Source organism: Saccopteryx leptura, chromosome 1 (genome assembly GCF_036850995.1).
Source record: "Saccopteryx leptura isolate mSacLep1 chromosome 1, mSacLep1_pri_phased_curated, whole genome shotgun sequence".
In the NCBI taxonomy this organism is placed as follows: domain Eukaryota; kingdom Metazoa; phylum Chordata; class Mammalia; order Chiroptera; family Emballonuridae; genus Saccopteryx; species Saccopteryx leptura.
The window spans coordinates 386,215,290-386,326,021 of record NC_089503.1 but is presented as its reverse complement, the minus strand read 5'-3'; the positions used below and the strand labels follow the sequence as shown (position 1 = coordinate 386,326,021).

At 54.1% G+C, this 110,732-nt stretch overlaps 6 protein-coding genes and 1 pseudogene across 16 annotated transcripts; 4 read left to right on the top strand and 3 right to left on the bottom strand.

The window, feature by feature from the left end:
- Positions 1–10,309: 10,309 nt before the first annotated feature.
- On the bottom strand, positions 10,310–26,964 carry LOC136388491 (proline-rich protein 36-like). The gene is made up of 2 exons (XM_066360318.1): positions 26,281–26,964; positions 10,310–12,664 (listed from the first exon to the last, which is right to left on the bottom strand). Exons 1-2 carry the CDS (start codon positions 26,962–26,964, stop codon positions 10,310–10,312), a joined length of 3,039 nt encoding a protein of 1,012 aa, XP_066216415.1.
- On the top strand, positions 26,852–42,692 carry KIFC1 (kinesin family member C1). Of its 2 annotated transcripts, none has more exons than XM_066359651.1 (11): positions 26,852–27,012; positions 33,140–33,277; positions 33,399–33,498; positions 33,980–34,033; positions 34,145–34,195; positions 34,375–34,775; positions 36,476–37,255; positions 37,886–38,176; positions 38,265–38,338; positions 38,478–38,553; positions 42,507–42,692. In XM_066359651.1, exons 1-11 carry the CDS (start codon positions 27,001–27,003, stop codon positions 42,549–42,551), a joined length of 2,022 nt encoding a protein of 673 aa, XP_066215748.1. In that variant the 5' UTR covers positions 26,852–27,000; the 3' UTR covers positions 42,552–42,692. The 2 variants fall into 2 exon arrangements, with proteins under 2 accessions (XP_066215748.1, XP_066215746.1); XM_066359649.1 differs by having other exon boundaries at positions 33,137–33,277.
- A 703-nt stretch (positions 42,693–43,395) lies between these two features.
- PHF1 (PHD finger protein 1) lies at positions 43,396–48,781 on the top strand. Of its 2 annotated transcripts, XM_066359647.1 has the most exons (16): positions 43,396–43,599; positions 43,782–43,933; positions 44,678–44,851; positions 44,944–45,025; positions 45,137–45,232; positions 45,664–45,764; positions 45,861–46,009; positions 46,185–46,280; positions 46,463–46,531; positions 46,662–46,785; positions 46,889–46,956; positions 47,120–47,224; positions 47,344–47,530; positions 47,617–47,711; positions 47,971–48,048; positions 48,150–48,781. In XM_066359647.1, exons 3-16 carry the CDS (start codon positions 44,693–44,695, stop codon positions 48,433–48,435), a joined length of 1,695 nt encoding a protein of 564 aa, XP_066215744.1. In that variant the 5' UTR covers positions 43,396–43,599; positions 43,782–43,933; positions 44,678–44,692; the 3' UTR covers positions 48,436–48,781. The 2 variants fall into 2 exon arrangements, with proteins under 2 accessions (XP_066215744.1, XP_066215745.1); XM_066359648.1 differs by lacking the exon at positions 43,396–43,599 and having other exon boundaries at positions 43,697–43,933; positions 47,968–48,048.
- A 100-nt stretch (positions 48,782–48,881) lies between these two features.
- CUTA (cutA divalent cation tolerance homolog) lies at positions 48,882–50,389 on the bottom strand. Of its 2 annotated transcripts, none has more exons than XM_066359645.1 (6): positions 50,233–50,389; positions 49,754–49,962; positions 49,520–49,579; positions 49,370–49,415; positions 49,198–49,247; positions 48,882–49,096 (listed from the first exon to the last, which is right to left on the bottom strand). In XM_066359645.1, the coding sequence occupies exons 1-6, from the start codon at positions 50,272–50,274 to the stop codon at positions 48,970–48,972; spliced, it is 534 nt and encodes a 177-aa protein (XP_066215742.1). In that variant the 5' UTR covers positions 50,275–50,389; the 3' UTR covers positions 48,882–48,969. The 2 variants fall into 2 exon arrangements, with proteins under 2 accessions (XP_066215742.1, XP_066215743.1); XM_066359646.1 differs by having other exon boundaries at positions 49,754–50,090; positions 50,233–50,387.
- A 2,190-nt stretch (positions 50,390–52,579) lies between these two features.
- SYNGAP1 (synaptic Ras GTPase activating protein 1) lies at positions 52,580–86,051 on the top strand. 6 transcript variants are annotated; one of them, XR_010748145.1, is made up of 20 exons: positions 52,580–52,646; positions 56,204–56,325; positions 58,458–58,563; positions 64,642–64,733; positions 65,767–65,888; positions 68,575–68,728; positions 68,928–69,026; positions 71,463–72,089; positions 72,208–72,352; positions 72,576–72,720; positions 74,158–74,394; positions 74,525–74,726; positions 74,931–75,109; positions 75,766–75,807; positions 76,155–77,220; positions 77,620–77,793; positions 79,284–79,495; positions 80,467–80,557; positions 81,349–81,428; positions 84,128–84,165. XR_010748145.1 is itself a non-coding variant. In XM_066359641.1 (19 exons), exons 1-19 carry the CDS (start codon positions 52,580–52,582, stop codon positions 84,272–84,274), a joined length of 4,029 nt encoding a protein of 1,342 aa, XP_066215738.1. In that variant the 3' UTR covers positions 84,275–86,051. The 6 variants fall into 6 exon arrangements, 3 of the variants coding, with proteins under 3 accessions (XP_066215738.1, XP_066215741.1, XP_066215740.1); XR_010748147.1 differs by lacking the exon at positions 81,349–81,428 and adding an exon at positions 83,373–83,489 and having other exon boundaries at positions 84,128–84,146; XR_010748146.1 differs by lacking the exon at positions 84,128–84,165 and adding an exon at positions 83,373–83,389.
- A 1,413-nt stretch (positions 86,052–87,464) lies between these two features.
- On the top strand, positions 87,465–90,399 carry ZBTB9 (zinc finger and BTB domain containing 9). 3 transcript variants are annotated; one of them, XM_066359640.1, is made up of 3 exons: positions 87,465–87,711; positions 87,901–88,377; positions 88,597–90,399. In XM_066359640.1, the coding sequence occupies exons 2-3, from the start codon at positions 87,991–87,993 to the stop codon at positions 89,422–89,424; spliced, it is 1,215 nt and encodes a 404-aa protein (XP_066215737.1). In that variant the 5' UTR covers positions 87,465–87,711; positions 87,901–87,990; the 3' UTR covers positions 89,425–90,399. The 3 variants fall into 3 exon arrangements, with proteins under 3 accessions (XP_066215737.1, XP_066215735.1, XP_066215736.1); XM_066359638.1 differs by having other exon boundaries at positions 87,466–87,711; positions 87,901–90,399; XM_066359639.1 differs by having other exon boundaries at positions 87,466–87,717; positions 87,901–90,399.
- Positions 90,400–96,489: 6,090 nt separating this feature from the next.
- LOC136389609 (RNA-binding protein 25-like) lies at positions 96,490–99,374 on the bottom strand (annotated as a pseudogene).
- Positions 99,375–110,732: the final 11,358 nt, after the last annotated feature.

Below are 110,732 nucleotides of genomic sequence, written 5' to 3'. Positions count from 1 at the left end.
GGGGGAAGGGTGGGGGAGGGGCACAAAGAAAACTAGATAGAAGGTGACGGAGGACAATCTGACTTTGGGTGATGGGTATGCAACAGAATTGAATGACAAGATAACCTGGACATGTTTTCTTTGAATATATGTACCCTGATTTATTGATATCACCCCATTAAAATAAAAATTTATTTATAATAAAAAAAAATATATCACCTGGGCTATGGCTTCCATGTGGGCAGCACCATCTTTAACAAAGTGAGCATAATATATTTTATCTGCCCAACAATCCACCCCTATGCTCACTTTACTACCCATAATCTACATCACCGGCATCCCTGTGCAAGGAAATTAGGCACATCACACAAATTACAACAACATGACAAATCATACAATTTCAACAATTAAAAAGGTACACTTCACCAGTCTCTGAGCACTTTGCCCAAAGCGCAAAATGTCCTCGGTCTTCTTTCTAGCCATGGGAAAAACTTCCCGGGGCAGGGGAGAGCTTCCAGCAAAGGCGCCCCCCACCCCCATCAGGGTATTTCACATTGTCCAAAATCCGTAAGTCCATCCAACAAAGGAGCCAGTGCCCACTCCGGTGGTAATCCAGGAAATCAGTCCACGCACATGGGGCCTCAGCCACGCCCCTCATCCTTGCCGTCCTGGCAGGTCCTACACTGTTCCAAGGAGGAGCACGTAGCAATGGCAGTCAGCATTTCCATCTCTGCTCCGGAGAGCATGATTGCGTCCACCCCTATGTCCCAAAATCGCAGACCTACCGGGGCCATAGTAGATGCTCCTTCCAGCTGGGCTCTCTCTCACCTTCTGGAGACTGCGGATCGCAACTCCAGGCCGATACTCCTCACCCTCCAAAGAGGAACTGAAAACACCAGCTCCTGCTGCCGGGCTCGAGTCCCGGGCCACTGACACCTTCTGCTCCGCAGAACTTGCAGCCCCAGCTCTGGTCTCAGCCCCGGCTTCCTGCCGCTGCTGGCTCTTCACAACGTCCAGGGCAGTCTGCGACTCACGAACCTGTGATTCCTTCTCCAGCGGCTGCTCCATTTCCAGGCGAATCTCGCAAACCTGGTCGGCTTCCTCCTCCAGTGCTTCCTCCAGCTCCAGGGTCAGCATCTCTTTCTCCCACGTTTGCTCCAGCTCCTTCCACTGCTCGGTTTGCAGGTCCCGGGCAGCCTTTTCCACAGAGCTCTTGGTTTCCTCACACATGGCTGTAAAAGTCAGCCAGCCTATGGTCCCCAAAAGGACAGCCATAGGGAACCATAACAGCAGCCAGTCCTCTACTCCACCGCTCAAAGGTGGAGGCGGCTCCTTGCCGATCTGTATCGAATCCTGCCACAGACTACGCCAAATGTAAGGCCAGGAGCCGCCATCTTTAACAAAGTGAGCATGATGTATTTTATCTGTCCAACATGGCCCAAAGGGTCAGTTATCAAAATCACCCAAAATCCTATCAAAAGTTCAGAAATAACAGAAGTAAAAATAATGAATCACTTAAGTAGCAATTAGTAAAAAAACTACTGTGCACACATCAAAAAGACGGTTTGCAATCAGGGAGCATTCAAAGCAAACCACGGAGGGGTTCAAGGGGGGACTGTTACAAAGCAGGTTCAGCCGGGTTCGTTCCTCACAGTGATTGCTCATAATGTTAGACTTGTCTTCAGTGATGTAGAATATGGTCAGTGGATACCTTATGTCAACCTTGGGAAACGAGGAAGTTTAACTGATGATTTCCAGAGGCATAATCAAGACATGACCTGGATCCAGTTAAGTTTTACAAAATAAGCTATTGTAAGCTTTGTTTGTATGATGAAGCTAGTTTTTTTCTGCTCAGGGAATTTTTGATTTTAGTCTCGGTTTGTTTTGATATTAGCAATCTCTAAAAACAAAAGAGTCTGGGAGGGGAAAGTGGTCTGGCCCTTTTATCTAGTCCTGTGTTTATTTAAGACAGCGGTTCTCAACCTGTGGGTCGCGACCCCCCCGCCGGGGTCGCGACCCACAGGTTGAGAACCACTGATTTAAGATAACCATCTCTGCAGCAACTGCCTCTTCAATCAAAGCTTGAGTCCGGGATTGCCATGACAAAGAAGAAAATCTGTCAGGGTTTACACTACATGTCACATGAGGGTGACCCCACTGAACAATTTAGTGAAGCTCCATGATTTAAAAAGAACCCTCTCAAGCACCTCCCCCCACCTTCTCCTTATTCTCCTTTGAAACAATGGGAAAGAAATTTAGCAGATAGTGGGCCTTAGCTGTGTCTTCAAGTCTACTCTGTAGATCAAGATTTCTGAGCCCTAGCCGGTTGGCTCAGTGGTAGAGCGTCAGCCCAGCGTGTGATTGTCCTGGGTTCGATTCCTGGTCAGGGCATACAGAAGTGTCCCATCTGCTTTTCCAATCCTCCCCCTCTCTCTTTTCTCTCTCTCTCTCTCTCTCTTTCTCTCCCACAACCATGGCTCAATTGGAGCGAGTTGACCCTGGGCGCCAAGGATGGCTCCATAGCCTCTGCCTCAGGTGCTAAGAAGAACTTGGTTGCCGAGCAATGAAACATCGCCCCCTAGTGGGCTTGCTGGGTGGATCCCTGTTGGGGCACATGCAGGAGTCTGACTCTGCCTCCCGCCTTCTCACTGAATAATAAAAAAAAAATTTCTAGGTCACATGCTCTCTCCGTAAGCACCAGGCTGTCCCAGTAGAACCCGAGCTCTAGGTTGATCAGGTGTCCCTGACTAGACTTCCTCGTGCAGTGAGACACTCTGCTAATCAGCAGGGCTGGCAGCCTCTTCCAGACTACTCTTGAGGCGGCTCTAAGGATGCTACTTATGAGTACTGACACCAACTGCCAACAGAGGAAAGACACGACCGACACAAAAATGAGTTGCAAGAATCACACAGGCAGTTTATTACAGCTAGTGCTCGACTTACGACCACAATTGGTTCCAACAGACCGGTCATAACACGATTTGGTCGTAAGTTGAGTAGGCTATATACACTACTGTGAAATGATGTTATAAAAAATTTTTTTTTTAATTTTCTGTACCATGAGATTTTTTTTAATTTTTTTTATTTATTCATTTTAGAGAGGAGAGGGAGAGACAGAGAGAGAGAGACAGAGAGAGAGAGAGAGGAGAGACAGAGAGAGAGAAGGGGGGAGGACCTGGAAGCATCAACTCCCATATGTGCCTTGACCAGGCAAGCCCAGGGTTTCGAACCGGCGACCTCAGCATTTCCAGGTTGACGCTTTATCCACTGTGCCACCACAGGTCAGTCTTTCATTATTGTTATATATCATAATTTCATAATTTTCTTTGTTCATTTTATGCCATTTGTATCATCTCTACACCATTTTGTTTCTTATTTTTACATTCATCAGGTTTAAGTAAAACACTGCATTACCAGTACAACTGGTTTAATATTTGCAAAGACAATTTCCTCTTGGTAGACATCTTGGGAGGGGTTTGATGAAAAATATCCAAGACACAAAACACAAATTGCTGTACCGAGTCTGGGATAACAGTTGAAATAGTGCACACGGAGATGGTAGTGCTGCCGGAAGCTGGTCCGCACTGTCGTACGCCCAGCTGGGCAATGCTTGCACTGCCAGATGTGGAGCAGTCGTGGCTAGGATTGTGGTCCTAAAGTCGAATGGTAATAAATTCTACATGTTGTAAGTCAATCAATATTTGTACTTATGCCTGACCAGGCAGTGGCACAGTGGATAGAGCGTTGAACTGGGATGCAGAAGACCCAGGTTCGAGACCCCGAGGTCGCCAGCTTGAGCGCGGGCTCATCCTGGTTTGAGCAAAGCTCACCAGCTTGGACCCAAGGTCACTGGCTTGAGCAAGGGGTTACTTGGTCTGCTGAAGGCCCGCGGTCAAGGCACATATGAGAAAGCAATCAATGAACAACTAAGGTATCGCAACGAAAAACTGATGATTGATGCTTCTCGTCTCTCTCCGTTCCTGTCTGTCTGTCCCTATCTATCCCTCTCTCTGACTCTCTCTCTGTCCCTGTAAAAAAATAAAAATAAAATAATAATAATAATAATAATAATAATTTGTACTCATAAATCCTTTTGGCCTGCCTGGGTACAGCTTAAGGGGGCCCTGTCGGTGTGCTCTTTTTGTCTGTCTTTGGTCAGAGCTCAGAGTGGTGTGGAGACAGTCCATGTTCACGTTGCAGTCGGGCGACTACAGCAGCAGAGGGGGCCCTCAGCTTTAGTACCTTCTCTGGCCAACGCCTCCTAGCAGGTGTCAATCTACAGGATTATCACGTCAAACCACCTTTTTGGGAGCTCCTTGCAGCGAGCCCTTTTTATGTTAATCTACCAAAATGTCACATCAAGCCACTTTTAAGGTGTTCCTAGGGAAGCTTCTTGTTTATGTTAACTTACAGAGTTATGACATCAAGCCACTTCTTTTCTTTCTTTTTATTAATTAATTTATTTATTTTGTATTTTTCCGAACCTGGAAACAGGGAGGCAGTCAGACAGACTCCCGCATGCACCCCACCAGGATCCACCCGGCACGCCCACCAGGGGGCGATGCTCTGCCCATCTTTGGGCGTTGCTCTGCCGCAATCAGAGCCATTCTAGCGCCTGAGGCAGAGGCCACAGAGCCATCCCCAGCGCCTGGGCCAACTTTGCTCCAATGGAGCCTTGGCTGTGGGAGGGGAAGAGAGAGACAGAGAGGCAGGAGAGGGGGAGAAGCAGATGGGCGCTTCTCCTGTGTGCCCTGGCCGGGAATCAAACCCGGGACTCCTGCACGCCAGGCCAACGCTCTACCACTGAGCCAACCGGCCAGGGCCAAGCCACTTCTTTTCTATATATAACTTCACACACGCACTACCTGGGCCCTGCATTAAAGGCAGAGCCTCTCTATCCTATCTGTGCCCACTAGATTAATTCCTATCCAGACAGCATAGTCTTATTCACTTGCCTTAACGGCTTTTAATATTATATCCTAATTTATTTCTGTATATCTTCCATAGTTTTCTATATTTTTACCTATTTAATTACTATAACATTATATTACTGTAACACAGGAACTGACCCAGCCACGGTCTTCCGGGGGTATTCAGGCAGGGCATGCTGAATGAATGAACAGAGCACCATCTAAGATCAAAGCTGATGATCCTCTCACCAGGAGAAAGATCTCTTTGCCATTGTATTCAGAGTATTAAAGTTCAAGGGGTGAACGGATGCTAGCCAAAGACACAAGACACAGATAAGCCGGGATAGCAGGGATATCGCGTCTTAGCAGCGAGGGCATTCCTGGTACCTCCGTCTACGTCACTTCCTGGTGCTGACGCGCAGATGCCGAGGAAACACGATACGCACTGAGCATGCGTCACAGGGGTGAGGCCACAGGGACGGCGCTTTCTGCAGGGGCCCCCAGAAGCCACGGAGCCATCTCTGTTTTGAGAAGATTGGGGGATTTCAAAAATGTTATCTAATTTTTTTTGAGGAATCTCCATACTGTTCAACGCAGTGGCTGCACCAGTCTGCATTCCCACCAGCAGTGCAGGAGGGTTCCATTTTCTCCACATCCTCCCCAGCACCTATCCTGTGTTGTTTCATTGATGAGCGCCATTCTGACTGGTGTGAGGTAAATTAAAAATGGTTCTGCCCTTTGACCCAGCCATCCCACTTAGAGGACTATATCCCAAGGACACCATATCACCGACTGAAAAAAAGAAATGCACCCCCATGTTTATGGCAGCATTGTTCACAATAGCGAAGATCTGGAAACAGCCCAAGTGTCCATCAGTGGACAAGTGGATTAAAACTCTGTGGTACATATACACAATGGAATACTATGGGGCTATGAAAAAGAAGGAAATATTACCTTTTGCAACAATATGGAGGTTACCTGGAAACTATTATGTTGAGTGAAATAAGCCAGGCAGAGAAAGAAAAATATCATATGACATCACTCATGTGAGGAATCCAAGGAGTAATGAGAACTGAGGAACGGAATTGAGACAGAGGAGGGATCAAAGGGACCAGAGGAAAAGAGAACAGAGGGAAAGGGGATGAGAGGATGAGATAAACCTGAAGGGAAGGGGGAGGGCACTGTAGGGAAGGGGGCAAGGGAGATGTTGAAAGGAATAGGGGAGAGGGGGGAGGCATTTGGGTGACCCTAGAATCTATGTAAACAATTAATTAAATTTTAAAAAGAGAAAAAAGAGTGTTATCTAAAATCTCAGATTTGAACAAAAATTGGTCACACAGAGCGAAAGAAAAAAAAAACCTTAAACATATTTTGGGGACTCTGCCTGCAGTAGAAAGAGGATTCTAGGCCCTGGCCAGTTTGCTCAGTGGGTAGAGCATCAGCCTGGCATGCAGATGTCCTGGGGTGATCCCTGGTTGGAACACACATACATAAGAAGCGACCACCTGCTTCTCTTCCCCTCCCTCTCCCCTTTCTCTCTCTCTCTCTCTCTTCCCTTCTTGCAGCCAGTGGCTTGATTGGTTTGAGCATCGGCCCCTAGCTCTGAGGATACCTTGGTTGGTCCCAGCGTTGGCCCCAGACAGGGTTTGCTGTGTGGATCCCAGTCGGGGTGTATGCAGGAGTCTGGTTTACTATCTCCCCTCCTCTCACTTAAAAAGACAGAGAGAGAGAAATCTAATCTTGTCTAAGCCCCAGTCTGTCCATGAGAAAATATCCAGGGTCCTCCCCACGACCCTTCCTGACACTTGGGTCTCATGTGGCATGATGACCATCCCAGAGCCTCTACATACCTAGGGCCACCTCTCATCAAACCCCTAGAGCCCTGGCTCACCTCCTGTGATGATGGGGTCCCTGGTGCTGACACATCTCTGCCTCATCACTGTCTATTTATTTATTTATCTATGTGAGAGACAGAGAGAGAGGGACAGACAGGGACAGACAGACAGACAGGAAGGGAGAGAGATGAGAAGCATCAAGTCATCATTGTGGCACCTTAGTTGTTCATTGATTGCTTTCCCATATGTGCCCTGACCGGGGCGGGGGGGGGGGGGCGGCGGCTATAGCAGACCAAGTGACTCCTTGCTCAAGCCAGTGACCTTGGGTTCAAGCCAGTCACCATGTGCTTCAAGCTGGTGAGCCCATGCTCAAGCCAGCAACCTCAGGATTTCGGACCTGGGACCTCAGCATCCGAAGACGACACTTTATCCACTGTGCTACCACTGGTCAGGCTCTACTTTAAAAAAAACTTGTGGGGCCTGACCAGGCGGTGGCGCAGTGGATAAAGTGTTGGACTGGGATGCAGAGGACCCAAGTTCGAGACTCCGAGGTCGCCAGTTTGAGTGTGGGCTCATCTGGCTTGAGCAAAAGTTCACCAGCTTGGACCCAAGGTCGATGGCTTGAGCAAGGGGTTGCCAGGTCTGCTGAAGGCCCCCGTGGTCAAGGCACATATGAGAAAGCAATCAATGAACAACTAAGGTGTCGCAACGAAAAACTGATGATTGATGCTTCTCATCTCTCTCCGTTCCTGTCTGTCTGTCCCTATCTATCCCTCTCTCTGATTCTATCTCTGTCCCTGTATATACATATAAAAACAAAAAACAAAAAACAAACAAACAAAAAAAAACTTGTTGGAACATGTCCAGTTGCAGAAGGACACCTAGAGTATCCTCCCACATAAATAGTTTGGAAGAAATGAATAGCTCTTGCTGGTGGACTTTTCATATATATCCTTTTGTATCTTTTAAATTTCAAACCATGCAATTGTATCATTTATTTAAATATAATGAGAGAATTCTCCTGTCCCCAACCAATTCAAGAGAAAGACACACTGTACGAATAACCTGTTTGGACTTTGGCAAAACCATATTTATTAGTTATTTATTGAAACGAACTCACCAGGTTATCTTAAAAAAAAAGTAACCTGTACTTGACCAGGCGGTGGAGCAGTGGATAGATTGTTGGACTGGGATGCAGAGGACCCAGGTTCGAAACCCCGAGGTCACCGGCTTGAGCAAGAGGTCACTTGCGCTGCTCTAACCCCCTGGTCAAGGCACGAATGAGAAAGCAATCAATGAACAACTAAGGTGTCTCAACGAAGAATTGATGCTTCTCATCTCTCTCCCTTCCTGTCTGTCTGTCCCCATCTGTTTCTCTTTCTGACTCTCTCTCTCTCTGTCTCTGTCAAAATGAAAAAAAAAGTAACCTGTGTTTCTTCTTTCTGATATTTTACAATTTACACAGCATGCAAAATTTGAAAATTTGCACTGAAACTTCTACAGCAAGATCTTGCTCAATTCTTTTTAACTATCTGTAGCTATGAAAACCGTTGGGTGTGGCCAAAAAAGTCTTGAATTACTTGCAAAGGACAGGGGCAGCAGACAAATGTAATGTGAAGAGGAAACTAAACTACAATATGTTAGTTAATAAATAAGTCCAGTTTGAACACATTAAAAATGCTATGTATTTTTACAGATACACAAAGATATGGTGATAGTAATAAAACCATTTATGGGAATGATAATCATCACACTGAGGCCAGGGCTTACCTCTGGGGCCGGGGTAACAGTATTAAGAAGAAGGATGCAGGCCTTGGCAGAGTGGCTCTGTGGTAGAGCATCAGCCCAGTGTGTGGAAGTCCCAAGTTCGATTCCCAGTCAGGGCACACAGGAGACGCGCCCATCTGCTTCTCCACTCTTTCCCTTCCCTCACCTTTTTCTCTCTATCTTCCCTTCCTGCAGAATGGTTCAATGGCTGAACAAGTTGGCCTCTGGTGCTGAGGATGGCTCTGTGGTCTCACCTCAGGTGCTAAAAATAGCTCAGTTGCTGAGCAATGGAGCAGCAGCTCCAGATGGGCAGAGCGTTGCCCAATACTCCTACTGGGCTCATCAGGTGGATCTCAGTTGGGGTGCATGTGGGAGTCTGTCACTCTGCCTCACTACCTCTCACTTAATAAAAAAGAAAAAGAAGAAAGAGAAGGAGAAAAAGAAGAAGGATGCAGGGCATCAATGGGGTCTGCAATTAAAAAGCATTTTTATTTATTGATTTTTAGAGAGAGAGAAAGGGAGACACACACACACACATCTCTTCATTGTTTTCCTTATTCGTGTGATCATTAGTTGATTCTAGCATGTGCCCTGACCAGGGATGTAACCCGCAACCTTGTCATGTCTGGACGATGCTCTAACCAACTGAGCAACCAGACAACGCCTGTAATGTTTTACTTATCTTAAAAAGTAGGGCAAATGATTAGTGTTGATTAAGGGTGCAGTCATTCTGTGAGGCTCATTATGGTTATATTATGTAGTTTTCTTCTATTTAAGTATTTCATCGTTTGAGAGAAAGAGAAGAAGGAAAATTGTTTTAAGCTTTAAATGTGAAGGCTTGGATGTGAGAGAGAATGTAGTGCTTTTGAGGAATCAGTAAAAATGTCTGTAGCCAGATTTTAGCATAGGGCAGATTTGCCCTGGAGCAGTCTGGCCGGGAGGGCCTGGGCCAGCACACTGGACCATGTAAGCCGTGGCCAAAGAAAAAAATATGTAGGGCCTTTTTCTTCCCCCTAAGAAAATATAAGATCAGATATGTGACTTTTTCTTTGGAGAAAGAAAGTTTGTTTTTAATTAGGAAAGGGCTCATTAACTAGATCTGAGAAACTTCAAAAAGCAAAGCACCGTTCCCAAAGTGAATGCATTTTTACTTTGCACTTACTGCTTTGGGGAGTCTGGTGTCCAGAGAGAAGAAACTAGAGGTCTCTTGGGGCTGATAAGTTTGCAAAGACCTCTTATCATATGACTCAGTTGTTCCAAATGCTCGCAACACATTGTTTAAATAAGTTGCAAAGGTGTCTGTGAAATTTAGTGATTTCAAATTGATATCAAAACTGGTATCAATTGAGATAAGTGAGGCACTATATTCAAAGACAAAAATATCAATTTGTGATTGTGATATTAATAGACTCATCCCAGACCCTGGCTGGATTGCGCTGTGGATAGAGCGTCTTCCCAGCACCCTGACCCTGGTCAGGGCATGTGCAAGAAGCAATCAAGAATGCACAACTGAATGGAACAACTAAGTGGAACAATGAGTTGATGCTTCTCCTTCCTTCTCTGTCTCTCTCTCTCTCTTTCAAATCACTGGAAAACAATTTCTTTAATATTTTTTAAATGAATCACATTCTAAAAGTTTTCCCACCCAAACCCAAACACAGAGCAAAGCTGTTGTTTTCATTTTCTCTTTCATGTCATGGTAAGTGTAGACTTGGGTCTTCAGCAATGAGAAGCAACGCTTCTTAATCCTGAGAAGTGACGGTCTTTGCACTTTTGAAATATCATGGTGGTGTGGAACGGAGAGAGAGTCTTCAGGAGTCAGGGGAGGGTGAGGGGGCAGTTAGGCTGCTGCTGCGGTAGTGCAGGTGCGAGACGGGAGAGGCCGGGGCCGCTGCAGTAAGTAGTCCAGGTGCGAGAAGGGAGAGGCCGGGGCCGCTGCGGTAGTCCAGGTGCGAGACGGGAGAGGCCGGGGCCGCTGCGGTAGTCCAGGTGCGGGACGGGAGAGGCCGGGGCCGCTGCGGTAGTCCAGGTGCGGGACGGGAGAGGCCGGGGCCGCTGCGGTAGTCCAGGTGCGGGACGGGAGAGGCCGGGGCCGCTGCGGTAGTCCAGGTGCGAGACGGGAGAGGCCGGGGCCGCTGCGGTAGTCCAGGTAGGAGACGGGAGAGGCCGGGGCCGCTGCGGTAGTCCAGGTGCGGGACGGGAGAGGCCGGGGCCGCTGCGGTAGTCCAGGTGCGGGACGGGAGAGGCCGGGGCCGCTGCGGTAGTCCAGGTGCGGGACGGGAGAGGCCGGGGCCGCTGCGGTAGTCCAGGTGCGGGACGGGAGAGGCCGGGGCCGCTGCGGTAGTCCAGGTGCAGGACGGGAGAGGCCGGGTCTGCTGTGGTAGTCTGGGTCTGCTGTGGTAGTCCGGGTGTGGGACGGGAGAGGCCGGGGCCGCTGCGGTAGTCCAGGTAGGAGACGGGAGAGGCCGGGGCCGCTGCGGTAGTCCAGGTGCGGGACGGGAGAGGCCGGGGCCGCTGCGGTAGTCCAGGTGCGGGACGGGAGAGGCCGGGTCTGCTGTGGTAGTCCAGGTGCGGGACGGGAGAGGCCGGGTCCGCTGCGGTAGTCCAGGTGCGGGACGGGAGAGGCCGGGTCCGCTGTGGTAGTCCAGGTGCGGGACGGGAGAGGCCGGGTCCGCTGCGGTAGTCCAGGTAGGAGACGGGAGAAGCCGGGTCTGTTGCGGTAGTCCAGGTGCGGGACGGGAGAGGCCGGGTCTGCTGTGGTAGTCCAGGTGCGAGAAGGGAGAGGCCGGGGCCGCTGCGGTAGTCCAGGTGCGAGACGGGAGAGGCCGGGGCCGCTGCGGTAGTCCAGGTGCGGGACGGGAGAGGCCGGGGCCGCTGCGGTAGTCCAGGTGCGGGACGGGAGAGGCCGGGGCCGCTGCGGTAGTCCAGGTGCGGGACGGGAGAGGCCGGGGCCGCTGCGGTAGTCCAGGTGCGAGACGGGAGAGGCCGGGGCCGCTGCGGTAGTCCAGGTAGGAGACGGGAGAGGCCGGGGCCGCTGCGGTAGTCCAGGTGCGGGACGGGAGAGGCCGGGGCCGCTGCGGTAGTCCAGGTGCGGGACGGGAGAGGCCGGGGCCGCTGCGGTAGTCCAGGTGCGGGACGGGAGAGGCCGGGGCCGCTGCGGTAGTCCAGGTGCGGGACGGGAGAGGCCGGGGCCGCTGCGGTAGTCCAGGTGCGGGACGGGAGAGGCCGGGGCCGCTGCGGTAGTCCAGGTGCAGGACGGGAGAGGCCGGGTCTGCTGTGGTAGTCTGGGTCTGCTGTGGTAGTCCGGGTGTGGGACGGGAGAGGCCGGGGCCGCTGCGGTAGTCCAGGTAGGAGACGGGAGAGGCCGGGGCCGCTGCGGTAGTCCAGGTGCGGGACGGGAGAGGCCGGGGCCGCTGCGGTAGTCCAGGTGCGGGACGGGAGAGGCCGGGTCTGCTGTGGTAGTCCAGGTGCGGGACGGGAGAGGCCGGGTCCGCTGCGGTAGTCCAGGTGCGGGACGGGAGAGGCCGGGTCCGCTGTGGTAGTCCAGGTGCGGGACGGGAGAGGCCGGGTCCGCTGCGGTAGTCCAGGTAGGAGACGGGAGAAGCCGGGTCTGTTGCGGTAGTCCAGGTGCGGGACGGGAGAGGCCGGGTCTGCTGCGGTAGTCCAGGTGCGGGACGGGAGAGGCCGGGTCTGCTGCGGTAGTCCAGGTGCGGGACGGGAGAGGCCGGGTCTGCTGCGGTAGTCCAGGTAGGAGACGGGAGAGGCCGGGTCTGCTGCGGTAGTCCAGGTGCGGGACGGGAGAGGCCGGGTCTGCTGCGGTAGTCCAGGTAGGAGACGGGAGAGGCCGGGTCTGCTGCGGTAGTCCAGGTGCGGGACGGGAGAGGCCGGGTCTGCTGCGGTAGTCCAGGTGCGGGACGGGAGAGGCCGGGTCTGCTGCGGTAGTCCAGGTGCGGGACGGGAGAGGCCGGGTCTGCTGCGGTAGTCCAGGTAGGAGACGGGAGAGGCCGGGTCTGCTGCGGTAGTCCAGGTAGGAGACGGGAGAGGCTGGGTCTGCTGCGGTAGTCTAGGTAGGAGACGGGAGAGGCTGGGGCCGCTGCGGTAGTCCAGGTGCGAGACGGGAGGGGCCGGGGCCGCTGCGGTAGTCCAGGTGCGAGACGGGAGGGGCCGGGTCTCCTGGCGGTCGTGGAGAGGCAGAGAGGTCAGAGACGTGGACGGATGCTTAGCAGGTAGAATCTGCAGGACCTGGAGGTAGATTAGCTATACGTCTGTCTGGCCCCGGCGGTGGAGAGAGGGTAGTTGGAGGGAGGAGGTGGGAGACAGGCACCCGGTGAGGAGCAGGAGCCGGGGAGAAAGCGAATAGCTCTGTTTGGACACGTTGAGGCCAGGTGGCACCTCGCGTGTGCCGGGCGTAAGCAAATCTATGAACAGATTGATTTTTAAATATATTACAAAATACACAAGCCCAGGTGAAGCACAGTGATACACTGATGACAATCTGGGTTAATGAGAGGAAAGATCAGCCCCTGGATAATCCCGTACCTCCCAACTAAGAGAATAGATACAGCAACACTTTCGTGGTCTACAATGTCATGGCTCTTTGCAGTCTGTCTGCGTTGAAACAACCTAGCCGCTTTGCTTCACAGTTCCCTAATCCTGCTGACTTAACACCGTCCCGTGGCCGCCTGCCTCCTGTGACTTTCTCTGTGGCGCTGAAGAGCTTCGTTGACGATGGCCACAAATGCAAGTCTTACCCAGAGTTCGCAGGAAAATGTAAGGGACCATCTGTTTTTCTGGTCACGTTAAACTTATTTTTTATTTTTTTGGAATCTGATAATGTACACACATAAAAAAAACCAACAACCCTCTCTCAACTATACACAGCAGGGCCTGGAATGACATCATTGCGTTCACGATGACATTGATGAGATACCGCGGGGACTTAACTCGTGTTTATATCAGTTAGCCGAAAGGGAATAACTGGTTTCCATAGACGTCATTCGCAGGAGTTCCAGGATTCTATCAACAGCGTTAAGTGAGGACTTACTGTCTTCTCTTGCGCTCTTTCGGACGCAACCGTTGCATTCTAAAGAATGGGGTCAGTTTTTTGTTTGTTTGTTTGTTTTAGATTTTTTTTTTTTTTTTCATTTTTTCATTTTTCTGAAGCTGGAAACAGGGAGAGACAGTCAGACAGACTCCCGCATGCGCCCGACCGGGATCCACCCGGCACGCCCACCAGGGGCGATGCTCTGCCCACCAGGGGGCGATGCTCTGCCCATCCTGGGCGTCGCCATGTCGCGACCAGAGCCACTCCAGCGCCTGAGGCAGAGGCCACAGAGCCATCCCCAGCGCCCAGGCCATCTTTGCTCCAATGGAGCCTTGGCTGCGGGAGGGGAAGAGAGAGACAGAGAGGAAAGCGCGGCGGAGGGGTGGAGAAGCAAATGGGCGCTTCTCCTGTGTGCCCTGGCCGGGAATCGAACCCGGGTCCTCCGCACGCTAGGCTGACGCTCTACCGCTGAGCCAACCGGCCAGGGCTGTTTTAGATTTTTTAAAATTTATTTTTTAGAGAGAGGAAACAGAGAGAGAGAGAGAGAGACAGACAGACAGAGATACAGAGAGAGAGAGAAGGAGGGAAGGAGGGAGGAGCAGGAAGCATCAACTCCCATATGTGCCTTGACCAGGCGAGCCTGGGATTTTGAACCAGCAACCTCAGCATTCCAGGTCAACGCTTTTACCCACTGCGCCACCACAGGTCGGGTGGGATCAGTTTTGAGGTTGTGACAATCCTGAGCTTTGCACACTGCCCCCAGCAGGCTGGACCAAGAAGAGCAGGCCCGTTTATACAAAGACCGTCCGTCCCTTGACCAGCTTGACTGAAGACCAGCTAGGGAGAGCACAGGGTGGCCACAACAACAGAAGAGCCGGAGCATCTGTTGTTGGGTTGTGGAACTGGATCTTGAGAGTCCGAGGAGGAGGTGGGCAGAGCCACCTACACGGGACAATCGGGCCTGAGGTACAGAGACCTGGAGCAGGTGGGTGACTTCCCCGGGTACCGGTGGGGCCCATGGAGCAGCACCTGCAGCCAGGGACACACAGCGAAGGATGCCTGAGACCCCCCGCCACCTCCCCAGCCTCCTCTTCCCACACTGTTCTGTGCCCCAGCCCTGCTCCGCTCCTTGCTCCTGGGGAGCCGGGCTCCGACCTTCCGTGCCCAGCTGTGACTCAGTAAGGCGTTCTCTTGTACGCGCTGCGCTAAGCGTCACATCCGTGATCTCCCTTAGCTGTTGCCACTGCTGTTCTGTCTGCTTATCTCACTGGAGCTTCACTGGGAGAGAACTTAAAAAAAAAAAAAAAAAAAAAAAAGAGCCGGGCCACGCCTGTGCTGTCCCCTGCTGCCTGCCTGGCATCAGCTCGGTGCGGCACGTCTAACTGGTGCCTGGCTCCACGCTACAGTGGCCTCGCAAGACGTGGTTCTTACATTTAATTTGCATCTTCCCTAAAAACGGAGCGAGAGGTTATTCAGTGTAGTAACACTTTTTTTTCCCCTACCTAAGTTTTTCTGAGAAGCAGTGACCGAAGAAAGGAAGATGTTTCCTTCAACCTACTTTAAAGGGCGTATCTTCTCTGGATCTCTGACATTGCTTTTTGGAGCAGCGATGGACCTTACGTAAGGAGTGGCTGTCTCCTGGGAGGTCAATCCACGCAGATGGTGGGCGTGGTGGCGGCGCGTGCTGCCTCCCTGGCAACCAGCTGGGCCTGGAGAGCCCAGATGAAAGACTCTGTGTTTGGAGGCCGGGATCTGGGAGGGGGGGGAGTGTGCGCACGGACCCCCTTTCTACTTAGGGCAATACCTTCCGTGACTCATCGGGAAATGATAAATGTTAAGGTGACCAATCGTCCTCCTTTCGGGAGGACAGTCCTTCTTTTGTAAGTTTCGTCCTCCCTCGAAAAGTGTCCTCCTACATGTCCTTTTTGATGTTGGAAGACTAATCTGTAAGTGTCCATATTCAATGGATGCAGAGTCAATCCATTGTGTGTGATGTGACGTATTTGTATCTAAATGAGTACTTCTTTCTTACGATTATTATTAAAAGTTAATAGGCATGTAAGCATAATGACAATATAAAATATTACAAATGTTTTTATTATGCATTTATCATATTATAGTGTATTATTGTTACAATGAATAGAATGTTTCTTTTATTTACGGGATTGTTTTCTTCAATTTATTTTTCTCCTCCTTTTCACTGTAAAAAAGTTGGTCACCTTACAAATATAGAAAACCGCATCGGCCCTGGCTGGTTGGCTCAGTGGTATAGCGTCAGCCTGGCGTGCGGAAGTCCCGGGTTCGATATTCAGCCAGGGCACACAGGTGAAGCATCCATCTGCTTCTCCACCCCTCCCCCTCTCCTTCCTCGCTGTCTCTCTCTTCCCCTCCCGCAGCCAAGGCTCCATTGGAACAAAGATGGCCGGGGTGCTGGGGATGGTTCCATGGCCTCTGCCCCAGGCGCTAGAGTGGCTCTGGTCACGGCAGAGCATCGCCCCCTGGTGGGCAGAGCGTCGCCCCCTGGTGGGCATGCCGGGTGGATCCCGGTCGGGCGCATGCGGGAGTCTGTCTGACTGCCTCCCCTGTTTCCAACTTCAGAAAGATACAAAGAAAAAAAAAAAAGGAAAACCGCATTGCTTTCTTCTGACCCAACCTCTAGCCCGCTGAACTGAGCAGTTATTTCCAAGTGTGGAACGTGGGATTTCCTATTGGGAGAAGCATTCCAGGACCTTCCCTCAGACCTTCATTGTAGGAGCAGAACTTGGCGACACAGGCACGTGGTTGGACGTGGCGTTCCTGCAGCCATTCTGAGCTGAAGCATGAATGATGCCTGGCCCCCGAGCGCCTTACAGCCCAATGGGCGTTCTCAGGCCCAACCTTGCTTCCTCTCCTGTTTCAAATCTGTGCAATTCGCTGTGTTTCGGTAACTTGGGAGGGACGGCCGAGGAAGGATAGATGGCCAAAGGGACTCCAGCCATCTGTTTGAAGTTAGAGTCAGGAATTCTCTTATCTTTCTGAGAACTAGACGTCACTGGGGAAAACAATTACCAAACGGACCAGGAATTTCTATTAGTCTTTGGGTAGAACAACGCAAGCAGGAGTTTTCCTGTCTTCCCATCTGACCTAATGTTCTCAAAAACATCTTCATTGATATCATTTGAGAGGGGGCTTTACTCCTTGGTCTCAAGGAAACATTAAAAAAAAATTTATTGATTTTTAGAGAGAGAGGAAGGGAGAGAGATGGAGAAATAGAGAGAGAAAGCCCGAGCAGGCAGTGGTGCAGTGGATAGAGCAGGGGTCCCCAAACTACGGCCCGCGGGCCACATGCGGCCCCCTGAGGCCATTTATCCGGCCCCCGCCGCACTTCCGGAAGGGGTACCTCTTTCATTGGTGGTCAGTGAGAGGAGCATAGTTCCCATTGAAATACTGGTCAGTTTGTTGATTTAAATTTACTTGTTCTTTATTTTAAATATTGTATTTGTTCCCGTTTTGTTTTTTTACTTTAAAATAAGATATGTGCAGTGTGCATAGGAATTTGTTCATAGTTTTTTTTTATAGTCCAGCCCTCCAACGGTCTGAGGGACAGTGAACTGGCCCCCTGTGTAAAAAGTTTGGGGACCCCTGGGATAGAGCATTGATCTGGGATGCTGAGGACCCAGGTTCGAAAGCCCAAGATCACCGGCTTGAGTGTGGGATCATAGACATGACCCCATGGTTGCTGGCTTGATCAAGGGGTCACTGGCTCGGCTGGAGCCACCCCCCACCCCACCCCGTAAGACACATATGAGAAAGCAATCAATGAACAAATAAGGTGCCACAACAAAGAATTGATGTTTCTCATCTCCCTCCCTGTCTGTCTTTCTATCTCTCGCAAAAAATTTTTCAAAATAACCCCCCAAAAACAGAGAGAGAGAAATATCAATTTGTTGCTCCACTCACTCATGGTATCATTGGTTGATTCTTGCATGTCCCCTGACCAGGGATCGACCCCACAACCTTGGCATATCAGGAGGACACTCTAATCAACTGAGAGTTACCCAGCCAGGGCCTCAAGAAAACATTTTTTAAAGTATTATGTTCACACCTAGGTATGATAACTATATTACAGACATTTGAAAACAGTGAAGAGTTTCGCATTTTGATTCCTTTTCTTTTTACATTGACAGTTCTTTTTATTTTACATTCATAAAACACACCATATATACTCAATATGTTGTATCTGTTTATTTTTCTAATTGAGGCTCTGGCCTCAGTGGATAGAGGGTCGGCCTGGCATATGGAAGTCCCAGATTCAATTTCCAATCAGGGCACACAGGAGAAGCAACCATCTGCTTCTCCACCCCTCCCCCTACTCTCTCTCTTTCCGTCCTGTAGCCAGTGGCTCGATGTTACGAATTTCTTTACGGTTTGGACTCGCGAGGCAAAAGACACACCAGATGCAAGTAAATGGGCAGAGGGTTGAAACTCTCAGGCGAATTCAGCCCCTTGAAATTGTGCCTCTGCATATTTATTGAGTTCCAAAAGCCGTAGCTCAGCAGAGAGAACTAGAAAGTTACACAAGCCTTTTTTCCATTCATTTCATCCCCAACTCTGCACGTCTACTGTTTCTTTTCATGAACAAGGACACGAGAAGAGTCAGAGTCTCCGAGCTTATCAACCACAAAGGACATCTGGTTCTTGGAGGCATTCCTCCAAGAACCCTGTGCACATGCACTCGAGTAACCCAGGCCAGTGTCTCTCCATGGCCAACACACGCCAAGATCTCCTGTCTCCTATTAACCCTCGCTCTGCAGTTAACTCCCGTCTACATTGGTGCAGAGTCGCCTCCTACATATCCCCCTTTTTTCTTTTTTCTTTAGTCTACACTGACTTTTCTAAGTACTTCTACTTATTCTTAGTCGTCCATTTCTTGCTGGCAAAATATTTTTCTAATTGGTTGCAAATAAACCTTAGGCAGCAAGGGTTCTAGTAAAGTCACTAAAATTTTCTAAAAACACTATTGGTTTCAGGGCTACTTTATTGGTAGTATCACCAGCTGCTTGGTTTTCCTAGAGTTTCCACGGAGTCCTCCTCTCTAGGTGGCCTGGACAGTGGATGATGACCACTACCTCAGGACAGCAGTCTCCTGCATTCTCCAGGGTGAGGGTTTGAGCCTCACCTTAGTTAGTTCTTAAGTCTTCTCCTGATGGCCCCTCTTCAGCTGTGCCTGTCTAGGTTGTTCTTGCCTTCAGGAATCTTACCCATCATTGACTGACCAGCCATCTTAGAGGCCAGAGTTATTTACAGCCATGAGAGTGAGGGAGGAGCAACGTCCCTTCTGAAATGCTTAGTTTAGCAGCTGATGTTTCTACCTATTAAAAAACTTACACATTTCCTTTCTAATTTCTAGAGCTGAATGCTGTGTAAAGGCTATTTTGCTTTGCCCTTTATGTAGCATAAGAGATAACATGGCAGATTGCTGCTCTATTTCCCCTTGACGCCGCAGTCTCTTCTTCTAACTATATATAATAAAAGAAATATAAAACAAATGATGAGTACAATGCCTCCTACAGTTCCTCCAAAAATCTTAAATTGTTTTAGAGGATACAAGTTACTGATTCCATCAGCAATAGCAGTTAGTAAATTTTCTCCGTTAATCAATTTCAACTAATCCTTAAAAGTAGCATCAATATGCTTTTGTAAATCTAAAATTTCCGTAGTTAAGTTTCCATGATTTAACAAATGCTTTTTAACATTCTCCCCAAGGGAAATAAGTATGATTCCAAGGAATAGGGGTAACACAGAAGGTAGTTACTTTCCAATCACATTTTAGCTTAATTTGTCTTTGTAGGCTAACAATTTGATCTCCTAACATAATCACAGTTTGTTCTAAATCATTAACTTTAGTATTAATGTTGCTATTTATATGTTATTGAGAAGTCCACAGTTGTTCAGAATCTTCATGCCTTTCTTGTACCAAGTCCACAGTCTGAATACTTTGATGCAATGCAACTCCCGACACAGCAGCCACGGTGTTTACAGCTATTTGTCCCATAATGATGGCGATGATCAGTCCAACCAGTCTCTTGGTTCGCTTCAGAGACTTAATAAGATGCTGTAACAGCATCATGGAAGGGGAACCCTGCCACATCCGATGCATCTGTACTGGGATCCAGACTCCTGTTCGGGCTCTTAAAATGCATAGACTTTGACTATTTTTTTTAAAAAAAAAAAGAATAGAAGAGTTAATGCATGTATAAAAACACACTTATTGCAAGTTATTGAATAATTTTCAGCTGTCCATTTGGTTTCACCTAAAATAAACATATAAGGCAATCTCACACAAGCAGATATGAAATGTGTCTCATTCTTTTTAAAGGTTAACATAGTATGATTAGAAGGATAATCTCTCCTTTCCATGCTGACATATGTTTAAGTGCCGTGGCTACTTTCCACAAATGATATTGTATAGGGCCAAATTTTATATGAGGAGCTCGAGGTGACATCCCCCCTCCATGCTATGTGATAGGATGATTACGTTGACCATCAGCTGTAATTGAACCATTGTTCTTATGCCACCTTAGATCAGCACCCTGCCCTTTAACTCGGGCAGAACCATGAGGGCTCCAATCTATGATGTTTCCATAGGAAATATTAAGTAAAACCCGAGCAGTTTTCCCAATGTACCCGTTCACTTAGCTGATTAACAATTGCAGTTTGACAGGGCCGTAAATCAGGTGGAGGTTCCGGATCACGTACAAATGTATTACCTTTAAATCCATATCCTTGTACCTGACCAGGCGGTAGCACAGTGGATAGAGCGTCAGACTGGGATGCGGAGGACCCAGGTTTGAGACCCCAAGGTTGCCAGCTTGAGCCCGGGCTCATCTGGTTTGAGCAAAAGCTCAACAGTTTGGACCCAAGATCGGTGGCTTGAGCAAGGGGTTACTCGGTCTGCTGAAGGCCCGAGGTCAAGGCACATATGAGAAAGCAATCAATGAACAACAAAGGTGTCGCAACGAAAAACTGATGATTGATGCTTTTCATCTCTCTCCATTCCTGTCTGTCTATCCCTCTCTCTGACTTTGTCTCTGTAAAAAAAAAAAAGAAAAAAAGAAAAAAAAAATCTGTATCCTTGTAACAAAAACAAACTTTTTTCCTTCTCCTTTACTATTATTTTTTACAATTGAGAGCCAAGCTTGAGCTTCTATTTTTAAACAATGTGGCTCATGTCCTATACATACCGGTATTCCTTCAACTCCTGTGGTATAATTTTCTAATCTCATTCCTTCTTCATAAGGTGCTAAGGGACCTCTATCATCAAAAGGTCCTGGAAGCCAATAAGAGTCATTAACAAAAATAAGAATGGCACTCTCTGCCCAATGAGTAGCTCTGCTTAAAGGAGGATTAGGGACATATGCCCAATAACTAAAATTTTCAGCTGTACTTACTGGAATTGTTTGCAATCATTGCTAAAAACAGGTTAGTAGCATTTTGTTCTTTTCCAGTAGCTTGTAGCATTTTTTTTATCCTCAAAGGTCAGCTTTTTAGGTTGACCCCAACTTGGTATTTTAGCCTTTTCAGTACCGGCCAGCGGCACCTTTAAGGTTCTTCTTCCGAAGTTCACATCTTCCATCTCGGCAGTGGGCGGGTATGGAAAGCATCTATTTTTCTTACTCGTGTTGTTAGTTTAATTCTGTGAGCAGGGATCCAAAGGACTTCACCGGATTCTGCAAAGACACAAGCAAACCCTCTTCCCCGATGTTGCACTACACCTGGTACCCATTGATCCAACTCATTTTTTTTTCTTTTTGTAAAATTCATTTTAGAGAGGAGAGGGAGAGACAGAGAGAGGAGAGGGAGAGACAGAGAGAGAGAAGGGGGGAGGAGCTGGAAGCATCAATTCCAATATGTGCCTTGACCAGGCAAGCCCAGGGTTTCGAACCGGCGACCTCAGCATTTCCAGGTGGACGCTTTATCCACTGCGCCACCACAGGTCAGGCAATCCAACTCATTTTTATAATGCACAGGTTGATTCATCTTAGAACTGTTATTTTTTGTCCAATGTCTATCTGCAGCAAATTATTTTCTCCTATATTTTAAAAAATTAAAGTAAATAAAGCTTTATGTAACATAAGTCTAGAAGATAATCTCCTTCCTTCTCCCACCCTTTTTTTAAGTAACATATTTTTTTAAAGTGCGATTACTACACTCAATAATCGCTTGTCCTTGTGGATTATATGTGGAATTCCAGTAGTATGTTTAATATTTCAAAATGCTAAGAATTGTTGAAACTTAGCAGAAGTATTAGGCAGGACCATTGTCAGTTTTAATTGCTTTTGGAATGCCCATAACATTAAAAGCTTCAATAAGATGTTGAATGACACAATCAGCCTTTTCTCCAGGCAAAGGTGTGGCCCATCGAAAAGAAGAATAAGTATCAATAAAACAGTGTACATGAGATAGTTTTCCAAAGGAAGAAATATGAGTAACACCCATTTGCCACAGGTCATTACTGTGTTGTCCTTTAGGATTCATTCCTCCTGGTAATGGGGAGCATTTATAATACTGCACTGAGGACAGTTTCTTTTCTTTTTCTTTTTGTATTTTTCTGAAGCTGGAAATGGGGAGAGACAGTCAGACAGAATCCCACATGCGCCCGACCAGGATCCACCCGGCACGCCCACCAGGGGCGATGCTCTGCCCACCAGGGGGCGATGCTCTGCCCCTCCGGGGCGTCGCTCTGCCGCGACCAGAGCCACTCTAGCGCCTGGGGCAGAGGCCAAGGAGCCATCCCCAGCGCCTGGGCCATCTTTGCTCCAATGGAGCCTCGGCTGCGGGCGGGGAAGAGAGAGACAGAGAGGAAGGAGAGGGGGAGGGGTGGAGAAGCAGATGGGTGCTTCTCCTGTGTGCCCTGGCGGGAATCGAACCCAGGACTTCTGCACGCCAGGCCGACGCTCTACCACTGAGCCAACCGGCCAGGGCTAGGACAGTTTCTAACAATATTTTGAGCTTCTTACCTGGTTATTTAAATTTTTTGCATTAAACCTTTTTTATTTGTATGAGTCTCTGCCTGAAATTTAGTAGCTATTTTCATTGATCCAATGAGTAATTGATCAATTTTATTATTTGCAGTAGACGTAGGTCCTGGTAAAGCTGTATGAGAACGAATATGAGTTATGATAGGTGAATTTCATTCCCACAATAAAAGTTGTAACTCTTGAAACAATTTGTGTAATTCAGAACTATCATTTGAAATGTAAACAGTTTCTATAAGTTTAACTGTATGTTCAACATATTGTGAATCAGTAACAATTTTAATAGGACAAGAAAAATCATTAAGAAGTAATAATACAGCGCCCTGGCCGGTTGGCTCAGCGGTAGAGCGTCGGCCTAGCGTGCGGAGGACCCGGGTTTGATTCCCGGCCAGGGCACATAGGAGAAGCGTCCATTTGCTTCTCCACCCCTCCGCTGCGCCTTCCTCTCTGTCTCTCTCTTCCCCTCCCGTAGCCAAGGCTCCATTGGAGCAAAGTTTGCCCGGGCGCTGGGGATGGCTCTGTGGCCTCTGCCTCAGGCACTAGAATGGCTCTGGTTGCCCCCTGGTGGGCGTGCCGGGTGGATCCTGGTCGGGTGCATGCGGGAGTCTGTCTGACTGTCTCTCCCCGTTTCCAGCTTAATATTTAAAAAAGAAGAAAAAAAAAAAAAAGAAAATCACTGCAAGTCAACTGAGCTATCCAGCAGGGCAGACTCTGTATATTGATTTTTTCCTCTACATTCATGTTTGTACCCAACAGCCTTGCTAAACTTACTTATCAATTCTATCTGAATTTTCTTTTGGGGTCATTACATATAAAACAATTTCATCTGCAAACACTAACATTCTTGTTTCTTTCCAATCCTTAAATATTTTTGTTGTCATTTAGTGGACTGGCTAAAACTTCCACTATTGTATTCACTAGGATTATTGAGTTGGTGTCCTTGACTCATTCATTCTTTTGTGTGTCACAGAGACAGAGAGAGAACAGATAGGGACAGGCAGACAGGAAGGGAGAGAGATGAGAAGCATCAATTCTTCGCTGCAGCACCTTAGTTGTTCATTGCTTTCTCATACGTGCCTTGATCGGGGGACTACAGCAGACCAAGTGACCCTGTGCTCAAGCCAGCAACCTCAGGGTTTTGAACCTGGGTCCTCTGCATCCCAGTCTATGCGCTGCGCCACCTCCTGGTCAGGCTGACTCATTCATTTGAAGAGGAATACTTTCCACATTTCACCATTATAGTGATGTGTGCTGTAGGATTTTCGAAAATGTCCTTTACCAGGTTATGGGTTGTTTTCTTTAATATTAATGGATTTTGAATATTTTGAGTATTTTTCTATACATATAATAAGATGAATAAACATTTTCCCTTTAATGTACTAAAGGGTTCATGTTTCTAACATTTGTGCTTGAACTTTGATAACTGGATAACTGTCTTTTGCTATGTAGTTCTTCTCAGGCTTCCTTCCTCTGTTCTTCCTCTTTACCTGTCCATGAAGTGTTGGTCTTCTCCAATTTTCTCCTTCACTCCTCTTCTCATTCTTTTCTTTTATTCAGTGAGAGGAGGGGAGGCAGAGGGACAGACTCCTGCATGTGCCTCTAATGGGATCCACCTGACAAGCCCACTAGGGGGCGATGCTCTACCATCTGAAACGTTGCTTGGCAACAGAGCTCTTCTTAGCGCCTGAGGCAGAGATCATGAAGCCATCCTCAGCACCCAGGGCCAACTCACTCCAATTGAGCCATAGCTGCAGTAGGGGGAGAGAGAGAAGTGAGAAGTAGAGGGGTGGAGAAGCAGATGGGTGCTTCTCCTATGTGCCTTGAGCAGGAATCAAACCAGGGATATCCACAGGTCAGGCCAATGCTCTACCACTGAGCCAACCTGCCAGGGCCTCATTCTTATTTTCAAGCTCATGCTTTTCTTAGGTTTCCTAGAATACCAGAGGTTGGGGGATAAGGACAGAGTTTTCAGACATTACAAGTGTCCCCTCATAGCCAGCTCCCCTCCACAAGCAGGTTTGAATCCAAGTTAAAGCCCTGAACTAGAGGACAGAGGTCTTGAGTTCCAGTTCTGTCAGTCTCCAATTATGCACCCAGTCCCCTGCCTTTCAGTCTCATAAATAAAATCCCTGCCTTGCTTACCACCCAGATTGGTTGGAAACTCAGATGAATAAATGTAGTAGAGCCACTCTGCAAATTAGTCACAGGTTGTTTTTGTTACAGGTAGCTTGAGATAACAGGTACAGCTTGTATTTTTTTTTAATTTTTAATTTTATTCATTTTAGAGAGGAGAGAGTGAGGGAGAGAGAGAAAGAGACAGGGGGAGGTGCTGGAAGCATCAACTCCCATATGTGCCTTGACCAGGCAAACCTAGGGTTTCGAACCAGCGACCCCAGCATTTCCAGGTCGACGCTTTATCCACTGTGCCACCACAGGTCAGGCGGTACAGCTTGTATTTAAAGCTAATAAGATCTAGACCTGTCACTGGAGAAATCCCAAGATCAAGGGGGCTTTTCCCTCCTCAGTTCTTGTCATTTCTTTCTTTTCTTTCTTTCTTTCGAGAGTGAGAGTAAGGGGGAGGGGGGAGCAGGAAGCATCAACTCCCATATGTGCCTTGACCAGGCAACCCAGGGTTTCGAACCAGCGACTTCAGCGTTCCAGGTCGATGCTTTATCTACTGCACCACCACAGGTCAGGCTGCAACAGTTTCTTAAACAAAGCTCTACACTCGGCACAAGGGGGCAGCTCAGCTAGCCTGAGAGCCCCGCCTGTGGGGTCTTGGGAGTTATATATACTCTCAGTTTCAAGGGTTTGTTTCCCTGTTATCAGATCTAACATATAGGGTTTCAAGGCTTCCCTTCCTTGATATTGGTTTTCAAGGCCCTTTAACATCTGGTGATTTTGTTTGGCAGACCTTAAGACTGCTGACTCCCTCCTTTCGTGTGTGAGATAACCCCCCTTTCCCCCCTCCCCTTTTCTTGCCCTGGTCACTGTCTCTCCTAATAGACCCAATCCCAATCACTGTAGCCCTGTGCTTATTCCCTGAGAAAGGACATAAAGGGAGCTGGAGCAACCATTCCAGAGGAACTGCATCACTCATCTTGATCCTTGAAACTCTGGGCTGAAGCATAATTATTTACAAAGTCAGCAAGAAAGCGGACATCACAAGGACTGATGATTACAGACCTTCCACCTGAAGAAAGAATCAGTGACCCATCCTGCATAGCCCAGTAGCTCAGCTTGTCAGCACCAACAGGATTTTCTTCTTCTTCTTGGTGTAATTAATCCTTTCTTCTCCTATAAACCCCTTGCTTTCACTCTGTAATTGGGATACTATTTGGGTTTCTGCCTGAATCGTTGCTTCAGGAATTGCAATTCTTGGAGTCTCAAATAATGCTTGATATTTTTAGGCTGACATATTTAACCTTTGAAAACCTTCCATCTACCTTGCAGATAAAGCACTGGCCCCCATAGTAAGAGCTTGGTGAATTTAGCGATTATCAGAACGGAGAGAATAGTGCACTGGCAGATGAGGATGAAAAAACACAAACGACCCCGTAAATGTCAGCAGTAAATACTCGGTGGGTTTGAGGCTCTGGAAGTCCTAAACCCGTCCTCCAGCACCAGTTAACGGCGGTCTGGTGAGGCGTCTGCAGGCAAAAAATCCTCCTCCCCTGAGTCTCGCATTCCCACTTTGGCCTTCCACGGAGCGTCAAGCTGCACCCGACGTCCTTAAATTTCCTAAGAAACGTCCAAGTGACCCGGGAACGGGCCAACGTGGCCCACTCTCGCATCCGCAGGAGGGCGCCAGCTCCCACTGCCGGGGCCAGCTGAACTCGGCGGGGGGACACCTCGAAACCGAAGCATCCCCAGCCCGGGGCACCCGGTGCGCTCCCTGCGGCAGACGCGCCCTCGCCCAGCAGGGGTCCCCATCTGCGCACGCGCGGCCCGGGTCCTCCGGCGCCCCGCCCCCAGCTGCAGTTACGTTCTCGTGGCGTAACGCGGGCACCTTCTGACGTCCCGGGCGGCGGCCGGGCCGAGTGGTAGCCTAGCGTGACTGCTGCTAAGAGGAGGCGGGGGGACCAGACAGGCGGAGGGAGGCGGGAAGTGTGACGACTCGCCGGCTTGCCTTCCGGGCCGCCGGCCGAGCTGCGAGAGGGGGGGAGGCGCCGACCCGGCGGGTGTGGCCTCGGGAGGCGGAGGGCGCTGCGATTGGCCCTCGGGTGTGGCGACGGCGACGATTGGCTCCTGCGGGCGGAGAGGTGAGTGTGGGGTGGCAGCCGTTGCAATTCAAAAGTGGCGGGTGTGGCGCGGCGTTGGTGGCTGCGGGAGCCGGGAGCGCTGGTCGTCGGCGTCACGAGCGGGCGCGAGAACGCGGGTCCCGGGAGCCGCGGCGCCCTGTCCTCTTCCATTGCGTCCCGCCTGGCACGTGTGACACGGAGCTGGACATGGAGCCGCAGGTGAGTAGGGCCGGCGCGGGTCTCCTGTCCCCGACGTGGGGACGACGCCCAGCCGCCCCCTATGCTGTCGAGCCCCCGGCTCCCGGCCGGCCTCGGCCCCTCCTGCTGGGAGGGCGAAGGTCTGTGCGCCCCGAACGAACGCCTGGTTGTGATGGGTTAGGAGCGACAATTGGACGCAGTGAATACGATATAGGCAGCACTTCTGAGGCATTTTGCTGCCGACGGCTACAAAGAAGAAAGGGAGTAGCTGTCGGGGAAAGCGGCGTCAAGAGACTCTTCTAGGTTAGAAGATATAATAGCATATGTTGTTGCATGCTGATTAGAGTGATCCGGGAGAGAGAGGCAAGTTGATGACATAGAGGAGGGGAGGGAGGATGGCTGAAGGTCGGGAGGAGGGGAGGGGGTGGGGCCTCACGCACACGTGGAGGTTGCCTTGGGAGCAGGGAAGGGGGTGGGTATAGGAAGGGTTGGACGAGGATCTGTTTTTATACGTTAAGTGCTTATGTTGATTGTGCAAAGTTAGGAGTCATCGTGTCTAGCTTTATAGATGGGAGAAAAAGAAATACTCTATTCTTGGAATTGTCCTGAATAAACAAACCTTTGGACACATTTTGTGAACCCACACGAATTCCAGGGCTGTAGGTCTTTAGTAGATCCTGAGGGGCATAGGTTATTATTATTATTATTTTTTGTATTTTCTGAAGCTGGAAACGGGGAGAGACAGTCAGACAGACTCCCACATGCGCCTGACCGGGATCCACCCGGCACGCCCACCAGGGGCGACCTCTGCCCACCAGGGGGCGATGCTCTGCCCCTCCGGGGCGTAGCTCTGCCTTGACGAGAGCCACTCCAGCGCCTGGGGCAGAGGCCAAGGACCCATCCCCAGCGCTGGGGCCATCTTTGCTCCAATGGAGCCTTGGCTGCGGGAGGGGAAGAGAGAGACAGAGAGGAAGGAGGGGGGGAGGTGGAGAAGCAAATGGGCGCCTCTCTTATGTGCCCTGGCCGGGAATCGAACCCGGGTGCCCCGCACGGCAGGCCGACGCTCTACCGCTGAGCCAACCGGCCAGGGCGGGGCACAGGTTATTACAAAAAAAAAAAAAAATCAGCGTTTGACCTTGGAAATTTTTTTTTTTTTTTTTTTGGTATTTTTCTGAAGCTGGAAACGGGAGAGACAGTCAGACAGACTCCTGCATGCGCGCCCGACCGGGATCCACCCGGCACGCCCACCAGGGGCAACGCTCTGCCCACCAGGGGGCGATGCTCTGCCGCGACCAGAGCCACTCTAACGCCTGGGGCAGAGGCCAAGGAGCCATCCCCAGCGCCCGGGCCATCTTTGCTCCAATGGAGCCTTGGCTGCGGGAGGGGAAGAGAGAGACAGAGAGGAAGGAGGGGGGGGTAGAGAAGCAAATGGGCGCTTCTTCTATGTGCCCTGGCCGGGAATTGAACCTGGGACTTCTGCACGCCAGGCTGACGCTCTACCGCTGAGCCAACCGGCCAGGGCCTGACCTTGGAAATTTTAAAGAAAAATTTGGTTTTCGTGCTACATTTGATTAAACAAAGGTAAAATAAGCATTCCTTGTGCACATTTCTGCAGATGGGAGGGGGGGAAATGCCACCTCCTTTCTACCCCCTTTTTATTTGTGTAGAAGCCAGTGGTCTGGATGTATTACAGTTTAAATATTCCCCCAACGATGGACATCTGATATTATTCCTTTACAAATGTATTGTATTGAGTCCTACCATGTAGCAGACACTGTACTAGGCACTCTAGTGAACTGTTGTGAACAGAACAAATGTGTTAAAATCTAATGTAAGGAAAGACAGCACTAATAAACTAAAAATTAAGCCAGGATATCCAGTTGTTTCAGAGGTTTCTCTGTAGTGGTGCTCTGTGAACATCCTTGAATGTATCAGTTTGTATCACATGTGCCTCAAAGTCACTTTCCCAATGCTCAACTTCCCAACCTCGCCCTTCAGAGACTCTTAGATCTCGAAGAGACTCTTAGATCTCAGTATTATTTCTTACAACGTGTGTGAATCTACAATGATTTTAACATGAAAAGTTTAATTAAAAAACAAAAGGAAACAAACCAGCTCGCCCTCCTGTGGTCCTGACTCTTGGAACCAGGGCAGGTATCTTGCAGTCAGCGGGAACTCCCATCTCCCTCACTGCCTGCCCCCTCCCTCCCTCCCTCCCTCCCCCAAGGCAGCTCCTAGTGAGGTCAGTTCAGTGGTCCCTTTTATCTCAGTTTTTGTTTGCTTTCTGTGGTTTCAGTTACGTGTGGTCAATCGCAGTCCAAAAATACTAAATGGAAAATTCTAGGAATAAACAATTCATCAGTTTTAAGTTGCATGCCATTCTGTCCATGCCTATGTGTTCTATCCAGCCGGTATCATACACTGTCCCTTTGTCCAGCATATCCACCCTGTATACGCTACCTGTTCGTCACTGAGTGGCCCTCTCAGTTATCAGATCCACTGTCATGGTACTGTGGTGCCTGTGTTCAAGTCGATCTATTTTACTTAGTAATGACTCTAAAGCCATTCATATAACTTTTATTACAGTATATTGTCAAAACTGTCCTATTAGGTGTGGTTGTTAATCTCTAAATTATACCTTATCATAGGTGTGCATGTATTGGGAGAAACATATACATAGGGATACAGTCCTGTTTGAGGTTTTAGGCATCCACTGGGGGTCTTAGTAGGTAGGTCCAGCAGATAAGACAGGGGACGCCTGTGCTTGGTTTCATGTAACACAGCCCCTCCTTGACCTTCTCTCAGAGAGAGTTCTACCCTTGAAACTCAGACCAGCCCCTTGCAACTGATTTCCTTGAGGATTAAGCTCCAGTGCCCTAAGACATCCTCTGTCTCTATTGAATCAACTGCTCTTTTAGACGCCTAGAATGTTAAGGTCTATATACGTTCTTGGGGAACTGAGAACATAGATTGTCTTCTGTAGAGCTGAGCTAGTTCTGTTGTGTGGCACCCCAGTCTGGAAGGGCTGCCTTTGCAGTGAGCTCTGGGAAGGCAGAGCCTGGTTGTGCATGGCTCTCCAGTACCTAGAACGACATCTGTCACAGAGCCAGCCTTCCAGCAAATCTTAGTGCAGAAGTCCTTGCTGAATGGACGGATGAAGGAATGGTGCAGTTCCTGCCTCTGATACCATTCATCTTCTACTTCCGTTCATTCTTCACTTCACTCATAGTTCGCTTTTTCAGGACAAATCTAGTCATATTATTCTCCTGACTAAAAGAGTCAGTAGGGTCCCCTCTTGCCTGCAGAAAACTCCGGGCTCTTTCCCATGGGCCGACCGCCAGTCTTCACTTCTGCCTCTGCTCTCACCCCCCAAACCCTAGCCCTCCGCCCCCACCCCGCTTCCTCTGCACTTCCCGGTGCTCAGCTGAACACAACAGTGGATTACTGAATGATTTTTCCTTGCTTTTTTTTTTTTTTTGTGTGTGTGTGTGTGGCAGAGATAAGAGAGTCAGAGAGAGGGACAGGTAGAGACAGACACACAGGAAGGGAGAGAACTGAGAAACATCAATTCTTCGTTGCAGCACCTTAGTTGTCCATTGATTGATTTCTCATTTGTGCCTTGACCAGGGGGCTACCGCAAACTGAGTGACCCCTTGCTCGAGCCAGCGACTTTGGGCTCAAGCTGGTGCGCCTTGCTCAAACCAGATGAGCTTGCGCTCAAGCTGGTGACCTTGGGGTCTCTAACCTGGGTCCTCTGCATCCCAGTCCGATGCTCTATCCACTGCGCCACCACCTGGTCAGGCTTCCTTGTTTTTTGCCTGCAACGCTCTTGGTTCAAACTCATCAAGCCAACTTTCTCATCCTCAAGGAACTGCCTAAAAATATTTTTCATTTTGTTAAGATTTTATTTATTGATTTGAGAGAGAGAGAGAGAGAAGGGGAGGGGAGGTGTGGGAAGCATCAACTTGTAGTAGTTGCTTCTGATGTGTGCCTTGACCAGCCAAGCCCTGGGTTTGAGACTGGTGACCCCAAAGTTCCAGGTCAGCACCCTATCTACCGCGCCACCACAGGCCAGGCGCACTAAGTAACGTTTTCATCATCTCTTTAAATGCTTCCCTTCCCCACCGCCCATGAGCATCCCGAGGGCGCAGACCACAGCTGTTACTCCAGAGCCCTGGCGTTTCCTGTCACTTAGTAAACACTGAACGAACGGAGTGAACTGAAGGGCAGAGAGACTGGCCTTGGAAGTAAAGGACCTCTAGTGAAAACCGGAAGCTGACCTGCCTGTATACGGTGCTTTTCTGCCAGTGAGATAGGAGTAGAGTGACTGATTATCCCTGTTTGCCTGGGAATGATCTGGTGTTGGCACTAGGTTTCCTGTGTCCTAAGAAACCCCTCAGTTCCAGTCAAACCACAGTGGTTGGTAACTGTGGCATAGACATCTTCCCTAGGCACTGACTCGATCTCTTCTTGAGAGAGAGATCAAGACAGGAAGTGGAGAGGGAGAGAGAGATGGAGGAGAGAGATGAGGAGCATCAACTCATAGTTGCGTCACTTCAGTTGTTTACTGACCACTTCTCGTATGTGTCTTTTTTTTTTTTTTTTTTAACCAGAGACAGAGAGAGAGTCAGAGAGAGGGATAGATAGGGACAGACAGACAGGAACGGAGAGATGAGAAGCATCAATCATTAGTTTTTCATTGCGCATTGCGACACCTTAGTTGTTCATTGATTGCTTTCTCATATGTGCCTTGACCGTGGGCCTTCAGCAGACTGAGTAACCCCTTGCTCGAGCCAGTGACCTTGGGTCCAAGCTGGTGAGCTTTTGCTCAAACCAGATGAGCCCGCGCTCAAGCTGGCGACCTCGGGGTCTTGAACCTGGGTCCTCGGCATCCCAGTCCGATGCTCTATCCACTGCGCCACAGCCTGGTCAGGCTCGTATGTGTCTTGACTGGGCAGCTCCAGCCAAGGCAGTGGCCTTTTGCTCAAGCCAGTGACCTCAGGATCATGTTGATGGTCCTGCACTCAAGCTGGTGACCTCGGGGTTTCGAGGCCGACGCTGCTGCTGCGCCACCGCCGGTCGGGCCGGAGGCAGCTCTTCTCTCCCGCCGCCCCACCTGCACTTCTGCTTGTGTGGTCCCCAAACTGGCCGTGCCACTTCCTAGTCCTCCCATGCAAGTCAGCCCGCTGACAGCTCATTCTAGTTCTTTATGATTGTATATTTAATGTGAAAGGCATTTTTTTGCATGCCTAATCAGAAACTGTCTAGCTTTCCACATATGCAGAGCTAAAGCCTAAACTCCTCCTTAGCTTAGCATCAAAGCCCGACAAGGCAGTGTTGTCTAATGGTTAAACACATGGCTTCCAGATCAGACTGGATTCTCACCCTGGCTCTGCCTTTTACTGGCTGGTGACCTTAGACAAGCTTTTTTTACCTCTTAATACCTTCCTTCCTTCCTTCTTCTGCAAAATGAGGCTAATAACAGCACCTCTTCTGGGCTGCTATGAGGATTAAGTTGCCTTCTTTTTCTTTTATTTTTTTAGGTAAGAGGAGGGGAGATAACATGACAGACTCCTGCATGCACCCCAATCCACCTGCAACCCTATCAGGGCCGATGCTCGAGTACAGAGCTATTTTTAGTGCTTGAAGCTGAAGTGCATCTACCCACTGAGCTATCCTTAGTGCCAGGGCCATGCTGGAACCAGTCGAGCCACTGGCTGTGGGAAGGGAAGAGTGAGAGAAGGGGGAAGGTGGAGAGAAGCAGATGGTCACTTCTCCTGTGTGCCCTGAGCGGGAATTGAACCTGGGACATCCATACGCCAGGCTAACGCTCTATCCACTGAGCCACCGGCCAGGGCCAAGTTGCCTTCTAAAAGGAGTATCTATTTCTTTTTGCTTTTTTAAGTACTACCCTTAGGGTGACCTGAAGTCCAATGTCCGCCCTGCTTCTCTCTTAGAGGTGCTCCCACTTATGCATTTTCTCCCACTATTCCGTGCTTTTTGGCTGGCACAGGATCTGTGGTACAAGAGATACAAAGTGAATGCTTGTTGCTGGTGATGTTGGGAATTAGGCTGGGGGCCAAAAGGGGAGTTCTTTGGACATTTGTGCTCCAGGGTGTTGTCTTAAGTGTCTCTCTTTTCCCAGCAGAGGTCTCCCTTGTTGGCAGTGAAGGGGAACATAGAGTTGAAGACGCCTCAGGTCAAGGTCCCTTCCCGGCTGCCTCTCCCAGGGAGCAGGTGTAAGAGGGGGCCTGACCAGATGGAGGATGTCTTGGAGCCTGAGAAGGTGAGCAGGGTTTGGAAAGCTGTATGTGCGCGCGTGTGCGGATGAGAGAGGGAGGGAGATAGACCGTGTATGTATACTAATCAGGGAGGGTGACTGTGGACCCCTCCTTGTCTTTCCCTAGAAAAGAACACGAGGCCTGGGCACAGCGACCAGATTTGCCCCGTCCCACCCCAAAGCACCTGTCCTCACCACCGTGTCCCAGGCGCAAGGCCGGACCGCAGGTGGGTTCTGTGGATGGGCAGAGAGCAGTGTTCTGGACTGATTTCTTCTTTTCTTTCAATGTTAGCTTATTTTGAATAGGTGGTAAGTTTCACTTATTTCAAAGGCACAAAAGTTACACTTTTGAAAAGTCTCCCTCCTACCTCTGTCCCGCAGCCACCCAGTTCCCTCCCCAGGGGCCACCGTGTGTCCTTCCAGCAATATTCTGTGGATAGTCAAGCAATACAACGTGTTCTACAACCTTTCTTTGATACAGATGAAGCGTACTTTCCATCTGGTTCTGTCCCCTGTTCTTTCTGCTTCCCTCCGTCCAGCTTGTTTCCTGGCAAGTTCAGTCATGGCTGGTCCCAGGCCAGATGGAGGGGAAGTGGGAAGTTACCCCATTTCTAATCCCCAGTAAAAGCAAGTCCTCTGCCCCGGTGCAGCCGGGGTGCATGCCTCCCTGAGACTGATGGCTCTTTTTCCTCCCGCCTTTCTTGGCAGCTCCCAAAGTCCCCAAGAGGACTGGACCCCGGTGTTCCACAGCTGTCGCCGCAGGTGAGTAGCCCTTTGAGCTGGATTAGAAGGGTTGTGGGTACGTGAGAGGGAGAAGGAGGAGGCACAGGTCGCTGGGCTAGAATTCCTGACATCATCTCCCCAACGCTCTAGTGTTGAAGAATCGGAAGCCAGGCCCTGCTGTTCCTGCCCAGAAGCCTGGCAGTAGGTGACAAACACAAGTGTTGGGTGAGAGGCTGGGATAAGGCAGAGGTGGTGGTGAGTAGGCGGAAGGACCCGTTTGGTCTCCTCCCTGTCAGGTGTGGAGGCCCTTAGCTGCTCGGAGGGAGGTGGGGTGGAGGACGGGGACTTCCCCGACCTCTGCCCTTTCTGTGCCCACTCAGCAGCAGCCGCTTCTCCCAAGCCGGAAGGGAAGAAACCTGGCAAACGCCCCGCCTGGGACTTAAAGGGTCAGCTGTGTGACCTAAAAGCAGAGCTGAAAGGCTGCCGTGAGAGGACTCAGACCTTGGACCAGGAGAACCAGCAGCTCCGGGCCCAGCTCCGGGAGGCTCAGCAGCAGGCCACAGCCCTGGGCGCAGAGCGCAGGACACTGGAGGGGGAGCTGGCCCGAGTACGGGCCCAGGCTGAGCACGGGCAGCAGCAGCTGGGGACCCTGAGTGCACGGGTCCTGGAGCTGGAGGAGCGGCTGGGCACGCAGGAGAGCCTCGTGCAGGCGCTGCAGAAGGAGCAGCTGGGGCTGCAGGAGGAGCGCAGGCAGCTGGCCGCCCGGCTGGAGGAGCAGGAGGTGAGGGCCGCTTTTCCCAGACCCCGCTCCTCCTCCCCCCAGGTGTCTCTCCCCACCCTCCCCCTGTCCCAGCCTTCCTCAGCCCCCACTCCACCCACCCCACCCCACTGTTTCCACTGCTCCCCTGACCTCTGACCTGTGTCTCCTCGCTCCATCACCCTCTCATTCTCTTTCCTGATCCAAAATCCCCATGCATCCAACACACAACATACGGAGTGTGTGTTACAGAACTATGCACCTGAACTCACATCATTTTTTTTTTTTTTTGTATTTTCTGAAGTTGGAAATGGGGAGGCAGTCAGACAGACTCCTGCATGCGCCCGACCGGGATCCACCCAGCACGCCCACCAGGGGGCGATGCTCTGCCACAACCAGAGCCATTCTAGCGCCTGAGGCAGAGGCCACAGAGCCATCCTCAGCGCCCGGGCCAACTTTTCTCCAATGGAGCCTCGGCTGCGGGAGGGGAAGAGAGAGACAGAGAGGAAGGAGAGGGGGAGGGGTGGAGAAGCAGATGGGCGCTTCTCCTGTGTGCCCTGGCCGGGAATCGAACCTGGGACTCCTGCACGCCAGGCCGACGCTCTACCACAGAGCAAACCGGACAGGGCCTGAACCCACATCATTTTATTAACCATTGCCACCCCAACAAGTTCAATTTTAAAAAAGCGTTTGCGCTTGCTCTTTTTCCCTCTTCTTGTGGCCACTCAACCCCTTGGTGAGTGAGTACCAACTCCATTGAATACTTGTGGTCTCAGAAGACTCATTTCGGGATTTTGCACATGCGCTTCCCTCTCTGGAATGTTCTTTCTGTGCTCCGTCCTTCCCTTGTTCGCTCCTGTATGTCTGGGTGTCCGCCTGGACACCATCTTCCTGGGCCCCCTCTGGATAAGCCCATCGCACCCCCTACTCTGATACCATGATTCCGATTTTCTTACCGTATTTCCCCATGTGTAAGACACAGCTCTTTGGGTTTTAAAAACGGTGTGTCTTATACAGTGGTTGTGGGGCTTTTTACCTGCATTTCCCACTTTTTCGCGCTTGTTTTTGTGCTCATTGTTGAAGACAGTGATCTGTCATCAGACACAGAGGAGGACAAGCTAATGGATGGGAGTTTTGACAGTAATGAGGAGGAGTTGTATGAATTTTATGATTAATAAAACTTGAGTTCAATAACTTTAGGTTGGCTGACCAGGCGGTGGCGCAGTGGATAGAGCGTCGGACTGGAATGTGGAGGATCCAGGTTCGAGACCCTGAGGTCACCAGCTTGATCGCGGGCTCATCTGGTTTGAGCAAGGCTCACCAGCTTGAGCCCAAGGTCACTTGCTTGAGTAAGGGGTCACTCGGTCTGCTGTAGCCCCCCGGTCAAGGCACATATGAGAAATCAATGAACAACTAAGGAGCTGCAATGAAGAATTGTGTTTCTCATCTCTCTCCCTTCCTGTCTATCTGTCCCTGTCTATCCCTGCCACCAAAAAAAAAAAATAGTAACTTTAGGTAATACATTGTTTTCAAATTTCGGGTCCCCAAATTAAGGTGCATCTTCTACATGGGCGCGTCGTAAGCATGGAGAAATTTGGTATCTCCTTCTTTGCCAGACTGTGAAGTCCTTGAGGGCAGGGCCGCCCCACCTCTGCCCCCACCCATCACGGCTTGTCCCGATTCTCGGTTGATCTCACCCTCTGTGTCTGTTTTGTTCTGGGCAGAGGAGGCTGCAGGCATCAGAAGCAGCTCTGTCCGGCAGCCAGGCGGAGGTGGCGTCCCTGCGCGAGGCGACAGCCGCCCAGGCGGTCACACTGGCCGAGCGGGGAGAGCAGCTCCATGGGCTGGAGATGGAGCGCCGGCGGCTGCACAACCAGCTCCAGGAGCTCAAAGGCAACATCCGGGTGTTCTGCCGGGTCCGCCCAGTCCTCCCAGGGGAGCCCGCCCCGCCCCCTGGCTTTCTGCTGTTTCCCTCCGGCCCCGCTGGACCCTTGGATCCTCCCACCCACCTCAGCCTCCTTCGGTCTGATGAGCGGCGTGGGACCCTGAGTGGGGCGCCCGCTCCACCCACCCGCCACGACTTCTCCTTCGACCGGGTCTTCCCGCCGGGGAGCGGACAGGACGAAGTGTTTGAGGAGATTGCCATGCTTGTCCAGTCGGCTCTGGATGGCTACCCAGTGTGCATCTTTGCCTATGGCCAGACAGGAAGCGGCAAGACCTTCACAATGGAGGGTGGGCCCGGGGGAGACCCCCAAGTGGAAGGGCTGATCCCGCGGGCCTTGCGGCACCTGTTCTCTGTGGCCCAGGAGCTGAGTAGCCAGGGCTGGACCTACAGCTTTGTGGCAAGCTACGTGGAGATCTACAACGAGACCGTCCGAGACCTCCTGGCCACCAGGGCGCGGAAAGGCCAGGGCGGAGACTGCGAGATCCACCGGGCGGGACCCGGGAGCGAGGAGCTCACCGTCACCAATGCCCGCTATGTTCCTGTCTCCTGTGAGCGAGAGGTGAGTGCCCACGGTGCTGTGATGGACAGGGAGGCGTGGATGGGAGACAGGTGGAGGAGGGGGAGGAGGGGCGGGAGAACAAAGGAGGAAGGGAAGGGGAGGTGTGAGGGGCAGTGTCACTTTCAGCTTGGGGGGGGGGGGCTGTGGGGCAGATCTGCCGCAGCCACTGGCCGTCAGGGCAGAGAGGCCCCTGCTGACGGGCTGTCGTCGGCCCCCTGCCCACTGCTTCTCAGGCCTCACCTGCTACTGCTTACTCACTGCCCGCCAGCCCTTGTCGGCCTCCTGGCCCATTCCTTGTTCCTCTAGTCACACTTGTCCCATGTCAGCGTCCCTGTGCTTGCTCGTTCCTTCACCTGAACGTCCCTCTTCTGGAACGGCTTGCTCCCTCTCTGTTTTGGGACCTGGCTGTGTTGTCTAAAACTGCCCCCACCACCACTCACCCTCGCCTTCACCCACTCCGTATTTTTCTGTTTTTTATTCTGCGCCTTAGTACTCTCAGACACGTTGTGCATTTTACTTGTCTCTTCACTGGCTGGAAGGAAGGCTTCCCTAGGGCAGGTGCTGGCTGTCACTCACGCCGTTCCTGACATTGCCCTGTCTGCCTTTGCCTCCCACTCTTCCCCTCCACAGGTGGAGGCTCTGCTCCAGCTGGCCCGCCAGAACCGGGCTGTGGCCCGCACCGCCCAGAACGAGCGGTCGTCACGCAGCCACAGCGTGTTCCAGCTGCAGATCTCTGGGGAGCACGCTGGACGAGGCCTACAGTGCGGGGCCCCCCTCAACCTTGTGGACCTGGCCGGGAGTGAGCGGCTAGACCCTGGCTTAGCCCTCGGTCCTGGGGAGCGGGAACGTCTTCGGGAGACACAGGCCATTAACAGCAGCCTGTCCACACTGGGGCTGGTCATCATGGCCTTGAGCAACAAGGTGGGCATAGGGCTGGGCAGGTGGGACGTGGAGCTGACCCCGCCGAACCCTGTCTAGTCTGAATCACCTGACCGCATCCACCTTCCAGGAGTCCCACGTGCCGTACCGGAACAGCAAGCTCACCTATCTGCTACAGAACTCTCTGGGTGGGAGCGCAAAGATGTGAGTGAAAGGGACAGGCGCAGGGATCTTATGGGGGCGCTGTACTGTTGGGGTCAGGGGTGGTAAGGGGAAATGGAGACGTGGTCCAGGCTCCACCTGGACATTAATGCTGGGGTTTGGTCCCCTGTTCTTTCCACAGGCTCATGTTTGTGAACATTTCCCCGCTGGAAGAGAACGTCTCTGAGACTCTCAACTCCCTACGCTTTGCCTCCAAGGTGCAGTTACTACCGACCCCAGACCCTGGACCCTTTCTGTCCTTCTGTGACCAGGGGCACATCCAACCCGAAAGGATTTATACTAGCTAAACATCAGCAGCATGGACCCACCTAAATTGATTTTTAACTGTTGGTTTTGGGGGATTTTTAAGTTGTTTTTTTTTTTAAGTGAGAAGAAGAGAAATAGTAAGACTCCTGCATGCACCCTGACCAGGATCCATCCAGTACCCCCTGATGCTTGAATAAACCAAGCTATTTTTAGTGCCTGGGGCTGACGCCCTCCAACCAACCAAGCTATCCTCAGTACCCTGGCCAATGCTCCAACCAATGAACCACTGAGTGTAGGAGGGGAAGAGGGAGAGAATAGGAAGAGGGAGGGGCAGAGCACCAGATGGTTGCTTCTCCTGTGTGCCCTGACTGGAAATTGAACCTGGGATGTCCATATGCCAGGCCAATGCTCTATCCACTTAGCCAACAGGCCGGGGCCATTTTTAAGTTGTTTTTTTTTTTTTCCTGAAGTGAGAAGTGGGAAGGCAGAGAGACAGACTCCCGCATGCGCCTGACCGGGATCCACCTGGCATGCTCACCAAGGGGCATGGCTATGCTGCAGTCGGAGCCATTCTAGTGCCTGAGGCAGAGGCCATGGAGCTGTCCTCAGCCCCCAGGCCACCTTTGCTTCAATGGAGCCTTGGCTGCGGGAGGGGAAGAGAGAGACAGAGAAAGGAGAGGGGCAAGGGTGGAAAAGCAGATGGGCACTTGTCCTCTGTGCCCTGGCCAGGAATCGAACCTAGGACTTCCAAATGCCAGGCCGATGTTCCACCACTGAGCCAACCAGCCAAGCCCATTTTTAAGTTTTTATTATTATTTAAAAAAAAAATTTTTTTTTTGTATTTTTCTGAAGTTGGAAACGGTGAGGCAGTTAGATAGACTCCCGCACACGCCCAACCGGGATCCACCCGGCACGCCCACCAGGGGGCAATGCTCTGCCCATCTGGGGCGTTGCTCTGTTGCAACCAGAGCCATTCTAGCGCCTGAGGCAGAGGCCACAGAGCCATCCTCAGCACCCGGGCCAACCTTGCTCCAATGGAGCCTTGGCTGCGGGAGGGGAAGAGAGAGACAGAGAGGAAGGAGAGGGGGAGGGGTGGAGAAGCAGATGGGCGCTTCTCCTGTGTGCCCTGGCCGGGAATCGAACCTGGGACTCCTGCACGCCAGGCCGACGCTCTAACACTGACCCAACTGGCCAGGGTCCATTTTTAAGTTTTTAAAAATAGGTAGTTAAAGCCCTGGCCTGGTGGCTCAATGGAAAAATTAAAAAATAAAAGGTAAAGGTCAAAACTGCATAGAAAACTACACACCAGCCTATCCACCTTATCCTCCCCACCTGTCACTTTTATCATTTACCATTTGACTTATTCTGTTTCCTTTTCCAAATGCAAAGGAGCAGGCATGTGCTTACTCCCTTCCTCCTTATATAAAAGACATCTATCTCTCTCCCTTTCTCTTCCTCATATATATATGTATTATTCTGGCTTGTGTTATTTAACAAGACAGCCTCAAGATTACTCTTCACTAGCACACAGATCATTCCATTGTTTTTACATCAGCCCAGGACTACACGGTGTGGATGGACCAAAGTTTATCCACCAGTTCCCTCTACTGGTCACTTGGGTAGTTTCCACCCTTTTACAAACAAGGCCATGTTGACAAACCTTGTCATTTTCTACTTGTTTAGTTACTTAACTATCTAGGGAAGGATTCCTTGACATGGGATTGCTGGATCAAAAGAGACTTAAGAGGTTTTTCAGACCATTCCAAGCTAATGTGAGTTCAGACCCCAAACCCCAGGAGGTTTAGCTGTGGCCACGGCCATGCGTTCTCCTGGAGACTTACGGTCCCTTCTCCAGAACTAAGTCAGAAACTTGCTTACTGTCTGCCTCTAAGGGTCATTTTTTTTCACTGGTTATTAATTTTTCTGAGGCTATAGCCCAGCAATGGGTTCTGGCTTTATTTAGGGTCTCTGATCAGGTGTACCCTTCTGCTCCATTTGGACTTTCAGCCTTTGTTGCTGTCTGGAAGTAGCCGCCTGGAGCACCCCGACCTGACCTGCTTTGATTAGGATTTCCCTTGCTTTCTAGTAATTCAGATAAAGTTATATCAATATCATTAACACTAAACAACATGAACTCTTTAATATCCTCTAATACCCAGTTTATATTACATGTCACTTGATTGTCCCAGAAATGTCTTTCATACATTAGGCTTGTTCTGATCAGGATCGAAATCCTGCCTGGTTGGCTTAGTGGATCTACTATCGTCATATAGACGTCCCAGGTTTGATTCCTGGTCAGGGGACACAAGAGAAGTGACCATTTGCTTCTCTTCCCCTTCTCTCCCTCCTCCCCTCCCGTAGCCAGTGGCTCATTAGTTTGAGTGTTGGCCTGGGTGGGTGATAAGGATAGTTCCGTTCGTCCCAATGCCTCAGCCTCAGGTGCTAAAAATAGCTTGTTGATTCCAGCATTGGCCCAAGACAAAGTTGCTGGGTGGATCCCCATCAGGGCACATGCGGGAGTCTCACTATCTCCCCTCCTCTCACTTAAAAAAAAAAAAAAAAGCAAGGGCCATTTATATCATTTAGTTGAAATTATCTCTTAAATATCTTTTAATCTACAGTAACTCCATCCCCTTTGATGGCATTTATTTGTTGAAGAAATAGGGTCATTTGTCCTATAGAATAACTGGATTTTGGATTTTGGTTGGGCTTCCTCTTTCCTCCATAATTTTTGTTGTTAGATTTAAATGAAGTTTAGATTTCTTTTTCTTTTTTAGTAAAGCAAGAGAGACAGAGAGAGTGACAGATAGGGACAGACAGGGAGAGAGATGATAAGCATCAACTCTTCGTTGTTGCACCTTACTTGTTCATTGATTGCTTTCTCATGCGCCTTGACCTGGGGGGGGGGGGGCTCCAGCAGAGCGAGTGACCCCTTGCTCAAGCCAAATGACCTTGGGCTCAAGCTAGTGACCCTGGGCTTCAAGCCAGTGATCTTTGGGCGCAAGCCAGCAACCATGGGGTCATGTCTATGATCCCACGCTCAAGCCAGTGACCCTGCACTTAAGTTGGATGAGCCCGCACTCAAGCATGCAACCTTGGAGTTTCAAACCTGGGTCCTTTGCGTCCCAGTTCAATGTACTATCCACTGTGCCACTGCCTGGTCAGGCAGGTTTAGATTTATTAGCAAGAAAACTTACATGGGGTGGCATGCTTTCTATTGCAGCATGTCAGGAGGCACCTAATACCTAGTTATTTCACTTTTAATGACACAAATATTGATCATTCCATTTGGATGTTGTCAGCCTGATGTATCCATAAAAAAAATCCCCATCAACTTTTTCACCTAGTGATTTTTATCAAGCAGTAATAATACCCATGTCTGATATTTCATTAGGGAGTGTTAAAATGGTAATTTTATAATTTTGTCGTTTCTATAGCTCCATCTTTGTCCAGTGTGTGCTCCTTCGAATTAGCTCCTGTGTCCTTTAGACTAGTCTCCAGGAGTCTTTATTCCAGGGTCATCTTGTCCATTTCCTGCCCTAGATTAGAAATCATTCCTTTGCGGGGAGCCTTGGTCCCTTAATGAGTATCGTTCTATCCAACTTAATCCACATTAGTGATGGGAGGGCTCTGGGCTCTCTAAACTGTGGTCCGAAAGCTTCTTCTGTCTCTGCTTCTGTGCGAGGCCTCCATCCCCTCTCAGGCCTTTTCAGACCTAGCATGCCTAGGGGCATAAGAACCAACCCTAGCTGAGATCAGCGTGCACCTGCCTTCAGAGCCCTTCCTTCGGCAGTCTCTGAGGGCAGCCCTATTAGTGGGGGCTGGGGGCGATATCTGGAAACCAGGCCTCTTGGTTACTCTGAAAACTTTTTAATCCTGTCTGTCTCTACCCCCCTGCCCACAGGTGAACCAGTGTGTTATTGGTACTGCCCAGGCCAACAGGAAATGAAGACAGATCCAGATCATCTAGGGGTGGGAGGGGGCTGGAGATGCTTTATAGGGTGGTGGTGGTGGGGTGCAGTTACCTGGGCCTATCAAAGAAAAGTTTTTTGTGCTTTTTTTTTTTTTAAATAAAGGTTTTGTTAGCAGTTGCCCAAGAAAGGAGTTATTTTTCGTTATCCGTCAAGACGGGAACTGGGGCTCTGTCCACTCTATCCAGCATTTGTGTGCTGCAGGGGAGCCTCCTCTCGCAGACACGTGGTCCTCACCTAGAGCCTGCGTGACCTTTAGCTCCTGTACCCGCCCCTGTCGTAGGGGTGTGCCCGCTGGCTGTTTCCCTCGCCACAGCCCCCAACCCCAGCCCCGTCAAGGTGGGAACCGGAGGCCAAGGACGCGGGGGGGGGGGGGTGGTGGCTCACCCTTCCAGTAACTGCTGGCTCTTCCCTCCCGCCCTTTCCCTGCCTTCCCGTTCGAACGGCCAGGGCTGGCTCTGCCCGCTGCCCATTGGCTGGCTCTGCATGGCGTCACTGCCTCGGTGCCAGCCGCGCTGGTCCGCACCCCTGCCCAGGGAGCGCGGGACCAGACGCACGCCCACGACGCCCTCACGCCACGGCCGCAAGCCGCCGCCCGGGCGAGGCGGGGCTCGGTCCTCCCAGGTGCCGACGCGGGAGGGGCCGCGCGTGCGCAGAAGCGCGGGGGAAAACAACTTGCCACCGGGAGGGTGGGGCCGGGGCAAAGGCGGGAGAGGAGGGCGGGGCACGCGAGGGGAGAGGGCGGGGCGGGGGCAAAAGGCACGGTGACTGGAGGGCGGGGTCGCGGGCTGGGGGCGGGACTTGGAGTGACCATGGAGGGTGCGGGGGCAGTTAACGGATGTGGCACGGGGCTGGGGCCAGTCCGGAGACGGGCTGCCGGGAGGGGGGATTCCCTCCTGCCCCCAGAGCGAGTCTCCCTTCGGGGCAAGGGGCAAGGGGATTCTCCTTCCCGCCGGATCCGACCGACCGTCCGTCCCAACCTCAGTCCGGCCGCCGCCAGCTCGGTGCCCTCCAGGCCTGGTGGAGGTGAGGGAGGTGGGGTGAGGTGGTGCCCGCCCCCACGCCCCCCGGCTCCTCCTTCCCCCCGGTGCTCCCCTCCCACCACCCTCCCCCTGAGCCGGTTCGTCCCTCCCCTCTCCTCCCCTCCTTCCCCCGGCCGCCTCCTCCTGCCGCTGCCGCTGCTTTGGCTGCTGCGTCATACGCCCCAGAGCCGCCGGGACGAAGGGGCTGGGCCTGGGGACCCCCCGGCCTCAGCCTGCACGCCCCCCCGACGCCCAGGCGTGCCCTCCCCGCGTGGGGGGTTCGCCTCGGTCTCCCACGTCTGCCTCTGCCCGGCTCCCGGCGGCCCCAGCTGTCACTGGTAAGGAGGCGGCGGGAGACGTTCGTGGGAGGGGGGGCGGCAGGGAGCCGGGGGTCGGCGCGCAGGGCGCGAGCGGGAGAGCCTCCCAGACCCGGCGTCGGGTCGGGCTGGGCCGACTCAAGTCCCCTGTTGGGCTCGTGGTCCTGGGGAGTAGAGACCGGGACGGGGACACGCCCCCCTCCCGGGGCACTCAGGGAAGTTATCTAACCCGAGAGCGGGGAGCCCCGAATTTGAGGGTGACCTGACATAACCTGGCACCCGGATGATTGTTTCGAATGAGACACGCGGGCCCGGGGAGGCAGCTGTTTCTACTCTGGAAAACACCTCCAAAAAAGGTCCCCAAATACATCTCCGGGTAACAGCACCCCAATTAAGATACCTCTGAACAGCAGAAGGAGGTGAGAGTAGGGACGGAGTAGTAACCTTTGCTCCTGCAGCCATCATTTCTGTCCAGATCGCAAGGCCAGGATATAGCATCCCAGGGGAGTTCCGGAAGCTGGGAGACTAGAGAACTAGGTTGGGGGGGAGGGGGTGGTTAGCGGGAGGAAACCCAGTCACCATCGTTGGGAGTGCTGGTTGGAGTCAGGAAGCTCAGGAGGGGTGCTGAGTGGTTTCCTGTCCAGGCGTCTCAGGGATTTGGAGACTGGGCGCGCAGCTGCTTGAGTCCTTGACATGGAAACAGGCAGAGAAAAAAAGGAGCGTTTCTCAGCTTTCATAACCTCTTCCCATTTTACTTCTGGCTAGGCCCCCCAGGATGCAATGGCACAGCCCCCCCGGCTGAGCCGCTCTGGTGCCCCCCCACTCTGGGACCCAGCCTCCCCTGCTCCCACGTCAGGCCCCAGGCCCCGACTTTGGGAGGGTCAAGATGTGCTGGCCAGATGGACAGATGGGCTGCTATACTTGGGGACTGTCAAAAAGGTAAGACCTTTGGCCTCTTACCTGTCACCTTTCTGCGGTCCCCCTGATCTCGTCCTGATTCCTGTTTCACCCTCTGTGCTCACCCGTTCCAGGTGGACAGTGCTCGGGAGGTGTGTCTGGTCCAGTTTGAGGATGACTCCCAGTTTCTGGTTCTATGGAAAGACATTAGCCCTGGTGAGACCCTAGAGGCCCGGGAGTCTGCATCCCCCAGAAGACAGAAACCTGGCTTGGGGACTGAGAGGGGCTTAAGGACAGGTCCCCCCCTAACCCTGTGTTCCCTCGCAGCTGCGCTCCCTGGGGAGGAACTCCTCTGCTGTGTCTGTCGCTCGGAGACTGTGGTCCCTGGGAACCGCTTGGTCAGCTGTGAGAAGTGCCGCCACGGTGAGAGGACAGGACCCTGAATGGTCCAGCTTGCTCTGGGCATTGCAGGCTGCCTCGGACCCTCCCCACCTGAACTGGTCCTTATGCCACCTGTTCTGGCCTGAGTCCCAAAGCCACTGCTCTGGCCAGTGTCCTCTGTACCCTCACTCCCTTTCCAAATCAGGGAGAGACAGGCATGGAAGGTGGATGTGTGAGCTTTGCAGGAAGGGGGTGGTTCAGATACTCTTCTTTCTTCACCGTATGACCTTGGGCAAGTCTCTTAATCTCTAGGAGCTGCAGTTCCCTCACCTGTAAAATCAGGATAATACCCTCCCCCAAACAGGACGGTGGCCCATGATTCAATGAGGTAGATAAGACTCTTCCTCTCCCAGTACCTGGTACACACAGGTTTACAATTCAGTAAGGGCTCTAATATCAGTATCATTGTTCAGCTTATCACCAGGACTGCCACGTTCCAAGGGCCCCAGCCCCGGGAGAGGGAGACGGCATGTCTTGGGTCTGCCGCCAGTGCGTCTTTGCCATCGCCACCAAGGTAAAGGCTCCTTCCATTGGAACCCTCTACCCACGACCTCTCCTGGCCCTTTCCTCTCCCCAGCCCTCTGAGGCAGCCTGCCTGGTCTCTCTACAGAGGGGGGGTGCACTGAAGAAGGGCCCCTATGCCCGGGCCATGCTGGGTATGAAGCTCTCTCTGCCATATGGACTAAAGGGGCTGGACTGGGACGCTGGGCACCTGAGCAACCGGCAGCAGAGCTACTGTTACTGCGGTGGTCCTGGGGAGTGAGTAACTGCGGGGGAGGGGAGTTCAGGAACAGGTGCGCTGTGGGTGTGGTGTTGCGGGAAATCCCAGGGCACGGAGGAGAAAGGTCAGGGTGGGGGGGTGGCAGTGGGCGGTGAGCAGGGTTCAGGGCATTCGGGCCGCGCTCTGGGGATCAGGTCGCGTGTGTCCCCTCAGGTGGAACCTGAAGATGCTGCAATGCCGCAGCTGCCTGCAGTGGTTTCACGAGGCCTGCACCCAGTGTCTGAGCAAGCCCCTCCTCTACGGGGACAGGTGAGACCCGGCGGACTCTCCTGCCGCCCCTCCGTCCCCCCACACCTGCGCATCTCCTCTCAGATCCGCTCTCTGGCTCCCTCTGCAGTGCTCCTCACTGTTCACCCGGCCTTGCTCTGAGCCGTCGTGGCGGGCCGTAGCTGTCCCGTGTAAGGGGTGCTCTCTCCTTCTCGCTCATCCAGGTTCTACGAGTTTGAATGCTGTGTGTGCCGGGGGGGACCCGAGAAGGTCCGGAGGCTCCAGCTTCGCTGGTGAGCTTGACCCCGTGGTAACTCCTCTCTCGGCACCCCATTTTCCACCCTGCCTGCCCTGGCTACCCACTTGGGATGCCCCTGCCTTTTGTAATGCTCCCACAGCTGTGACAGCTCCCTGTTTCTCCAGGGTGGACGTGGCCCACCTCGTCCTCTACCATCTCAGCGTCTGCTGTAAGAAGAAATACTTTGATTTTGACCGTGAGATCCTCCCCTTCACCTCTGAGAACTGGGACAGCCTGCTCCTCGGGGAGGTGAGGGGTGGCGAAGCTTTGGACGGCAGGTTGAAGTAGTGATGAAAATGGGGAAGGAGGGAATGACTGCTTCTTTGACCTCGTGTTCCCTCTCCTTCCCCAGCTTTCAGACACCCCCAAGGGAGAACGTTCCTCCAAGCTCCTCTCGGCACTCAACAGCCACAAGGACCGGTAAGCTGAAGGAGGCTCAGGAGGAGATGGAGATGTGGGTATGGGCGCCTGGGAGGAGGGTCCTGCCACCACCTGGAGGGTCGTCTCTTCAGAGGATTGAGCAATAGCAGGAGAGGGGCCCTTTTCCATCGCACTGACTGTGTCATTTCTCTCCTCACCCCAGTTTCATTTCAGGGAGGGAAATTAAGAAGAGGAAATGCTTGTTTGGTCTCCATGCCCGGATCCCTCCTCCTGTGGAGTCCACCACTGGAGATGGATCGCCCACCAGGTCACTGGTCCAGGGGGGATGGGAGGTCCTCAGGGTGTGAATTTGGAGATATATATGGAGATGGGGAGGTCTTTGGGGTGTCCGGGAGGGGGCTGGGGGGATAAGGAGGCCTCTTACAGCTTCCCTTCAGGGCAGGGCCCTGGGGGAGGGGTCTCACGTCCCCTGGGGAAGCGCCGGAGGCCGGAGCCAGAGTCCCTGAGGAGGCAGAAGGGGAAGATGGAGGAGCTGGGGCCTCCCCCAGCACTGCGCCATCAGCCAGAGCCCCAGGAGCAGAGGGAGCAGGACTCTCTGCAGAGGGCACTTCAGGTACAGAGATGGGGACCCCCAGGGGGGGCAAGAGCTGGAGTGAGAAGGAATCAAGGGTTAGCTCTGTCTTCTGCTCCTACTTCTAGGCCTCAGTGTCTCCACCACCCCCCAGCCCTAACCAGAGTTACCAGGGCAGCAGCGGCTACAACTTCCGGCCCACAGATGCCCGCTGCCTGCCCAGGTCAGTGCTCCGCCCCTCCAACCAGACATGCTCCCTTAGAACCTCCGCTCTGATTGTCTACGTCCTCTGGACTTCTTCACCCAGGACCCTTTCCCCTCTCCCCCTGGGCTTCCCACTTCTTGTCCTAGAGAGATTTCTAGAGCCGATACCTCGTCCCCAGGATGGGGGTTCCTCTGGGATCGTGGCTGAGCTCTGCCGTTTCAGGGGGAGAACCCCCTGGCTTGAGGTCCTGACTTTTCTCCGTCCCCATCCCCAGCAGTCCCATCCGGATGTTTGCTTCCTTCCACCCCTCTGCCAGCACCGCAGGGACCTCTGGGGATGGCGAGCCCCCAGACAGGTGAGATTCCACCCCTTCGCCTGTTCTTAGGTCGCCAGTCTCGTCACTTCTTCACTCATTACCAGTGTCTGGCTGGACTCACAACTGCCTTCTCGCCCTAGGTCACCCCTGGAACTTCACGTTGGTTTCCCCGCAGACATCCCTAAAAGTAGCCCCCACTCAATGACTGCCTCGTCTTCCTCAGTCCCAGCCCCTTCCCCAGGTCTTCCCAGACGCTCAGCACCCTCAGCCCTGTGCCGCGGTTTGTCCCCTGGGACTGGGGGAGGTGTCCGAGGCGGGGTTGGCTATCTGTCCCGAGGGGACCCTGTCCGGGTCCTTGCTCGGAGAGTACGGCCTGATGGTTCTGTGCAGTACCTGGTTGAGTGGGGAGGTGGGGGCATCTTCTGAACAGCCTGCCTCTGCCCGCTTCCCCATTCCCCCACACCGGCACTTTCATACCCTGACCTTTGACCTCACCTCCGGAGGCAATGTACCTGGAGAGGTAGGGGCCAGTTCTCCCTACTGTCCAGGTGGAATCCAGGTGGGGGGTGGAAAAGAGGCTCTCTCTTCTCTACTCCTTTCATGATTTCTGACCTTTCTCCCATTCCTCTTCCTATTGCCTTTGATGTTATTTTGTTACAGCTTTTAAAATATTTTTAAAAATTATTTAACCCCTGGGGACTGAGACTGAGGAGGGGAGGGATGATCAAGGATCCCGGACTCTGTATGACTGAAATAAAGATAAGCAAATCTAGCGGCTGAGTGGGTCTGAGAGAGGAGAACACGGGCACTGGAAGCACTGCCAGCCTTCCAGCCAAACTCACGTCGTGACAAGAACAGACAGAGGGCAGAAAGAACAAAAGACAGGGTTTATTTGCGGCCGGTCACCCCCTGGAAATCAGAGGGTGTTGAAGTCTGAAGGGACAGCAAGAGCAGGGCTCGTCACGGTAGGACTGGGCTGGAGTCGGAGACCGACTCTGTAACCTGGCGCACCCAGCGCAGGTACGGGGAGTTCCCCTGCTCCACAGGCAACGCGATCACCTCGGCCACTTCATAAGGATGCACAGAGCTGCAGAAAGATGGGGAAGGTGTCGCTCGAAGACTGCCCAAAGGGACCCTTGGCCTCAGACTAGTCCCACCCCCCCCACCCCACCACCTCCTGGTTCTCACCGCACAAAATCTGTCAAAGCTGGAACCAAGGAACTTTGGGTCTTAATCATCTAAGGGGTGAAGAAAAACATGGTTAAACCCACGGGTGGGATTGGTTTTCAGGATCTTGTGAGGGAGGGGAGTCCAGGGGGTCAGAGGGTTGAGGTTTTGTGGGTGTGGAAATGGCTCTCACCATCAGCACCTCGCTGTCCTCCTCGATCTTGCCTTTCCACTCGTAACTGCAAAGGTCAGGGAGAGAGCTGCAGGAGCCAAGGCTTCCCCTCAAGGAAAGTGAGGGCCAGTCAGCCCCCAAATGAAGCGAGCCCGGGCTCCCATGACTCACATGGATGTAATCTGTGGGATGAGGTTGACGCAGGCCGCCAGGCGCTTCTCCACCACTGCCCTGGAGGTGAAGAGAGCCCCGTTCAGAGCGCCCCACGCCCCGGGTGTCCACATGGACAGCCGCCCGGAGACAGGTTTCCCAAGCCGGGGCGGGCGGGAAGCAGCGGGAAAGCTCGCTCCTCCAGCACCCCCAGCTCTACCTTCGCGGTCATCCTCTCCACACTGGGGTCCCCACCTAGCGATCTCCTTGGCGACCTTCTCATTGGGGCAGGTGACGAAGGCTGCAGAGACAGAGCCGGGCACGTAGGCGGAGGCGGAGGCCGGCGAGGGCTGGGCCGGGGCGCTTCCTGACGCCATGGACAGCAGGGCGCGGGGCAGCAGCAGGAGGCGGGGGGCCGCGGGCAGTAGCGCCGGCATCCAAAGCAACGACAGGAGCAGAGCGGCCTGGGGGCAGGTGGATGCGGTGTCTCAGCACCAATACCCCAAGCAGCTGCACCCCGGACGCCCTTCGCTGGACAGACACTCGGGCTCTGCCCTCCCTCTTCTGCACCCTGCAGGAAGGGTCCCTGAAGCTGGGTGAGAAACGTGAAGAAATAGGCAATGGCTCAGTTGTTGTTTTTTAACTCCGTCCTCAGGGGCCAACTTCTGGGGTTTTGGGTGCAGGTGGTATGGTTGGGGCTTCGAGGACCGCAAGGGTCGGGGCCGGTCACTCACCCCTCCGCCGAGCAGGATTGCGGGGGCCCGCGCCCGCCTCATGCAGCCTGTGCTGGCAGAGGAGGGCTGAACATCAAACAGAACGCTGAGAGAGAACCCCAAAACCCCAGGAAGAGCGGCCTCTTCTTACCTGGGCGGCAGCCACGTGATGAGAAAACAACGCGCACCACGTGACAGTACGAGCTGACCTGCACCACTCCAGAACCAGCCAATCCCGGCGCTCACGTGGTTCGATTCGCCCTGGCCTCCTGGTGGGGGCGGAACGAAGGGGGAGCTGACCAATGGACAGAAGGCTCCGCAGCCGGGTACGGAAACGGCCCGCCCGTTTCCGTGTAAACCGGAAGCGGCCAATGGCAAGCGGAGGAGAGCCGCTGCGGCGTTCCACCGTCACGTGACGGGACCGGTTTTCCTTTTGGGTGGCGGTATCTCAAGGAGCGGCGCGAAGGAGCCAATGGCAGGCCCGCCCTGCCGGCCACGTGACGAAGAGCTGGCGCTCGGAAAGCGGGGCTGGAGACCCCGCAGACTCGATGCGTCAGGTGGTGGAGTGGGGAATCATTCTTAATCCCCGGCGTGTGCTTCCCTTCGGTCCCCACACTGTTCCGAGGCCCAAAGGAGTGGGAGGGTCTGAGAAGGCCGAACCTCGGGGGATGGAGGGAGCGCCCCCTGCCTTTTTGGTTAGGACTGACACATGCCTGGGTTGGGGAGTGAACAATGGTAATCCGAAGCCAGCTGTCCCCGGGTGGGGGGGAGTGACCAGGCAGGCATGGCAAGGCCAGAGGGTGGCCAAGGGAGGACAAACGCATTGTAAGAGGACAGAGGGAGACCCTTGGGAGGGGATGACGAGAATGGGGCTCCGGGCGCCTCGGCCTGGTGAACTTGAGAGCCCGACGCTGGAGACAGACTTGTGAACCTGGGAGGAGAGAAGGAGGCTGCAGCTTGGGGATATGGAGAGGACGCCAGGAAGTAGGGATGGTCCTTTTGTCTCTTTTCTGCTCTTCTCCAGGACTGATCTCCCTTGCAGCTTTGGGTCTCCTTCCCTTAACCCATTCCCCTAGGAGCCAGGACATGCCCTACATAGCCTCCCTGGGGCCCAAGCACATCCTGTGACCCAAAAATAGAGAGAGGGGACCAATGAAAGGAGAGAGGTGGGAGGAAGACGCAGAGGGAAAGCCTCTTGCCACTCCCCCTACCCAGTCTTCCTCTTGCCCCCAGGGTTTGGGGTCTCTGGGCAGCTGTGTGGGCAAGACTGGGCCTGGCCCAGGCTGATGAGAGACTTCTCTCATACCTATCTCTCTGAGGTTGGGGGAGGGTCTCTCCGAGATCTGTCTCTGGGTTGGAGTTTGTCTCTGAGATACATCTCTTTAGGGTCTTTTCAGTTGTTTGCATCGGGATCTTTCTCAGCACTGGGTTTCCTTTTGTTTTTGTTTTAGGGGTTTGTGTTCCCGGGTCTGTGATCACTCTTCAAGGTCTTTCAAACTCTTCTTTATGAGTTTGGGGTTGCTGAGTTCTCCATCTCTGGACTAGCTGAATGTCTTCTCTCTCTCGCTATCTCCCTCTCTCCCTGCCTCCCTTCTCCTTCTCTCCCCCACCCCAGCCCCAGGTTCTGGAGTTTTCCGTCTCTGAGTTATCTGTCTGTGAGTCTGCACATTCCTTTCTCTGAGATCTAAATCTGAGGTCTCAGATCTCTCTCTGAGCCTGAGTTTTCTAACTTGAGGTCTACCTTCTTTCTGAATCTGGGTCTTTTTCTGAGTCTGGGTCTCAGGTCTTGATTCCTGAAATTACCATTTGGGTCTAGAGTCTAAGATGTCTGTGGCTAGGTAGAACCTTTTTGAGCCTGGTTGCTCAGGGGGGTCCTTTTTTTTTTAACTGAGGTTGAGGTACATTTTTCTCTAGATTTTGGATTTGTGCCTCAGAGTACCCCCCCCCCCACACACACACACCCAGGCATCAAGGTCTATTTCTCTGAATCTGGGGTCTCCCACTCTCAGAGTCTGGGGTCTGCATCTTGAGAACTGTCCTCCCTCGTGTTTTTGAGTGAGGGTCTCCGTATCTGGTTCTCAGTGGGTAGGGGTGGGGGCTGCAGAGTCTCTCTCTCCTCCTCCTCCTGCTCTCTCCTCTCTCGCTCACTTCCCCCGCCCCCCTCTCTCTCTCCCGGCTGGGCTGCCGCTGCTGCCGTTGGCTCCTCTTCTTCTCCTCCTCCTCCTCTCTCCTCCTCTCTGCTCCTCTCAGCACCTCTCTCCTCCTCTCTCCTCCTCCTCCTCCACCTCCTCCTCCTTCTCCCCCTCTCTCTCCCCCTCTTTCTCTCTTCTGTCTCCCCCGTCCCCCGCCCCCTCCCCCCCCAGGCCTGATGAGCAGGTCTCGCGCCTCCATCCATCGGGGGAGCATCCCCGCGATGTCCTATGCCCCCTTCAGAGGTAAGGTGGTGAGGAGAGGGGGAGGGCCGGTTGGGGGGCGGGGGGAGGGGCAGGGGCAGGGCGTAGGAGGGGGCAGAGCGGAGGCCAGGGAGGGGAGAGGCTGAAATGGAGGGAGAGAGGAGGACTGGGAAGATGGGATAGGAGCAGTGAGAAAAGAGGGACTGGAGGCCAGGGGCCAGGGGTAGACAGGGCCGGAGGAGCCAGGAAACAGGCCTTGGAGAGGGCTGAGGTGAAAAACGAAGGGGAGAGAGATTGCCAGCAAGCGTGGAAGGGAGGCTAGGCTTGGGGAAGAGCTGCAGAAATCATTTGGAGGTGGGAGCTGAGAGATGAGGAAAATATGAAGGAAATAGAAGGGCAGAATGAGGATGGGGCTAGGAGGGGGAATGAAAATGTAGAGGTGCAAAGAGAAGCCAACAAGACGAGGGTCAGGATATGGGGGGGCGGTGCTCAGAGAAGGGTATGGGGTAGAAAAAGAGAGGAGGACGGAGGGAGAGAAGAAGGGGCCAGATGGAGAGAGAGGGAGGCAGTGGGGGGTGGGGTGGGGAGGAATGGAGGGTCCAGATGGAGGGAAGAGAGGAGAGGGAATGGGGAGGAGAGACCAGGGTAGGGGGAGGGCCAAATATGTGTGTCTTTGTTGAGGGGGGAAGGGGGCAATACAAGTAAGACTGGTGGGAGTAGGGGGCAGGTTAGACTGCCCAGACTTTGACCCCCATTAAGGCCCTGGACCGGAATAATGTAACCCCTGGGGTCTTATCTGCTCCATTCACTTCACCACTTGTACCCCCTCCCCCACCTCCAATCCTTATTTCCATTCCCCCTCCCTCCTCTGGTGTCCATCACCTATATCTTTCCCCCCATATGGTGTCCGTGCCTTATATGAGTCCCCCTTCTGTCCTTTCCCTATATCAGTCCCTTCTCTGGTGTCCATTCTCTCTCCCTCTCTTCTTCCTGGTAGCTTCCTTATCTCTACCACCTCTTCACCCCCTCCTTCTTGATCCCCCCGACCTAGTACTCCTGTTAGGTCCTCCTCGTTTCCCCTGCGCCGTGTCCAGCTGGGCCCTTCTGCTATGTTTCCTTGTCACTAGGGATTTACCGCCATCTCTACCTTCTCTTCTAGATCATCCTTGTTACCTGTCCCCCAGCTCGTCCTCTGTTCCCTGCCCCATTCCTCATCTTGTCACCACAAGTCTGTGCCTACCCAATTTTCCCTAATACTCCAGCTCTTATCACCCATTCCTCTGTTCTTGTCTCCTCTACTCTCTGGGTGTTGCACATTTGGGGCACAGAGACACAGGTTGTGATGGTTGGAACAGGGCCCACAAGAGACCCCCATCTGATTTCCCATCCTAGCAAGCCTTTCCCTGTGCTCAGCTGTGTCCCTCTGTCTCTGCCTCCCGGAATCATTACTTAAGTCCAGACAGTGTGTGTGTGTGTGTGTGTGTGTGTGTGTGTGTGTGTGTGTGTGTTTCCAGAGTTGCTCCTAAGCTAAGTTCCCTGTGCCCTTCCCTGCTCCCAGGAAGCAGGTACCCCCTGAAGTGTAACCTCCCTCCCTGTGGCTGCAGCCTGAACCAGTCCCTCCCAAAATGATGATGTGTATCCACAGCCTTCTCCTCTGGGGGTCCTCGGAGTCCCAGTGCAGAGGGCAGGTTGCCTGCAGTGTTCCGTCTCAGCCCTTGGTGGTCCCTGTATCTAGAGGGGATTCCTCGGAGTCCCAGTGCAGAGGGCATGTTGCCTGCAGTGTTCCGTCTCAGCCCTTGGTGGTCCCTGTATCTAGAGGGGTCCTCGGAGTCCCAGTGCAGAGGGCATGTTGCCTGCAGTGTTCCGTCTCAGCCCTTGGTGGTCCCTGTATCTAGAGGGGTCCTCGGAGTCCCAGTGCAGAGGGCATGTTGCCTGCAGTGTTCCGTCTCAGCCCTTGGTGGTCCCTGTATCTAGAGGGGGTCCTCGGAGTCCCAGTGCAGAGGGCAGGTTGCCTGCAGTGTTCCGTCTCAGCCCTTGGTGGTCCCTGTATCTAGAGGGGGTCCTCGGAGTCCCAGTGCAGAGGGCATGTTGCCTGCAGTGTTCCGTCTCAGCCCTTGGTGATCCCTGTATCTAGAGGGGATTCCTCGTAGAGTCTCCGAGTCGGCACTGAGGTCATGAGAACTTCAGAGACCGGGGGTTTCTAGGTAGCTGTATTCCGGGGGTCCTTCTCTGACTGTTCTGCAGCTTGGGTCAATTGAAATGACATTCCTGTAGACAGAAAGGGGCTAGTTTTTTCAAAAACTCCTACTCAGGGCATTAAGTTGGAACGAAGCTGAAAGACCAGTTCTTTTCCTGCAGTATACCCATGATTGATGATCCGGTAAAGGTGACAGAATTTGATGTTTTTTCCTCTAAACTCACACTTGGATACCTTAAGCCGACTTTGATGTCACCAACTTGATTTCCCTCTTCCTTCCATAGGGCCTGTCCTCTGTGTCCCTGTGATGATGTGTAGCATTGGGGTTTAAAGAAGAGGCAGTTTGCAGGGACGGTGGAATGGGAAGAACAGCAGAGCTGGGGCAGGGTGGCCCTGGGGGCATCTCTAAGCACGGGCCACCCTTGGTCTGCTGTTCTTTGCTAGTTTTGTCCCCATCCTCAGCTGCAGTCTTTAGAGGCCTCCTCGATGTCACATGCCTGGATCTTCTATTTTTTTCTTCCTCTCCCCTCTTTCTTCCCCATGCCCCTCACTGTGCCTTGGGAAGGTTCTAGCCCTTGGACTCGGCTTCCATACTGTCTATGGAGACTAGGTGGGGGAGGGAGGTGGTGAATTTTTTACCTATGAGCAAGGGGTGATCAGCCAGATGCTGATCAGACCCATCGCCTCCCTACCAGCTGCAGAACCGGAACTTTCCCCAAAGGATGAACAGGGCTGGGCTAGGAGAGGAGGGAGGAGCAGGGGATAGGGGAGAGACAGGAGAGAAGGCACACTCACGTCTGTCTCTGACTCTGACTCTGAGCAGGTAAGCGCCCTCACTTTCTCTGTACTCCAGATGTTCAGTCCCCAGAATCTTAGGGCCCACGTGCTCCTATGCCACACCCCCATCTTTCTTCCCCACAGCTGTGTCCTCTTGCAGATGGGTGGTGCCACCTTCTGAGTTCTTGTCTTCTTCAGTATTTGGGTGCCTTCCCTCTTCCCAGACACAGCTGGGCCACCGACCTCTGTGTGTTCTTCCTTTGCCAGTTTTGTGGCCTTCTACCTTTTTATTTTTTTCTGCCTCCAAACCCTTATCCTCTCTGTCATAATCCTCCACCCCTGAGCCACCCTTCCTGTTTCTTCCCCTGAGTCAACAGACCCCTGTGATGTGAATTCCGTCCCTCGCTTCCCCAGATAGAGTTCCCAGAACTTCTGGTAAAGTTACCAGGCGTCTCACTGCCATCTGTGACCTTCTCAAGGCAGGTGGGGGGGGGGTCCTCTTCTCCCACTTTGTGGGCTTTTTCCTTTATTTATTTATTTAGTGGACACTGTCTCTGAGTGTCCTCTGTCCCCCCCAGATGCGTAGAGCCTCCATTACCATTTCTGTGTGTCTCTGTCCCCCCAGATGTACGGGGACCCCCTATGCACCGAACCCAATACGTTCATTCCCCATATGATCGTCCTGGTTGGAACCCTCGGTTCTGCATCATCTCGGGGAACCAGCTTCTGATGCTGGATGAGGACGAGGTGAGCAGGGAGGGAGGCGGGGAGAGACGCTGCTGGGCAGCATGGGAGGGCGTGGAGAGCCGGGGAGCACCCTTGCTTGTGATAGGGCAGGAGCAGCAGAGAGAGCAGACAGAAGCACCATTGCAGGCTGTGGGAAGGGGGTGGCCCTTGAGATCGGGGTTGGGATAGGAAAGGAAAGGGGCAAGCATTCTCTCACTTTGGCTAAGGGGGGTCTTTGAGGGCCATCTGCAGTGTTGAGGGGCAGAGGTGTGGTTCTGTGGGTTTGGGAGTGTCCCCTGTTTCCACCTGCCCATACTGTGGGGTAAGTTAGGACGGGAAAGAGAAACTTAGAAACTTTCCCAAAGGGTGAAGACAAGGGGATTGCTTTGGAAGGATCCCCTTCAAAGCGATCCCCAGGAACTCCTGTGTCCCCTGCACTGAGCAGGACCTATCCCTGACCACTCCCAGTCCTTTCCCCTTTCCCGTCGTATCACGGGGCAGGAGGGCAGGGAACTGCGGCACTCAGAGGAAAGGCAGCGGAGAGTGGGGTCTTCGGGGAACTGGGAGGGGCTGGGGGGTCCTGGGAGAGACGGCAGGTCAGTGGACGTTGGCAGGGGAGCAGTGAGGACTGGGAAGCTGCCTGAGATCAGGTTCGGAGAGACACTGAGGAGGCTTGGCCGGGACGTCAGGAAGGAATGCAGGGAGGACATGGCTGGAGATGAGGGAAGCTGGGAGCAGGGGACGTTGTTTAAAAGAGCAGGAAGAGTGACATGGGCGGGGAGACCAGCCGGGAGGAAAGACGTGAAGTGAACAGAGGGTTCTTGGGCGAGGCAGTGGTCACACAGAATGAGAGGAGAGCAGGGGAGCGTGGGTTCAGACCCGGGCGCTGCGTCAGCAGTGGAGGGTCCATCAGAAGAAATGCGACTAGGAAAGGCGGGTGCCCTGGCTTCCTCCCCAGAAAGGGGATGTGAATATGAAGGGTGCGTGCCCAGGGTGTGATTCAGGGAGTGGAGGATTTGGAGGACCTGCTTTACAGAGTGATGGTGTAGCCTATAAGACCAGAGCAGTGGTCAGAGATGTGCCCCAAAAGCTGTTGGGGAGGTTGTGGTTATAATTGGAGTTGGGGTTCACCAGGGATTTGAGGGACCTGGTGGGGGCACGTGAGAGTGTGGAGAAATGGCTGAGTAGAGAGCATTCAGGCCACGGAGCCAAGTCAGATTGTCTAGGGAAAGATGGTGACTTCAAAGGGAGGGGTGGTTTGGGTCGTCCAACTTTTCAGGCTTGGGGGACATGTGAGTGACTCACTAGTGGTCACAGTCTTAACCAAAGGTTTGGGCTATGTTGGATGAATTGGGGGAACCAGAACCAATGAAGAGTGGGGACTGTCCTGTGAGGATGAAGAGGGAGGACAACAGATGGGGTAATAAAGGAATGACGGTGGGGACGGTCGAGGGGACTAAATGTCTGGTGGCCGGCAAGCTGAAAAGCAGCAGGAGTGGCCAGGAGACTAGGAGGAAGGGTGCGAGGAGGGGTGGCGGAACTGGAACAAGAACTGTGTGCCGGGCCACAGGGGGCTGGAACTGGATGGGCGTAGAGCTGGGCCTGGGCAGAGACCGGAAGATGGGGAAGAGGCTCGGGGAAGTGAGAGGTAGAGGTGCGGGCCAAGGAAGGGGATCAAAAGTGGGGGGAGGTGGCCAGGCCTTCTGGAGGGTGGGGAGGTGGGGTCCCAGTCTGGCCACAAGCCTGGCGTGGGAGGGAGACAAGCTGTGGGTCCTGAGTAGACGAGCCAGGACAGGCACCAAGGGCGGGGAGGGGGTGACGGAGGTGGGAGGCGGGGCGGAACGCTGGGAGGATGAAGGAGCTGGAGGTCGAGGGGAAAGGAGCCCATTTCCGACGGGTTTGGGGAAGAGCCCAGTAGGTTCAGGAGAGTTCCCTGGTGGGTGTTTCAAAAGAAGTGGACGGAGAAGAGAGTCGAGTGGGACAGAAGGAAAGAGAAACCGACTCACCCAGAGACACTTAAAATGAGTGTCGAGGGTCAGGGGCCGGTGGTAGGAAGGCCCAGGGGAAGGGGAGGTTCAACCTGTTTGGTGGGGAGGGAACGGGGTGGGCCAGACGGGCCGGGGGGGGCTCTGACACACCCTGCGTCCCCTTAGATACACCCCCTTCTGATTCGGGACCGGAGGAGCGAGTCCAGCCGCAACAAACTGCTGAGACGCACAGTCTCCGTGCCGGTGGAGGGACGGCCCCACGGCGAGCATGGTACGGCGTCCGAGCAGCTCTGGGGCCTCGGACAGTCGCGGGGAGAGCGCTCAAGGTGGACCGGGAAGGCGAGGGGGGGGAGGGGCGAGGGACGTCGGGGGGCGGGGCCGGGAGTTGGGAGGGGCGGAGACGCTCTCGCTTCTAGCGAGGAGGGGCCGGGAGGAGAAGGCGCCCTCCTCCCGGATCTGGAACGGGCTGAGGCTGGGGGTGACAGTCTCTGCTCTCGTGCGTTCCCTTGTTCCTTTCCAGCAGCAAAGTTTGACTTTTCCTGGTGCTTGTAAAAATAGTCTCCTTAGATCTTTAGCTTCCTGTCCCGGTGTGCCTGCCCCTGCCTCTCCCAGCCCTCGGTCGGGGATCTGGGAGAGAATAACCTAGTTCCTGCCGTACCCCGCAGCCCGCAGCTCCCCACCCGACTGTCGGGTCCCCACGTTCCTGATCTTTTTTCCAGACCTTCTGGCCTGTGAGCCCGCCCCTCTTCTCTTGTCCCCTTTTCCCTCTTCTCATCAGCTGCTTCTATTTTGTGCAATTCTGTCACCCCCTTTCCCTTTCCGCCCGATCTCTCCTTTCCCCCACCCCTCGGGCGTCCTCCTCCTCTCTGCTCTGCTCTGCTCTGCTCCGGTGGAATTCCGTCAGACCCCCATCTCTTCTCCATTCTGTCTGTCTGTAGAGCTACTTACTGCTCAGTCTGTCTCTCCAACTCTCTCTCTCCATCTGTCTCTCCCCCTCGCTCCCTCTTTCTGCCCCCCCTCCACCCCCCTCTTTAGTCATTTAAAAAAAGATTTTTGTCTTCCTGAGAAGTTCGCTTAAAAGGTTTCCATGGGAACAGTGAGGGGAGATGAAGGCAGAGAACAGAGATTTGCAGCCAAGGTGCAGAGAGAGGCCCTCAGCCCCCAGAAACCCCCTCATCACTGTATTTCCCTTCCATGACCTGGGGTCCAGGTCCTCTGTGTCCCTTCCGCCCAGCCGCTGGCGACTCCTCTCTTCACCAGCCCCCCCGCCAGGGATCTAGGCTTCCAGTTTCTCTTTCTTACAGCCAGTGCCTAGCTCTAATTTCTTTGCTTCTTTCTTTCCTCTTCTGATAAGCCCAGGCCTCAGTGCCCTTGGGGGTCAGCTCTGGGACCCCGGGTAGATGGCCAGGGATGTGTGTCATTGTCATGGAAACCTCTGACCATGGGTGTGTGTGGGTAGCACATCTCTGGGAGGCAAAGCCAGGTGGCGATGGTGGTGGAGGAGGTGGAGGAGTGTGTACTGAGAATGTGTGATGTCTGTTACATCTGTGTGTCATGTCCATGTCTGGGAAAGGTTTGTGTGCACATGTGAACACCTGTGTGTCCAGGCCGGCATGGTCACGTGCTCATGGATGTGTTTTTCATATGTCTGGTGGTTGGTGCCTCTGCCCACATATTCTCCATCTTTCTCTTGACCCTGAGTCTTCAGGGTCTGGGGTCTCTGGTGTGGGTCTGCTGGGTGTGTGCCGCGTGGAGGCGCCCCTGCGGATTTGGAGTTGGGGATGACGTGGAGGTTGCTGAGCTGGGGTTTCAGTAGGGGCTGGGAGCCGGTCCAGGGCTAGAGATATTCGGGGAGAGGATTTAGGGAAAGAGTTGGCAGCTGCGGAACGTTGGGATTTGGGGGGGGAAGTGGAATGTGTAAAGGGCATGGAGGAGGTGCAGTGGACATAGGGGTCTGGGGACCTTGCTCCGCGAAGGTGTGTGCTTGGGGCTGTGGATGCTGAGCCCAGGAGAGGTCGCCGGACCTTTGAGGGGCACTGGAATCAGGGCTCCTCCTCTGCTTGGTGGGGCGCCGCCCCTGGCTCCCTCCGTGGTTTGGGGGGAGTCCTGCTCCAGAGGGGACGGTGGGAGGTCCGGTTGGTTTCGGGGGTCCCCTCGCCCCCCTCCCCCGTCTCTCTCGCGCTGTCTCCGGGCGACGGGGCTCGTGACAGAGGCGGCCACGGCAGCAGCGGTCGCCTAGCAACGGCGGCGGGGCCCGGGCAACGGCGGCAGCGGCGGGAGCGGCGGCGGCGGAAGGAGCGGTTCCCGTGGCCGTCACCGCGCGGCCGGGACGGCCGTCCCGGGCCCCGCCGCCGCCCCCACCGAGCCGGGCGGTGCGAGCCGGGCCCCGCCGCCCCCTCTCCCGCCGCTCCCCGCCCCTCCCCCGTGCAGGGGCGGGTTCCCTCCCCCACCAGGGACCCCCGACCCCCCCGGGGGGCGGTGCAAGGTAAGGGCGGGGCCGCGCGGACACGGAGCGCGGGGGGGTGCGGGGGCGCGCGTGTACGTGGGCTCGGGAGGGGGTGGGAAGCCGCCGCGGCGGCGGCGGCAGCAGCTGCTCCCTCCGCATGTTCTCGCTGCATCTTCCGAGTGGGGGTAGTTATGGTAACTGGAGAGGGGGCAGTGGACGTGGTGGGGGGCAGATGGGGGTCAGGGGCCGACCTCTTGGGGGTCAGGGTCTCTCGCGAGCGCGTGGGGTGGTCTTGGAGCCCCTCTGTGGAGGCAGCCTCCCGTACGTCCGCGTTTATGTTGGTGCCCATACTCGTGTCCTCTGTGTGTCGGTGCCATGTGCACACGGGGCCCAGTTACGCTTGCACACATGTGCATCCAGCCAGGTGCCAACCTGTCCTGTCGGATCCGGCCTCTGCCCGTTCCTGCCTGGGGAGCTGCCGGGGCGGCCACTGGCTGGGGGGCAGTCCTTGGCCATGCTGGTACATGTCACCTCTGACCCTGAGCATGGCCCTGGCTGAGGCTCACCTCTGGTCAGCCTCCTGTGTGTGGGGATGTGTGGCTGCATGAGCAGGGTTTTCTGTGTCCCTGGTGGCAGGTGTGTGTCTTTGCATGTGTGCTCCATCACTGATCTGGGTATCTGTGTCAGTCCCAGCATGGGTGTCCAGGGTGTGTCTGGGTGTGGGTGGTGTGCAAGTGGGGAGGGAGGAGTGTGTGTGTGTTCCTGGAATCCTGCTGTGCATGAAATACCTTTGGGCTAGTCCGGTGTGAGCCCCCTGCTTGGTCAGGGAGTGGGGACAGAAAAGCTGAAGAGGGAAAGTATGGGGTAAAGAGGAAAAGTGGGGAGAAAGAGGGAGAAGAGGAATGAAAGAGGCTTGGGAAGGAGAAAAGAGACGGAGAAAGGGTAGCTGAAGATTGTGAACGTGGGTGATAGTTGAGTAGATTTGAAAGAGAAAGAGAAGAGAGCTTAGGATGGGGAACTGGGTGGAGATGGTGGGAGAAGGGGCCTGGGAGTTGGGGAAGGGAGGAGTCAGACCTTTTGGAAAAGTGACCTCTGAGAGAAGGAAGTGAAAAGAGAGGAGACGCCCAGGTGCACCCTATACATGTCGGATCAGGGGCGGCCACGCGGGCCTGGAGGCTGGCTCACGGCGAGGCCTGCTGCCACAGCAGGACTGAGAGGTTTCTTTCCCCAGTGTGGAGCGTGGCTCCCTGTTTCTCTGTTCTCTGTTTAACTCTGTTCCTTACCCTGCTCTGCCAACTGCCCTCCCCTGGCGCCCCAGAAGAGCTGCCCGCTGAGGGTGACAAGGAAGGAAGGCCACAGGGAGGGCTCAGGAATTAGGGGGTTGCAAGGCAGGGGCCCATTCTGTGGATGATGGCAAGATTAGCAAGGGTGAAGAGGCGGGGGTTCGAGCTCTTGCTGTGTGTGAGAGAGAGAGCAATTGTGTCTGTATACACAGGGTGTGTACATGTGTGGGTGTGCGCACAATGCCTGTGTTACGGGGCTGTGTAGGTGGCCGTTACGGTGTGCATGCATGTATATGTGGTGCAGGGATGGGGCCTGGAGACCCAGGGTCACACTGTGAGGATCAGGTTTGCTGTGTGTGCCTGCACGGGTGTGAGCTGTGTTTTCTGTACATGGCAGCGCATGCAGCACTAAGGACAGGCGGCCCTGGGTTTCTGTCCCTCTGCTCCCCTTTCCTGTGTGTTTCTGCTGTTCTCATCCTTGTGGCGGTGGGTCTTTGTAAGCATATGTGTGTGTAGCCTCTGTGTACCTGTGACTTATGTGTGAGCTCACAGCTCTTACTTTCTGTAAAATGTGTAAGGTTATATTGCTTCTAAGAACCAAGCGGACCAATGAGCAAATTAGTTCTCCTTCTGTTCTTTAGTTCCAAAGCAAAATTTTAGGGGATTTAAAGTTAGACTTCATACCTTTGTTAGAGGAGCTTGCATCTGCACATAATGGCTGAGCTCAAGTCCCTGGAATGGGAGTGAGGCAGCCATACCTGAGACATGCAGGCCAGGACAAAGATATCCTGAGCCCTCGGATGCGTTGTTGGGTGTGTAACAGAAGGATAACGGAACGTTTGCTGATGGTTTTGCTTTATCCTGCTAGCGATCGCTGATGCCTGTGTTGGAGTCAGGGAGGGCTGGGGGAGAGCAAGGAGTCGTTCCGAGACAGAGTGAATGTAGCTGGGCTTTACTTGTGAATGAAGGGTTTTTGTGCTTGTGGGATTCAGGCATACCTTGACGTGTTCGGGACCGTGGTGTACTCAGACATGTGTCATGGTCCTGAGTGTGCCTCAGGGTTAAATGTCCGTTGCTGTAATGTGCTGCCTACCTGCCTGATTGCCGGAGGGACCTGGGCCACATGTCCACACCAGCGGCTCCCATGTGAGTGTCTGGGCCCACGTGTGCCCTGCCCTGTTGTGCTCACACATGTCTCAGCATGTGCCAGTGGGGTGTGTGGGCCTCGGGGTCTGGCTGTGGATCCCCGGCACCTCGGTGCTCACAGTTGTCTGTATGCCCTCTAAGCACCTAGATCCCTGGTTAGTTTTGCATCGTGGTTGTCATATATACGTCCCCCCACAGCTTGGTGTGTGTTTCTGTGCTTTATACACGTCTTCCTGAGGGACTCACAAGGGCTTCTGTGTCATGGGATCCACGTTTGTGTGTGCCGACCTCCTAATACTTGGTTTTTTGAGGCAGAGGGAACCTGGGGGACTGATTCTAGGGCAATTGGCAAATCCGGAAGCAGTGAGAATGTAGCTGTGTGGTCCTCCCTTGCTTTGGAATCGAGAGTGTTAACTGGCAGCTCTTCCGGTCCAGCCCCCTCCATGCTGTAGCTTCTTGTTGCTGTGGAGATGGTAGCCCCGCCCCTGATGCAGCACCTGCCCCCCCATTGGCTGCAGTGGTGACTGTGGGGCTGAGGGGGGAGCCCAGGCCTGGGCAGCCATTCTGGAGCTGGAGCCGGCGCTTGGCATCCCCCACTTTCATTCTCCTCTAGCCCCTTGCCCCCCCCAAACTCCCTGCCAGCAGAGGGCTTCAGCTTCCCTCCTCCTCCTAGCTACCACTCCTCTGGGCTCCTGGTAGTCCCAGGCTTCATCCGCATTCACCTCCCCTCCGTCTCCTCTCTCTACCCTGACTTGGGAGTCCCCCCACCCCCACTGTCCATTTCCCCCACTCCCCTGCATTCTTCTCTTTTCCCCTCCCCCCACTTCTGAGTCCCTGCCACTGCGGTGCACGTGCAACTGGCCCCTTCTCCCCTCCCCCTACCTGGCCGGCCCCTGAATCCTCTGTTCCCAGGCGGCTTCCCTGGCCACTCCTCACGGGCCTTTCGGGACTTTCCCCTCCAGTCCAGGGAGGGGGTCATGGGAGGCAGCTCTGGCCGTCCAGGCAGACGGGGGTTCCAGGCGGCAGGGGGCCAGTGGGAGATGTGCCCAGCTGAGGAAAGAGGAGAGCTTGCTTATGGGCAATGACCTTAACCCCACTTCCCCCCCCAGCTAGCCTCTTCCTGGGGGGGTGGACACCAGGGACCCATTTTTCTGTGGACCTGTCTTCCATGTCCTTTATCACTTGGGTTTGACTGACCCTCTGGGCCATGCCCCTGTGCTGACCGCCAGCCCCAGTCATGGGCCTAGGGCCTCCCACCCCGTCCCCCTCGGGGGGCTCAGACTCAGGGTCCTTGCCCCCTCCTTCCCACCGCCAGCCTCTGGGCCGCCGCTGCTCTTCCTGCTGCTTCCCGGGGGGTAGGTGAGGCTGGAGTGAGGGGCAGTGGGAGGGGGTGCCCGTGCCGGGGCCGGGGCTGGAGACCCGGCGTGGCCGCGACCCCTCTCTGACTCCCCTCTGGCCCTGGCCTTCCCTCCAGAATACCACTTGGGTCGCTCGAGGAGGAAGAGCGTCCCAGGGGGCAAGCAGTACAGCATGGAAGCCGCCCCCGCTGCGCCCTTCCGGCCCTCGGTGAGTGAAGGTGCCACCAGATGTGGCTCAGCTGGGCCCCCCTTCCCCTCCAGCCTCAGCTGGAGCCCCAGGATTCTGAGAAAGGGGACAGGAGTGGGAGGAGGGGAGAGAGAGACTCCCTACCTCTGTGCTTTTTCCCTTCCTGGCTCTGCCCCTGCTTCTCTGACCAGCCCCCCTACCTTCTCCAAGCTGGGATGTGTGTGTGTGAGTGTGTGTGTGTGTGTGTGTGTGTGTGAGTGTGTGTGAGTGTGTGTGTGTGTGTGAGTGTGTGTGAGTGTGTGTGTGCGCGCGTGTGTAAGTGTGTGTGTGTGTGCGTGTGCGTGTGTGTGTGCGAGTGTGAGTGTGTGAGTGTGTGTGTGTGTGTGTCTGTGTGTGTGTGTGTCTGTGTGTGTGTGAGTGTGTGTGTGTCTGTGTGTGTGTGTGAGTGTGTGTGTGTGTGTGAGTGTCTGTGTCTGTGTGTGTGTGTCTGTGAGTGTGTGTGAGTGTGTGTGTCTGTGTGTGTGTGTGTCTGTGTGTGTGTCTGTGTGTGTGTGTGAGTGTGTGTGTGAGTGTGTGTGTGTGTGTGAGTGTGTGTGTCTGTGTGAGTGTCTGTGTCTGTGTGTGTCTGTGAGTGTGTGTGTCTGTGTGTGTGTCTGTGTGTGTGTCTGTGAGTGTGTGTGTGTGTCTGTGTGTGTGTCTGTGAGTGTGTGTGTGTCTGTGTGTGTGTGTGTGTGAGTGTGTCTGTGTGTGAGTGTGTGTGTGTGTGTCTGTGTGAGTGTGTGTGTCTGTGTGTGTGTGTGTCTGTGTGTGTGTCTGTGTCTGTGTGTCTGTGTGTGAGTGTGTGTGCGTGTGTGTCTGTGTGTGTGCGCGCGCTCGCACCAGGGAGCAGAGGAAGACAAGCTGGTGGCAGGGCTCTCACCCCCTTTCCTCCCGCCTCTAGAGACTTCCCTTTTCCTCCCCCCGCCTTCAGCCGGGCACTGCACCAGCTGAGGACTGAGTAGGGATAAGTGACCCTGCCCCAACCCACCCTGTCCCCGTTTCCCGCCACCCCCAGCAAGGCTTCCTGAGCCGGAGGCTGAAAAGCTCCATCAAACGCACGAAGTCACAACCCAAACTTGACCGGACCAGCAGCTTCCGCCAGATCCTGCCTCGGTTCCGAAGTGCTGACCATGACCGGTACAGGGCTGGGGCGGGAGGGGTACATTGGTTGTGTGCCGGGGGGGGAGGTTCTCCAGTGAGATAGGAGGAACGTGGGTTATTCGAGTACCCGGGTTGAAGGCCTCGGCTTGGCCGGGGGGTGCTACGGGATCAGAGACGGAGGGAACATGCAGAGAGGCGGGAAAGAGAAGGGAGGTAAAGCTGAGGGACTCCTCTGGCCGACAGAAGGAAGGCCAGACTGAAGGAGCTGTACAGAGGCCCGGAGGGGTCCGGGGAAGGGGAGGAGTGGGGCGATCTGGTGGAAGGGTGTGTGGAGGGGCAGCAGGGTGCAGTGGGGCCGGTGCTGGCAGATCTGGTGGGTGAGGGGAGGGCAGCTGAGAGCAGGATAGCCAAGGGGAGGCCGGCAGGTGGACAGGCCGACGGGTTAATCCAGCGACGGGAGTGTGAGGAGGGCGTCCTCGGAGACGTCCAGGGCATACTGTCACCGAGGCTGGGACTGAGGGGCGTTTGATGTCTGCTTCTTGGGGTCTCTGTCTGGGCTTCCACTCCCCCAGTCACTCCCCAGGAAGAACCCTGTCTTTCCTTTCCCCCATGTCTGGCCACCCCCAAGATCAGGCAGGTAGGGAGGTTGGGATAGGTGAGTCAGACCCTCCCCTGCCCCCCTCCCATGTCACTAGAGCTGGATTTGGGGCTGGCAGGGGGGGTGAGGGCATGGTATTCCTGGCCGCGGGGGCGGGGGGCCGGGGGAGCGTGGCGCTGACGCAGTGGAGCCCAAGATGACGGTGCTGCTATAAATAGCCTCGTGGAGGCTCCCACTCCAGCTCCCCTCCCGCTTTCCTACTGCTCGCTACTCTCCATCCATCCCCTGCCATCTTCACACGCTCTGCTCGCTGCCCTGCACCCCTGCTCCCCGGGGTTTTGTGCCCCCGGCCCTCAGTTCCCCCTGTCCCCAGTGCTCCCTGTCCCCAGTGCTCCCTGTCCCCAGTTCCCCCTGTCCCCAGTTCCCCCGGCCCCCAGTTCCCTCTGTCCCCAGTTTCCCCTGGCCCCCAGTTCCCCTGGCCCCCAGTTCCCTCTGTCCCCAGTGCTCCCTGTCCCCAGTTCCCCCTGTCCCCAGTTCCCCCGGCCCCCAGTTCCCTCTGTCCCCAGTTTCCCCAGCCCCCAGTTCCCCCGGCCCCCAGTTCCCTCTGTCCCCAGTTCCCCTGGCCCCCAGTTCCCTCTGTCTCCAGTGCTCCCTGTCCCCAGTTCCCCCTGTCCCCAGTTCCCCCTGTCCCCAGTGCTCCCTGTCCCCAGTTCCCCCTGTCCCCAGTGCTCCCTGTCCCCAGTTCCCCCGGCCCCCAGTTCCCCCTGTCCCCAGTGCTCCCTGTCCCCAGTTCCCCCTGTCCCCAGTTCCCCCTGTCCCCAGTTCCCCCGGCCCCCAGTTCCCCCTGTCCTCAGTGCTCCCTGTCCCCAGTTCCCCCAGCCCCCAGTTCCCCCTGTCCCCAGTTCCCCCTGGCCCCAGTGCTCCCTGTCCCCAGTTCCCCCTGTCCCCAGTTCCCCCAGCCCCCAGTTCCCCCTGTCCCCAGTGCTCCCTGTCCCCAGTTCCCCCTGTCCCCAGTTCCCCCAGCCCCCAGTTCCCCCTGGCCCCAGTGCTCCCTGTCCCCAGTTCCCCTGGCCCCCAGTTCCCCCTGGCCCCAGTTCCCCCGTCCCCAGTTCCCCCTGTCCCCAGTTCCCCCGGCCCCCAGTTCCCCCTGTCCCCAGTGCTCCCTGTCCCCAGTTCCCCCAGCCCCCAGTTCCCCCTGGCCCCAGTGCTCCCTGTCCCCAGTTCCCCTGGCCCCCTTCTCCTCTGTGCTCCCTGTCCCCAGTGCTCCCTGTCCCCAGTTCCCCCTGTCCCCAGTGCTCCCTGTCCCCAGTTCCCCCAGCCCCCAGTTCCCCCTGGCCCCAGTGCTCCCTGTCCCCAGTTCCCCTGGCCCCCTTCTCCTCTGTGCTCCCGGTCTCCCCTCTTCTCCCCCGTGTCTGTGGCCATGTCTGTCTCCCGGTTACCCCCTCACCTTCCCTCTCCTCTGTGTCTGCACCTACCTGCCCCTTCTCCTTCCCGCCCTAGCACCTCCTCCTCCCCAGTCCCCATCTTCAATCCCTCCGTTCCCCCTTTCTGCCCACAGCTTCCTCCTGTTTCCGGGGCTTCTCCCCCTTAGTCAACTTGGGCTGTGTAGCACGTTACCGCAGATTCTGCAAAAGCTTGTCCTCTGACCTCGGTCGTTCGTTCCTTGACTTGTTGAATGCTGTCGGCACCAGCAGTGTGCCAGGCCCAGGCAGGCAGCTTCACACGCTGGTCTTTGCCTCCCTTCGTCCCTTACACCGAAACTCTGGGTTCTGGAGGTCCCCCCAAGAGGTGTCCCGGCCCACCTGTTCTTTTTTGCCTTGCCAAGGTCCATTGCTGGGTTGAGATATTCCTAGGCGGTGTCCCCAGTCCTCCCACCTCCCTAGGTGGGAATTGTCGGGGTGAGGGAGTTCCTGAAAGGGCTGTGGCCTCTCTCGCACCCCTCCTGCCCCTCCCCGGGAGCAGGCTGGCTTCTGTCTGTCTGTGCCTGTGTCTGTGCGGGAGGCAGGTTCAGGGGGCGCCTGCCCCAGTTTCCATCGTAGAGCCAGACTGAGGACGCAGGCCCCGGCCCTGAGGCCAGCGGGGCCCTGACTCTGTCCCGCCCCCGCCCCCGCCCCCGCCCCCCAGGGCCCGGCTGATGCAGAGCTTCAAGGAGTCGCACTCACACGAGTCCTTGCTGAGTCCCAGCAGCGCGGCTGAAGCCCTGGAGCTCAACCTGGACGAGGATTCCATCATCAAGCCCGTGCACAGCTCCATTCTGGGCCAGGAGTTCTGTTTTGAGGTACTGGGTCGAGGGGCTGGGGAGGCTCAGAGGGGGCAGGGGAGGTGGAGGGTCAGGGCAGAGAGGCCTCGAGAAGGCAGCCGGGGGGGGGGGGGGGAGTGTCGAGGAGACGGGAGCCTCAGGGCCGGGGAGGAAGAGGTGGTGGCGGGTCTCCAGCCCCTAGCAGTCAGCTCCCTCTTGGCTCCACGCCCCTCTCTAGGTGACAACGTCATCAGGAACAAAATGTTTTGCCTGTCGTTCTGCGGCTGAAAGGGACAAATGGATCGAGAATCTGCAGCGGGCAGTAAAACCCAACAAGGTAGCGAGGAGTGGAGGGGACAGGGCGAAGGTCAGGCCCAGGGAGTCGAGGGGGAAGGCGAGCTCAGGAGGTGAGGTTTGGGGGGAGAGGGAGCTGAAGTGGAGGGGACCCGGATGGACAGGGGTGGCCCCCACGTTTCTCCGAGTCCCTCATTTCTTTTCTTTTTCATTCTACCTCATGATGTGTTTCCCTGCTGGAGAAGCCATAGGCTGGATTACAGAGCTGGTGGCCCTCCGGAAGTCCTCTGGTCCCTGCCCCTGCGAGCAGAAATGTCTGCCAGTCCCCTGACAGGCGGCTGCCGAGCTCCTGTTCGCGGCGTTTCTGTGAGACACAACTGTGACTTAGCCGGGTCTCCAGACCAGGGGCCGGGAACCTGTGGCTCGCAGACAAATCTTTAATAAAAAAATAATGTTAAAAATAAAAAACAGCCTGACCAAGCGGTGGCACAGTGGGTAGAGTGTCGGACTGTGATGCGGAGGACCCAGGTTCGAGACCCCGAGGTCGCCAGCTTGAGCGCGGGCTCATCTGGTTTGAGCAAAAGCTCACCGGCTTGGACCCAAGGTTGCTGGCTCCAGCAAAGGGTTACTTGGTCTTCTGAAGGCCCGCGGTCAAGGCACATATGAGAAAGCAATCAATGAACAACTAATGAACACCTAAGGTGTCGCAACGAAAAACTGATGATTGATGCTTTTCATCTCTTTCCGTTCCTATTTGTCTCTCTCTCTCTCTGACTCTCTCTGTCCCTGTAAAAAAAAAAAAATTATATATATATATATTATATATATATATATTATATATATATAAAACGTTCTCATGTATTACAATCCATTCATTTCCTACCGCTCATGTTCATGGTTGCGGGTGGCTGGAGCCAATCACAGCTGTCCTCCGGACAACACCAAATTTTTATTGGATAATGTGTAATGTACACGGTCGTTGTATGGCTCTCACAGAATTACATTTTAAAATATGTGGCGTTCATGGCTCTCTCAGCCAAAAGGTTCCCGACCCCTGCCCTAGACCTTGGTTTCTCCTCCGTGAAACTGGAGGGAGTGGAATTGGGTTACGTGATCTCAGAGGTTCCTTTGGCTCACAAATGCTGCGAGTCTGTTTTTCCTGAGCCTTACATTTCCTGAGAGAAATGCTCTCGGTTCCATCAGCTGTTCTCTGTATCCCATTTTCTAGTGAGTGCACAGTCCTGGTGGCCCTCTTCCACGGGACCCCTTGTTTCTCAGTGTCCTTTTTATTTACTTATTTTATTTTATTTATTTTAAATTTTAAGTGAGAGGAAGGGCGATAGACTCCTGTATGTGCCCCTGCTGGGATCCACCTGGGAACCCTGTCTGGGGCTGATGCTCCACCTATCTGGGGCCCAACTGAGCTATTTTTAGTGCTTGAGGCAGAGGCTCCATGGAGTCATCCTCAGCGCCTGGGGCCAGCAAATCAGTTGAACCATGGCTGTGGCAGGGGAAGACAGAGAGAGCGAGGGAGAGGGAGGAAGGGGAGGGGGAGGGGAGGAGAAGCTTCTCCTGTGTGCCCTGACCAGGGATCGACCCTGGGATGTCCACACGCCAGGCTGACACTCTACCACTGAGCCACCAGCCAGGGCCTCTCAGTGTTCTTTTTAAAGAACTAGACCCAAGATGCTAGATGCCATCAGCCCTGCTTCCCGGTGAAGCGTCACCTTGGCCTCCCACAACCTGGGGGTCGGCAGTGTCCCCAGGCCCTTTCCACACTAGCTGCACTGCGCACCCATCCCGTAATTGATGCAGTTCTTTTATGTTTTTCACGTTAACTCCTGGTTGTCTTTTTAGGACTCCCCCGTTCTCCTCTTCAAACACTACCTTAATGTTTTTGGTTGATGGTTCTGGCTTGTGAAACTTTTCCCAGCACTGACATTGCATTGTCTGATGGATGAGCCGCCTATATGAGTGTCCCAGGGTCACTGTGACAAATGACCGCAGACTGGGCCGCAGACTTAAACAGCAGAACTGTTCTTGCGCAGGTCGGGAGGCTCAGTGTCCAAAGTCGAGGAGCCGGCAGGGCCTGGCTCCTCGGGAACTAGGGAGAACCCGCCTCCTCAGAGCGGCGGCCGGTGGTCTCTGGGGCTCCAGTGGCGTGTGCGTGGGTCCCGCCACCCTCTGCCTTCCCGTGGCCCTCTGTGTGGCTCTGCTTTGCCATTGCCCTCTCCCCGGGGACACCAGCCAAGGGGCCTAGGGCCCACTCCTGTCCTGTGGGGCCACTCTTCAATGTGACGATGTGTGCAGGGACCCTGTTTCCAAACGGGGTCACATTCTCAGGTTGCACGTGAGCACTGGTGGCCCGCGTTACAACGCTGTCTCAGAGACTGTCTCACTTGCTCACGGCGTCTCCTCTCTTGGTGTCTGTCTCTCTGTCTGTCCCTCGTCCTCTGTCATGCCCACCACCCCGCGCCAGGACAACAGCCGGCGGGTGGACAACGTGTTGAAACTGTGGATCATAGAGGCCCGGGAGCTGCCGCCCAAGAAGCGCTACTACTGCGAGCTCTGCCTGGACGACATGCTGTATGCGCGCACCACCTCCAAGCCCCGCGCCGCCTCAGGGGACACCGTCTTCTGGGGCGAGCACTTCGAGTTCAACAACCTGCCAGCTGTCCGTGCCCTGCGTCTGCACCTGTACCGTGACTCGGACAAAAAGCGCAAGAAGGACAAGGCGGGCTATGTCGGCCTGGTGACTGTGCCCGTGGCCACCCTGGCTGGGCGCCACTTCACGGAGCAGTGGTACCCCGTCACCCTGCCGACGGGCAGCGGGGGCTCTGGGGGCATGGGGGGCTCGGGCGGGGGCGGGGGCTCGGGGGGCGGGTCAGGGGGCAAGGGCAAAGGAGGCTGCCCCGCTGTGCGGCTGAAGGCGCGCTACCAGACGATGAGCATCCTGCCCATGGAGCTGTACAAGGAGTTCGCGGAGTACGTCACCAACCACTACCGGATGCTGTGTGCTGTCCTGGAGCCCGCCCTGAGCGTCAAGGGCAAGGAGGAGGTCGCCAGCGCCCTGGTCCACATCCTGCAGAGCACGGGCAAGGCCAAGGTGCGCTGTGCCTTGGGGCAGGGTGACCCAGGGAGGGGCGGCAGGGAGGGTAGGGCCCCTTCTGTCTTCATGGGTTGGGGCCGCACCAAGGCTGACCTTTGCGTCTCCCTGGGCCCAGGACTTCCTTTCGGACATGGCCATGTCTGAGGTGGACCGGTTCATGGAACGGGAGCATCTCATATTCCGCGAGAACACGCTCGCCACTAAAGCCATAGAGGAGTACATGAGACTGATTGGTCAGAAATACCTCAAGGATGCCATTGGTATGGCCCTCCTCAGGCCCCTGCTTCCCACACCTACCCGATGTCCCCCCCGGCCCTAAACCCGGCTACTCCAGGCCCGAGGCCACCCTTCCTCAGGCTCGATGCTTCTGACCCCTGAGTTTCTGGACACAGGCATTCAACCACCCAACTCTGAGAGTCCCCCAAGCCCGCAGCTGCTGCCCCTGTCCTTGGAGAGTGTGACCACCCTGTCGTGCCCCTCCAGGGGAGTTTATCCGTGCCCTGTATGAGTCCGAGGAGAACTGCGAGGTGGACCCCATCAAGTGCACGGCGTCCAGTCTGGCGGAGCACCAGGCCAACCTGCGGATGTGCTGTGAGTTGGCCCTGTGCAAGGTGGTCAACTCCCACTGGTGAGACTGCGGACGCCGGGTTGGGGGCCGGGCTCGGGGGAGTCATGTGTTCATCTGTCCATCCATCTGTCCATCCTCAGAGAGGACTTGGGGACCAGTTACGGGGAGAGCATTATGCTGGGTGCTGGGAAAGGCAGAGAGGAGTGAGGTCTGGGCCCCGCCTTCAGAAGAGTCCTGTCAGAATGAGGGGGGACAGCTTAGACATGTGAAAGCCACGAGACAGTGTAGGATGTCTTCAGTGCCAAGTGAGGGTCCCCCACGTAACATGAGGCCAGAGACAGCAGAGCTTTGAGATAAAGCAGGGAGGGCTTCCTGGAGGAGGCGCCCCCAGGGCAGGGCTGTGAAGACTGGGTCAGGTTCTGCTCTGTGGATATGGTGGGGGGAGAAGACGTTGCAGGAGAAGGCTGTGAAGAAGGCACATGGGGAAGGTGAGAAGGCGCAGGCGCTTTCAAGAGACAGCAGTTAGGACAGATTTAAGGGAGCATGTGGCTCACGGAGCGTGGTGAGACAGATGTCTGGACAGGGGGGTTAGGGTTAGAATATGGACGGCCTCAGCTGCCAGGGTGAGGGGTTTGAGTTCGCTAGTAGGTCGTGGTATGCTGTTAATGGCGCTGGTGGCAGGAACTCTCGTGACCGAGAGGATAGATCCTGAGGTGGGGGGGGGTAGCGGAGGAGGGAGAGCGAAGTCCTGACTAGTTGGGGGCTCCTGTTCACCAGTCCGGCGGGGGCACCGGGTCCTGGCCCGGGTGCTGGCAGGCAGAGCAGAGAAGGGCAGTGGGGAGGACCCTCTTGAGGAGAGGACCCCAGCAGTGGTTGGCCAAGTGGAAAGGAAGGGGCTTGTCCGTGGGGAGTCGGGGTGACTCCGGGAGACCTGTGGCCTCCTTGACAGAGCCGGGGCAGTCAGGAGGGGAGCCCGTTGCAGGTGTGGGGCGATGGTGCGCTCTGTTCTAACCAGAGTCGGTGTGAAGCGTCAGGGGGACATCAAGGCGGACGGGAGGTGGGGCGGTGAGCTCTGAGCTGTCCCAGGGACTGGGGATCACGCCTCATTGCCCTGGAATTCAGAAGAGCTGGGGGGTCCGAGCTCCCTGTACCTCGAGTGACCCTCCGCCTCTCTCCCATCTCTGTCTCTCCCCGGTGTCTTTCTCTTCTCCTTTCCTGTCTCTCTCACACAGCCCCCGTCTCTCCCAAGTGTCTCTGCCCTCACCTCTTCCCCCTCCATTTTTCTCGCCTGATCTGTCCGTCCCTCTGCCGTCGCCCTCTTCTTCCCGCGGCCTCCGTCTTCCTCCGGCGGGCCCCCTGCCCGCCTCCATCACCCGACTCCACACCTCGCCTCCCGCCACCGCCCTCGGCGTGCTCCCTGAAGCCGAGGGTCTCCGGGGCTCAGTCCTGGTCTCTCTCTCTCTCTCTCTCTCTCTGTCCCCCCGCCCTGCCCCCCAGCGTGTTTCCGAGGGAGCTGAAGGAGGTGTTCGCGTCCTGGCGGCTGCGCTGCGCGGAGCGGGGCCGGGAGGACATCGCCGACAGGCTCATCAGCGCCTCCCTCTTCCTGCGCTTCCTCTGCCCGGCCATCATGTCGCCCAGTCTCTTCGGGCTCATGCAGGAGTACCCAGACGAGCAGACCTCACGGACCCTCACCCTCATCGCCAAGGTCATCCAGAACCTGGCCAACTTCTCCAAGTACGGGAAGGCGGGCTTGGGCCGGGCCGGGCCGCGAGGGTCTCTGGAGTTCCCAGCGACCCTGAGATGGGGGGCGGGCATGGAAGGCCTTGTGTGTGTGTGACCTCGGCCCTCTGGATGCTCTGGCCAGGTTTACCTCAAAGGAGGACTTTCTGGGCTTCATGAACGAGTTTCTGGAGCTGGAGTGGGGCTCCATGCAGCAGTTCTTGTACGAGATCTCCAACTTGGACACGCTCACCAACAGCAGCAGCTTCGAGGGTTACATCGACCTGGGCCGCGAGCTCTCCACACTGCACGCCCTGCTCTGGGAGGTGCTGCCCCAGCTCAGCAAGGTCAGCACGTGCCCCTCTGCCCATGCCCACTTGTGCCTGGAGGCTCCCGTGGCCCGAGCGGCCACCCTGAGCAGAACGCCTCCCTCCCCGCTCCCAGACGCGTCAGCACTCCCTCCCCCAGCTCAGACGCCCTCCCCACACACCCTCTGAGGCCCTTGGGGAGCCGGATCCTCAGCCCCCCAAGTAAGAGCCTCACTCTTCCAGGAAGCCCTTCTGAAGCTGGGCCCACTTCCCCGGCTCCTCAATGACATCAGCACAGCTTTGAGGAACCCCAATATCCAAAGGCAGCCAAGCCGCCAGAGCGAGCGAGTCCGGTCTCAGCCTGTGGTGCTGCGGGGCCCCTCGGCCGAGATGCAGGGCTACATGATGCGGGACCTCAACAGGTGAGCACCTGGGGACGCCTGCACCCGTGCCCCAAGACCTGCACCTCTATGTCCGGCACACCGCCCTGGGCTCCGTGAGCACCTGAGGCCCGAGAGGCAGGTCAGAGGGGCAGGAGTCAGAGAAAGTGGTGAGGAGCCAGGCGCAGGCAGCGGTTAGGCTGCAGAGCCCATTAAAGCCCCGAGAAAGTGCAGCGGCTCCTCTGGCCCTGGCGCGCTGTAAGCCCCGGGGTCCCTCTGCCAGCTCTGGTGGGCGTTGTCCCCCCACCCTGCTCCTGTCCCTCAGCCGCAGTTCATCCAGGACAGGTTGGGTCAACCATGTGCTGTGCAAACATTCTGATATCTCTGTGCTGGCTGTAGATCAGCACCGCCCAGCCCCCCAGCACAGACCTCCCCGTGACCCCGTGCTAGGGAAGCAGCCCCCGACCCTGGAAGGGCCCCCCGAGCCAGGGCAGCTGTGCCAGGGGCGGGCAGTGCTCGCCTCAGCAGCTGCTCATGGTTTGGATGCCCGCCCTGTCCGTCCCCTTGCCATGTCTCTCCCTCCACGACGCCACTGCCATCCCACCATCCGTGCCTCTCCTCCCGTCTGCCCACGCCTGCGCCCCACCTCCTCCTCTCTGTCTGTCTGTGCTTGCCCCTCTTTCCACCTCTCTCTCCAGCTCCATCGACCTTCAGTCCTTCATGGCGCGAGGCCTCAACAGGTGAGGGGCTCTCCCCTCCCCGCCCTCCTCTCCTGTCTGCTCCCCTGCCCCGCTCCGGGGGCCTTCGCCTCCCTCCTCTCCTGTCCTCCACGCGCCCTCATGTCGTCCACATCCGCCTGGACCTACCCTTCATCCTCCCTCTTGTCCCTATCCGCCTCCTCCAGGCCTCATGCCCCCTGAAGGGGCCCGTCCTGTCCTCCGTGTCCCCTCCCGCCGTCCCCACAGCCCTTCCCCGCGGGTCCCGCTGCTCGCTCACCTCGAGGCCTGGGCCGGACCACAGCAGGCCCCACAGCCAGCTGCTGGGCCTCACCTCCTGCTTGTGTGCCCCTTCCCCCCACCCCCGACAGCTCCATGGACATGGCTCGCCTCCCCTCCCCAACCAAGGAAAAGCCACCCCCGCCGCCACCTGGCGGGGGGAAAGACCTGTTCTACGTCAGCCGCCCGCCCCTGGCCCGGTCCTCGCCAGCCTACTGCACCAGCAGCTCGGACATCACGGAGCCAGAGCAGAAGATGCTGAGTGTCAACAAGAGTGTCTCCATGCTGGACCTGCAGGGCGATGGGCCCACCGGCCGCCTCAACAGCAGCAGCGTGTCCAACCTGGCTGCCGTCGGGGACCTGCTGCACTCGAGCCAGGCCTCCCTGACAGCCGCCTTGGGGCTGCGGCCTGCGCCTGCCGGACGCCTCTCCCAGGGCAGCGGCTCCTCCATCACGGCGGCCGGCATGCGCCTCAGCCAGATGGGGGTCACCACGGACGGTGTCCCTGCCCAGCAACTGCGCATCCCACTCTCCTTCCAGAACCCTCTCTTCCACATGGCTGCCGATGGACCGGGCCCCCCAGGGGGCCACGGAGGGGGTGGTGGCCATGGCCCGCCCCCCTCCCATCACCACCACCACCACCATCACCACCACCGAGGTGGAGAGCCCCCCGGGGACACCTTCGCCCCATTCCATGGCTATAGCAAGAGCGAGGACCTCTCCTCAGGGGTCCCCAAGCCCCCTGCCGCCTCCATCCTTCACAGTCACAGCTATAGTGACGAGTTTGGACCCTCGGGGACTGACTTCAGCCGCCGGCAGCTCTCACTCCAGGACAACCTGCAGCACATGCTGTCCCCCCCCCAGATCACCATCGGTCCCCAGAGGCCCGCCCCCGCGGGGCCTGGTGGTGGGAGTGGCGGGGGCAGCGGCGGGGGCGGCGGGGGCCAGCCGCCTCCTCTGCAGAGGGGCAAGTCTCAGCAGCTGACGGTCAGTGCCGCCCAGAAGCCCCGGCCCTCCAGCGGGAACCTGCTGCAGTCGCCAGAGCCCAGCTACGGCCCTGCCCGCCCGCGGCAGCAGAGCTTCAGCAAGGAGGGCAGCGTCGGGGGCAGCGGGGGCAGCGGAGGGGGTGGGGGGCTCAAGCCCTCCATCACCAAGCAGGTAGGTGGGGGGGAGGCGGGCGGGCAGGAGGAGAGGGCTGTGGGAGGTGCAGGTAGATTAGAGCTCGTGGCCTCCAGTTCCGACTCGCTTCCCTCCTTGCACTTGAAACGCAGTGGAGAGCGCCCGCCCTGGGCCCCGGGCCGCACTGGGCACCGTGGATCTGGCAGTGAATGACAGCCAGCGGTCCCTGCCCTCGTGGAATGGAGCTCACACTCAGAGGGGAGGCCCGATAGGTGACCTGAATGGCACTCCCACAGTGGTCAGAGCTAGGGCCAGGGAGCAGAACTGGGACTCCCCTCTCCGAGGCAGCGCATTGGCTCTAAACGCGCCCTGCCTCCCCCTCCCACCTCCCCCCCCACTTCTCCCCTCTCTGTCTGCCCCCGCCTTGCCCGACCCCAGCATTCTCAGACGCCATCCACACTGAACCCCACGATGCCAGCCTCCGAGCGGACAGTGGCCTGGGTGTCCAATATGCCTCACCTGTCAGCCGACATCGAGAGCGCCCACATCGAGCGGGAGGAGTACAAGCTCAAGGAGTACTCGAAGTCCATGGACGAGAGCCGGCTGGACAGGGTACGCCGGCCCCGCCGGCCCGATCCCCTGAGCCACCCCTTCCCCCGCAGGGAAGACCTTGCGTCCCGGCCCAGGGGACCAGCCAGGGTCAGGTAGTTAGGGTGGGAAGGAGAGAAACACGTGGCCCCTCCCTGGAGAAGCCGTCAGTCTGTCGGGGGTGGGGGGACCAGACACTGCCAGCCCGTGACCACTGAGTCCCAGCTTTGTTTTGTGTGGCACACACGTCGTGGGTCATCTGGGGAGAAGCCCGCCCCGTGCTAGGCCTGCCTTCGTGTCCTTCCTCGGGGGAACACGAGCCCCGGCTCCACGGACGGCCCAGGGTTGCGTTGTAACTACAAGTGGTGACCGGCTGACTCAGGCGCTGCCCCGTGGGCATGGGTGACAGGGTTGGTGTGGCAGCGTGGTGCGTATCAGCCGTGCGCGGCGAGACCGTGCAGACTGGCAGCTGGTGGTGGCCGCAAGCAGACAGGAGAGCTCTGGGGCACTCAGAGAGCTCGACTGGAAGTTCCCTGGGGAACGCCGTTGCGCCAGGAGCCCGAACAGATGAAGAGCCGGCTGCAGGATGAGGCTGTGTGCGGCCGGGGCGCTGAGAGCGGTTTCCGGGGGGAAGCTGCGGTGACATGGGGACTGATTCAGAGGGCCTTGGTTCAGCAAGCGCCTCGGGAGAGCGAGGCCCAGCCCACAGGGGAGTTCCTCTCCCGTGGCCTTTGCGGCGGGGGGTGGTTATGTGGGTGTGCTCGTCTGAGAGGGACAATAGTCTCTCAATCACCTTTTCCGTTTTCTAGTTCAGATGAAGAATCTGTGGAGGAAGCCACTAGACTAGTATTGTCTAGAACTTTCTGCATTGAGGGAAGTGTTCAGTAATCTCCACTGTGCAATACGATAGCTGGCGGCCATGTGTGGCCAGTGCAACTGGGGAACCAGTTTAGTTTAATTTGATTTCTAAATTGCCACACGTGGCTGGTAGCTGCTGTATCAGATAGCACAGCTCCAGGCTTGAGAGGCACAGGTTAGATGAAATGGCTCTCCTGAGCTCCTCCAGCCTCAGCGTTCCAGGGTCACCCGCGGAGAGGCATCGGTCCATTCTGGGCCCGGACTCAGCGAAGCCCAGAGCCCGGCTCCATCCCTCTCCCCAGCCAGCGCCTCTCCTTCCTGGTCTCCCCTGGCTGCTCTGCGGCCTGGGTTGGGGCCGAGGTGTCCCCTTAGCTTTAATTTCTGGGTACAGTCATTCAGGTTGTGTCAGTGAGTCTGCATAGCTTCCCATGTGGGTCCTCATGGGTCCGAGGGTGCGTGTGAGGACCTGTCTGTACCTCTCGGTGTGGGAGTCTGTGACGTCACTCCATTTTGGGGACCCTCGGCTCCTGGAAGGGCCTTCAGAAAAGTGGGTGTGTATGCGGACGTGCGATCAGCAGGCGTGGAGGTTGGCTGGGGGCGGAGGGCAGGGGGACAGGGCGCCCCTCACGGCGCGGGGTCCTGTGCCCGGCGGGCAGGTGAAGGAGTACGAGGAGGAGATCCACTCGCTGAAGGAGCGGCTGCACATGTCCAACCGGAAGCTGGAGGAGTACGAGCGGCGGCTCCTGTCCCAGGAGGAGCAGACCAGCAAAATCCTGATGCAGTATCAGGCCCGGCTCGAGCAGAGCGAGAAGAGGCTAAGGCAGCAGCAGGTAGAAAAGGATTCGCAGATCAAGAGCATCATTGGCAGGTGAGGGGCGGCCCGGGGAGGGGCCGCCAGGCAGACCTGAGGTCGCAGAGAGCTAGTGAGCTCCCGCCCCAGACACTAGGAGGAGAGCCCGCCCTACTCCCACTCCCCCGTCACCCCCAGGGCGGCCCCTCTGGCTTAGCACCATAGGTGTCCCTGTGCCACATCCCGACTTTTCTCTTGATAGAGTCACTTCTGAAGTCCTTGGCAAAGGTTCCTGTGACTCTGCAACCGTCACTATATGTCTGAATGCCCCAGCCTAGGTTGGGACTCCCCTCTGGTCACTTTCAGCCCAGCCCATGATACTCAGCTCGAATCTAGGCAGGGTCCCCGGCCAGTGCAGCCTCTGGCCATCCCATCCAGCCGTCCAAGGGTGTTCCGTTAGAAAAGGCATGCCCTGTGTTTTACAGTCTGTGCATGTTCTCAGCGGCTCTGCAGAGCTCTGGGCACTGAAGGACGTGTCCCAGCAAGGGCCTCGGTTATCCTAAGAACTGGGTGGGACCCTCCGGCCCCACTCCCATTAGAGCCAGCTCCATTGTATTCATTCTAAATGTTTTTGAGTAAGAACAAGGCTTCATGTGAAACTTTCTTTGAAAACTCCTTTGATTGTCACCCTTCATGAGCAATCACCTTGAAATTGCTGTCAGAGGCAGGAGATGCTGGGACAGGAATGGTTGTAGGTCCCCCTCACAGCAGGGCGCCCAGGAGGAGGAGTGGGGAACGGAGAGGCCAGGTCTTCAGGCACGGAGGATCCGTGGAAGGGCACTGTCCCCAGTGGGAGGACGCAGGGCCGGGGGCGTCTGGCCGGCAGCGTTCTGTGAGGGCCCCATGAGGGAGGTGAACACGGACAGGGGACAGGGGACAGGGCGGGGAGAGGAGGCAGAGGCTTTCCCGGAGAGCTGCCAGGTGCCCTGGGGTGAGCTCGCGGGCAGGTCGGTGCCCGCCACTAACCCCACTGAAGCCCGTCCCTTCAGGCTGATGCTGGTGGAGGAGGAGCTGCGCAGGGACCACCCCACCATGGCTGAGCCGCTGCCAGAGCCCAAGAAGAGGCTGCTCGACGCTCAGGTGGAAATTACAATGTCATTTATCTTCTCCGTGTCCCATCCCCATCCATCCCACGGTCCTCTGTGCACTCACGGCACCGGCACCCAGCCAGGCCCATCGCCGTCTCTCCCGCTGTCCTCTGTCCGTCCGTCTCTCTGCGACCCCATCTTCATCCCGTCGTCTGTGCCTTGGTCACCCCTGGCAGTGTCAGCCCCCACCCTGTGCCTTCCCACCGTCTCTCCCACTCCCCTCCGCACCACAGGACCTACCAGAACCTTCCCCCTCTCCCCGACTGGCTGCGCCCAGCCCGGGCGCCCTGCCCTCAGTGCCCCCCTGCGCTGCCAGGGAGCTAGCTTCCTCTCCGCTCTCCGCTCTCCGTAGCCCAGGGGGGCCAGGAGCCGCCTTTCACGGAGATAGAGCACGGGCGGCTGAGTTCTCCTTCCCCCAGGCTCTGGATGGCGCCCTGGGGACTTGGGGTTCCCTCTCCTGTTCTCTTAGCTCCCCAGTTTTCCTGACTCCTGGGCAGCCCCACAAAGTTCTCCTGACTCTTCAGGTCGTGGCCCCCTCTCTAAGCGCCCCCGCCCGCAGCAGTTAGGTCGAGCCTCCTCCAGCCTGGCACCGGCTCTGGTCCTCACACCTGTCAGCTCTGCACCTCCCTGCTGCTCCCTCGCTCGTCACCAGCCTGCTCTGCGGGCCCCACTCCTGCCCCCTGCCCCCCACACTCCCACCCACACCCCTCCTCTTGCTCTGACGGCCCGGCTTCCCCCCTTCCCAGGCTCCTGACCCCGTGACCCCGCTCTCTCCCCCTGCAGCTCCTCATCAGGTAATTCTCCTGGTTCCGCTTTGACCACGGGCGGAGGACACAGGGGGAGGTGACTCCGGACCACTGCAGGTTGGTCGTGAAGCCCACTGCCCTCCGACTCTCCACAGCCTCTCCCCCTCACTACTGCCCTCCACACCCGAGAGACCTCCGTGACCCTGCGCCCTGCTGACACCTGCACAGACCCCCGCCCCCGGCACTGCCCAGAGAGAGAGCACTTCCTCTGCCTCCCATCGCTTCGGTGTCCCTTACCAACGCCAGGTGTCCACCCGGACAGGCCCCGCGCACCCCCAGATCACACTGCCCTTCCAACACACTGCCCCCAGCCTCCTCCAGACCCTGGTCCTCCCCCCCCTCTCCTCCCTCTCCCTCTCCAGTGTACGTCTGTCATCCCCCATTTCACTGGTGTTCTGGGGGTTGGGCTGGTGGGGGGGTGTTAAGGGGTGGCAGTGGTGACGGGGTGGGGACCCTGCCGAGAGGGGCTGTTCTGACCACAGCAGGTAGGTTGGGGTTTCGTCTTCCTTCCTGAACCTCTATTCTTGACCCCCTTCCTTCCGCCTCTCCCTGCTTCTCTCTCCTTCCATCTGTGAGGGTGAGCGTGCCGGGGTCCTGTGCCGCCCCACCGGGTGGGAAGCAGGAGGAACCCGTTAGCTTAACTAGGGAGGCTCTCGGGAGCCTGGGAAGACTGCTGTTGAGATGTCAGGGCCGCAGGCAGGGTGGGTGGAGTGAGGAGGAGCAAGAGAGGAGCCATGACAGATGTTAGGACGTGGACTGGCCATGTGGTGTGCCAGCTGGGCCCGGGCTGACACGCCTTCCTCGGGAAGACCGTGGGCTCCGCAGCCATGCTGATTCCCAGGCGCGGACACCGGGGCAGCATGCTAATGACTTCTCTTCTTCCTGTGGGAGCTCACACCCTGGGCCACACATGCACTCATTCCCCTGTCCCACCACCCGGTGTCCCCGCCAGACACAGCCATACCTAAAGAGCAGCTAAAGGGAGACCTGTCGGCCACAGACATCATTTCTGAGATGCTTCATTTTCTGTGACATCAGTCTGCAGTGGGCAGTGGCTCCGCACACTGGCATTTTAACTCTGCCTGCCCAGAGTCTCAGAGGAGTTGGTGATCTGTAAACAGATGCCACGAGGCACCGGGGGGTCTCACCATTTAAAGGACTCCTGCAGTGAATTCTTTTATAAAATGAATAATGGCACCCTAATTTATCTGCTTTCTAAATCTGGGCCCGTGGGGGTGTAGCGGGCAGGCCTGTGTGCTGTCACCAGCAAACACAGAGGGAAGGGGCTCTGAGGTCCCCCGGCCCCCCGCTCCCACCATACTCGCGGTCCCCTACCCCACGCCGTCTTCTCTCTCGCTGCCGGATGACAAATGTGCGATGCTCAGCAGGCCTAGAAGGCAGCTCTGCTTGTGGCTGGGGTTTCGATCGCCTTCTGAGAGGTGCGCTCACGGATCTGGAAGGGCGAGCTCACCTGGGAGCTTCCACCTGGACGGTCTTCGTGTCCTGTAGGGATAAGGCCGGCATAACTAGGTTGCCAAGCCTAAATTCCCTGTGGCCCAAGACCTAATTTTGAAGCTTTTGCTAAACCGCTTTTAGGGTATTGGTCCCTTAACAACCCAATCGCTCATTTAAAAATTAATTTTGTGCCTGTATTTTAAGCCACCTGAGTGACCGGAAGTTGAGTACGGAAGGTACTCTGCTCCTCTCGGAGCAGGAAAAGCCAGAGCAGAGGGCGGGGCCAGGAGCTGGGCCCGGAACAGGGTGGCAGTAGGAGCAGGGGCGGGAGTAGGGGCCGTAGCCCTCACCCGTTCAGTGGGAGCCCAGGGAGAGGGGCCAAGAGGGACACGGGGTGGGAAGGAGCGAGCCTCTCTGCCTCCTGTGGAGGCAGAGTTTGGGGTACGCTGTGTCCCCGCAGCAGACCCCCCCGAACGTCTAGTTAGCCGGAGCGAGAGAGGCAGCCCTCCCACATCACTTCCCTGAATCCCCTTCCTTTCCCCCCAGTACAGTTAAACCTCTCTAATTTGGAATGTTATATTTGAGAAGATGGCCACTCTGAATAAGTGACAATCTGAATGACAGTGTCTATTTAATGAAATGCATGTCTTCAAAATATATACAGTAAGTAAACCTCAATGAATCAAGGCTTTTCCGCTCGAGGCCCTCAGGGAGCATGCGTGAATGAATACACAGGATTGAAAAGTCTGTTTTCTGGTATAGGTTAAATCTTCCTCCTACGTACACATTTCCACTATTAATTTGCTTAGCACACCCTTTTCTTCACAAAGGAAAACTCAAGCCCAGTTTTTATTCAAATTATGAAAAAAATTCCAAATCCATGGGGGTTTGGATTAATGAGGTTTTGCTGTACTGCCTCCCCGCATCCCCTCAACACGGAGTTCCTACCTGGGACTGGGGGTGTGCTGGGAGGGGCTCCAAGAGGAGGACGGTGGGCTGGGCCCAGGGACATACAGGGTTAGGTTTGGGCGGTGGCGTGGGGAGGAGGTAGGGACTTGCGTCTTTGGAACTGGTGTCTTGGTGTGACTCTCTGGGCTAAGATTCTCTTCCTGATCCCAGAAGATGTAACTTCTACTGAAGGTGAGAAACCAAACAGGAGGGGCTGGGACCCGAACCGGGAGTGGGATGGGGCGTGGCTTAGGCCTGGGCTGGCTAGGGGGAGGCTGCTGCTAGGGGGCTGACAGCCAGCGCCCTGCGAAGCGTCTCAATAAGTCCGCGCTCTCCTCTTTGGTGTCTTGCAGGAGAGGCAGCTTCCCCCCTTGGGTCCAACAAACCCGCGTGTGACACTGGCCCCACCTTGGAACGGCCTGGCCCCCCCAGCCCCGCCCCCTCCACCCCGGCTGCAGATCACCGAGAACGGCGAGTTCCGAAACACCGCAGACCACTAGCCCACACAGCATCACAGACCTCCCTGCCCATGCACCCCACCCCGGAACAGCACCAACCACCAGAACTGGACATCGCCGAAGGACAGCGGGACTGCCTCCCTGAACGCCTCCTTGGGGGCACCAGCCCCCCACCTCCTCTGCACCGTTTCCAGGAGGGAGAGTGGGGACCCTCAGCTGCCCCTTTTTCTTCCTGTTGGGGTGCTGCCCCCTGGAACCCCCAGGGACCCTTGCCCCAGGACACGACCTACCCCCACACTGACCCCTTCACTCCGGGGTGCTATCCCCATCCTCTGCCTCATCGTTCCCCTGAGCACTGGGGGACAGGCCCTTGCCCCCAGCCTGGGGGTGTGGCACCTCCAAACTTTCAACTTCAGGGTGATTTTTTTAGCAGTAACCAGAGCTGACAATCTAACTCCCCTCCACCGCCCCATTTTGGCCTCCCCTGTCCCCCTTGTTATGGGGAGGGGACCCCAGGTGAGGGGGCCCTATTACCCCTTGATTTCTCAGGAGCGTCTGGGGGGGCTCAGCACGCACAAACTCCTTCTCCTCCTACCACTCTTAAATGACTCCCTCCCCACCCAGGACCCAGATGGGGTGGAGGGGCCACCGGGGCAGGGTGGGGGCGGCGAGGGGGGAAAGGGACTCGTCTCCCCTTCCTCCCACACCTGATCTGCTCTTGGCTGGTCCCAGAGCGGGGTGAGGGGACTGATGCCCCCCCCTCCCCCAGTGTGTTGGGTGGGGTGGAATTGAGGTGAGGGTGAGGGGTCAGGGTTTAGGAGGGGGTGTGTTGGGGAGGACGGACTCGCTGATCTGCCCTGCCGTGACACACAGCCCCCCTTGCCCGTCCCTCTCTTCTTGGTCTCAACTCCCAGGGGGAGGGGGGAACTTACTCTAGGAAAAGCCATGTCTCTCTCCCCTAGGGTGGGGGGACCTGTGTGGGGGAGGGGTGTTGGGGTCCCTTTCCATGACTCTGTCCCCTGGGGGAGGTAGGACAGGGCTGGGCTACTCGCATCCTCCCCCTCCTGCCCCCCCACGCCCACCCCAGCCTCCCTCTACCTCCCTCTCTTCCGCCAGCTCGACAATTTTTCCGTGTTTCTCTGTACATATAGCTCTGGCGGGATAAGGGAGGTAGGATGGTTGGGGTTTGGGGTGGATAGGTCATGGGAGGGGAGAAGCGCCTCCTTGAAACCCCCTCTTCCTGGACTGCTGTCCCCTCCCCAGCCTTGCCCCCTCCTCCTTTCTTGCGTTTGGTATTGAGACTCTCCGCAGACTCCACCCTTCTTTCTTTTGTACGGACAGTTCCCTTTCAGTCCCTACCCCTAACCACATACACCCAGCCGGGGCCAAATTTATACTTATATAAAAGTTGTAAATATGTGAAATTTTATCCCTGTCCCTTTTCCTTGCTTTCCCAACCTCAGACCCTCCCAGGACCCCCTATCCTCCTCTCTTATTTGGCTGTTGTAATTATCTGGGGTTTGTACTGTACATATCTGGGGTGTGTGTGTGGGGGCTGGGGGCAACCCCTGTGTACAGCGCTTCCTGGCCCCTCCCCTGACGCTGCCCTCCCCACCCACCACCGGAAGGGTAAGGAGATGCTCTTCTTACCCGTTTTATTTTGTTTTCTCGTTCTCCTTCCCCACCCAGCCCCACTCCCTGCCTTTCCTGCCCCCCACCACTGTCCCTTTTTTCTCGACTCCCAGCCCCAATTCCTTTTTTTCTGGAGTGTGTGGTGAAACAGGAAAATCATGTTTAATAAACGGACATTGTTCTTTTATCACCATGCTGATTTTCCTAGGCTGGGACCTGCAGAAGGACCAGCAGGGTGACGACATCTGCTTTTTGAGAGGAGTTTGACAATCTAGGAGAAACTCTTTATCCCTGTGTGATGCCATAGTCTCCCCCTAGAACAGGGGTCTCAAACTCAACTCAGCATGTGGGCCGCAGAGCAAAATCACAGCCCTTAGGCGGGCCGCACTAGGTCTACAAAAGGCAACTGTTACGCAACACTTTTCTCACTGCAGTTGAAAACAAAAAAAAAATCAGTACAACAAGCACAATCGTACATGCAGTTTACTCAGTGTCACAAAACGACCAGAAACTAGTTTGCATCACAACTGCTATTAACTAAGCTAACTAATATCTAGCTAGGATGCTAGAGAAATGAAAAATACAAGTAGGCCCCTAGGCTTACTTAATTTTATCCAAAATATTTTGAACTTCGTGGATTAGTCTGCGGGACGCACAAAATTGTTCGGCAGGCCGCATGCGGGCCGCGAGTTTGAGACCCCTGCCCTAGAATATCATTCCCACTCAGGCGATTCTGTTTTAGAGCAGGGTTGTTAAAAAAAAAATTGGACTGAGTAAATGTAAAGATCTAATTGATTTTATTCACCGATTCATGAATTGGGCAGCGTCCCGTCTAACAAATAGGAGCGCTCACCCCAGCTGCAGGAAGGGAAAACATTTTGAAGGCGGCAAGGGGTGAGAAAAGGGAATTATTAGCAAAGAATGCGTTGTTTTGGGCAAGGTCACCCTCCTAAGGGGCACCAAAGGAGTCTAGCAGGTGGATTACCGCAATAGTACTGCAGAGAATTCCAGGTTGATGGGTCAAGGTTACATTACAGGGAGAGTGAAACTGCAATTAGGTTAAGTAAGCCTTAACGTGGCTTGGCACAAGTGACTCCATTTTGGACCTGTTGACTGCTTTTTAACAGGTTTGCATTGACAAACACCCAGTCCAGCTCTCCCATTGCCCCACTGAACCCCAAGGATAAAGAGGTCAGGGAACAGCATATGTGATAAAAAAGATCGCAAGTATCTACCTATATACGTACTTTTCTAAAGAAAAGTTACCTAGAAATAAGGTTTAAATGCTTCCATGTGAAATAGAAGAACACGATTCCTAAGCAAATTGGGTTCCAGTCCTAGACCCACCACATGCCAGCTGGAGAAAACAGGATGGCAACACCTAACCTCGCAAGGCGGGGGTAGGACTGAGGGTGGTAGGACAATGCCTAGCTCACACAGCTAGGCGCCCAGTTAATCTCGGTCTCTTAGCACCTAGCGGGGCGCGTGTGCTCGCCCCTCCGCCCGCGCAGTCCTCTCGGGAGGCCAGCACTGTCACAGCACCGCCCACTCCCCCGCGCAGCCAATCAACACGAGGCATGTAGGCCTCCAATTGGCTCTCCCTAGCCCCGTCCACCGCATCCGGCGCTGGCGTCTGGGGGAGGCGGTGACTTCCGCCCGGGCGGCGCGGTAGCTACGGAGGGAGTCCTGGCGACGCGGCGGCCGCACCTCCCCAGGACCTGGACCGGGTGGGCGACGTAGGGGGGACGGTCGGCGGCGGGAGCAGTCCTGGGCCGGCGGGGCAGTGCGGCTCGCGGCGGAAGGACCTCCTTAATCTTCTTCCACAGCCCCTGGAAGTTACAGCCTCGGTTGGTGTGCGTTGTTTCTCTTGAGTGGGTGGGTGGGTGGGTGGGTCGGGGGTGCGCGGGACTGAGGACTGATCCGCCGGCAAAGTTTCCGCGTGTCGGGGCGGAGGGGGGAGGCAGGTGGTGTTGGAGGCGACGACTTGGTCCCCTTATTCAGAGCTTCTGTGACCCCCTTTCTCTTTTTCTCCGCAGCCTTCCTCCGACGTGGGGGGTGGGGGCGGTCTCCCGTGCATCTCGTCTCCTGTTCTCCATCCTCTCTGGGGCCTCCTGGTGGAGGAGGCCATGGAGACCGCGACCCCTCTGCCTGCCGTGCCCCCGCCTCCGAACTGCAACCCCACCCCGCGGACCATTCAGATCGAGTTCCCCCAACATAGCTCCTTGCTGCTGGAAGCCCTGAACCGTCACAGGCTCGAGGGGAAGTTCTGTGATGTGTCCCTCCTGGTGCAGGGCCGGGAGCTGCGGGCTCACAAAGCCGTGTTGGCCGCCGCCTCGCCTTACTTCCACGACAAACTTCTTCTGGGCGATGCACCGCGTCTCACCCTGCCCAGCGTCATCGAAGCGGATGCCTTCGAGGGGCTGCTCCAGCTTATTTATTCGGGGCGCCTCCGCTTGCCTCTGGATGCACTCCCGGCCCACCTGCTTGTGGCCAGTGGCCTCCAGATGTGGCAGGTAGTCGATCAGTGCTCGGAGATTCTTAGAGAATTAGAGACCTCAGGTAATGGGACTTCAACCCGAGGGGCGACCCCTTATCACACGCTGCTTTCTACCACATCCTCAGCAGGAGGTTGGTGTGTTCGCTCTTCTCCTTTCCCGACTCCTGCGCAGTCTGCTGCTTCCACGCAGAGCCCTGCTGGTGGGGAGGCGAGTGATATGGGGGATGTGTTACAGATCCAAGTAGAGGAGGAGGAGGAAGAGGAGGAGGAGGAGGAAGACTACGATGATGAAGACCAGGCGTCGGCCACAATCTCTCAGACTCCTCAGCGTGCAAGGGTATCAGGGGTTCCCCACACCCGCGGATCCCGCTCCCTGCCCAAAACGGCCACTTCCCGTAGGCTTCCGGAGGACGGGAGTGCTCCTCCCCTGGACCCTCCAGCCGCTACTTCTGCGCTGCCCTCCAAAATCTTCTACGTTAAACAAGAACCCTTTGAGCCGAAGGAGGAGATATCAGGAGGTGGAACTCAGTCTGGCGGGGTCAAGGAGGAGAGCACGGCGTTTCCCGGAGGGGACACCGAAGGGAATGGAGAGCTAGGGCTCTTGCCCCCATCAGGCGCAGGGGCAACATCTGGAGGAGGAGGAGGAGGCGGAGGCGGAGGTCCGTCCTGGAAGCCAGTGGATCTCCATGGGAATGAAATCCTGTCTGGGGGCGGGGGGCCTGGGGGAGCAGGGCAGGCTGTCCACGGGCCTGTGAAGCTAGGGGGGACACCCCCTGCTGATGGAAAATGCTTTGGCTGCTTGTGTGGGAAGCGCTTTGCAGTGAAACCAAAGCGTGACCGGCACATTATGCTGACCTTTAGCCTTCGGCCCTTTGGCTGTGGCATCTGCAACAAGCGCTTCAAGCTGAAGCACCACCTGACAGAGCACATGAAGACCCACGCAGGTGCCCTGCACGCCTGTCCCCACTGTGGCCGTCGGTTCCGAGTCCACGCCTGTTTCCTTCGCCACCAGGACCTGTGCAAAGGCCAGGGCTGGGCCACCGCTCACTGGACTTACAAGTGACTGCTAAGGCCATACACTGACTTCTAGGAAAAGAGCCACTGCTGCTGCTGGACACTGACCCCTCACTGCCACGGCACCCCACTCATGGATCATGTAACCATGCCAAGAGGAGAGAGAAATTATGGGCCTCTTGTTCTTGGGTGTGGACATCAACCTGACAGATATGGAAACTTCAGATTTCTCATCTCGCTCCAGGTTTCTACTAGTCACTTTACAGAAAAGTCATTTACAGGCCTTATGTAAATTGGTCACTTGAGCATAACAGATACAGGCAACCAGGTTTCAGATTAGAAGTTTTTTGAAGAGAGAAGAGTTAGAGCAAAAAGCTGTAGTGATGAATGTTTCATTCAGTCGCTGTAAGGAATGAAAGGAGCTGGTCTCCATCTAGGGATATGTTTTAGAGTTTAATGACTGAGAGACTAAGCTCTAAGCTTTTCTTCTCCTCCTCATTGCTGACATGTGAGCAGACTTTTTTATGTACATTCCTTGTTATGTCTCCAGAACCCCCTCAGGTCATAACTTGCTTTCTCACCAGTAGATATCTTCCCAACATCTTTATTTTTATATTGTAGTTCAGGGGTCGGGAACCTATGGTTCGCAAGCCAGATGTGGCTCTTTTGATGGCTGCATCTGGCTCGCAGACAAATCTTTAATTAAAAAAAATAATAATATTAAAAATATAAAACATTCTCATGTATTACAATCCATTCATTTCCTACCGCTCATGTTCATGGTTGCGGGTGGCTGGAGCCAATCACAGCTGTCCTCCCGGACAACACCAAATTTTTATTAGATAATGTGTAACGTACACGGGTCGTTGTATGGCTCTCACGGAATTACATTTTAAAATATGTGGCATTCATGGCTCTCTCAGCCAAAAAGGTTCCCGACCCCTGTTGTAGTTGGTCACTAACAAACTGAGCATTCCAAGTGTAAGTCCTAGAACCCTCTTTAATAAAGAGTATTCCCTCAATAGCCTATGCTTGTCTACTTTTGACCCTCACTAATCACATATATTGATCACAGTGACTGCAATGTGACCAGTGAACTCAGGACATGGCCACTGACCCAAAATGCTCTCAATGTAGCACTGCTGCTCTGAACCAGTGGCTTAAAAAAAAAAAAAAATGTTTATTGATTTTAGAGAGAGAAGGAGAGAGAGATAGGAACATAGATCTGTTCCTGCATGTGCCCTGACCAGTGATTGAACCGGCAACCTCTGTGCTTTGGGATGAAGCTCTAACCAATCAAGCTACCCAGCCAGGGCCTGAATGAGTGGCTTTGGTGAGAGGGTTTCAGAGCTGAGACAACAGGTGCTGAAGGCTCGAGAGTAATTGCATAGTGGGACCACACCCGCCCCCCATCTCTCCCCCTGCACAGGACAGCCCCTTGGTTGAGAAGCAGGACGACAGATTTTGGAATGGGGAAATTGTCGCAGGTTACTTAATTTCTTCAAATAAGCTTTGCCCTGAAATCCAGAGCGGACAGTGGACAAGACTGACTTATGTGGGGGGAGAGCATGAAAACAGTTGCCAAGGCTTGGTGTGTTCTGCAGCTGGCTGTGCTGACGGGGAGCGGATGGGATAGTCTCACAGTGACGCAGAGAAAACGGCTTTGGACTTCAGGGGGCTAGATTTTCGGCTGGACCTGCCACTCAAGAACCTCTGGTAAGTTCCTAGTCTGAACTGTTGTTTATTTTATTTTATTTTGGTGGACAGGTGTGTATCTCCTAACGGGATTTTTATTAAAGGGCTTGGCTCACATGATCTTTACCTATACTGCTGTCCGGCTTCATGTGTTAACGTATGTTTGGTGTGCTCTACACACGTGCAGTGCAGTGCACTGTGCCAGACCCTGGTGTATACTGTGCCCTCGAGTGCACAGCGGCTGCTGAAACTAGACAGATAATTGACAGTGGAGTGTGAGGAGTCCACGCCAGCGGGCAGTACAGGCTGCGGGAGCGGCACAAGGGGAGCTTAGCCGAGACGTGCGGTAGGTCAGCAGAGGTTTCCCAGGACTCCACCTGCCGGAGCAGCCAAGTGGGTGTGGGTGGCTGGACTGACGTGGAAATAGTGGACATGACTTGAAGCCACACGTTCTCTTCCCCAAAGCGTGTTCCTTGAAAGATGCCGTGTATGGCACCCAGAAGGGGCCGTGCGTGGTACCCTGAGGGCTGGGGCGCGCTGGGGAAGGGAGCAGGGAGTGGGCTCCAGGCCGCGGTCCAGGGCAGGCCCGCCCCCGGCCGTTCTCTGGGTGCCCGCTTTGTAGGTGGCTATCCCCACCTTGCAAACAACGGCCGCTGGCTGTCACTAACCTTACCGAAACGGGAGTCCGTAGGAGGGGGTGGGGTGGTTCCTGAAACGGAAGGGAGGAAGGACAAGACCTGGGGAGCAGGAACCCCTGGGAACCTCTTCGAGTCATATGTTTTGGGATGATAACCCAGTCATTCTTATCTCTTCTGTCATTCAGGATGAAATTTCCTAGATGAGAGCTCTGGCCCTCAGGTCCACCCTCTGGCCAGAGCCCCTTGCTCAGATGTTCCGTCTAAGTAACAAAGAGGGCATGGAGTCCTTAAGGGGCAGTTGAAGTCCCGGGATAACAGACTCCCTCATGACTGTCTGCCCTGGGCCTCGGCCCTAACCCTGCTCCGCATGCTCACCTCTCTATCCGGAGCCGTTCCCTCCCTGGAAATAGCCATCCTGGGAGAGAGAAATCCTACTCCTTAGATACCAGCTCCAACGCCACTTCCTCCAGACACCGCCTCGATCCTCAGGACCCCCACCATGTGCTCTAGACTACTAAGCTCTTATTTTCCCAAATCAAAGGCTTTCTTGGAATTCCTTTATTCAGTTAGTATCTGCCCTGCTCTCCACTCTCACCTGTTACATGTGGTGAGGTGACCAACTTTTTTACAGTGAAAAGGAAGACAAAAATAAAAAGAAGAAAACAATATCGTAAATAAAAGAAACATTTTATTATTGCAAAAATAATACATTATAATATGATAAATGCACAATAAAGACATTTGTAATATTTTATATTGTCACTATGCTTACATGCCTATTAGTTTTTAATAATAATTGTAAGAAAAAAGTACTCATTCAGATACAAATATGTCACATCACACGCAATGGATCGACTGCATCGATCAAATACGGACATTTACAGATTAGTCTTCCAATACCAAAAAGGAGGACATGTAGGAGGACACTTCGAGGGAGGACGGAACTTACAAAAGAAGGACTGTCCGCCCTAAAGGAGGACGATTGGTCACCTACAGTTGGTGGTGTTTGAGGCATGGCGGACATTGCTGGCCCCATACCAGAGTGCTGTGAGGGAAATAAACCAGGTAGTAAGGGGAAGAGTGACAGAAAAGGGGACATTGCTGGCCCCCATACCAGAGTGCTGTGAGGAAAATAAACCAGGTAATAAGGGGAAGAGTGACAGAAAAGGACTGTGCGTAGTGATCCGGTATCCAAAGGAAAAAACAGGCCCAGAGATGCAAAGCAGGGCAAGAAAGACGGTTTTCAGTCAGGTGTTGAGCAGATGCAAAGGCCAAGAAAGAGGAAGGGGTCGGTGTGTCTGACGAGGAGACCGGTGGGGCCGGAGAGCACTGAGATGTCGTCTTAGCCTGTCTGGGCTGCAGTAACAGAATCCCAGAGACTGGCTTTCTCAGCAACAGAAATCTCTGTCTCACAGTTCCGGAGCCGGGAAGCCCAAGATCAAGCACTGGCCGATTCCGCGTCCTGAGGACCTGCTTCCTGGCTCATAGACCATCAGCTCCTGGCTGTGTCCTCACGTGACCAGAAGAGAAAGGGAGCTCCCCTGGGGTCCCTTTCGTAAGGACACTAAGCCCATTCATGAGGACTCCACCGTCATGACCCAGATCATTTCCCAAAGTCCTCACCTCCTCCTACATCACAATGGGGGGGGGTAGGAATTCAACATATCAATAGGGGGGTGCGGGGGGGGGGGGGGGATACAAAAACGTTAAGTCCATTGCAGATGCGACTGAAGAGGTAGGCTGCGCGGGGCTATTCAAAGCCCTCCAGACTGTGGTCAGGAAGTTGCATTTTCATTCTAAATGCAATGGGAAGGCAATAGAGTTGGAAGTAGAGGAGTAATGTTTTAGAGATCCTCTAGGTACAGAGTGAATGTTAGGTCATTAAGGGGCCCGACTGGAAGCAGGGAGACCAGTTAGACCCAGCAGTGTAAAGATGCGGGAAAAAGCAGATATGGAGAGAAGCGAGTGGACTGAAGCTCTCGTATTTGGAGGCAGGACCGACACAGGACATTCTAACAGATTATTGTAGAGAGATTGTGGGAAAGTGAAAAATCAAGGGAGACCTCTAGTTTTGGCTTGAGCAGTTGAACTAGTGGCCATTTCATGAGTGGAAGGCAGGAATAGAAGAACGTGAGTTTAGTTTGAGTGACTAGAAGTAGCCAATGGGCAGCCTGAGGTACTTGTCCAGGGTTCTTCTAGACCAGGGGTTGGCAAACTTAATCTATAAGGGACCGGATAGTAAACATTAGGCTTTGCAGGCCAAGGAGCAATATCAAGGATAATATACAAGCACATAAAATGAAAACAAATCATACTGTGTGTGTGTGTGTGTGTGTGTGACAGAGACAGAAAGAGACGGAGGGGCAGATAGGGACAGACAGGAAGGGAGAGAGATGAGAAGCATCAATTCTTCGTTGCAGCACCTTACTTGTTCAATGATTGATTTCTCATGTGCCTTGACTTGGGGGGGGAGGGGACTACAGCAGACCAAGTGACCCCACGCTCAAGCCAGAGACCTCAGTATTTCGAACCTGGGTCCTCTGCATCCCAGTCCGGTGCTCTATCCACTGTGCCACCACCTGGTCAGGCAAATCACACATTTTTTGACAGAATTTGAAATATGATAATTGAGTCAAGTTTTCTTGTACTACAAGTCTGTCGCTTAATTGGGATGCAAAGTTAGCGTTCTCTGTCCTCAAATTAATTGCAGATGTTTATCTGTTAACGCTGATCCATAAGTGAGAGTCTACATATTTCATCTTTGAAAATGTCTTCACACAGATAACACTGCCAGATACTGATATCCATCCAGGAGCACGTGACTGCAATTGAGCACATCCATCACTTGACAGGCGTTTATAGAATTCCGTTATATTCTCTCGATACTTGCCTCTTATCATGTCATTACATTGTAGATTAATCACCTCCAATTGACGACGAGGTGGAAACTCCTCAATTGCAAACTTAAATTAAATACAGAAATTGTTTTTTGCACTTGCAGCGAGGTCCAAAATACACTGCTGGGACTGTCGTTTGAGCTCCGAAAAATCTATCTGCTGCAAATTTGTGTGGGAATGGAGATCTTTCTGATTTAAGGTTTTTTAAAAATACTTTTTAAAACTATTTTTAATTTTTATTCATTGTTTTTAGAGATAGAGGGGAGAGGGAGCGGGAGACAGAGAGAGAGAGAGAGAGAGAGAGAGAGAGAGAGAGGAGCAGGAAGCATCAACTCCCATATGAGCCTTGACCAGGCAAGCCCGGGGTTTCAAACCGGGGACCTCAGCGTTCCAAAGGCTGACGCTTTATCCACTGTGCCACCACAGGTCAGGCTGTTTTAAGTTTGGATAGCACAGGGAGTGTGCATAACAGCTTGACATTGCTTGCGATTTAGACAACTCTAGTGATTTGGCTGCAATATACGTTTCACATATAAGCACTCTCTTGTCTTGTCATTTTATTTTATTTTTATTTATTTGCCTTGTAATTTGAGGTTAACTTTGATAAGAAACATTACGACAGCAGCAGTGTCCAGTGACAGATGAGTGGATAGACGAAGTGTGAATACACACGCAGTGGGATGTTATTCAGCCTTTAAAAAGGAAAGGAATTCTGACACCTGCTATTCCGTGAATGAATCTTGAAGACATCATGCTAAGAGGAAGGAGCCAGCCACAAAAAGACACGTATTTTATGACAAGTACTTTATGATTCTGTTTATTGGAGGGACTTAAGAGTAGTCATGTTTCACAGAGATAGAAAGTAGAATGGTGGGGCCCTGGCTGGTTGGCTCAGTGGTAGAGCATCAGCCTGGTGTGCAGAAGTCCTGGGTTCAATTCCCGGCCAGGGCACACAGGTGAAGTGCCCATCTGCTTCTCCACCCCTCCCCTTTCTCACTCTTTCTTTCTCTTTCTTACTCTCCTGCAGTCATGGCTCAATTGGAGTGAATTTGCCCTCCCCTCCCCGGACTGAGGATGGCTCCAAGGCCTCTGCCTTAGGCCCTAAGAAGAGCTCAGTTGCTGAGCAATGGAGAAAAGGCCCCACCCAGATGGGCAGAGCATCACCCCTTACTGGGCATGCCGGGTGGATCCCGGTTGGGTGCATGTGGGAGTCTGTCTCTCTGCCTCCCCACTTCTCACTTCAGAAAAATGCAAAAATTAAAAACAAAATAAGTTAATTAATTAAAATAAATTGCAATGGGTAAAAAGGGATAGAAGGAAACCTATAGTTTGAACGATTTTAAAACAACCAATTATAACTTATTTGTATCATAGTTTTCTTTTTTTGGATCATAGTTTTTGTGTTTTTTTTTTATTATTTACATTTTTTTTCAACTAACTTTTTCTGCAAAAGAATTGGGGAGTCTGACCTGTGGTGGCGCAGTGGATAAAGCGTCGACCTCGAAATGCTGAAGTTGCCGGTTCGAAACCCTGGGCTTGCCTGGTCAAGGCACATATGGGAGTTGATGCTTCCAGCTCCTCCCCACCTTTTCTCTCTGTCTCTCTCTCTCCCTTTCTCTCTCTCCTCTCTAAAAAAAAAAAAAAAAAAAAAAAAAGAATTGGGGAGTCATTTTAATATTTACAAGGAACAAATCAGCAGAACAAGATTATATAAGATAGTCTGTGTACAGTAGATGCGGCTTATAAAACATACCAGTAATCTGTACCTGGTGAGGATAAAGAGAACCAAGGTTGGATTCAGATGTCTGTACAACCAAGGAAGTACACGGGGCATCAACAAATTGGAGGACAAATTTTTTTTTTCATATTTTCTACATTAAAAAAAAAAATTACAGAGCTCACAAATGTCTTTGAAGACAAAAAAAAATTCAAAGTCCGTTGAAGGATGGGAAAGAAGATATCTGAAATGGAACTCTAAATGTAAAGAGTTTTACTTCACAAGACCAATTTTCTTGGCTTCTGTTTCATATAACAATAATCTCCACATTTTGACAATAAAAACTTCTGCTTCTTCATCAAGTACCATAGCAACATCATCTAAAATGCTCTGAGGTGAACTATGAGCCATAACCTTAGAACAAACAAAATTGACTAATGTGGCTTCTTCTTCACCTATGTATTCTATAATTTTCTTATTAATCCATGGTCTAATTTGTCGTTCAATATAGAATTCACAATAGACCAATCCAGGGGGTAGGCAAAGAGCTCAGGTTTGGCTGTAGGAATTTCCTCAGTGAGACTCTTAATGTGTTTGCGCTTTTCTTTGGTGTTTACAGTGCCTTTGGCAGCATTTTTATCATCTTCGCCATAATCCGAGGGAACCAGTTTCCTTTTTCGGGGTACATCATCACTGTCTTCATCCTCAAATTTGTTAAAGACACTATCTACAGGGAGCTTCTTTCTCTTCACAGAATTAGGTTGCCCAGGACTATTGGAAGCCTCCAATTTAAGACTTAGTCCTATTTGGGGCCTATGCTCTTCAGGTTGCTGTTGATTGGCGAGTTTTCGTGAGGGATAATGGCACCACAGGGAGACTCACCGCCAGGAGTGGTGGGGTTTGCGTTGCCACTGGCAGAGGAAACAGATGGGGCGGAACTGATAGGCCTCAGAGTTGGTTTGAGACAAGGGCTTCTGCTCAGGCTCTTCCTCCTCTTCTACGGGTTCCTCTCGTTTTTCTTCTTTTTTTTTTCTTTTCTTTTTTTTTGCTTTCTTAAGCTAGAAACGGGGAGAGACAGTCAGACAGACTCCCGCATGCGCCCTACCGGGATCCACCCGGCACGCCCACCAGGGGGCGACGCTCTGCCCACCAGGGGGCGTTGCTCTGCCCCTCCGGGGCATGGCTCTGTCGCGACCAGAGCCACTCTAGCGCCTGGGGCAGAGGCCAAGGAGCCATCCCCAGCGCCCCGGGCCATCTTTGCTCCAATGGAGCCTCGGCTGCGGGAGGGGAAGAGAGACAGAGAGGAAGGAGGGGGAGGGGTGGAGAAGCAGATGGGCGCCTCTCCTGTGTGCCCTGGCCGGGAATCAAACCCAGGTCCCCCGCACGCCAGGCCGACGCTCTACCACTGAGCCAACTGGCCAGGGCCTCGTTTTTCTTCTTTTTCTTGCTTTTCTTCTTCCTCTTCCTCCGATTCTGGTTCTTGTTTTATTTGTGGCTGCCTGCGCCTCTAGTTCCATCCCCTGTAGCTCTGCATCTGGACCTGGATGCCCTTCCGCCAGAAGTCGCTGCCTGATTTCCTCTAGCTCCTCCTCCTCTCTTTCCCTATCCCGTTCATCTGCTTCCATCTCCTTCTCCCTATCACTCCGCGACCTTTTCTGAAGCGCACTTCCTCTGTAGTATTTGGGATCATCTCTGTCATCATCATAATCTTCTAAGAATTCTTTTAGTCGTTTAGCTTCTTTTGCCATTTCTCTTCTTCTTTCTTCTCTTTCAGCCTCTTTCTTATACTCCCGGGTTTTCTTTCGTTCTCTAATCTCCCAATTCTTAAGGCGCTCTTGATGAGCAGGTTCTTTCTCTCGGAGTTTTCTTTCAAGTTTTCTTCGTTCATATGCACCGTCTTCATCCTCTTCTCGGTCCCTCTTCTTGTCTTTCTCTCTTTCTCGCTCACGTTCTCTTTCTCGTTTTCGTTCCCTCTCTCTTTCTCTTTCCCGCTCCCGTTCCCTTTCACGATCTCTGCTCTTTTCTCTTGATCGACTCCGATCCTTATTCTGGTCTGAACTCCTTTCCCGATCGCGGCCGCGATCTCGGTCTCGATCTCGGTCTCGGTCTCTCTCCTTTCTCCGGTCACGATCCCACGATCCCTATCTCGTTCTCGTTCCCGCTCCCGTTCCTTCTCTTTTTCTCTGTTCACGTTCACTTTCCCTTTCTCGTTCCCTTTCACGCTCCCTCTCTCTTTCTCTCCGTTCTTTCTCAATTTCCTGTCTTTCTTTTTCTTTTTTGCCTTTCTCTTCTTCCAGTTTCTTGTGTGTGTGTCTCTGAATTTGCTGATCTCTCGAGATATCAGGTCTCTTTTGTCTTCTTCCATTTCTATAGCATTTATGTCTTCCTTAGTGATGAGTGGATAAGGGATCAGAGGGGCCACTGGAAATCTGCGGAAAATGTCCTCCTTTTCCTTCTTCTTCTTCCTGGGGTGAGAGTCAGATTCCTGTGAAAGGGCATTGAGCTCACTGGAGTATTCCCGTATTAAAACTTCAATGGCCCCTTTGATCATCTGATCTCTTCTTTTTGTTTCTTCATCTAAGGCTTCTTCGTCATCATTAGTGACAGTTTCTGGCCTAGCAGTCCCATTAGAAGCTTTCTTCTTTGCTTTCCATTCATCCAGCTGTGCATTTGTCTTTGCATCAACTTTAACAAGTAGCTTCTTCTCTCCAATCCGCAGGGCATGCAATAACCTTAGTGCACGGAGGGTGGATTCAGGCTCCTTATACTCACAGAATCCGGGGGCTTGAAGTTTCCCAGATGCACCTTGTACTCTCTTCCAGCTTAAAACCAAGCCGCACTTAGCAAGGAGCTGTCTTATGAGCATGTCTGAGGCCTTCTCAGAAATGTTGCCCACAAAAACTGTGGTAGTGGGACCACAATTTTCATCATTTTCCTTCACCTTTAAGCCTGGATGATCCTCTCTTGCTCCCAAATGCTTTCCAACCACAGACACAGTGGGTACTAAGACAGTTGGAGCAGGAGCCATAGTGCTCATTGGTACAGGAATCACGGGGGTTCCTGGAGGTACAGGTGGAGGAAAGCCAGGAAACTGGGGGGTGGGATCCCTGGAGGGGGTGCTGGGATTCCCAGAGGAGGGCGATCCAAATGAGGGGGAAAGACATTCTTACTGCAGCAGTCCGCCGCTGAGGAAACGGAACCGTCTTCCTGGCTCTCTGCGCTCCAGGTTACCACAGGGATCCACCGCTTCGAGGTTTCTCCGCGCCGCTCACGGGAGACTGGTTCCGAAGCGACTACTCGCACAGGCCGCAACGCAAACACCTTTTTTTTTAAAAAATAATTTAAACATGTATGACTTTTATGAGACAACTGGGGTCTCAACCACTGACTGAACATGCGGGAGTCTGTCTCTCTGCCTCCCCTCCTCTCACTGAATAAAAATGAATAGTATTAACAACTGCAAGGGAAGTGACAGTCCCATTTCACACAGGAAAACTGCAACAGCGTCATTAGTTTACAGTTAATTGGGGGACCCCAATTCAGACGCAGGTCAGAATGACAGTAAAGTTCATGCTCTTTCAAATTCTCCCTGTTGTCCCTCAGAACTATTATTGGGGGGAAAAACAGCATAATTTGGACTATATATGTATTTTTTTTTTCCAGTTTCAGATTTTTTTGTTTGTTTTTGTATTTTTCTGATTGAGAAGTGGGGAGGCAGACAGACAGACTCCTGCATGCGCCTGACAGGATCCACCAGGCATGCCCACCAGAGGGCAATGCCCTGCCCATCCGGGGTGTTGCTCTGTTACAACCAGAGCCATTCTAGCACCTGAGGTGAAGGCCATGGAGCCGTCCTCAGCGCCCGGGGCCAACTTTGCTCCATTTGAGCCTTGGCTGCGGGAGGGGAACAGAGAGATAAAGAGAAAGGAAAGGGGGAGGGGTGGAGAAGCAGATGGCGCCTCTCCTGTGTGCCCTGGCTGGGAATCGAACCCAGGACTTCCACACGCAGGGCTGACGCTCTACTGCTGAACCAGCCGGCTGGGGCCCAGTTTCAGTTTTTATTCAGGCCAGTTACCTCATTGGGTCATAAAATTGTGTTAAATAATTAATGAAAAAGGAAAAAGAATGCATAAAACTACAAAATATTGCATTTTAAGTAGCAAAATTTTAGTTTTTAATTTTCTTTTCCTGATTTGGGATTTTGTTTGTGTACAAAAAAGGGCAATTAACAAGATGCTTACTCAGGGGAAACCCCTAGGGTTCCCAGAGCCTAATAAAAATGTATCTGAGCCGAGCCTTCCAAATGCCGCGCGCAAAGCAGCGTCAATTCCACCCCTGAAGGAGGAGCTCCTCTAGGTGGCCTCTGCACAAGAAATCTTACTCGCCTGACCTGTGGTGGCGCAGTGGGTAAAGCGTCGACCTGGAAATGCTGAGGCTGCCGGTTCGAAACCCTGGACTTGCCTGGTCAAGGCACATATGGGAGTTGATGCTTCCTGCTCCTCCCCCTTCTCTCTCTCTCCCTCCTCTCTCTCTCTGTCTTCCTCTCTAAAATGAATAAATAATAAAAAAATTAAAAAAAAGAAATCTTACTCAACAAACTGGAAACATTAAGGCTGATTGGTAGGAACACGTTTCGGGAGTCAGTCCGTGACGCAGACGCAGGCAGGCCGCCAGGGTGTGCCCACTAGAATGTTAGGGTCTGCGCTGCTAAGCACTTCTGAGGATGAGCTTCCAGGGACCACCAACCAGGGCTGTTCAGAAATTGCCAACTGTTTTAAATATCATCAGCATAAATCACACCTAGTATTTAGAGTTAGGGGACTTGGTTTTAATAAGTTAGATTCAATTCACTTTAAAATATGGTATGAGCCCGACCAGGTGGTGGCGCAGTGGATAAAGCATCAGACTCGGACGCGGAGAAGCCAGGTTCGAGGCCCCGAGGTCGCCAGCTTGTGTGTGGGCTCGTCTGGTTTGAGCAAGGCTCACCAGCTTGAGCCCAAGGTCGCTGGCTTGAGCAAGGGGTCACTTGGTCTGCTGTAGCCTCCCGACCGAGGCACATATGAGAAAGCAATCAGTGAACAACCAAGGTGCCGCAACAAAGAATTGACGCTTCTCATCTCTCTCCCTTCCTGTCTGTCCCTATCTGTCCCTCTCTCTGTCTCTGTTACAAAATAAATAAGTAAATAAATAAAATAGTATGGGCCCCCATGAAGGCACGTATGAGAAACAATCTATGAACAACTACAGTGCCACAACTATGAGTTGATGCTTCTCATCTCTCTCCCAGTCTCTCTCTCTAAAAAAAAAAAAAATTTAAATCTGTCATACCACTTTTTCTAGTTCCTTATTTTCTGCAGAAATATTCAACCTATTTCTTTAAAATAAGAAACTTATTTATTTTATAATCTGTATCAGATGGCTCCAATATCTAGTCTTTAGATGGGGTTGCCCCGAGGCCACAGGGCACTGTTACACAAACTGGAAAAAGTGGCCTTTCTTCAAGCACGTTTTTTGAAAACTTAGAATAGTATCACAAAACTTGACTGGCACTGCCAGGAAGAAATTTCCAGCATTCTGGTGGCACTCCGCATTTACCCGCACTGTCCCCTACTCACATGATCCCTGGGTGCTGGGACATGCTGCTGATGGCCATACTCTGTGCCATCCCTGCCCCCCAGTGTCATAGTTGGAGTCCGGGAGCCACTGAAATTAGGCTTCTTAGACAGTGGGCGGTAGCCTAATTGGTCATTATATTTGAAAAAAAAATTATAAGAATAATACCCTGCTCACAAAAATGAGGGGATCAGGGAACGTGCAGATGCTCCAGTACTTTCAGCCTTTTGTAGAGTGCGTTTTCACCAATGAGATAAAAGTTAGATTTACATCTCATTTGCCTAATTGGACAACTTTCTTTGACTTGTTGTTAGCTTTTCTGATGTTCTTGTTTAATTTTAAAAAATCAAATGCTTCTTCTTTTTTTAATTTTTATTTATTTAATTTTTTACAGAGACAGAGAGTGAGTCAGAGAGAGGGATAGACAGGGACAGACAGACAGGAATGGAGAGAGATGAGAAGCATCAATCATTAGTTTTTCATTGCGCGTTGCAACACCTTAGTTGTTCATTGATTGCTTTCTCACATGTGCCTTGACCGCAGGCCTTCAGCAGACTGAGTAACCCCTTGCTTGAGCCAGCGACCCTGGGTCCAAGCTGGTGAGCTTTGCTCAAACCAGATGAGTCTGCACTCAAGCTGGCGACCTCAGGGTCTCGAACCTGGGTCCTTCCGCATCCCAGTCCGACGCTCTATCCACTGCGCCACCTCCTGGTCAGGCAAATGCTTCTTTTTTTAATCCCTTCATATTCATTTTGAAATCCCCCCTACTTTTTGTGAGCAGTACGCGAGGCCCAGCCCAGGATGAAGGTACTTCCCTCCACAGAGAATTGCGTTGGCTTCTCCCCGGAGCGGGGAGCATGGTCAGTGCCAAGCTACCAAAGTCAAGGGAAGGCTTGGGAATGCCTGGGTCGCCCAGGCAGACAGGAGCAGACTAAAATGCCGGTGGGTCGGTCCGCTTCTAGCTTACCCTCATCCTCGCTTATTGGTGGTAGGCTTCCCCTTCGCCTTCCCCTTGGGGCAGGCCCTGGGTTGTGATGGAGACCGTGTGTAAAGCCAGTGGCCACAGCCAGGGCCACTATCAAAGCAGCCTCCTGGCCCATGCAGGTTCGCATTGGATTCGGACAGTCAGTAAAGAAACAACGGAGCCACAAACTGGTGGGCCATAGTCTTTCATCCTAGCTTGCACCCGGCAGGCAAGTAAAAACATACACTGGGCTCCAAAACCCACTCACATTCAGTGCTCACAAAGCCACTGACTTATCCGAGTTTCCTAGAATCAAAGGTTTCTAGCTCACCAGCCTTATTCTCCTCAGTTCCCCATCTCCTTCCTTATCCCGGATACAAACTCTACACAAACTGGCATCTCACTCAGCACTCCGCCATCTTGGCTGCTTCTCCTGGCCACATGGCCTCTTTCTGCTCTCTGCTCTGCTCCCTCTGCTCTCTCATGCTAATCATCCCAGGAACCAAGAGAGCAAGCTCCCGCTCTGTCCCCATTTTATAGTGTAGAAATCCAAACCCTTAATCCAATATACAAAATAGGGAAGTCTCTAATACAAAGTCACTTTCTGAGGCATGATTGGATTGTACCACCCCACATCAAAAAGGGTGGGAAAGGCTTAATCCCAAAACCAAGCCCCAGGCTACAAGGATTCTGCCTGCCTTTAGCCCACCCCCAACACACATTACTATCACCTGGGCGATGGCCTCCTCGTGTTATCTTTAACAAAGTGAGCATAATACATTTTATCTGCCCAACACCGTGGAAAGGGGAGCTCACCCTTCTCTGGTGGGCAAAGGTCCTCTTTCCTCCATCCTTGTTCCTGCGACCCTACAGAGTGATGTTGTCCCATCTTCTCTTTGTTTTTAATTTATTGATTGATTTTTATAGTTTAAAAGATTTTATTTATTCATTTTAGAGAGAGAGAAGGGGAGGAGGAGCAGGAAGCATCAACTCCCATATATATGTGCCTTGACCAGGCAAGTCCAGGGTTTTGAACCAGTGACCTCAGTGTTCCAGATTGATGCTTTATCCACTGCGCCACTGCAGGTCAGGCTATTTGTTGATTTTTAGAAAGAGAGAGAGAAAGGGAGAGAGAGAAAAACATTGACTTGTTGTTCCACCTATTTATGCATTCATTGGATAATTCTCGTGTGTGCCATGACTGGGGATTGAACCTGCAACCTTGGTGTATCAGGAAGATGCTCTACCAACTGAGCAATCTGGCCAGGGCTCCGGTCAGTTCTTTACAGAGGCTTTTGTCAACGTTTACCCAACTGATTTCATAGTTTTCACCAGAACAGTTGCTGGAGAGAGTGTTCCTGCTATCACAAGGAAGAGAAAGAAGCCCATTGTTTTAATTTGCATTTCTTTTACTGAAATAGAGAAAGAAAGACAGAGACAGGAAGGGAGACAGGAAGGGAGATGAGAAGCATCAGGTTGTAGTTGCATCACTTTAGTTCATTGATTGTTTCTCATACGTGCCTTGATTGGGGGGCTCCAACTGAACCAATGACCCCTTGCTCAAGCCAGCGACCTTGGCCTCAAGCCAGCGACTGTGGGCTCGAGCCAGTGACCATGGGATCATTTTGATGATCCCACACTCAAGCTGGTGACCCCAAGCTCAAGCTGCCGACCTCGGGGTTTTGAGCCTGGAACCTCAGCCTCCCAGCTCCATAGTCTCTTCACTGCGCCACCGCCACCGCGGGTCAGGCGGCCTTCCTTTGATCAGTGTGATCCCAGCCTCCCTAGGCTCCACCCCCTGTGCCCTCTTCCCGGTTTCCTGCCTTTCTCTGGGTTTACAGGCGTTTCTTGAATACTCTAGCTACTCATTCTGTGTTAATTTTATACATCTTTTCCTAGTCTGTTATCCATCCAGTCAGGACCTTTATGGTGTCCTTTACTGAACAGAAATCCTCAGTTTTGACGCAGACAAATTCAACATACTGTTCTCCCCTGGAAGGTTTGAAATGTGTCGAGATAGTCCTTGATAAAGGTCGGGACAACGCCGCGTCGTTTGACCTGCTCACAGCAGAGGGACCCTGACCTGACTCTGTTGTTCACTGGGTTGAGTTTTCACAGCTGCTTCATTTATCAGCTCCAAATGAAAACCACGAGCCCCCCTCCCCCCGCACCGTGCGTCCGGTTAAACATGTACCCCCCGCCCCGCCCCGTCCTTATGAGGTTGTTTTCGCCCTGCGGGGCAGAGCGCAGACCCGTTCTTCTTCATCTGGCTTCGCTCGCCATGCCATGGCCGTCGCTCAGTTATTTTTGGACACTGATTCTGTCACCCAGCGCTTTGGCTGTCCCAGTTTTTTGCCACCTGCAACTTTGATAAGTATGTCATCCATTCCCCTGTCCAAGTAACTGGTAAAATGTGGGGCACGAGAAGACTGAGGCCAGAGCTCCGGGCGGCGTCCTGGCTGGAGCCCTCTTTCAGACAGATGTGGACTGATCCTTGATGACGTCCCGCCCAGAGGGCTTGAGCAGCACGGTGGGGCCCGAGCCTCTGCTTCATGCTGGGCAGAGGTGGCAAAATGAAACGAGTTCTCCGCCCGCAGAGGGTGCACCTTCGAGTGGAGGGGACAGGTGCAATTAAATAGGGACAGAGGGCCCTGGCCGGTTGGCTCAGTGGTAGAGCGTCGGCCTGGCATGCAGGAGTCCCGGGTTCGATTCCCGGCCAGGGCACACAGGAGAAGCGCCCATCTGCTTCTCCACCCCTCCCCCTCTCCTTCCTCTGTGTCTCTCTCTTCCCCTCCCGCAGCCAAGGCTCCATTGGAGCAAAGTTGGCCCGGGCGCTGAGGATGGCTCTGTGGTCTCTGCCTCAGGCACTAGAGTGGCTCTGATTGCGGCAGAGCGACGCCCCAGATGGGCATAGCATCGCCCCCTGGTTGGCGTGCCGGGTGGATCCCGGTCGGGCGCATGCGGGAGTCTGTCTGACTGCCTCCCCGTTTCCAGCTTCAGAAAAAATACAAAAAAAAAAAAAAAAAAAAAAAAAAGAATAGAAACGATAACTTGCCCTCTTTTACAGTGCTTTTGATTTTACAGAAAACTGCCTCATGGATCGTCTCTTTGGAGCCCTGTTTGGGATAGGCAGTCAACCAGAAATGAATTTTTATTTTAAATTTAAATTTATTGATTTGAGAGAGAGAGAGAGAAACATTGATTTGTTGTTGCACTTATTTTTGCATTCATTGGTTGATTCTTGTTATGTGCGCTGACCCAGGACTGAACCCGCAACTTGGGTTATAGGGACGGTGCTCTAACCTACTGAGCTGCCCGGCCAGAGCCGGGAATAAATTGACTTACCACCCCGTGTTTTCCAAGTTATCCTTGGGGTTACTAGGAAATTAGTCAAACACTGTGCTGAAATTCGGGTGCGCGGGGTCCACAGTGCTCGTGGAAGTTATTTCACGCGGGACAGAGATGAATCCGGCGTGAATTTTTCCCCTTTGTAACTGCTCTTCACACCGAGTCAGGGTGGCTCTCTTCCCCAAAGGTCTCGGGGACAAGTTCTCTCTGCTGGGAGGGGCTTCTTCCGGACCAGGAGCTTCTAGAGTGTGCGCTGGCGGCTGTCACTGTTTATCTGAGAAGGGTGGCCAGTGTCCCAGGAACTCAGGGGAGCCTGGGAAAGCCCTCTCCTGGTCTGCTGCTGCAGGTGCTAATACAGTTTCTACAGCCCCCCGGGAGGAGGTTCTGTCCCCTTAACAAATTATGAAAGTCATTTAGCAGGTTGTGACCAGCACTTTATTTTAAATAAAATAGAATGAATAGAATACAAAGTAGCAGAGAGCACACTGTACGTAGTAGAGTATATGTTGCTTTATGAAATTCTCCTCTCACTATAGAGGGGGTCCTCGGGTTACACAGTCTCGACAGCACGTTTTACTCCTATGAAAACTTTTAAAAATTGAGACGTGCCTGACCAGGCGGTGGCGCAATGGATAGAGCGTTGGACTGGGACAAGGAGGACCCAGGTTCGAGACCCCAAGGTCGCCAGCTTGAGCACGGGCTCATCTGGTTTGAGTAAAAAGTTCAGCTTGGACCCAAGGTCGCTGGCTCGAGCAAGGGGTTGCTCGGTCTGCTGTAGCCCCACAGTCAAGGCACATATGAGAAAGCTATCAATGAACAACTAAGGTGTCGCAACGAAAAACTGATAATTGATGCTTCTCATCTCTCTGTGTTCCTGTCTGTCCCTATCTATCACTCTCTTTGACTCTCTCTCTGTCTCTGTAAAAATAAATAAATAAAAATTGAGACGTGAGTGTTTCGGCTTACGCCCTTAGCCTCCTAGTTAGGGACAAGCTGGGCGAACTAGCTTGGTTGCGTGGAGCAGAACACGCAGGAACGTGGCGTATGAGTGAGGGAGTTGACGTCCCCCAGTACGCTCACCTACCCCGTTTTGGACTGTTAAAAGCACAAGTGTTCCCTTCGCGGTAGGGTAGGGTGTGTTTCCACTTACCTCAAAATTCGGGTTATATCACCGCGTAGGAACGGAACTGTGTTGTAACCGGAGGACCCCTGTATATCATATGTATGCATGCTGGCCTGATATCTAAAATATATCTCTTACTGTGGGTCTTAGTCCAATTCCAGTCTGAAAGCTGCTGGCATAGTGACTACGTTCGTCCTCGTGAGTCAGCTGCAGCCGGGGTCAGCTAGGTGACTTCGGGCACGCACGTAACCTAGGAGAATGTCCTCGATGAAACAAGACGGTAGGACCTATCTCCCTGGGTTGTTCCGAGGAGTAAATGAAATACTAAGCGCGAGCTGCCCGGGATGTAGCGTGTTGGGAAGACGTGCGTACTTCCTGGCTTGCAGGACTGCACACCTGGCCGCCGCGCCGGCGCCCTGCTCGGCAATTTGGAGACGTGAGTCTGTGTGGCTCGCTAGCAATCCTGGATCTTACGGGTCTTCTCGCTCACGTCTCACAGCGGTTTCCTGGCTTCTAAGCCGGCTTCCCCGCCGCCGCTGCTGGATGCGGGTGTCGCCTGCACAGTGGGAACGGATCTGCGTGCCCAGCACACCCTCTCAGCCCCAGCCCTCCCGTCGGAGATGCGCCTCCCAGTCCCCCCTGGTTACTGAAGAGGGGGAGGGTTTGTTTTTAAGGGTCGGCTCTCTCCTGCCTTTTCCTGAGAAAGGATACTTTTTCCTCGCCTGCCCTCCCAGCGCCGTGCTCCTCCGCGCGTTCCCGGCGGGTGCGCGCTGCGCCCCTGCCGCCCCGCCTTCCTCCCGCGCCGCCGGCTCTGCGCGCCCCGGGCGCCTGGGCACCTGCCCGGCCGCATGGAGGCCGCCCAGCTGCAACCCCGCTCCAGACAGGCGGGCTGCGGAGCCCACCACCTCCCCGGGGTGGCCCAGCAGGCCTTACTCAGTCATTCATTCAACCCTCCACTCACACCCGGCGCTGGACACTCAGGATGACGGAGAAGGGGTCCCTGCTCTCAGACACCTGCGTCGGGTCTGTGTCTGTAACGCCGACCCTCGAAAAAGGCTGCACAGAGCAGCAGGCTGGGAGACTCTAAAGCGTTTCTAACGGTGGGAATGGTTCACCATAACCATACATTTAAATTCAAATATGTAGGATGAAACCAAGTTTGCTTTTTAACAAAGACGGTTTTTCCATTTCGAGGGTTTTCCTATTAGATTGTTTATAAAACAGAAACCACCCGGGTTTTATTTCCAGATTACATATCAGTGCCATGTTAGGGGTGAGAGCAGCAGGGACACTACAGCGTCACACTGAGAGCTCTGGGTGACAAAGACGTCCACTTCAGTTCTGGGGACAGGTCCCCGAGTGGCTCTGCGTGCCACACTCCGCACTTCACAAGCGCAAATGAACATCACAGAGAAAATCTTCGCAGTTGGCACACCAGTAGGCAATGAAATGGATACTTCTCGAATATTCCCAGGTTATACATTCTTTTCAAGAATGTCTTTAGTCTCTAAAACTGGCTATTTGATTAGATAGGAAATATTTTTCTACAATTTTTCTTTTACAAAAATAACTTGTAATTTTTTTTAAAAATCTGTGCTTTACAGATTTGGGGGCATTAAAATGAAATTTCAGAAGAAACAGGCGTTACAGAAATATCAGCTGAGCAGGGCCCTAATCCTGAAATTTACTTACAATAGACCTTAATAACTAATGGTTAGCAAACAACACACGTAGAATTTTCTCAATATTTTGATCTCTCATTTTGATTATGACACACATGAGAGGCACAGGACTTAGAAAGTGGACCTCTCCAGCAATTCCATTTCTTTTTTAACTTTTTTTAAAATTTATTTATTTTTATTTATTTTTTTTAATTTTTTAAATATTTTTTATTTATTCATTTTAGAGAGGAGAGAGAGACAGACAGACAGACAGAAAGGAGGAGCAGGAAGCATCAACTCCCATATGTGCCTTGACCAGGGAAGCCCAGGGTTTCGAACCAGTGACCTCAGCGTTCCAGGTCGACGCTTTATCCACTGCGCCACCACAGTTCGGGCCCTTTTAGTTTTTCTTTTTTTTTTTAACCTTATTTATTTATTTATTTATTTTACAATTCTGTTTCCAGTAACAAACCTCAGGACAGTTGAGCACCTGGCCCATCTGACCCGACGTGGGATGCCGGTGTGTAAACACACGTGAAGTAAGCGGACAGGTGTGTCGCCATCACATGGTTTGCAGCGTGCCCTCCTGTGGGGAGGCAGAACGGGAAGGGGCGGCTTGTGCTGCGCTGGAAGGGACCCACCGCCACCCGGCAGCGTTTCTTCAGCTGGCGTTGGCCGAAGGGGACAGAAGGCAACTCCAGGGAAACACTTCAAGTTGCCATTCCTCAGTCGGGGATAAGGACAGAGAAGGGGAGGAGATCAGAGGTGGGAAGCCATTACAACGGTGACAGCAGAGGAGGCCAGCGAGCAAACCTACAGAGAAAGGGCTGCCACACCCCCTCCTCAGTGACCCCGGGAGGGGCCGCTGCCCTCCCCCCTCCCCCCACCACCGCCAGGTGCGTGCATGGCCCACAGCTCACCGGCCGGCTCCTGCAGGTGGCAGGGGCAGCGGCTCCTGCAGGTGGCAGGAGCAGCGGTCCTCTTGGACATCTGCTCAGAGCAAAGCCCCTTCCAGAGATGCAGGCGATAGCTGAGTATTTCCCCTGCCCTTCCCCTCCAGCCCTGCCCCTCAGAACCAGCGAGTTGAAAGGATAGGGGGCCCTGGCCGGTTGGCTCAGTGGTAAAGCGTTGGCCTGGCGTGTGGAAGTCCTGGGTTTGATTTCCAACCAGGGCACACAGGAGAAGTGCCCATATGCTTCTCCACCCTTCCCCCTCTCCTTTCTCTCTATCTCCCTCCAGCAGCCAAGGCTCCATAGGAGCAAAGTTGGCTGGGGCACTGAGAATGGCGCCATGGCCTCTGCCTCAGGCGCTAGAATGGCTCCAGTTGCAACAGAGGAATGGGCAGAGCATCGCCCCCTGGTGGGCATGCCAGGTGGATCCCAGGTGCATGCGGGAGTCTGTCTGTCTGCCAACCCCCCATCCCCACGCTTCTTATTTTGGAAAAATACAAAAAAGAAAAGAAAAGAAAAGAAAAACAAAAAAGGATAGGGGACCCAATTTACTTGGGGTGTCCCCGGAAAACCTTTTAGAAAAAGGCTTTGTTTCAACTAGATTTGAAATGCACCCTCCCCCCAAACCGTCTCCCTCTAGCTGCTACCCCTTTCCAGCGAGCAGTTCCATCCCTGCCTCTGTCCACACGTTGGAACGTGGACTGTTTAGGCCAAGGCCCCTTTCAACACCTTGTCTAGTTCTCTTTAGTTC

Excerpts from the sequence above, each read along its gene's own strand:
- LOC136388491 (XM_066360318.1), bottom strand. The coding sequence starts at position 26,964 with ATGGAAGAGGACAGGGCGCCGCGGCTCCCGGGACCCGCGTTCTCGCGC. Across the intron at positions 12,665-26,280 it reads TTCTTAGGAAATTTAAGGAC|GAGACCCGGCCCCTCCCGTC; the intron begins GTCGGGTGCAGC and ends CACGACCGCCAG.
- CUTA (XM_066359645.1), bottom strand. The coding sequence starts at position 50,274 with ATGAGGCGGGCGCGGGCCCCCGCAATCCTGCTCGGCGGAGGG. Across the intron at positions 49,963-50,232 it reads CAATCCTGCTCGGCGGAGGG|GCCGCTCTGCTCCTGTCGTT; the intron begins GTGAGTGACCGG and ends ACCTGCCCCCAG. Across the intron at positions 49,248-49,369 it reads AGGACAGCGAGGTGCTGATG|ATGATTAAGACCCAAAGTTC; the intron begins GTGAGAGCCATT and ends TTCACCCCTTAG.
- SYNGAP1 (XM_066359641.1), top strand. The coding sequence starts at position 52,580 with ATGAGCAGGTCTCGCGCCTCCATCCATCGGGGGAGCATCCCCGCGATG. Across the intron at positions 64,734-65,766 it reads CTGCGCCCTTCCGGCCCTCG|CAAGGCTTCCTGAGCCGGAG; the intron begins GTGAGTGAAGGT and ends CGCCACCCCCAG. Across the intron at positions 80,558-84,127 it reads AGAGGCTGCTCGACGCTCAG|GAGAGGCAGCTTCCCCCCTT; the intron begins GTGGAAATTACA and ends GGTGTCTTGCAG.
- KIFC1 (XM_066359649.1), top strand. Across the intron at positions 33,499-33,979 it reads GGCGCAAGGCCGGACCGCAG|CTCCCAAAGTCCCCAAGAGG; the intron begins GTGGGTTCTGTG and ends CTTTCTTGGCAG. Across the intron at positions 34,034-34,144 it reads TTCCACAGCTGTCGCCGCAG|TGTTGAAGAATCGGAAGCCA; the intron begins GTGAGTAGCCCT and ends CCAACGCTCTAG.
- ZBTB9 (XM_066359638.1), top strand. The coding sequence starts at position 87,991 with ATGGAGACCGCGACCCCTCTGCCTGCCGTGCCCCCGCCTCCGAACTGC.
- PHF1 (XM_066359648.1), top strand. The coding sequence starts at position 44,693 with ATGGCACAGCCCCCCCGGCTGAGCCGCTCTGGTGCCCCCCCACTCTGG. Across the intron at positions 45,026-45,136 it reads ATGGAAAGACATTAGCCCTG|CTGCGCTCCCTGGGGAGGAA; the intron begins GTGAGACCCTAG and ends GTTCCCTCGCAG. Across the intron at positions 46,957-47,119 it reads CTCAACAGCCACAAGGACCG|TTTCATTTCAGGGAGGGAAA; the intron begins GTAAGCTGAAGG and ends TCCTCACCCCAG.